The following is a 144,179-nucleotide window of genomic DNA, read 5'->3' on the forward strand; positions in this document are numbered from 1 at the left end:
CAGAAAAATAAGTACAAATGACCTATAGTATATAGAGTGAAATGGAAAACAGTTTGAAGATCACGTAAATATTGACTTTTTTTTTTTTAATCATAAGGAAATGAATAAGTAGCCAACATAAATGAATAAATATAAGTCCAACGTGCATATTGACAGCTAAGATGTTCTGAAACTCCCCATCAGAGCAAATAAAACTAAGTATGATTAATAAGCCTACTTACTCTTTCCTTGCTCTTAAAGATTTGATCCATTTTCTTTTGCATTGCCCTTTTTTTTCCTGTTTCAGAAAACATGCACATTTGAACCAATCAGAGCTAACTATCTCTGGTTATCACATGTCAGTATGTCAGCCAATTGAATGGATAAATGAGTCCAGGTGTTTTGCTTTGCTGCGTGCATTCGCACATTGATGTGACTCGTCATCGTCAGACTCAGAAACTACAGCAGATGGGGAAACCTCCATGCCGTCCTTGGAATAAAATAAATAATAAATATCGGTGGAAACGGATTACGCTACACAAGCACTTCTTTATGCTTGTTGTTAACATTTGTTTATTTAAATCTGATGTTGGTGGATTGTTTTATTGGAGATGAAATGCATGTGTGGCAGCTTTGTGTATATTTTTTTAACATAGTGTTTTGACAGTTGCCGTCATATTTTCGGAATCAAAGCACCATATACCAGAACGCAGTTCTGGCCCTGAATCTTATACCGGAACTGCATTCCTGACCGTTCTGGCCCACTTTCACCCTTGACTAAACATGAGTTTTAGTTGACAACATTGTGTGCTCCCATGCTTATGTTCTCTTATTCGTGTCTGCTTTTCAACTTATAATGAAAGTTAGTTTTGTTAGAGCAGCTTTGTGTAGATATTGGCCCTATTCACTGATCAAGATGATTAAAAAAAAAATAAAATAAAAGTAACAGAAGAAAGCATCTCTACAAAAGAATACAAACGAGGGTTCAATTTGTCAATATTATACCTATTTTGTCATCACAAGTGAGAAATACTGGTAAAGCTGCTTTTAGCCATCTTGTGATGCTTTCCAGTTGCAATGCGTTTCGTGGCCACACTGGCCAGACAAAAAGTTTTTTTTTTTTTTTTTTTTTTTTTGTGCGTGCCGTCTACCACGCTAACCCCCTGTCTCCACTGAACTTCCTGATGCTCCCTTGCTTCCATTGTCCAGGTACGGTGTATGCCTGGGATGAAAGGGGCGCGCTCCAGGCACATTTCTTTGAGAATTATTTAAGGCTTGAGTTTGTAGGGAATGAATATTTGATGTGGAGGCCCCTAGCGTCTACAGACGAGCCGACAGCAACACTTCAGACGGCGGCGGCTGTGTAAGGCTTCCCTCAGTTTCAAAATACTATTATAAAAAGATGTATTTTGTGAAAATAAAATTAGAATCATATATTATTCATCACTTCAAAACATAGATACAAATGTCAACAATATTGTGTTAATATAAATTAGTACCTTGAGGAGGTTCTATGAGAACTGACGAACGCACAAACATGGTTTTGGAGCGCCATCTTGTGGGTTTATATGTCATGTTTGTTCTGAGCTCCAAATTCCAAAATATTAATTACATATACACACGACACACATATATACCGTGGGGCAAATAAGTATTTAGTCAACCACTAATTGTGCAAGTTCTCCCTCTTAAAAATATTAGAGACGCCTGTAATTGTCAACATGGGTAAACCTCAACCATGAGAGACAGAATGGGAAAAAAAAAAACACACACAAAAAAAATCACAATGTTTGATTTTTAAAGAATTTATTTGCAAATCATGGTGGAAAATAAGTATTTGGTCAATATCAAAAGTTCATGTCAATACTTTGTTATGTACCCTTTGTTGGCAATAACGGAGGCCAAACGTTTTCTGTAACTCTTCAAAAGCTTTTCACACACAGTTGCTGCTATTTTGGCCCATTCCTCCATGCAGTTCTCCTCAAGAACAGTGATGTTTTGGGGCTGTCGTTGGGAAACACGGACTTTCAACTCCCTCCAAAGATTTTCTATGGGGTTGAAATCTGGAGACTGGCTAGGCCACTCCAGGACCTTGAAATGCTTCTTACGAAGCCAATCCTTTGATGCCCTGGCTGTGTGTTTGCGATCATTGTCATGCTGAAAGACCCAGCCACGTCTCATCTTCAATGCCCTTGCTGATGAAAGGAGATTTTCACTCAAATTCATTCTTTCCTTTACACAGATCAGTCGTCCTGGTCCCTTTGCAGAGAAACAGCCCCAAAGCATGATGTTTCCACCCCCATGCTTCACAGTGGGTATGGTGTTCTTCGGATGCAATTCAGTATTCTTTTTTTTTTTCTCCAAACACGAGACCCTGTGTTTCTACCAAAATGTTCTATTTTGGTTTCATCTGACCATAACACATTCTCCCAGTCCTCTTTTGGATCATCCAAATGCTCTCTAGCGAACCGCAGACGGGCCTGGATTTGTACTTTTTTCAGCAGGGGGACACGTCTGGCAGTGCGGGATTTGAGTCCCTGGCAGCGCATTGTGTTACCGATAGTAGCCTTGGTTACTGTGGACCCAGCTCTCTGTGGGTCATTCACTAGGTCCCACCGTGTGGTTCTGGGATTTTTGCTCACCATTCTTATCATTTTTACGCCACGGGGTGAGATCTTGCATGGAGCCCCAGATCGAGGGAGATTTTCAGCGGTCTAGTATGTCTTCCGTTTTCTAATAATTGCTCCCACAGTTGATTTCTTTACAACAAGCGTTTTACCTATTGCAGATTCAGTCTTCCCAGCCTGGTGCAGGTCCACAATTTTGTCTCTGGTGTCCTTCGACAGCTCTTTGGTCTTGGCCTTAGTGGAGTTTGGAGTGTGACTGACTGAAGTTGTGGGCAGGTGTCCTTTACACCGATAATGAGTTAAAACAGGTGTCATTAATACAGGTAATGAGTGGAGCCTCGTTAGACCTCGTTAGAAGAAGTTAGACCTCTTTGACAGCCAGAAATCTTGCTTGTTTGTAGGTGACCAAATACGTATTTTCCACTCTAATTTGGAAATAAATTCTTTAAAAATCAAACTGTGATTTTCAGTTTTTTTCCCACATTGTCGCTCATGGTTGAGGTTTACCCATGTTGACAATTACAGGCCTCTCTAATCTTTTCAAGTAGGAAAACTTCCACAATTGGTGGTTGATTACTTATTTGCCCCACTGTATAAATATATATATATATATATATATATATATATTATACAGTCTAATTATAATAGTAATTACTCATTTTGATTATTATTATATACAGTTGCATGTCAAAACTTGCATGTCAAAAGTTTTAATCACAAAGAAAAATATAATTATTTGCTGAAGGCCAATTTCAACCTAATTTTCATTAAAAATCTTTTCGGACAGGCCCAAGGTATACGCTTTGTGACCTAAAACAGATCTGTTTCTAAGTAGTTGTGTATGCACACTGCAAACTTACAAATATTCTTTGAACCAGTCTAACACTTAGGAGTTGTTCAGACTGCAGGTAAATCTGTTTCTTTAATCAAATTGGATCATTGCAAGAGACCAGACTGCATATCGTGCAGATCTGTCTAAATGAGTGGGTACGATGACAACAAAAAATGACAATGAGGCCTTACCTTATTTTTCCTGTTTATTGGAAAGTCACATCTGCTGCAGCATATGCCTTGTGCTGGCATGTCAGTTTTGCATCTATTAACGCAGACACCCTGCCTCATCATTGCTCTGCGCACCATCTTCTCTCTTTTAATGGTGCAATAGGATCAAACATTGGATGAATATGACATACAGTATATTACCATAGACCTCCCTATAATTTTGTTTTCAAGCAATGCTTATATTTCATTTTGAGACATAAAGTGCTCTTTGGGTTAGTGACATTCACAAAGTACAAACTACAGGAGGAAAGACTGGTGATAATTTACTTTCTTCAGTGTGTCATTGTTACACACTGCATTATCTTAAGTCTCACATCTCTCCCTGCATCTCCACAAAGCCATTCTTATATCAAATTGAGAGAACTGTACATCAGCGTTGAAAACGTATGTACATACGGTACGGATGTATGGAGAAATCCCATCCATCAGATTTGAACCCAAACCTGATTTTTGTCATTTCCAGCAGAATGGCTAAAATCTCAAATTCCAGTAATATTGACCATAAACAACATGGGGGGGTTCAAACCCCTTTAAAAAAGTGTGTCATGTTGCTGAAATCTTGATCATCTTACAACAGGTACAGTGCAGAAAGGTGCCAGGACTGGTGTCAAAAATGATACATTTTAAACTACAATTAAAAAACTATGGATTTACTCTTTGATGTGGGCCAGCTGATCAACCTAAAAAGACATCCTACAGCTTTTCCTTCATTCAATACGCAAGAAGAGGCGAGATTTTTGGTTCCATTGGCCACTTTAGAGTATCACTCAGTCCTTAAAATTGGAACCACAAAAACCCATTTGGCTCCATTTCACATGGAGCTTTAGTCCACAAACAAATCCCCATTGGCTCCCACTGACAGTAAACTAGGACCCACAAATTCAATATCCATTGGCTCCCATCGACTCTTGTATTCATCCACCCAATTTTTTTTTTTTTTTTTTTTTTTTTTTACCAAAAACATTAATTTGCCATTACACATTAACTCAAACCGTAGGCTTAGAAGTAGATGTATGTATGCATGTAACAAATTTTCCTGAATTTCTTCAAATTCAAATGACAGGATTATCCGTCAATTTCCATGGGAATTGGAAAAAAGCTACCAACCAGTACAAAGCATCCCAATGCAATTTCTGCAGATACTGCATTATCTATTTTTTTTTCTTTTTAAATCTGATTTCTTGCTCATGGTCATGCACAGACTATATAAATTTTTTGGAGCCATTTACTATTTAGTCCCCCTGCATCTGCTGTAGTTAGCTATCCAAGATCTGGAACCAAATAGTGCAGGCAAGATAGTTAGCTACAGCAAAATATTGCAACGTAAGTTTGTTTTTATCCGTATGGCTCGATATTTATCAATTGGGAAAAAAATCTTCTGATTTAGGCCATATTGCTCAACACTATGACGTCATCATCACACCTGAAGACCTCACACCACTGCATATTGATTGATGTGAATAACATGTGTAAAGGTTCACACTATCCATCTTCATCTAGCTTGCTATTTCAGATTTCCGAAACCAGAACATGATAGATCTTCTTCAAAAATAATTGCACTTTTTGCATTATTTCCTCTTGGGTGAACTTCTTTTGCGGCTGTTTGCTGTGATTTGCAGTTTTATGATGGCCATAATGAAGTAGTGCATTCAGTACCTAGATCCCATCTTCGCCACAGCTCGAAGACAGAGAAAATTCAGGGTTGCTACAATGTTGTTTGTCCAAGTGGTGTGGTTGTAACATTTCAGATTTCGTTCCTGTGCAGACTGGGTCCCCGTGACCAGGTTGGTCCATACCAAAAAAGGAGGAGGGAAGGTTGTGCACATCCCTTTCCCTCTTAACAAAGGCAGAAAAGGAGGAGACACAGTTGCCAATAAAGTGGTCCGCTTGGCCTAAAATGTACAAGTCCAGTTGGGGAGAGTCAGGTTGCAGATTCACCACTTTGACCTGTAGAGAGATGATAGAAAAAATAATAGATGGATTTCCTCAGGGAAACTTAAAGTAGAAGTTCATAATTTTTTACATTAGGCTTAATCTTAGCGGGGGTTTAATCAGTCGGTGGAGTTTATTTCAACTAATCCTGTGCAGTTTGTTAGTTGTTTACTTATTTCAAGGCTTCGGAGTGGCTAAACTAGCGCGACTCAATGGTTCCATCTTAGCATGCCAATAAAAAACGATAAACCGATCTAACATAGTTAAATAAATTCAAAATGCAGAAGGTTCTTCAAAATACCCATGCGGCTAAACCAATGTCCCACCAAACTGCCGTCATTCATTTATCTCTGCAGAAATATTCTTTAGAAGCGTATTGCGACAACAATAGAGAAGAGTGCTTTGGCCACTCATGCTCATGCTGCATTCGAGGAAGGAGGGAAGTCAGACTTGTCCCACTCGGAGGGCACCAGTTGCGACCTCAAAGCGTTCCAAGCGTTTTTTTTTTTGGCCATCAAAAGACATGTTGACCTCCAGCTAACCTGCCTTTTCGTAAGCAATCAAATAGTGGAGGAAAAACGACAGCTAAGGTAAAAAGACCACGATGTAAACTGCTTTCTTTAGTTTTACTATTGACGGTCTGCCTTTCAACCGGCAAAGCATTTTTCGAGTGACGTCTGATTGAAGGAACTCATGAAGTCAGGGTACTTTTCAACTTTTGACTTCGCGATTAAGGCCTCCCAGTTCAAGTGGCATTCCATTGATATTATTCCTGGTCAAAGGTTGGAAAACTCTGACTTCCTACCTTCCTCGAATGCTGCATCAGTCTACGGAGTCTTGATTGAAGAACGGCAACATAGTGAAACGTGCCTTTAGAGCAGTACTTCTCAAATAGTGGCACGCACCCCCCCAGTGGTGCACATTGTGATATCGGGGGTGGCGCATGTGACCTCGGGAAACATATTTGCCGTACTAGAATCAAGTGTAATTGCACATACACTCAGTGGGTGGCAGTGGCGCTCTCATGTTCAGAGTGTACGCAGTATTTTTGACCCAACAAGAGCACACACCAAAGCGCACTGGAGATATGAAGAGCTAAGACGAGGAAATATGGCGAAGCATATGTAGCGTTTGGCTTTTGGTTTTGACTTGTAATACAGTGTGAGATGAGGAAAGACCTGTTTGGTTCTTGTGTCTAAATATGTTTGCAGTGGACAGCAAGAAGCCAAATCAAATAAGACGTCACTTAAAGACATTAGACCCCGATCACATTGATAAGCCGCTTGATTTTTTTTTTTTTTAGCGAATACATGCCAAATATTGCCAGCAATCGTCCCGCTTTGTCAGTGTTATATCAGTAAACCAGCGTGCACTGTTAGCATCATATAAGGTGACGTACCAAATTGCTCAGTCCAAAATAACCCCACGCCATAGCAAAGGAGTTGATACTGCCTGCAGCAAAAATAAAAACTGTCCCTCTGTTCAACGACACTGTCGTTTTTGTTTTTTCAGTTAAATTGTTTGGCATATTGTCCTCACGAGTCAATGTTGCTAATGAATTTAAATTTATTATTATTTACTGATTTTATTAAATTTTAATGTCTATTAACGTCAAAAATCCTGAATTTCCCCTTTAACTCTCACTCTGTCATAGGTTTTAGTGGCATACAACAGAACCAGAATACACACATTCAAGCATGCACAGAGGAATTTCAGAATGAAAGGGGCTCTCCATCAAATGCTGCCGTGCATTTCAATTCCAGTATGGAGCATAAATGGCTTTTGTACCTTAATATATGAACCAATGAAGCCTGCTCGGAAGAAAGGCAAAACATCGTCGTAAGCTCTGTTCGCACTGCTGGAAGCTCTATCAGTTCATAGGACGGTTTAGTTGCTAGAACTGAGAAAATTTCATATTTCCACAATAAAAGAACTGTATAGCTCCAAGAACGCCTTCAGGTCCTGATCCTGGCCAGGGTCTTTCGTTCATTTTCCAGTTCACATGATCTCTGATTTCTTCTCTACATTTGTTGTCATTGTGCCTGAAAGGTCTTTCTTCATGCTTCTGATTGCCTTATATGGTCTTAAATTGATCCACATTTGAGAATACACTGTGCCTCTATATGTACTGTATGTTGTTACTATTTTCAGAACAGTGTATGGATTTATAGCCAAAGGTGGCAAGGCTTTTGAATTCAAGGGCACAGTTTTGCAGTTGACAAAAAATGAAAATTGCAAGTTGCGACAAGTTGATGAAGAAATGTCGGTCTGCTTTGTCACTACATTTCAAACAGAACAAAATAACTCTAAGCCTTTGTAATTGTAGAACAGCATTAGTTGTCCTCAGAACAGCATCTCTTTATACATAAAACTTGTTAAATGATCAAAGGATTGAAGAATTATCTGTTTCTACTCTGTGTGGTCGGGGAAGGGTGCATTTGCTTTCATTGTATAGGCCACTCGCTTGTTTTCCACATTTAGCTGTGGCTTCTGCTGGAAGTAAGCAGAAAGTCAGCCAAAGCAATCACATTTGAGGGAGACAGAGAGGTGACAGCCAACACGGGCACTCACACACAACACTAAGCTCCACTCCATTAGTTTTCAATCTAACAAGAGCCAAACTTGCCATAGCATCACATGGAGTGCAATGAGGGCTGACAGACCGCATGATGACCCATGTTGAAAACTGCCAGCACTGCAGCAACTGTACTACTACTTTTTAAAACTTTTTGCAACTATTAAGAAAAACAGTTCTACAGACAAGCCAGTAGACATGAGTAAGACTATGTGACTTGTTTTGTGAAAGAGTTTCATCACCTTGCCCTTGAAGAGCTTCTCGATGTCGCTGCTGTGTGATTCCGAGTCAGTGGCAATGTAGACAGAGCGAGCTGAGGTCTTCTTCACCCACAGCTGCACAGCCCTGCGGATTTCGGTCAAGTCGGGCAGGCACATGGTCATAGTGAGAGGCAGTGCTGTCTGCCGCTTGTAGCCCACACACTGAGGGGATGCCATGAAGTGAGGCCCCGCCTCGCCACTTTTCAGCAATTTACAAGCATTTTGCTTTAAGGATCAAGACAATAGAAGAGAAACATTAATAAATCAGTAATGCTTAAAAAAAAAAAAAAAATGGCTTCAGTAAAATTCTTGTACCGACAGGGGACTCTAATTTTCACCAACAACTCACCCAGTCGCTGCCAATCCTCAAGTGAATGCCAATATAGGGCCGGGTCAAAAGGGCAGCAATGTGCTCCTGCCCCTCCGCCGCCATCTTGTCTGACCACACTACATAACGTTGGAGGCCAACATGGTCCTCCGCCACCGGGAACTGGGCAGGAGCACCCGGCAGGGCCAGGATCGGATGCTCTTTGGGTGGGAACCTATGGAACGATAGTGGCAAAAGTGTTCTATTAATCTTTACAAAATTATAACAACTCTAATGGAGATTCCTCATTTATTTAAGGGTGTAACGGTACATGTATTTGTATTGAACCGTTTCGGTACGGGGTGCTCGGTTCGGAACGGAGGTGTACCGAACGGGTTTCTGACGTAATGTAACCCTTACTTTTCGAGGCTGTGAGTCGATCGGGTTACAGTTTCTTTGTGTAGATTATATTTACTCCGTATTCTCTACTATAATGAGGACCAACACGGTAGGACAGTATATAACCCAGAAACATCAACGGACAATCAACCACGAGAACGCAGTGAAACGCAGGCGTTAAAGTCAATCAGCCAATGCACACCAGTCGCAGTGCGGCCGCGTGTTACACGCGTCCCAGAAGCAGCTCAACACAACGCACAAGAAAAGAATGGCAGAGTTTATTATTTGACGCGAGACGCAGCCCTCCTGTGTCAATACTACTAGCTAAGATCGGGCAGACCGGAAGTCACTCGTGTAAAAATACGGTGGATCCTATCGATTTTCAAATTAATATGCAATCGTAACCCACTTTTTAAGTCCATCAGATCTCTTGAGTGGTGGATTGGAGCACAGTTGACATGTCTTTGTTGATTTACTGCAGTCTTCTCTGCTATAATAATAACCAACACGGTCCCGTGTTCAATACAAAACCCTCCTACCACAACAAAACAAGTAGGAACTAATATTCACATAGGAGCTAAAATTATACAACATAAAATATACAATATAAATGAATACTACATCACATTTGTAAAATATAAACACATAATAAAATAAATAATAGCCCATTTAAATAAAATTGAAATGAGCTAAAACACCTGTAATTAAATAATAAGAATACACAGATCCTGCTTACACAATTAAATGGATTAATTTCTGTGTGTTGCTTTAACTTGAGAAAATCCACCAATAAAGCTTTTGAAAACGTTCATGAGAAAAAAAAAATGATTCATTGAGGCATTTCATTTGTAAAATACATGCTAAAATCTTAGTCATTGACATTGCTTTTCTCTTTAGTGCAGGACTTCTTTTTTCTTCTTTCTTTCAGAAAGAAAGCTGACCAATACGCGGGGTCTGAAAGGCAAATTGTTGTTGGTTTATTATCTTTAAATACCCGCTACTTTTTGAGCAGAATTCTAGCTTTGTATAGGCTAATGTTCCTATTGTTCAAAGCACAAAAGTTTGTAATAAACAACTAGCACATTTATATTTTGCATTTTGTTTTCTTACTGTACCGAAAATGAACTGAACCGTGACCTTAAAACCGAGGTACGTAGCGAACCGAGATTTTTGTGTACCGTTACACCCCTATCATTTATAGTATGTTTTCAAGTTAAATAACATTTATTACTAACACAACATTTTACAGTACATAATTCTTTCTCATAAATCTGACATTCCATCTGACGATTAACAGCGTTCTTGTCTAACACTGAATTGATGCCCGTCCATGGTCACATTTTTGAAAGTCAAATAAAGGTTACTCACTTCTTCATCCACTGCTGCTGATGGTATGCACTGAAGGAAATACCACTAAATAACACAGACTCCTCAAACTCCACACCAACATAGTCCCAGAACGGACCAAATGGGTTTCCATCCTGAAACAACCAAAGCCAGCCACACACATCGAATAAAAACTAGGCCAGGCTGCAGATGTTCAAGTATATACTGGTCCTTCTAAAAAAATTAGCATATTGTGATAAAGTTCATTAGTTTCTGTAATGTATTGATAAACATTAGACTTTCATATATTTTAGATGCATTACACACAACTGAAGTAGTTCAAGCCTTTTATTGTTTTATTATTGATGATTTTGGCAAAAAAGTATTTTTAAAAAATCCCTATCGAAAAAAATTAGCATATCATGAAAAGGTACTCTAAAGAAGCTACTAAGCTAATCATCTGAATCAACGAATTAACTCAAAACCCCTGGGAAAGATTCCTGAGGCTTTTATAAACTCCCAGCCTTGTTCATTACTCAAAACTGCAATCATGGGCAAGACTGCCGACCTGACTGCTGTCCAGAAGGCCATTATTGACACCCTCAAGCAAGAGGCTAAGACACAGAAAGACATTTCTGAGCAAATAGGCTGTTCCCAGAGTGCTGTATCAAGGCACCTAGGTGGGAAGTCTGTGGGAAGGAAAAAGTGTGGCAGGAAACGCTGCACAACCAGAAGAGGTGATTGCACCCTGAGAAAGATTGTGGTGAAGGGCCGATTCCAGATCTTGGGGGACCTGCAGAAACAGTGGACCGAGTCTCGAGTAGAAACATCCAGAGCCACCGTGCACAGGCGTGTGGTGGAAATGGGCTACAGGTGCCGCATTCCCCAGGTCAAGCCACTTTTGAACTTGAAACAGTGGCAGAAGCGCCTGACCTGGGCTACAGAGAAGCAGCGCTGGACTGTTGCTCAGTGGTCCAAAGTACTTTTTTCAGATGAAAGCAAATTTTGCATGTCATTCGGAAATCAAGGTGCCAGAGTTTGGAGGAAGACTGGGGAGAAGGAAACGCCAAAATGCCTGAAGTCCAGTGTCAAGTACCCACAGTCAGTGATGGTCTGGGGTGCCATGTCAGCTGCTGGTGTTGGTCTACTGTGTTTTATCAAGGCCAAGGTCAATGCAGCTAGCTATCAGGAGATTTTGGAGCACTTCATGCTTCCATCTGCTGAAAAGCTTTATGGAGATGAAGATTTCACTTTTCAGCATGACCCGGCACCTGCTCACAAAACCAAAACCACTGGTGAATGGTTTACTGACCATGGTATTACTGTGCTCAATAGGCCTGCCAACTCTCCTGACTTGAACCTCATAGAGAATCTGTGGGACATTGTGAAGAGGAAGTTGAGAGACACTAAAACCAACACTGTGGATGAGCTTAAGGCCGCTATCGAAGCATCCTGGATCTCAATACACCTTAGCAGTACCACAGGCTAATTGCCTCCATGCCACGCCGCATTGAAGCAGTTATTTCGGCAAAAGGATTCCCGACCAAGTATTGAGTGCATAGCTGATATAATTAATTGAACGTTGACTTTTTTGTATTGGTCAGATGAAATATGCAAATTTTTTGAGACAGGGATTTTTGGGTTTTCTTGACTTTTTTGCTAAAATCATCAATATTAAAGCAATAAAAGGCTTGAGCTACTTCAGTTGTGTGTAATGAATCTAAAATATATGAAAGTCTAATGTTTATCAGTACACTACCGGAAATAATGAACTTTATCACACTATGCTAATTTTTTGAGGACTAGTATATACCTGACTGAATAATACCACAATGGTGTGAAAACAGAACTATTAAGCTTACCTCCTCTTATACTAAATGCCAGAAGGAACGCAATTAACCCTCTATTATTATGAAAAATTTTCATTCATAAATATTATCTAAATTCTAAATAATTTATGTGCCTTGGCTCACACAATACAGGTCAGGAAACGACACATAACAGATATTATACTGAAAAAGGATAAACTATTGATATGTGAGCTGATTGACGGCCACTAGAGGGCAGTGTTTGATTCTCTTTAACAATATTTTTAAATTGCAGGCGCAAATGACACTCGGATGCCAGGTACACAAAGATAACCCTGTGACATTTCCAAATGGGCCACTTAAAACTACAGGATGCGGGGGAAAAAAACATTTCGTCATTCTACAGGAAAGGGATTTAAGATAAATCGTTCTGTTTACTGCAAAACAATCTGGTGGATTTATAGTTTGGTGGCTTTTATGGCAATTGTTACTTTTTTTTTTTTTTTTTTTTTTTTTTTTTTTACAAATTTCTGCTGTGTTTTTAAAATGCATTAATAAACTGCATCAAAAGCATTAAATCGAAAATGTGATTGCCGTTGGAAATATTTGTTAAGCTGGTATTGTGCTTTCATGGTTATCTGAATGACACCTTTTTGGATATTTGGATAAGACCTGTTAAAGTGATCAAAACATGTATAACCCTGGTGTCAGAGCTTGCTTGTCAACTGTACCCTCACCTTCATGGGACAGGACTTTCTATCTTTACTCCGCTGAGCCGCTGCCTCGAAGCAATAGGCTTTCCTCTGTCCTTTGGGCCAATGCTTGTCAGCTAGTGCCTTCATGAAAACCTCCAAAGCCACCACGCGATGGTAAGCCGACAAGGTGTCTAATTTGAAGAACTCACTATAGGGAACATGGACCTGGATGAATAGTTGGGGGTGGGGGTGCAGGGTGGACAATCACATTTCTAAGCACTTACTGTATGCCCATATGTTACTGGACAGGACTGTAATAACAAAACGAGTTATGGACTTACATTAGTGAAAGGGGAGCTGTGATGACGGTAAACAATCCACGGGGGGACTGCCAGGGTTCGGTTTAACATTTTAGCAAAAGCCAGAGAACCCAGGAAGTGGTCTGCCTGGTTCCCAAAGCGGCCTGAACACAGAAACATATATTTCAAAAAGTCGTTTTAATATTTCTTCTGAATAAGATCTCGACCAAAAATTCGACAGAACTAAAATACAGCTTTGGGCCAAGATTTTTCATCTTTCCAATGAACGATTAACAACGAAGTAATGAAAACTAGTCAAACTATTTATTGACTAATTTAAATAGCAGCTTTAAAATGAAAAATGCACAAATTACCCATGCACGGACAGTATAACACGTAACCATTATCATCCCACTTTAGATCTTCAGCGGCCGTCTGACAAGTTTGCTGCAAGAAGAGTAAACAAAGAAAACAAGTAAGCATATAAGCGTGTGGCGATCGCTTCCAGACCGCCATTGTAGTTCATAACATATCCCAGAGTGCAGTGCGTAACCGTTATCTTCTTCTTCTCCTTTTTTAAAGTGGTGTTGATTGTGTCAAAATATGTGCTGCTATCTGCAGGACTGGAGGCTCAAACGCTCCCACCGCCCTCCAAAAAACGACGTATTTGGCTTGAGTTTTCTTCCTGATTTTAAAAGTGCGATTTAAGTAGGGAAGACAATTTGAAACAAGAAGCTCAGCGTGGAGCACTTGGTAAAAATATATGTACAGTTTATGCTTTGTGGCCGGTCGTGCACCTGCTCAAGATGATTATCTATAACGAATGTAGATGCTCATCAGCATATTCTGTTTATGTGAAATCAGCCCAGTAATTCTGATGTTCGAATCTAAATTCCGGACTTCCTGTGGAAAATGCTTCTTTTCTGCCTACATAAATTTTTTTTAAAAAAAATCAGGCCTCCTCCCAAATTTCATAAACATACACGTTCAACACAGATTCAAAATTGTAGACAATTATATATCCTGTCCTGTCATGTCTCATGAGGATAAGCAGCTTGGAAGATTAATTAATAAATATTATATCCCAGTGTTTGCATATGTCCTTGTGAGTGTATGTCCTGTAAGATTTTTTCCAGCATCTGGACAAAAATAAATTTAAATAAATATCCATGCAAGGGTGGAGCTTGGGGTGGTGCTAGCGGTGTCTTTGCAGCTACCCAGATAGCAAAATATAACTGGAGTGGACACGGTCCAGATGTACAGCAAATTTCGGCCCAACTTCGTAAAATGGATTCGCCCCATTGTCTTTTTGAACAATGGCCCAAACTCACTTGCTGGATCAGCAACCAGTTTGGGGCCAGAACTGGTCCAAAGTAGCAGACACGGATATGGCACACGTTACCCAATCTGGGCCAGATTTTTATCAAAACCGTTTTCAGTATCAAATTTGGGGTCCATTTTGTTCAATGTATCACACTGTAATATTGTTTATATTGCAAATTAAATTTGTCCGTTAAAAGCAATAATGACAACACTTTTTAATGCCATTTATTAATGCTAACGTACAGTGCCTTGCAAAAGTATTCGGCCCCCTTGAATCTTGCAACCTTTCGCCACATTTCAGCCTTCAAACATAAAGATATGAAATTTTATTTTTTGGTCAAGAATCAACAACAAGTGGGACACAATCGTGAAGTGGAACAACATTTATTGGATAATTTAAACTTTTTTAACAAATAAAAAACTGAAAAGTGGGGCGTGCAATATTATTCGGCCCCTTTACTTTCAGTGCAGCAAACTCACTCCAGAAGTTCAGTGAGGATCTCTGAATGATCCAATGTTGTCTTAAATGACCGATGATGATAAATAGAATCCACATGTGTGTAATCAAGTCTCCGTATAAATGCACCTGCTCTGTGATAGTCTCAGGGTTCTGTTTAAAGTGCAGAGAGAATTATGAAAACCAAGGAACACACCAGGCAGGTCCGAGATACTGTTGTGGAGAAGTTTAAAGCCAGATTTGGATACAAAAAGATTTCCCAAGCTTTAAACATCTCAAGGAGCACTGTGCAAGCCATCATATTGAAATGGAAGGAGCATCAGACCACTGCAAATCTACCAAAACCCGGCCGTCCTTCCAAACTTTCTTCTCAAACAAGGAGAAAACTGATCAGAGATGCAGCCAAGAGGCCTATGATCACTCTGGATGAACTGCAGAGATCTACAGCTGAGGTGGGAGAGTCTGTCCATAGGACAACAATCAGTCGTACACTGCACAAATCTGGCCTTTATGGAAGAGTGGCAAGAAGAAAGCCATTTCTCATAGATATCCATAAAAAGTCTCTTTAAAGTTTGCCTCAAGCCACCTGGGAGACACACCAAACATGTGGAGGAAGGTGCTCTGGTCAGATGAAACCAAAATTGAACTTTTTGGCCACAATGCAAAACGATATGTTTGGCATAAAAGCAACACAGCTCATCACCCTGAACACACCATCCCCACTGTCAAACGTAGTGGTGGCAGCATCATGGTTTGGGCCTGCTTTTCTTCAGCAGGGACAGGGAAGATGGTTAAAATTGACGGGAAGATGGATGCAGCCAAATACAGGAACATTCTGGAAGAAGACCTGTTGGTATCTGCACAAGACCTGAGACTGGGACGGAGATTTATCTTCCAACAGGACAATGATCCAAAACATAAAGCCAAATCTACAATGGAATGGTTCAAAAATAAACGTATCCAGGTGTGAGAATGGTCAAGTCGAAGTCCAGACCTGAATCCAATCGAGAATCTGTGGAAAGAGCTGAAGACTGCTGTTCACAAACACTCTCCATCCAACTTCACTGAGCTCGAGCTGTTTTGCAAGGAAGAATGGGCAAGAATGTCAGTCTCTCGATGTGCAAAACTGATAGAAACATACCCCAAGCGACTTGCAGCTGTAATTGGAGCAAAAGGTGGCGCTACAAAGTATTAACGCAAGGGGGCCGAATAATATTGCACGCCCCACTTTTCAGTTTTTTATTTGTTAAAAAAGTTTAAATTAGCCAATAAATTTTGTTTCACTTCACGATTGTGTCCCACTTGTTGTTGATTCTTGACAAAAAATAAAAATTTTATATCTTTATGTTTGAAGCCTAAAATGTGGCGAAAAGTTGCAAGGTTCAAGGGGCCCGAATACTTTTGCAAGCCACTGTATTAATGCAACATACAACAACATAACATAACATTGTTTTTTCACAAAATATTTTAATTAGAACAAGCAACTCAACATTAAAGATGACCCATTTTAAGACTGTAAACAACATATTGTATTTGTTAGGGTTCTGGGGTAACGGGGGACCTAATTCATTGACGATGAGAGGGAGTATTAGATAGTGTCTGAAGAATCCGGTGGGTAGTTTGGTGATAAAACAGGTGAACGTGCAGGTAGGCGTTTTGCCAGGCAAGCAGTACAGGATCTAGGGGGAAAAACACAAAAATGAGCTCAGTATCAGGATTACAAGATTATTTGTTAGCTGAAAGTCACATACGTTTAGGTGAGTTGTTGATCTGGCAATGATGTGAGGCCGAGGACCGGTTTAAGTAAGCTGCTGACGATGATCAGCGGCATGTGGTCCCAGGCTCACCCATCTGTGTAATCAAGGCGCCAATTAAGGCAAAACTGTTCTAGTGCTGATCCGGGCTGCATCTGGTGCACTGACGTTAAGCGGGAGTTTGAGCACGTACGGTCTGTAAGGTCCGCCTCGGAACAGTGTGTAACCTATCATTTGGACTGTCATAGTGCTGATCCGGGCCACATCTGGCACACTGACGTTAAGCGGGTGTGATTGCTATGCGGATCTGGCAAGTTGAGGCCGGATCCAGCACGCAGTCGCCTGCTATTGGGGTAGCTTTCTAGGAGGCCGGAGGGGATGAGTAGAGGGGCTAAAAAGCATGCCTGGCGATGCGCTGGACTTAATTTGTTGGTTTAAATGGCCGAACATATCCGTCAACCCCCCCTTCCCCCGTCACTAGTCGAGTTAATAAAAGTGTATGTAATGCAGTGAGGAAACGCACACAGTGTTGGTAGCGGGCTTAAACCTGTCTGTGATCTCTCCACTACCACCCACACTCAGTGGGAACGGCTTTCAGATCCAGCAACCGAATTTTATTTTCACATTTTGACAATGGTTGAGTTACATTTTTGGGGGCATGATAAACAAAGGGTTTGGCGTACGACATAAGAATTGCCTGAAAGGTGTGAGAAATACACTCATTTCGTGATAGTTGAGAACCCTGTCTGTACCGCTTTTCATTGTGAGGGCAACAGGGCTTATGTAGCCCCTCCCAGCTGACAATAGGCTGGAGGCAGGGAACCCTGAACTGGTTGCCAGCCTGCAGCATGGCACAGATAGATAACCAACCTATCACACTCATGATCACGTCTACGGAAAGTTTGGATTTGAAATTGTCAGTTCCGAATGTCAAACCAGTTTTGGGGAATTTTTTTTTTCACTACATTGAATAAAACGTCAAGCAGCTAAAAACAGCTGAATGCAAAAATGCTAACTAAAAATGTTAATTTTGTGTAGTTCTTTGGTGATTGAAGTCTTATATGTAAAAGAATTAATAATATTCGAGAGAACATAACTAATACTAGTCACACACTGCTGTGTGGTGGCATTCCATCCACACACACATATACGTATATATACAGTGGGGCAAATAAGCATTTAGTCAACCACTAATTGTGTAAGTTCTCCCATTTGAAAATATTAGAGAGGCCTGTAATTGTCAACACGGTTAAACCTCAACCATGAGAGACATAATGTGGAGAAACCCCCCCCCCAGAAAATCACATTGTTTGATTTTTTTTAAAAATTATTTGCAAATCATGGTGGAATATAAATATTTGGTCAATACCAAAAGTTCATCTCAATACTTTGTTATGTACCCTTTGTTGGCAATAACGAAGGCCAAACATTTTCTGTAACTCTTCACAAGCTTTTCACACACTGTTGCTGGTATTTTGGCCCATTCCTCCATGCAGATCTCCTCTAGAGCAGTGATGTTTTGGGGCTGTCGTTGGGCAACACGGACTTTCAACTCCCTCCGCAGATTTTCTAAGTGGTTGAGACCTGGAGACTGGCGAGGCCACTCCAGGACCTTGAAATGCTTCTTACAAAGCCACTCCCTTGTTGCCCTGGCTGTGTGTTTGGGATCATTGTCATGCTGAAAGACCCAGCCACATGTCATCTTCAATGCCCTTAATGATGGAAGGAGATTTTCACTCAAAATCTCTCGATACATGGCCCCATTCATTCTTTCCTTTACACAGATCAGTCGTCCTGGTCCCTTTGCAGAGAAACAGCCCCAAAGCATGATGTTTCCACCCCCATGTTTCACAGTGGGTATGGTGCAATTCAGTATTCTTTTTCCTCCAAACACGAGAACCTGTGTTTCTACCAAAAAGTTATATTTTTGTTTCATCTGACCATAACACATTCTCCCAATCGTCCTCTGGATCATCCAAATGCTCTCTAGCGAACCGTAGACGGGCCTGGACGTGTACTTTCTTCAGCAGGGGGACACGTCTGGCAGTGCAGGATTTGAGTCCTTGGCGACACATTGTGTTACTGATAGTAGCCTTTGTTACTGTGGTCCGAGCTCTCTGTAGGTCATTCTCTAGGTCCCCCCGTGTGGTTCTGGGATTTTTGCTCCCTGTTTTTGTTATCATTTTGACGCCACGGAGTGAGGAGGAAGTTGAAAGTCCGTGTTGCCCAACGACAGCCCCAAAACATCACTGCTCTAGAGGAGATCTGCACGCATGAATGGGCCAAAATACCAGCAATAGTGTGTGAAAAGCTTGTGAAGAGTTACAGAAAACATTTGGCCTCCGTTATTGCAAACAAAGGGTACATAAAAAAGTATTGAGATGAACTTTTGGTATAGACAAAATACTTATTTTCCACCATGATTTGCAAATAAATTCTTTAAAAATCAAACAATGTGATTTTCAGTTTTTTTTTTTCCACATTGTCTCTCATGGTTGAGGTTTACCCATGTTGACAATTACAGGCCTCTCTAATATTTTCAAGTGGGAGAACTTGCACAATTAGTGGTTGACTAAATACTTATTTGCCCCACTGTATGTGTATATACATATATATACAGTATGTGCACATAAAAATACGAACACACACATAAATCTTTTATAGTCCACAAGCCACTTCTGCTGCACTCTAGCAATGTTACGCTACAGTAGCAGCTATAAAGTATAAAACTGAATAAACAAGTTTGCTATTTCTGTTTTTCATCGGTGTGTTTTCACAAAAATAAAAAGCTATTTTAAACTCTGATGGTTTTGCAATGGAGCTGGTCATCTTCCAGCAGGTGGCGATTTACTAGTTTAGCTGGACGGTACCTTAGATAAGTTCCACCCAACCTTATCAATGCTCTGCAGAGCCCCAGATGGAACCCAATGGTCTACCTCATCAAATAGCAGACAGTGCTGGACCAAGATAGACTTATACCGCTCACACATTCACTTCTTACATCAGCAGCTATATGACTATTTAGGCTATTTACCTGTTGTGCAAGACTTGTTTCAGGGACTGTTGTACTTTTTGAAAGGGTGCCATAGGTTATGTCTAATCCCACCTAAAGGAGCTGTAAAAGTACTTCTGCTAACATTTTATTTGGAATATTAATTTGCTTTCTAATGTCATACTAAAGATTGTACCGTAGAGTAGTCCATTGTATTTTCACGGTTTTTTTCTTCTTTCTTTTAAATAAAAACATATCCATTCCTCCTATAATGGATGTATGCTCACTTAATGATTCTAAGGCAGGGGTGTCCAAACTTTTTGCAAAGGGGAACAGATTTGGTGTGGTAAAATAGTGGGGGGCCGACCTTGGCTGACGTCCTTTACGTAGAACAATATATTTAAGCAAATTTTAGCAAGCCATTCTGTGTGTCATGTTTGCTTTATTATTTCTTTAATTAATAATTTCAACACTCTCACAACTAGCCTTTGCGGCGTTCTCTTTCGACTCTCGGCCTCTTGCGAAATACTGCTGCTGTGAAATTTAACTACCTTCACGTTCCTTCGATTTCTCGCTGTGTATATTCCCTGTAATGTTGTCGTACATGTCAACGTGTCTTGTTGGGTAATATCACCTCACATTGAACTCTTTAAAAACAACGACTGTCTTTGCAAATGAGGCAGTCACAGTTGTTGCGTATTTTAGTGAAGAAATAGTCCAATTTCCACCTACCCATGAAGCGACGGCCGTCGCAGTCAACTTTCTTTTTTTTTTTTGTTTATTGTCACCATTTTAGAAAATTGGAAGCAAGCGGTCACATGGGGTAATGTTGTTTAGAATGCTGCTGCCTTTTAGTGGGTAAATGAGTAGCAGCATTTAGTGTTAAAGCTGACCAATTTATTACGTCTGTGTGCGGGCCAGACGTTATTGATTTTATGACAGTGGTTGGGGGCCAGATGAAATTTGACCACGGGCCGCATTTGGCCCCCGGGCCGGACTTTGGACATGTCTGTTCTAAGGGCTCAGTTAGTCGGGAGGAACTCGGAGTAAAGCCGCTTCTCTTCAACATACGTAGAGAGGAGTCAGCTGAGGTGGCATTAGCATCTAGTTCGGATATTTCCTGGTCATTCTTCCCTCTAAACTGTGTGCATAAACAACTGTACACTGCTAAAATGGAGTCCGGGCACAGAAAATTTAGACTGCACCTCAAAACTCTTACCTTAATTGAAAAAAATAATAAAACACATAAAAATCTGTTCTGAGCTATTTTTCAATGTGACTCAGTTAGTTCTCAGCAAAACATGCTGAGTAGCTAAAATAGCAAGCAATTTTTTGCACGGTAAAAGGTGGACTGAATGGAAGATGGACTATCTAAAATGTGAGGAGAGAGAGAACACATCTCACAGCTTGTGAATATTTGAGGTCCATTCTCAACACCAAGGGCAGATTGTGAATGAGGCTTTGGTTTACTGAACTGCATCAGAACAGCGTCCAGAACCCGTCGTGAAGTGGACTATTTATACCAGCTAACACGCATAAAATCAAAGTTGCAGGCACATGAGGCCATCAACCTGGGCAAGTTGGGAAGTTATTATTATAATTTGGCAGACAGTGTGTTGTTTGCTTCAACAAATAGAGAGTTAGAGGGAACGTTGACTAGGGGAGGCTTAACGGGAATGTCCCACTGTGAGGAGGCCCCAAGGAAGACCTAGGACATGCTGCAGGGACATGTCTCTCATAGAATGCTTGGGAACACCTCGGGATCGGCCTAGAAGCGTGGGAGGAATTGTGTGCGGACAGGGAGTCTGGTTATAGCTCCTCAGACATGGAAAATGATTACTATCATAAACAAAAATATACAGTCACTCACTCTTTCCTGTCTAATGCACAACTTGTAATAAATATTGCCATTTTGAACAACCTTTTTGCAACCTGGACTGGCACCATCCAGTCTTAATATAATAAGTTTAATTGATAAATGAATCCTCCACTTGTCCTTAATTGTTTCTTAATTCTTCATTCTAACGATTTTTTTTTTTTTTTTAAGAGTTGTATGCTTCTTGATAGACTTCTATGCAGAATTATTTGTTACTCTGTAGCAATGTGAACATAAGGGAATGCCTTTTTGTACTGTATATCTGCCCTAGGATTGATATATGACCAATCTACCAGTTTGGCTTGTAGTTGGCCTTTCATCTAAGGTCATCATGGTAAAGGCTTAGCTCCTGCAGCTCGTGAAGAAGGCAAGCGGTAAAGAAAACATGGATGGATGGATGGATGGATGGATGGATGGATGGATGGATGGATGGATGGATGGATGGATGGATGGATGGATGGATGGATGGATGGATGGATGGATGCATCCAATTTTGTGGACTTTACTCTGTGCACAAAGCAAGGTCTGCTAGCCCTCCCACAGGTTCGATATCCGTAACTCTGACTTCACAAATTGACTAAAACCCCCACAAACACACTATAGAATTATGTACAAAGACTTCGAGAAAAGTGGGAGATATTGGAAATACAGACAGGGAATAACTCCATGTTTTTTCAATTTTCACTTCTATTAGATGGAATGTTGTGCATTTGGTGAATGCGTTTCAGCGACATCTCATCCCTCATCTTGTAGCTGCGGCTTTTGTGCAAACTTCTGTGGATGCTGTTCATTGCCTCCATTAACGCAAACCACCCATCTGGTTTACAAAACAAAGCCCGTAAGAAACACTCACACTGTCATTTTTTAAGGGGGCAGGGGGGGTTGTGCGGGGTGTTGCTGATTATTTTGCTAGCGGGCAAACACACTCCAGATGTGAACTAATTGGGGCTGTGTGACATGCACCTGTGTATGTTTGAGAGGACGTTTATGCTCAAAGAAGGTGTAAGGACGAAGGTGAGCCAGAATGAGAGCACAACTAGTCACCATCAGAAGACACAGATGTGAGCGATTCATTTTTGAGAGCTCACAGCTTTCTTCTGTCAAGTAGGAGACTAACTGCAAATCATTATGACTGATGAGGTGCGTGGTCAGTGGAGCAGTCAGGGGGGCAAGGAGCTTCTGTAGAAGCTGCAGTGAGATAGGAGGAAGTCAATTCCATCATTTTGATGTTAAGATTTAATGGACAGGACTCTTCTGTTTGCCTTCTAGACAAGGGGAGTACATCCACTCGGTACCCAAAATAGCAAAAATGGAAAATTCAAGTCCGTATTTTTTAGAACCAGAATTCTATCCCAGCAAATGTGCTATTCTTCTGCATTTTCAAGGAAATTATACATTTAGTCTGTAGATAATGTGGTTGATTCACAAAAGATGAAGAATAAGAGTTACTTCAAGTAATAAACGATAACAAAATTTGACCTTACATCATATTTCCCAAAGGAATATTTGCACTTGTGGACATTGGTTATGTGGTGATTGATTTAAATGTCGGGTCATTAATGTTGGTAACATTAAACGCAACCGCAAGATGAAAATAAACTCTTGCCTCAGTTCTTTGAGCTCTTAGGTTATGCCAAAAAGAAAATCATGAACATGATCTGAAAAAATTGTGTGTCCACACACAACAAATAGCCACACAGCTGTGTGACGGGCCCGTCTGTAATTTTCAAAACAACAAAAACACTTTCATAAGGAAACAGCTTATCCATCTTTTGAGACATGAGTAACTCTGATATTCCTCCTTGCCTAGCTACTGTACGCGTGTTATCTGGATCTCTTTTTGTATTTAAAACATAGAATTGAGACTATTGTCATTACTGTATTGAGTACTGTATTCAGTACTGTATTTTTTTAACAAAGATAAAAATCCTGTTGATCTGCCAACTTTTCTCATACAAAATATTTCTTTGTTACCTACGCCTAGGAGCATTTTACTAGTAGCGTCAAAACTATTATACTCAATTTGAAACTTTGTGGCCTAAAGATCACTGGAGGAATATACTGTATATGAATATGTTCATGGGGTTTGACAACAGTTCCTCCAACATTTTCCTTAATTTGTCTATAAATAATGCCCAAATATTTATTCAACCCACTCATCACAATAGTGAAAAAAAAGAAAATCATAACTGTTTAAAATTATTTTTATTATTAAAAGGGCTACAAATCACACATAGTTGGAATGAGGAAAATTGAATGTGGGTTAATAATAACAGTTAGGCAAAACAGGATATGTATATAATTCACTTAATACAGTATACTTTATTAATAAATTACTTTAAAGAATATCATTTTTCAAAACTGAGAGCTTGAGCACTGATTAATGTGAAGGGCTACTGGTTGGTATACATTTCTGAAAACCTATATCCCCCACCAAGAAAAGTTTTAATCATTGTAGAATTACTATTACTGTTATTTTATTACACTGACCTAGATCATGTTAAGGATTTTCTGCAATAAATAGTAAGCTAATGAATCTAAATATGAAACTTGACATCTTTACATTTTTGCATATTGAGCTAGTTAAATTATCAAATGCTCACTTACACAGCATTTCTTAAGAATCACAATGAACAGGATATGTACATAATTCACTTAATACAGTATACTTTATTAATAAATTAATAAAACAATTATCATTTTTCAAAACTGAGAGCTTGAGCACTGATTAATGTGAAGGGCTACCGGTTGGTATACATATCTGAAAACCTACATCCCCCACCAAAAAAGGTTTTAATCATTGTAGAATTATTATTACTGCTATGTTATTACACTGACCTAGTTCATGTTAAGGATTTTCCGCAATAAATAGTAAGCTGATGAATCTAAATATGAAACTTGACATCTTTAAATTTTTGCATATTGAGTTAGTTAAATTATCAAATGCTCGCTTACAAAGCATTTCTTAAGAATCACAATGTCCCACATCAGTGAACTGTTTTTGAAAAGGTCCTCAGGCTAGTTGTGGTCCTATTGGGATACCTGTTGACCGTGGGCACTATGTTGATGACCCCTAAAAATCGTCTTACATGGAGGAATCTCGGACCAAATAATAATGTGCATGCAATGCAATCAGTGACTTGTAAAATATGGTTTTACACAATCAAACCTAAGCAAAATTTGAATAGGTGTGACATTTGTTATCCAAATATGTCAGTGACGATATAATTTATCAAAAGTTTACTATAATTTTTTTGGGGTCATATCAGTAACTGCTACATCTATTTGGTTGAAAAATGATTTCATACATTCTATGTATACATCTTTTTATCTGTTAAAAACTAAAAAGATACTAATAACCTTTATTACAAAAACTGTAAGAATTAAACGCTGAGCATGATATCTTTGTAATGAGTCCCTGAAACTGGTAATAGTTTTATTTATCCTTTTCTTGATCTTAATATTTATTTCATATTCTTTCAGATGATTAATTTCCGTCGCCCACTTTGTAAATATTGTAATAATCACATATATAAACAAAACAGAAACAAAGGACACAATGAAACAGAGATTCCAATACTTTTAATTTTTATTTAAGAAAAATCAGAAAAACTCGACATTTTCTTTCAAGACTAATGTGAAAACAATCACAATAACGTCCTCAAAATTTATAAAACGTAACCACTCGATCACTGAGGAAAGTGAAGATGCCTTATCGTTCGTTTTTCTCCTCTTATACTGAAACGGAACGAACACTTTAAACCACTACTTCCGATTGCAAAGAAACAAAATTGCCAACTTCTTCATCAGCAAAAATCAAGAAAAATGCATTAAAACTATACCTGTATATTTTAAGCCCCAAATGACAGTAGTGACGGTTTTCTTTCACTTTTTGACCACATAAAACTGCAGTTGTGGAAAAAACATCCATACGGCATTTGCGCTTTGGGGGCGTGTCCATGAAGAGGCCTCCGGTGCCTTCAATAACAGTCGGAAATAAAGAAGTTTAGTTATGATTTTTGATGAAGAAAATCAACTAAGCATGAAAAAAATGTATGAATAGAAATCACATGAGGTAATGAGTAGAAATTATTCATTAAAAATTACTGTTGTAAAAAAATTGTGTGTGTCTTTTTTTAAAATACATTAAATGTCATTACACCGAAATATAACGAAACATTATCAATTCAAATGACTACAAACACACATTGCATATACTAAGTAATGCATTTTAATTGGCTTATACAGCGAAGATGGGGAAATTGCTCATTAAAGTCTCTGTGATCACGGATCTCTGGAATTATTAGAATTTCTTTTTTTTATTTTTGGGTATAACATTAGTAACCTGAAGGCATCACTGTCAACTCCCCACCCCCACGCTCCCTGGCTGCACAAACATGTTCCCCCTGCGGGCTCCATGAGCCTGTGGTAGGGCTTCAATGAGGAGGGGGTAACGAGGAAACGAGTTGATGTGCCCTGGAAGTAATTCTTTCACCCCCTCTACAAAGACACACACACACACACACGCACACACAAATGGACTATATGAATCGTAGGGGGGTCGTGCATGGGTGTTTAATTTATTTGACTGCATTTATTAGATTGGAGCTTTGCAAGGCAATACCCATTTAATATTATTCCTCAACTTTATTATTATTATTATTATAATTACTAATTATTAGCCATTAAAATTGTTTTAAACCATTGACAATAATCATACAAACAATTTAACACACATGAAAAAGGTTGTCATTTAGTAATCTAATCTATTTCAGTTAAATTTGTTACAGTTGCATACTGTAAATGAAAACGTTACTAATATGACAATATTTGTTGTCGTTTGGCAGCATTTTAAAATCATACAAAGAAAATGTGTTTATTTGGTTGATTGTATTAATTATTTTTTTGTTTTTATGAAGCTGCCAAATAAGTGATTGAACAGTGAATGCAAAGACAATGTTGTTTATTATTATAATTGTTATTATTATTATTATTTTTTTCTTACATTTGAAAATTGAACTTCAAAATGCTGTCGCTCTAGTTTTTTAGCTCACATTTTAAATTATTTTAAATGATAAAACGAACATTTATAAATGGGCATTTTAATAAATGCCCAATAACGCTGAATTCGAACGCATAGCGACTAATTCAAATGTCAATCAACGTGGGTCATATTTTCCCCCCACGGAAAAGCATGAATATGCAAATATACGATTTTTTTTGTTCTTGTTTTCATTTGGCACACACAAAGTACATTTGTTTATAAATTGAGATATGTACGTGCTTTATATGACCAGTTATGATTTTGCAATGGTTTAACAACAAAGGTGCGTAATGACATCAAAATACTTTGGTTGCACTATTAAAAAATAAAATGTATTTTTCTCAGTTTTTTTTTTTTTTTTTTTTTTTTAATGTAAACTTGTTTTATGGTTAGTTTTTGGTTGGTTTGTTTCTTTTTTATTGTTCAATCAACATAACAAAGATATATCAATGAATCTGGAGACAATATGCAGGTGTTTTAACTGATCAGATCCTGGCTGCTGTTGGGTGTTATTTAAAAAAAAAACTGAGACAGTAAACTGTCCCAGAGTGAAAAAAAAGTTTGTGAAAGTGGCCTGACGTCACACTCCCACAATGCTTACCGCCCCCTAACTCGGTTGCAGCCTGAGGAGAGCCACACACACTCCCAGGCCCCGAATATCTAAATTATGAGAAGGGGAAAACGCGTATAATATACGTATGTATATATATCTATTTAAAAAACCTGAGGAGACATCGAAGAGAGTGCTGGAGCTGGTGTCGTGAGTTTCTCCCACAGTGGGTTTCTGCTCGGGATGGACGCTTACCGGGGATCCAAGTGAAAGTTGACTAATGCAGTGCTGGAAACTTTTTGGTGAGTAAACTGCTTCTTTTCCTCCTCCTCCTGTCTCCCCCCTTCGCATATTGTGTTTGCATGTTGTTGTGCGTGTCTGGGAGAACTTTTAGGCAACTTTTGACGCCGTCCAACTGACATGCACTTCGATTTGCGCGACGGCTTGCCTTGTTATGGAGGTGTTGGTATTACTAAATAAGCGCCATTTGGCTTTGCGTCATTTGTGGCGTATTTGTGTGTGTTTGTGTTTCTCTGTGTGTGACTCGACACCTATAACAGCCTGGCGGTGTTGCTAAAAGTGGGGCTTTTTAATGTTATTTTTCGGTTAACTTGTTGGGTTTGAGGCCATTTTGGGACTAAAAAATCCCAGTGCGTTTTAGAGATTGTAGAGGGGATAAGAATTTTTTAAAGGTGGAATTTAATTGAGCGTCGTTTGTGCCAGGGTATTAAAGTGTTGTTTTATCTTGTGATGATGGTGCGTTCACTTGTCACGTTGCTCATTAAGCGTGGAGCTGTGTCTACCACACGCACGTACTACGTACGTACTACTATATAACTGTCCTCCTCGTGGCTTGTGTCATGTTTGCGGCTCCTCGGATGTTTTTGTTCCTTTGCCCTGCGCGTGCGTGCGTGCGCGCGTTGCTGTGTGTTTTTACATGGAAGTCCAACAAGTGGAGAGTGTCTAATACGCGGTGCAGTACTCTATTGTTTTATTGCATTAGAGTTACCTGTTTGCCTGTTTGTTTTTGAGGTTGTAGTTTGCATTTGTGTACAAATGCACTGTGGATATCTTTAACATACAATTATGTTGTATACCTAAACAGGCTTAAATTAATTTATTGTTTATTGGATGGCAGCCAGTTCAGGGTAAACCCCACCTCCTGCCCATAGTCACCTTGGATATGTTCCAGCACCCCACGACCTTTGTGAAGATAAGTGGGTCAGGTAATGGATGGATGGATTTTAAAATGTTTTTTTTTTTTTTTTTTTAACAAAGTCCCCACATGTTGAAGGCAACCTTTTCCAGGAAGCTGGTAGACTTTGATTTATTTCTATAATATAGGAAATGAAAATGTTCAGTTCAAATACATTTAGATGTTGTAGAACTGTAGTTGTAAAATAAAATACTGTGACGTTACTGTAGTACAAGGTAATGTTACAGGGTCATTTACATTTATGAATTGTTCTGGCAAAATGTGTAAAAATGTATTTCATTTTAGCAAATCCCTGATTGTTTGCTCTTCACTATACAAATAAGTTCACTTACTCAAGTTTTGTCACTACTGGTGTTTATGTACTCTTTCTGAAACACTCTAAATTGCCAAAAGATAGCGCCAAAGCCTGGGGTAAGAGGAAAGCAGAAATTGGTTTTGAACACGTGTTTAAGTGGTCATCTCGGCTGTTACGATCCTTGAGAGTCATGAGGGAGCTGAGTTTCAGCTGGGTTCTTAGCAGAAGTTCATGATAGTCTTTTTTCTGGTCTCTGTTTTGCTTTATTGTGTCCAATTAAAAGCCTAATTAATAATGCATATGTATGTATGTATGTTATATATATTATACAAGAAACATTTTTCATGTTTATTGCTTTAGATCTCATAAGCCTACTAAGACAGCAATGGTAGCTGTTCCAGTGAGAATTTTCAGTCAAATATTCTCTAAGCCACGGGTTGGCAAACCGAAATGTTGAAAGAGCCATATTGGACCAAAAAACAAATATGTCTGTAGCCGCAAAAAATTAAAAGCCTTAGATAAGCCTAATAATGAAGGAAACACATAGTCTGTATGAATCTATATTAGCTATATTAGCCTACTATCAAGAGACTAAGTAAGCTAAAAATACATAATGAGCTTTCATGATTTAATGTTTATTTTCCCTGTAGTGCATCCAACGCACCACGTGACTACTCTGTTGTATGACTACTCTGTCCTTATTTGGGGTTTTGTTTTTGAAGTCTGCAAATAGGTGTTCTGATATGTTAATGAATGTCTCCTTCATGTACTCATCACCTGTGAACAGTTTTCCATGCTTTATTATCTGCCGGTGTAGGTACACTATCCACTCGCCCTCACTATCCCCTCGGCGGGCCTGCGCTTGACAATGACGTCTCGTTATTCTCGCTATATGATTGGCCGAAGAGTCAAATGCTCTCCAATAAAATGCCTAAAAGATCTAGAAGTTTTTTGAGTGAAAGCAGTGAATTGGTCTTTTTTTTCCCAGTCACATCTGAGATGCAATTGTTGTTTTTTTTCAACTACGTACATCGAAAATAAAGACATCTAATTGACTGAAAATTGTTCTGTAGTAGATGAAATGTCTTGTTTTTTCATGTATAATTGTAATTGCGCTTTACCTAAAAAAATGTTCTATTCGATTACTCGATTAATCGATAGAATTTTCAGTCGAATACTCGATTACTAAAATATTCGATAGCTGCAGCCCTAATTTATTCTACACATTTTTACTGCATTGGAAAACGTTAAGAATGTTTGTGTCATTTGCATGTCCTTGTGAGTTTATTGATTGATCAATATGTCCTAAAATATTCAAGTGGTGTATTTCTACTCTATGTGGAGGTGTGCAAAGCTGCGAGACAATAGCATTGCTTCAACCGATTCCACTCACATCGAGGCCGACAGCTACAAAATAATGAAATGGAAATTTTTTTGTTACGCCACTAGCCGATAATCATGCGTAGTTTTTGTCTTTGTCTTTCTCACACTGCACAACTTTCAATCAGTGACTTGTAGCAAATTATATACCGCGTGTTTTTGTTTATTGGCAAAGAACACTTATTAAGCTTCATTGTTGCAATTAGTAATAAAATGCATTTTGTTTGTAGTCATCCCCCAGTGAGTAAATACTAGGCCTTATTCTAGGCCTGAGTAATGCAACAGTTAGCACTATGTCAGTTATTCTACAGCCAACCGCGCACTTGACGTGAATGAACACGATATAACTCTCACGCAATGTGTGGGTTTCTGCAACACGTTTTTCATGCGTGTCCCATGGTCAATCACTTATTTGGCACAGCGTTGATAAATTGCACATGAGATTTCCACACTCAAAAACTATATTTCCAGGTTTTATTTTTACAGGCTGAAGGCTGTTTGTTGTTGTTTTTGTTGTTGTGGATTAGGGATTTGGGGATACTGTCATTTGTTATCTATTCCTGTTATTTGTGGACAGATCACAAGAAAATTGAATAGGTATTTGCTTGGCATGTGCACGCATCAATCGGTACCTGATATTAGATTTTTCCTTAACAGGGCTGATTAATTAATTGCGGACTCATTGTTGCCTGTAGGTTAGGAGTTAGCCAATAGAGGGCATACATGCTCTTTGTCATAGCTTTCAACCTGTACTAGCACACTAGTGCTTGTTTCATCAAATTGTTGTTGTTTACTAAAGGTAGCGAGACCGAGTCAACTGCCTTGCTGCCACCAAGCCATACAAATAAAGTATTGGGCTCTATTTTTGTACAGTATTCAGTGCAGATCTAGACTTGTGCTTTGTTTCGCCTGGCAAGGGGTAATTGGATGGACACACACTGGCAGGTGCATTTGAGAGAGGGCAGCTTGTGCTGCTTTGCATAGCCAATGAGTGCCCACGGTCGTTTTCCCTTTAAATACAGTGCTCTAGACTCCAGACTTTTACATGACAGAAGAAAAAAGTGATTTGCTTGAGTCCAGGAAGTAGAAGGAACTGCAAGCAGACCTCTGCGGGCAAATGATGTAAAGTTGACTAGGCAGATCATAGATCTGTGTGAGGTGGGTAATTGTGCACATCCTTATCAGAAAACCACCCTCCAACCCCTAGATCTGCTGCTGCCTGTGATTTAAATTCTAAGTAAATGGAGTGATGGGAATCCAGTAAGGATGATGATAACAATCATGTGTTGGATTTGAATTTCTCAATTTCAATTTTGATTCCTAGAATTATGCAGATGGTTGTATCAACGTTGTTCAAGTATTTATGAATGAGATAGACAACGCATCTGTGGCCTACACCACAATCAGAGACAAGTTGGGTTCGACCAGTACCACGCGTCAAAATTTAGACCTGCTCTTAAGAGACGTAATTTCAGAGCAAGTCGTAAGCCATCAATTTGTCAAATGAGTCGGGCATATCTTCAAGGACACATCCTCATTATGGTGGAACAAAAGCTTGGAACAGAGTGGTTTGAAAACACGTGGAGAATGGGTTACAGTTTACACTGACTTGAAAATCAAAATGCACGATTTTTTTACATCAAAGCGCAGCTGTGGCTTTTAAAAAAATAAAGCATTTAGACCAGCACATTTTCATTCCAAACGATCAAGAGGACACCTTTTCACCAATTTGGTGTCTTATACATGTAACCAGTTGCCTGCAGTCAGGTGATGCTTTTTTCACCTGTCCACTGTCTGTGCTGCATCACTGAAGTAGACAATAAGCCTCTGAGCCAGTGGCTTTTGAAGTTCACTGGCCCCATTATCAAAACCACTGGCCCAGGTCAACGTGTCAGTTATTAATCCCAGTAATCACGAAAAAGAACAATTTGCTTTGAAAAAAATGAATAACATTTTTTGGGGGGTAGATTTGATGAAAAGTGCAGCAAAATTGCAAAAACATGAATCTAGTGCAAATAATCCTATTTCAATTCCATAATCATATCCATAATAATTCCATAATCACTCCAATATAGCCAGTTTTTCCTCCATGTGCTCCTCAGCTGATTTTTACGCCCTGATGCCCAGGTAGTTTATCCGGGGCGCCTATTTTTGTATAACACTTTACGGGCTGCACTAACCCGGAACACGAATAAACCAACCAGAAACATGGATAAACCCAAATTGACTCCACTGACCACCACACATAATTTAATGTTTTTGGGAAACAAACACACACACAAAAAAACATTTTTTCTAGTGAGTTCCAGGTGGGGGTATGCCTGCGGGAGAGCCCCGTGCCCGGGCGAAGCTTTCCTGTCTTCCCCTTACCGCCCTCTGGAAGTCTCCCCTGGCTCGGTTGTTGTTAGGGATGTCCCGATCCAGGTTTTTGCACTTCCGATCTGATACCGATATTGTTTTGCACTTCCGATCCGATACCGATACTAGCCGATACAGATACCGGCCTATCTGAGCATGTATTAAAGTTTAAAGTTATTTAGCCGTCTTACTTAGTTGTCAGACTCATGTTGAAAAGGGTTTTAGTACTCTTGATAACAACTAGCCAGCTGAATTAGGTGAGTTTGAATAACACACAATGTTTGGTAACAAGAAACTGACCTGTTTATTCATTGACAAACACAAAAGATTATAAATAACAAACAGAAATGGCATAGTCAGTCAGTAAAACCTGCAAATAATATTATAAACTGTCCGTGGAAAATCCCACAAATCCCCCAAGCTATTAGATGCTTTTAATGTTTCGTGCATTAGTTACAAAAATTGTATAAAAAGCCTCTCAGGTTTAAATAAACGACTATTTCAGCTTCAAGTTAACATTTTAAAACAGTAAATAAACTACAGAAAGTCCCCATTCTGTATCAGCAGCTTTAAACTACATTCAATTAATTTAATTTTGCGAATCAACTGTTAAAGTTGTTAAAATTGCTCCCGTTATTCCATAATTTCCCTTCTGTCTACTTTTGACATGTGAAAGTTTTAAAACTGTTTTGAAAATAGATTCTTAGATTTTGCCGATTTAGGAGTATTGTAGATAAAAAGTTAATTAGGTTCGCTTGGAAGGTTCACTACAACAGCCTACAAGGGAAGTCTACTGCTTTAAGATGGTGGCTGTTTACTAATGCACCTAGTTTTCAATGCATGTGTTGCTAACGTTGTCGAGTCTGTCATTGTGCATCTAGTTCTACATACATATGATATCTATTAGACAAGCATGATGTTTACCCTCGGGATCCCGAAGACCCCGCTGTGTATTAGTTCCGCTTTACTTGACATATTTCAATAATCGGAATTTGGATGTTTGTGAATCGTTCTCAAATCTTCCACGGCAGAATCGCTCAAGGATGTAATGACGTCTGGGCATGTTGTACCGTGGTTCTAATGCTGCGTTCCAGAAAAGTGGGATGTCGGACTTTTCCGACCTCCGACTAGGAAAATATAATTGGAACACCACTCGAACTGGGAGGTCCAAGTCGCGAAGTCGGAGAAAATATAATTACCCCGACTTCCAAGTTGTTTCAATCTGACGTCACTGGACAAAATGGCGCTCAAGAAAACGAATGATAACACAATAATGAAGTAAATCAAGTTTATTTGAGACGCCATGTATTTTTTTCCTCATACAGTGAATTATCTTTGTTGTGCTATGTTTTTATATTGACGATCAGCAAAGGATGTAACTATTAAAAGGCAGTTTGCAGTGTGGGCTATAACGCAGCCGTTGTTTTTCCTCTACTATTTGATCGCTTATAGGAAGGCAGGTTTGCTGGAGGTCAAAATGTCTTTGGATGGCCAAAATAAAAAACACCTTGTCGCGATCAGCCATGAATTCTTGATTCTTCTTTTTGCAATGACTCTGGTCATTCCCTGGGCTTTGGGACTGTCGAGTGCCAGTTTGTCACGCATAGCAAAAGTTTCTGCCAGTGTTAGTTGTGTAGGACCTTTCTTTTTGTCTTTGTCTTTGTTTTCTTAACATACTCCTTATATTGTTTGTGGTGGTATGTCGCTAAATGCTTGATTAGGTTGGTTGTATTAAAACTTCTTACAGCTTTACCACCACGCTTGACTTTGTGGCATATGTTGCACTCTGCCTCTTCGTCTTTGTCGTCCTTTAAGGTGAAATGATCCCACACAGCTGACATTTTTACCGATAAAGTCTCCCGGTAAATTGGGAGACGGTAATGTAGTGTGTTGAAGGCATGCCGTAAAATGCGGACCGGATTTTAGGGAAACTGAAGCAAAAACTGGAATGGATTATGTATATTGGTGCGCTGGGAAAAAAAAAGTTTTCAAAAAAACTGGATCGGAAGTCTGGATCGGAATTTTTCGGTGTCGGCCGATCCGATACCGATGCGCATTTTTTTGCCCATATCGGTGTCCGATCCAATCCAAATATCGGATCGGGACCTCTCTAGTTGTTGTGGCAACAATTTAGAAGAGATGACTATTGCAATTACTGCTAACGATTTTCAAGCTAGACATCGTTATAACCGTAGTCACACGGCTGAATTATCACATATCATGTTCATACCATAGTTTTCATACTGATTAACCTTTCTCTAACTTGTCTGCAGACAAACCTAGTTTTTGTCTCATCATAGCCGAGCCAATTCAAGCGGTCTCGCCATTGGGGCTGAAATTTTCTCTCCCTTTTCTTTTCATATTGGATCATAGACTTCACCATTAGTTGACGGGACACGGGGCGCGATTAATAGGAGGCCTATTTTAAAAAACCTAAAATTCAAATATTTTCAAAATCAAAACAGGCACCTACCTTAGGCATATATGAGTCTCCTTTAGCAGCAGCTGCAAAAAATTCAAAGTCGTTCCCTAATAAAATCCTGTTTGATTATTTTTCATATACTGTAAGTATAACAAAACTTAAAGTGCTTGTGACACGAAAAAGCATGTTTATTTCATAATACACGCGGTATTTTATGCTCCTGAATGATATGGACCGCTTGGATGTGTGTGGAAGCGATCGCTATATTTATTTAGTTTTTTGAAACCCGCGCCAGGAAAATGAGTGACTTCCGGCTTCGGTCTCGCATTGAGGAGGAGGGCGCTGTGACGTGTACGGTAGAAGACGTCCTCTTCACGCTACAGTGTACTGTTGTGTATGAGGACGAAGGATTCAGCTGATTTTGCGGATTAATACTTTTATTTTTTGCATCACGCCAGCCAAACGGCTGCAGAAAAATCATTCTGTATGCGGGAGAGGCGTATGCGCCTTTTTGGAGTTTCAAAAGGTTCCCATTCACCGTGGATATTTACTGTGGGACCATTGGACTTACAAGGAAGTGAGTAAACATCTTGTTTTGTATTATGTCAAATACGAATACAGTGATTACAAAGTAAACACTATAAAATTCCTTTAAATAAAGGACTACTTACGTTTGATCATTGATAGGCATGTAAAAAGCTATCCTCACGCTCAATAGCAGTTAGCTGTTAGCACGTTAGCTACACAACAATTCCAGCCACCCTCCTCCAGGGAACGAACTGTAAATTGCTCTCCGCCGGGCGGTTTGCCGATCCGCAAAGAAACTCGACAACCGGGTCGTCATGTCAAATAATCCAGGCTAGTTATGTGTGATTTTCCACTTCGAAGACTTTGAAACATCCCTCGGTTCGGGTTAGCATGTCGGCTAGCTGTCACTCCTTCTGGTCTGTTTACATTCTCCGAAGCCGGGGAAGGGAAATGACATATGTCCGATTTAGGTGTCATAAAATATCGTTCGGCAGGTGTGACAGTAAAGGTAAAGTCGACTGTTTTGACCATTATGGAGTAATTTTGCCATGTCGTCTTGAATAAATGGATTTTTATTATTTTATATTCCATTTAGCACAAGTTATTTGTCATGACCATGCCATTTATTTAGCAATTGGGGAAAGTACTTGGGTAAAAAGAATATCCTGTAAAAATATTGAAGTAAAGAGACAGAAACAATGACATTTTGCCGCTCTCTTCGTCGCGTTTTCCTCATTGTGAATAGTTCCCCCTCGACGGGCTGACTGGTCCTTCTCAAGCCATTTATATAGCTATTGGGGAAAATACTTGGATAAAAAGAATATCCTGTAAAAATATTGGGAGTAGAGAGACTGAAACAATGACATTTTGCCGCTCTCTTCGTCGCGTTTTCCTCATTGTGAATAGTTCCCCCTCGACGGGCTGACTGGTCCTTCTCAAGCCATTTATATAGCTATTGGGGAAAATACTTGGATAAAAAGAATATCCTGTAAAAATATTGGGAGTAGAGAGACTGAAACAATGACATTTTGCAGCTCTTTTCGTCTCGTTTTCCTCGTTCTGAACAATTCCCCCTCAATGGGCTGAATAGTAAAACCGATGAGCCTAGTCTACCGCTGACGTCATCCACCTGTTGGGGACGCTAAAGCCCTATAATTGTAGGCGTGGCTAACCGGCAGATTAAAAGACTAATTTCTCGTCATCTGCGCTTTGCTAAATTGTTGTATATGGTCAAATCGTCTCAAAATATGATTCTAATTCACATAATAATGCCATTTAAGACTTTTTTTTCTGGTGTCGTATGCTCTTTAAAATGGCTATAAATTCTCAGATTTTAAGCTAGATGCACAAAAATCACCAAATGCAGAGATAATCACCAATATTTTCAGGATTAATAGCAATATTCAACATATCATATAATTTTTTGCCCGAAATAGTGACTTAAATTTTTTTTATTTAGCGCAATTTTGTTTTCATCAGCTATTAAATCACTCAATTTTCACATCAGAAACTTAATACTTGAGGAAAGCATGCAGAATCAATCAAATAATTAATTAAATTAGGATTATATTCTATATTCAATCACAACTTATTATTTATTATTATTATTTATTATTATTATTATTTATTGAATTCCAATGTCACAATTGCCTCAGCACGTTTTGTCAGCCATCTGGCCCTCACCGTTCAACAATCACATAGCCTCTTTGCCTATGACTTGCAGGCCCCGATTAGCTTTCTGGACTTGTGCAAGTCCCTGTTCCTCGCCGTCGCCTTTCTGCCCTCCTCGACTCTGCTCCGCTTCCTACCGGTCGGCCACTCCAAGGCCTTGTTCTACCTCGCTTCTGAAGTCACATCCTTGGAGAAGTTTGCACCAAAACTGTTGAATAGGCACCTACTGATGTGCAACAAAATGGTGTTAGCCAGCCTGTGCTCCTCCTGTCATCTGTATCCCTGCAAGGTTTGGTCTGAGGATGCCAGGAACTCCAGTTGGTGCCTGAATCCGTCCTTGTGGCGCATGGCAAGGGAGAGGCCCCTAAAACTCGAGGGAGGTGAACTTGTCGCTGTCCATGAACTTTTGCTCCCTCATCCCTGCAGCCAACAATCCAACGTTTCTTCCCCATGGTGCTGCACTGAAAGTTTTTAGATTGAAATGTTATATAGATAAAACACGTAAAAGTTTTTTTTTTTAAATAGATGCAGAAATTTCTAAATTACAATTTAGAGATACAAAATCCAACATGGCGGCCATCACAAAACAGAGCTTTTTAAGTTGAAAATTCTTGTAAATAAATGCGTAAATCCTGGAATTTTTTAAATCAATATTAACGTAAACCACCCAAGATTCTTGGTTAAAATAAAAAACAAACAACAACAACAAAAAACGTGCAGTTATCATTCATTTTACGTAAACATCTCAAACTAATGTCAAGCTACTGTATAATCCAACGTAACGGCCGTCAAAAAACAGAGCTTTTTAACTAATTTGCTCCCAAAAATTTATAAATACGTTCTATTTTTAATTGTTTCAGTGTCCCAAAGACGTATTTATACGTCTTTCACGTTTTTTTTTTTTTTTTCACAAGAGACATCTCTGGCTTCTGATTCAATTTAGCTCCAAAGCACAACGCTGAAAATCCATTGTAAAGCAATAAAACTGGCCATTGGAGGGCAGTAGCGCATTAGGTAATACCCGCAACCCAATTCAACGGAACGAACGGCCAGACCGCATGGCCGGGGCGCCGGCGGAAGACGACTGAATGGACATCCAGGGATGCCAGGCGCTGGACGACCGAGCAGAACGACCTGTACCACCAGTGCAGCGGACGATGCCGTTGAGTCAATGCTGCTTGCCGATCAGAGACAGGGCCGCGATGAGGGAAAAGTTTACCCCGGCTGTCGAGACCACAACAGCGTCATCTCTCAGTTAGTTATGTGTAAATAAAATGTTACTTTGCTATCAAAAGCTCTATTTGTCTTGTTTTTTATGTTATTTTGTAAAAGGAAAACATTATTCAGATGTCTGGGATGTAACTAAATCAAAAAAAAAAAAGCAGTGTTAAAGTCAAAGTTATGTTTGAAATGTATGCTATCACAAAAAGCTCGATTTCTGTTATTTCATCAAAAATTGGAAAATTGCTCAAACTAAGCTATTTTCTAATGCTGATTTCTAAAGTATGGAAAAAGATATAAACTAACCTTTTTTCCTGCTGAAAGAATAGAGTTGAATCTTTCTTTTGGTGGGTTCTATGTTTATAAAACAATAGAACAGAATTTTCTGTGGGCCTTAAAAAATCTGTCAAAATCCAGTAAAACGGCTGGAAGCGAAGAGGGTTGCACCGGTGAAAATGGCTGGGAGTGAATGAGTTAAATTGAAAATTCTTGTAAATAATGCGTAAATCCACAAATATTTTATATATATGAACGTAAAACACTCTAGATTCTTGATAAAAAGCGAAAAACTGGACAGTTATCATTCATTTTACGTAAATGTTTCAAGCTAACGTTAGGCAATTTTTTTCAATCTTCATGTCATTGTGTTCACAACATTTCAATGTGCCCGCATGGCATGAAAAATATAACAATTACCTTGAATCCTCGACCAAATCACTCTTAAGGTACTCATGCCTGCTTCTATGCGGTACAACTTTTGTCCTATTTCAACCTAAATTCGGCGTTAGAATGCAGTGTGTGTTTGAATATCACAGCACTACCTGCCTGCGTCAGCATCCTTCGAGAAGGCGTGGTGCAATGTCTGCGGGACCTGTCCCGTCAACTGATAGTGAAGTCTATGATTGGATTTCGCTTTCTCTCAACTCCTCCGGTGACATTCTCTTTTTGAGTGGTCTTTTTTCCCTAGCGCATAGCTGGGTGCTGGGGTTTCAGAAACATGTTAAGGTATAAGGTTGCACCCGTTCATACAGGAGCGAGCGAGCAAACTAGGTGTGTTTACGCTTTGGTCGGGATAGCATAACGTCAACAAAACACGGAAAAGTTATTTCCGTAAAGTTATTTCCGTATTTCCTGTAAAAGTTATTAACTTTTGTGATTTAAGATCGACTTACAACAGTGGCAGGTGCTGGTCTTTCATTGAGGGGAAGTTCAAAGTTTGTCCGCCTGTGAGTGTGTTGTGACGGTGGAGGGTCTCAAATGAAATAGAAGCACGATTTTTCATTAGTCTTTTTTAACAAAGAAAGTGTCAACAGGATGATTGGGAAGGTCTCCAGCAGTGTTGTTTTCGTCAACAATGACGAAAATGAAAATATTTCGTCGTCGAACAATTTTTTTCAGGGCGGTTACGTGACAACGACAAGCTAAAAACGTGGCTTGGGAGACTAGAACATAACGAGACAAATGCCAGTTTTCGTCTTTTGAAACAACTACGAGACAAAAATGCGACATCGTTTCTTCCATATGTTCACAATGAGTGACGTTTTCACATTGTACGGGGAGTACATCAGCTTGCACTGTTGCAGTGTTTGGGTCGTGTCACTCATGTGAGATGTGCTGCGCCTCTCCCTACTGATCTGAGTTTAGGATGTGTCTCAAGCTACGCTGCACTCCATCTTCTTGTTTGGAAATGTGGTAAGATTTGTTTTCTTATCTTGGCTAGAGAGAATATGCAATGTTGCTTTAGCCCTTAAAGGTCTGTGCTGAGTGATCATCAGGCGCAAAATGTAATCCTAGTGTTAGCGTAGCATTCGTGTTCGCGTTAGAATTAACATTAGCTTCAGAAAAGCAAGCGTCCTCAAAAGACTAAGACTAATGCAAAAATGAAAAGGGCTGCCTCCAGTCTCCAGTTCAACTCAGAACAACAAAATGAAAATTGAAAGATGCTACAAGAAACATTTCCACCACAATAACTCTGATTCGCCCATTTCGCTGTCAATCAAAAAGCGATGCAGCCTCAGACAGATCATCATACATAAAGTGCGCAGTCCAGGCCGACTGAGCCCTGCGGACTTCCCTTAGACCCCAGAGATGCTGAGTGTCTGATGGGCAACAGAAACCCATCCTTTAGCCAATGACTCGTCTTGTTTGGCTGTAGTGGAACAATGTACTCTCAACTCTGGAGACCCAGCGCAGTCTGCACTGTTTAAGGGACTGTGAAGCTGCACGAATGAATGAAAAGCAAGCTGCATCGTAACCAGTGATAAGAAGCTAATTCGGAACAAAAGTTAAGCGAGTTGTAGTGCATATTTAGTCAATGACATGTACACACAACAGTAAATATTTGATCACTTATTGTTTTTGACACTTTCGGGAAAGCTGAGCTTACCTTGCATTCTTAGAGCAATCACCAATGACTTACAAGGAGTTGAATGACACCTCTTTCACCGCCGCAGGTGGTCTGTATCACTTTCACTGGCACTAAGCAACTTCGAGGAGGTGGTAGCCTGGTAGGAACCCTGCCATACAAAAAAACTACAAATGTGCTGCCTGCTTTATGGCTTACGTCATTTCCCTCTTTACCCATTGGTTACATTGTCATTTGATGTTGTTTAGCCACAATTATATTCATTACCTCATCACTATTCATCCTTCGCACAGCCACTGGAAGACAACTGGCAAGGCAAAGCAAGGCAAATTTTATTTGGATAGCACATTTCAACACAAGGTAATTCAAAGTGCTTTGAAACACAAATGCAGTTCAATCCGACTGAAGATGCAGGCATGCAAACTTGCCACCTTTCGGCGAAATTTCGCCGTTTTGAAATCAAAATGGGTCATTCTACTTAATCACGTAGATCCGAGGAGAAAAAAAATGGGGGGGAGGGGGGGGTTGGGGGGCATGTCAACGAGCGAGTGAAACCGTTAACTTCAAAACTGTAGTCCCGTCTGTTTTGTTATGTAAATGGAGCGTACCAACTCTCACAATAACAGAGGGGTGTCATAACAACTAGCACAAACGAATGGCACCAATTCGGAACCATTTTTCAGTAAATGAGGGGCTTAGAGGGACGTCATCACTCGAAATTAATATCTCAAGACCCCAAATTTACCACAAAATGGACCCGAATTTTTTTGTGCTCTGTTCGTGCTAGTTGTTAGGACACCCCTTTGTTATTGAGAGAGTTGGTACGCTCTATTAGCTGCGGGAGCTAAGCTAAGAAAAACCTACGAGTGACGTCCCCACTCGAAATTAATATCTCAATAAAAGCATAATACTGTATTTACAAAACCGTTGCAGCACAAACGATTAACATCATTTTTATATAAATTTGCGTCTGATTGGGGGGGCAACTTTACGGAGGCCCGTAGAGATGGTCACAAAGCACATATGGCAAAGTGTCGCCTAATTTATTATTTATTTATTTTTTCTAACTTCTGGGTTAAAAAACTTTGCAATTGTCTTGCGAGCCTTTTGAGGTCGTGCTGCGAGCCATTTGCTGTCGTGTTGTGGCAATTGGCGTTCGTGCTTTTGCCAATTTGCAATCGCGCTTCAGGAATTGGGGATTGTGTTGGGGTAATTTGCATTCGTGCTGCGAGCCATTTGCTGTCGTGTTGTGGCAATTGGGGTTCGTGCTTTTGCCAATTTGCGATCGCGTATAGGAATTGGGGATCGTGTTGTGGCAGTTTGCATTCGTGCTTTTTTTCTTTTGCAAAGCGTTTGCAATTGGGGTTCGTGCTTTTTCTATTTGCAAAGTGTTTGGACTTTGCATTTCGCCTGACACCTCTTGGCCACCGCACATTTGTAAAGCGCTTGTTAACGATAAAAAAATAAATCATGAGCAATGAGGTAACTACAGTGATAAACTAGTGCCTGCCATACAAGTCATGTTCAGGGCTTTGTTAGTAAAGTTCTGAATGGTCACCAGTTATTTTTGACATCGAGTTATTTGAGGCCCCTCTATATTCTCCGATAATTACAGAAAGGGAAGAGTTTTGCCTTGTTGTGGAGGTCGCTTCATTTGTTGAGCCAACGAGAGTTTATCAAACCGGAGAGCTCCGCTACAGGTCGCATTTGAAAGTACCCCCATTCCCGCGCTGTTCGTACACACCCCCATTCATAAAACAGCCTACAGGTGTATTTCTGTTCATCCAGTATGATGCCCTATCAATCGAAGTTAAGGACCATGGGACTAATTGCTTTGGTTGAATGTAAATAAAGTTATGATCATTACAGTTAATGCTTTTGAAGACTTGTAATTTTTTTATTCTATCTATCTATCTATCTATCTATCTATCTATCTATCTATCTATCTATCTATCTATCTATCTATCTATCTATCTATCTATCTATCTATCTATCTATCTATCTATCTATCTATCTATCTATCTATCTATCTATCTATCTATCTATCTATCACATAATAGTTAAGTGAATGGAATTTATACTGTACCTGTAAATTCATATTTTATGCTGTACAGCTGTTCTCTGTTTAATGCAAATGGGACATACTGTATATTTTATAATTTAGATTTTGTATAATTTGCAACTTAATGCGTCTTATATGTTCTGATTTCAGGATGAGAGATTTAGACTTGTATATGTTATATCATTATGTACTGTGTTTAATTCAAGATGCCTGTGGTTGCACTATGAAATGCACTTGTCCGCGCATGCCATGTGTCCATGTTTTTTTTCACCCCTAACCAGTTTCCATGCCTGAGATGACCAAGAGACCAGGACTTAACGATGCTTGAGAAGGTCCTCATGGGAAATCTGTTCTTCCGTTAGGCAAAACACTACTGCTTTTGTCCACTTGGGTCGCCAAAATTACCGAAAACCGAAAGTTATTAAGTGTTGCTTTAACGGCCAATAATAAAATGATGCAGCGACTCAAATGCCTTAATATTGCTGATCTTGTGCTAAAAGTGCTAACACATAGCACTTTAATGGATGAAGCTTGTTACTTATTCATTCAAAATGTGTGAAATTAGGAAACTGTAATCGGAAAAACTCTTATGTGTGCCTTACTTTTTTCCTATTGAAAAACTTTAAATGAGTAGCTTAACAATAAATGCATACCTGTGTTGACTACTTGGGCCAGATTATAAAATATGTACCAGAAATTTATTTAATAAGTAGCTTAGCATTACTAGCCTACCTCATGTGGTCAGATCCGGAACTAAGCAAATTTGGGAGGTTTTTGATAACATGCCTGTTTACAGTTGGTGCTTGGCAGATGTGCAAATACGTATGTGTATGCGCGTGGGTATGTATTTTTGTGTAGGCTCAAGCTGCTTTTGAGCTGGAGGGGGGTCTTCGTATTTTGAAAAATACCCCACAATTCTTCTCCCAGTGTGGGCAGCAGCAGTGCTGCTGGTGGAGGAGGCAACAGCAGGCTGATTTCCATGAGAAAAGAGCATCAGTTGGGTTAATGGAAAGGACAGCCCTCTGCGGGGACAAATGGCAGTTAATAACCAGGGAAGAATCGGAAAAGCTTCAATCCCTTTTCTTTGTACTGCTTCACCTTCTTCTAGCCAGGATGGGCCAGGAAAGAAGAAGGGGGTGCGGTAGCGGGTGGGGGGCAGAGCAGAGGAGGTGACCGAGGGAAGAAAGGACAACGGGTTCATGCAAGAATGGAAGTTTTTTTTTCACTGAAGGGCTGCGAGAGGATTGTTGTTTGTTGTTTTCTCACAACTGCAGCGCACAAGGGAAGTTTATGAAGTGAAATGGAATACTATGCTCTGCAGAAGCAGCGAATGACTCAGCATGAGTTGGTGTATTTGTGTTTTGAACATACATGGCTTAAGTGCTTTCACACATGTATTCTTTGTCAGGGAAAAGTCAAGAATTATATGATATCTATGACCGCCACCAAGGAAGTCATGTTTGTGGATGCTTGTTTATTTGTTCACAACATCACACTAACCCACATTACTGTTTTCCTGCTGAACTGTGTGCATAGCTGGAGCAAGAGGTGGGTACCTATGGCGGCATGTAGGTTTTTACTGGCTAGCGTTCAGTTTGTTTTACTTGTCCTAGTGCGTCTTTCACCCCTGAAATCGATGCACACCACTTTGTTCCAGTTGTCTTAAAAAAAAAGTGCTCAATAAATACCAATCAAATCATCAAGTTGATTATCTATCCACTGTTCTTTCCAGCAGAAGTGATTTATAAAGTTTGAATTGTGCTTTTGCCGTTAAATACATTAAATACTGTATAATTTCAATCATATTTTAGAGCCAGAGGTAAAACAAGGTAATTTAACATGACATCACTGTAATTCAACTTTCTGGAGTTGTAAGTGTTTTTCAGCTCCAGTATGTCACGTGTAAAATTTGTTGTTGGCTGTCAAACAGTCAGCCCAGGTCGGTCCCTGAAAATTACAACACTCTTATGGTTCAGAGCTTTGCTCAAATCTATGGGAAAAAACAGCCAATGGGAATGTGGAAACGTGCACCTAATTGCTGACAGTGTCACTTGATTATGTAAAAGATGAGGATGCCTACATTACCAGACAACATATTTTCTAATAACCTTATTCTACAGTGTTTACTGCAACAACTTTTCATAAAATGACAATTAAATATAATTCAATTGATGAATAAATGTTGAACATATTTGTAAAACATTACTGTTTTTGGATAACACTCCAAACTTTACCATTTATCACAATTCCTGACCCACGATTTGATATATAAAGCTATTTCTATAATTTCAAAATTATTTTTATCTAAATAATGTTTGTAGTAACTAAGCCTGAACAATATATTGTTTAAACATCGCCATCATGATGTGCGTATGCGCAATAGTCCAATTGCAGGATGTGCGATTGTTTTTTTTTGTTTTTCTTGGAACACGTAAACTTTTGTTTTGCTTCATAAAAGCAGCAAGTGTGCAGAGACATATTCTCCTGGATCCCTTTTATTGACAGCAATCTTCATCATTCACAGATGAACCTCCTTAGCCTGGATTAAACGTTATTATATGAATACATTGTGGTCATGGGGAGTGAACCAAAGTCTAACAGAGCTATTCAAATTATCTAGTGAAAATTCTTCTAGTTTTAATATCGCAATAAGTTGCTAACCCTCAAAAAGTTGCAATGTCAGTTTTTTCCAAATTCGTTCAGCCCTAATACTAACATTTAACTCCATGAAAAAAAATCATCTGAACTCTGAACACTAATAACAAGCAAAATGAATGAATGTATAAACATAGATATAACTTTCACTTCTCCGAAAAATAATGATTTTGTGGAAGTAAAAAAAATAAGAAATTCCCCTTTAGCCAAAAATGAATTAAAAAACAACCACCTTGCCAGTTTTCTACATGAAACACATTTGGCTGATTTAAACTTCAACATGTTGAACGTTTTTTTTTCCAAGTAATGTAAGTTAATAAAAATATGATTTATATTGTGGACTGGAACAACAAGAGGCTTAGTAGATACACAGAAAATGATTTTGACGGAGCCGAGTTATAATGTTAAGACTTTGGGATGTGCTTATTCGTAATCAGAAATCGCAGGGTTAGAATCTACTGTGTTTTTCTTGACCAATGAAACGGCACTGACAGCACACAGACAACGGACAAAAGAGGAGAAGCCATATGATTTACTGTATTTATTTAGGTTTACGTCTTGATTTAGTCAATGTTCAGAGCAATCGACTTCTTGGCTATGAGGCACCATGTCATACTGTATGTTAAACAATGTGAAATAATTTCACCTTTGTTGGCTTTAATTGGAACTTATATGGTATTCACTGCTTAAAGCAGAGGTTGCGGCTACATGTCTGGCAATTTTTCCAGCCGTGCTCCTCACTGTGGTTATGACAGTCTTTGAGCAGATTTTGAATGCTCAAATGCTAATGTTGCAACTCAGAAACAATTTCAGAGTATGAAAATGCTCTTCACTACTAGTTCCGATATTGTGCTCAGCTCAAGGCAGAGTAAAAATTGATCACTTGTCAGCAATACATTTTAGAATAGAGAAATTCACTAGTTGTGCACTTGCGAGTGGATGAGAAATGACATGGCATAAGCTAAAATTTTAAGGCAAGATCACGCTACATGAGAGGATTGTGACTGACTTTCACCATTTTGATTTGTTACGGGTTTAGAAAGATAAGATTCAAACATTTTAGTTGTTTTACAAATAAAATGGCATTAATACCTATATAATGTCAGAAACATTATTGCCTGAAAGCAACAAGTGCAGTCAGTCTCAAGCATTAACTTCACATGTTGCTACCATACTGGCCACTGGTTTTACCCTTGTTAAACTACTGATATCATAAGGTGTCTTCAGTCCTGACATGGCGTTTACGGCTAGCAAATATCAATAAAGTAGTTTGTGCTGCGGTGCAAGAATACTTTTGTCACGAGCCTTAAGAAGGCACACTCCGCACTGTATTTACCATTTGTCCATTTATAGCCACTGGTTGTAACTGTTTGGTGCACAAATAATCAACTGCACCTCTCTTACAATGACTATTAGCTTCCACAAATTGATTTTAGATGTGACGTTTATTATGAATCGTCATTGATTTTGCTCATTTTGTGGATAAATAAATAGCTATTGGAGAATAAAAATGTTGTCGTTTTTCTTAAAGGCACGTATTTATTTAGCGGAAAGCATACATCAATTATACACATGCTCACAACGAAACTGCCCAGTTTTTTGGTGCTGTGTACATTCTGCCAGACTCTGCAGTATGCCACTCAGAATTAGTAGGAAGATGCTAAATGCTTGAAGCACATACTGCCACTTTTCTTTGTGACTCTGGTTCTAGGAAGAGCCAGGCAGCTGTAGCTTATCAGAACAACCATCCATCAAGTGGCAACCTTAGTTTATACCACACCACAAACTCCGGATGGTCAGCCCATCAGACTGCCACTGAGAGATGAGGGGGAAAAAAAACGACTGAATTTACCTGCAGTGTTTTGTTACTTGAGTATCTCATTTTCATTACTATACAAGTTATTGGTTGTTAGCCAACAGGACAGATTTACTCAAAATTTGCTATTGGAGTAGCATACAGACCTGAGAGCAACCCATGAACTTAGGGGTATGGAGAACACTTCACCTCAGAAGTGAAACAGTTTAAAAGTTTAGGAATTTCAAGCATCAAAAACCCGTCACTTGCTTGAAAGTCTGTCTGTGACCAAACAAGGTGTTTACCAGTAACACCCATTTGGAACTGTATTACATCTATACAGGTGAAAATAGTATTTTATTGTTTTGAATGTTCTATACTTAATTATTTTTACTGTTTTTAGTGTTTGATTTGTCTACTTGTTTTTTTTTATGTTTATACGGCAACCTTGAGTGTCCGAAAGGCGTCTTCAAATAAAATGTATTACTATTATTTTTATTATTATTATTATTATTATTATTAAAATTCTGGGTCACCAGTGGAGTGCCAGGCCAATTCAAAATTTTAGGTAAGGTTTCCAACAGTCCTGTTGTAATCAATCAGATTTTTTCTTGTTAAAAAAAGAACTTTTATTAAAGTGATAGCTCGACTAAATATAGCTCGTCTTTAATCTTTTCTCTTTCTATTTGAACATATTTAAAGTCAATCCATAAATCCTTCTGTGTGTTTATGCATCCCTCTCCTTCTAGGCTAAGTTTACACCCCGAGGCCATTTCCGCCAGGCTGTCTGCAGCACATTTATTAATAGGCTGCCTGCACTAAGTGCAGTGCTACTTTAGGCCCTAAAGTTTAAAGAGGTTAGGTCACGCTCATGCATCACCAAAACAGAGAGTAATGGTAGAATAGCGGAAGAGATGTTGTAATGTGTGAAATGTGTTCATGGTTGGAGAGTGGACGTGCTCAGTACAAGCCCAGATATAGCCAAAGAGGGCAGCGCTAGTATAACTATCATTAGGGTGAATTGATTGAATGATAGGCCCTTCATGCAACCCGTCAAAGCTATTTATTCCCAGTGACACAGCTCTGTGTGAAATGTAACAACACACAAATAGGGACAAAGAAGACCTAGCAATTGCCCGGGTCATGCACTGGCATAACTACTGTTGCAGAGGCAGGATGAGTATTAGGGGTGCAACGATACAGTTAGGTCATGGTTCGGTACGATTTTCGATACGAGGGACACAATCTTCGATTCCATTCAGTACATTTAATGCTCTGAAACATTTAAAAAAAAAATTGCTAACAAGCAAAAATAACAATGCCATCATATAAACATGCATTATACCGATACCGATATCGATAACTTCCTGCTCCTCAAAGCCGATACCGATATCGATAACCGATAATAAATACATCGTGTTTTTAATGTATATTCACCTGGGTTTTTGAACACCTGGAGGTTTAAAAAAAAAAAAAAAAAATTCATAGTTTTCATAGTGACGTGAACACTATTATAATGAACAAAACAAAGAGAAGAACAGTCTTGACTTCAAATAAAGTGCCAATATTTTTTCAAATGTGTTTCATGAACAATGATCACTAAACTAAAACATAAACCCAACAGGTATTGTGCTTTGTCATCAGTTAAAAATATTTGGGGCTACAGGAGAGGAGACTGTTGTGGTCTTGGCCCATGAAACAACCAGGGCAGCTTCATTTGCAGCTCGCGCGTCCTCGTACTCTTTTTTACAACACCATCGAAGCAATTGTCATCTTTTAAGTGGCTTATTAAGATGTGTTTCTCGCCACTGTGCAGCACACTTGAGCGTGACGTCACAGAAAGGGAGCGCTTGATTTACAAATGCACACATCCCAATCCACTGACACCGTGCCAAAAATATTACAGTACATTTACGACCCAAAATAGTGCGTTTCACTTCTGCACTGCCCGACAGCCAGCTAACAATAAATGCATGTCCATAAACCACAAGCCTTGGTCTTTTCTTGCTTTTATGGGAAGACACTCGTCTTAATATTGTGAAAGTACAACAGAAAAATACACATATTCAATACTCAATATAGAACAAACTGCACAATACACTTATATAGGGTACACAACTATTATATGTATAGCATAGTACAGTAGCTTGAGCTACTAGCCTTAAGCATTGGCTGGCTTCTATAACACAACAACTTATGAAGTTCTGTACATATGACCCTTTACCACAGAAGTAAACATATATTTCACATCCATATGTTATGGTAAACATAAAATACTTACATATATTTCCAAGACGGAAACGTAACAGAAAGCGTTCACGATTGTCAATGCTACCACTAGACACCGCCCACTCATTGTTCATCATGTAACCGTGAGATAGCTCTCAGTGTCGTCGTGGGGTGTCCATCCGTCTATTGTCGTCCATCTGTCTATTGTCAAAGCGAGGTTGTTCGTAGCAGCCAAGTCGGCAACAATACAGTATATTGGCGGGCTTTGTTGTATGTATCCGTAAAGACTAGAAGCAGGAACCTCAGGGCACCTCACGATACGATACGTTTCCGATACAAGGCTCACGATAACGATTATCTCACAATATCACGGTACAGTGATTATCGATATGTTGGTCAGAAATTTGATACATGATATTCTACGATACAACTGTTGAAACAACAACAAAAAAAAAGATATGACAAAAAAAGATGTTTTTCTATTTTGAAAGATATAACAAAAAAAAGATAATTTCAAAATAGAAAAAATACTGTTTAAGTGATTTATTAAACATTGACACCATTTCTGTGCAACATTGCTGTAAAATTTAAATTAACTGCAAATTGTTTACCTTCACATATAGAAGAAACAAACCACTATCACGATATCTCTGGGAGACATCATGATGAATGGCACCCTTAATTTCTTTAACGTTTTAAATCTTTTTTAAAAAAATTAACAGTGCTGTAGGTGTCAGTCAGCAGTTGAGCTTGGAGTAGGGCAATGATAAAATTGGTGGATCTTTTCTTCGTATATTACCTTTGTTGCCAAAAGCATTGGTTTGAGCACTTCCACCATCTGCCTCAGCATTTGAGATGTCGGACTCAGTCAGTCACATTCCTCCTCACCTTAAAAACAAAATAAAACAAAAAATATATTAGCTACTTAAAAGCATTTTAAGTTGAAATCCTGATTTTTTTTTTTTTTTTGTGTTGGAAGTATTGAGTGAATTAAAAAAATATGAATTGAATGTATCGAAATTAAAAATGCAATAATTACCTATTTTTAATATGTAGGCTACATTAATTATCATGCACATCACCTTATACATCTTGGAAGCTATTCAAACCATTTTTATAGCTTATTGTATCAAAATGGCGGTTATAACTGTTTGTGTAGTAAACTAGATGGAAAGTGGTTCTCAAATAATATCAAATAAATCAGTAAATTCATGTAGGCTTGTTCGATATTCATTTTGATCCAGTTTAGTGTCCTGGTTTATTTTATATCATTCAGCACCAAATGTCATCAAAATAATACATGTAAATTAAAAAATCAATTACATTGCAAAACGTTCTTACCTCAAGTGATGAAAGTGAAGCAGTGATGAAAGCGAAGCAGTGAAGAAATCCGATGTCCACTTCGTCACCAGCTGCCAGTGAACCTTATTTTTGTTAGACAATTCTTGCATACAGCAAAGTCCTTGTTCACCTTACTTCCTTTCCTGTTGGTGTAAAATCTAATGTGTGTCCACATGTGTGATTTGTAGCAATATTTATATTTTCTTAATGCAAGCTTTTTTATTCTTTTCAACCCACTTTGCGCTTCCTCTCTTCTTCTGTAGACGACTTGTGCGCACTTTACCTTCACCGCCACTCTTGAGCGTCCCTAGTTGACGGCTGAGGAATTGCTCAACAAACAGTTAGCAGTTTACAGCATCCATACTCTATTGTATGGCCAATATGTCAAATAAAAGTATCAATACTTGGCGGGAGCATATCGATAACCGATCGAGTTGCAAAATATCGTGATATATCGCTGTATGGAGATACTGTCACACTCTTAGTAAAGACAGTCTTTGTTAAATATGTACGAGTAGGGATAGCATATCAGCTCACCCAAAATGCTGCCAAACAATCTGTATGACATTGAAGCCGGCAAGCCGCTTCCTTAAAGACCAAATGTTAAGTAATTTCATAACAAGCCAAATAGGGTCACAATTAAAGTAACATTGTCCAACAAATAAAGCATGAAAAAAATAATTTATATGTTGTATATTTGACAAAATCATCGCGTTTCCGAAGTTCGAGCCTGAAAGGGGACGAACCCGGAAGTGATACGTCACACCGAGAACAGCGATGGCAGCGCTCCATACGGCCGCCATACAAAGCCCTTCAAACAATGATTCAAACAGCGAAATAGGCGATAGATCGAGCACAAGGGAAGAGATCCAAGTTTTTGAAGAGTTGGAGGAAGAAGAGGGGGTTGGAATTTTATGTGTGACCTAACATGTATTAGCCAGACGCTAATCAGGATGCAAACAATGTGCCTGGACTACCTGACATGGAATGGAGACAAGACCCATCGAGATTACAAGCTTGGTAAGATATAGGCTGTTCTTATTTTCATGATTTGAAGATGCAGGCATTTGCACATAATTTTATGTTTTTTTCTATCTGATGACATTGTTTAAAAATAATAATAATCAGACTTCATGTTCATTTTGGCAGATCCGGCAGCTCTCGTTCATGTAAAAAAATAATATAAAAATGTTGGGGGGGAAAGAAGGAGATGAGTCGTTGATGGCTTTCTCCACTTTATTGTGGCAACAATAAGAAAACAAAATAATAGTGGACTGCCGCCACATTCGGCCCGGCCGCAAAGTTTTGCTTCTCGCTCATCTCCCCCTCACCTCCGACTACTCACAGCTCTCCAGTCCCAGCGTCTCTTAAACGGATCGTGCATAGTGTCTTGTTATGAGGCTTTTTGTTGACAAAGGTATCGAACACACAACGTGCTGACAACTTTGTTTCTTTATTAACATATGGAGCTAACAGTTCGAACACAGCTTGGGGCTCTCGGCAGGCTGTGCGGAGCGATAGAGCCTGTGCCTCCCTATCACACTCTTGCATCACGTGACCAAAACAAGAGTAACATTGCGTGCACTTCAGGGTACCTCGAATAACACTATATCAGAATATTACACACAGTTACGACATTACAGTATTAAAAAAAAATAATGGTGCACTGAGAAGCTGGACCAACAAATCACACTCCTGACATTTAAAAAAAAAAAAAAAAAAACTTGAAATTTGCGGCATCTTGGGAGCAAGCAGCCGGGATCAAACGGTATTTCAACATGCCAAAAAGACTGTTGCATTTACTGTCTTTTTCAAAAAGAAGGAAGATGGTTCAAAACGAGTCAGAAAAGCACATAGAAAAGAAAGAAAAAACACACAGCATGGCAAGTGGGCATTTGCATTTTATTTTTAGCACAATTTTCTGCATAATGTAATGTCCGTAACTAGGTGCGGGCCCGTGAAGGGGCCATCGGACAGCAGAGTAGTGACATAGCGGGAAGTGAGGAGAAGAGTGCGGCGTGAGAGCAAAGTTGGCGGTCACATGTTGCAGCAGTCCGCTGTTATTTTTGTTATTTGTTATTTAACTGTTGCCACAATAAAGTGAAGGAAGCCATCATTCACTCCTCTCCTTCCTATTTCCCTATTCGGGCTATTAAAACATGTTCCGGGACCTGTCCACGTGCCGTCATCCCTTCGCTGCCATACGTACTTTGCGTTCCGGCACCTTATGATTTACAAATTAAGCACTGTTCCACAACAGTTGGCAGCTCTGCTTTGACAAAGTCATCAGTCATCTATCCAAAAATCACACTTACTTTTTTGCAAATCCTTGATCATAAGCAGACCGGTTGAAGAAGCAGGCATCTTCGAAGTCCTTGTAGCAGAGAACACGACTCGATGATGGCGTGAAATTCATTCGCTTAGTGCGAACAAAAGATGTCCATTTACGTGCCCTGCTATCCTTCAGCCACTCATACAACTTTTCTTTGGATTGAGAACAATACATCGCCACACACCGCCGTGGCATCTTACCGAGAAGCAATGCAACAATACTGTGCGTGTGGCGGACTTCCCTCGCAGTTCTCGGTGTGACGTCAATTCCGAAGATTTCCGAAGATTGTCGAAGAAAAGCATTTTGTTGTCAAGGGCATTGCTATGGGTTAAACAACGAATCTGGAAGGGTTGCGTTAAAAAAAAAAAAAAAAAAATGCTTATAATTGTTTAGCCATTGATGTTATTCAAAAACATGGTTGGCCAACCTTCCTTCACATTTGACCTTTTAGTTTCTGTCTTTTTTCACGAGCAATGATCCTCGTGAGCCACACCTCCCACCTTTCAGGCAGTTTGGGGGAGGAGTGGAGGAGGGGGCCTGCTAGCGGCAGAGTTTGTTTTTTCGAGGCCATTTTAGCGAGAGAGACGACAAAAATAAATTCGGAAAATACATTTTGGGAGATTTTCATTTGGTTCGAATGTTTTTCCGTATTGAATCGAAGAGGGCGAATCGAACGGTTCAAAATAAAACCCAGTATTGTTGCATCCTTAATGAGTACATATAGAAGAATATTTTAATTGCAGGACTCTCCTGCCTTGTTTGTTGCAGGCTTCTTAACTCTCATGTGTACAGAGGCCATGCTCACGCTCTGAGCCACATGTTACACTTCTTATGCTAAATAAATAATAATAATAATAATGAAATTAAGAATAAGCAGTTCAGAAGATGAATGAATGAAAGTTGTTCGATCTTAAAAATTATTGCCCTTAAAGTGTCATGTTGGAGACCTCTGGTGTAACGTATAAAGCTTGACACCTTGATACAAAGGCATTGGCTTTTACACAGGTGTCACCATGGGTCTGTTATGCCTTTGATAGAATTTACAAAAATTATGTCTGAGTATATTCTCAGTCTCAAGGTTAAAGTCCAGTTGCTTTGATTCAACCTTTGTGACCTTACAAAGGTTCCAGGCTTATGTGCAACTAGCATTGTTATCGTACTACATCTAAAACCTTTATATATGGTAATAGTAAATGGTAAATGGTAAATGGTGTTGTATATGGTATAGCGGTCTTCAAAGTTATATTTCAACACAAACAATAGCATCACATCCAAGTAGTGCAAACTGAACTCACAGCCAGGCGTATAGTATTTATTTTCTGCAAAAAATGACTAATATACTGTAGCTGCAACTTAGTTAGGATGCTCTTAACCTGTTTTGAATCATCATGTAATATGTCTGTATATATATCATTGTGCCCTCAGTGGCCTCCACATGCACACTCGAAGCTCGTAGCTCGAAGTAAAAAATACACAATAAATATAAATATGATATACAGTATATACAATGGGGTAAATAAGTATTTAGTCAACAACTAATTGTGCAAGTTCTCCTACTTGAAAATATTAGAGAGGCCTGTAATTATCAACATGGGTAAACCTCAACCATTAGGGACAGAATGTGGGGAAAAAAACAGAAAATCACATTGTTTGATTTTTAAAGAATTTATTTGCAAATCATGGTGGAAAATAAGTATTATGTCAATACCAAAAGTTTATCTCAATTCTTAGTTATGTACCCTTTGTTGGCAATAATGGAGGCCAAACGTTTTCTGTAACTCTTCTCAAGCTTTTCACACACTGTTGCCTGTATTTTGCCCCATTCTACCATGCAGATCTCCTCTAGAGCAGTGAGGTTTTGGGGCTGTCGTTGGGCAACACGGACTTTCAACTCCCTCCACAGATTTTTTATGGGGTTGAGATTTGGAGACTGGCTAGGCAACTCCAGGACCTTGAAATGCTTCTTACGAAGCCACTCCTTTGTTGCCCTGGCTGTGTGTTTGGGATCATTGTCATGCTGAAAGACCCAGCCACATCTCATCTTCAATGCCCTTGCTGATGGAAGGAGATTTTCACTCAAAATCTCTCGGTACATGGCCCCATTCATTCTTTCCTTTACACAGATCAGTCGTCCTGGTCCCTTTGCAGAAAAACAGCCCCAAAGCATGATGTTTCCACCCCCATGCTTCACAGTGGATATGGTGTTCTTCGATGCAATTGAGTATTCTTTCTCCTCCAAACACGAGAACCTGTGTTTCTACCAAAAAGTTCTATTTTGGTTTCATCTGACCATAACACAGTCTCCCAGTCCTCTTCTGGATCATCCAAATGCTCTCCAGCGAACCGCAGACGGGCCTGGACATGTACTGGCTTCAGAAGGGGAACACATCTGGCAGTGCAGGATTTGAGTCCCTGGCGGCGCATTGTGTTATTGATAGTAGCCTTTGTTACTGTGGTCCCAGCTCTCTGTAGGTCATCCACTTGGTCCCCCCGTGTGGTTCTGGGATTTTTGCTTACCGTTCTTGTTATCATTTTGACGCCACTGGGTGAGATCTTGCATGGAGCCCCAGATCGAGGGAGACTATCAGTGGTCTTGTATGTCTTCCATTTTCTAATAATTGCTCCCACAGTTGATTTCTCACACGAAGCGTTTTACCTATTGCAGAGTCAGTCTTCCCAGTCTGGTGCAGGTCTACAATTTTGTCTCTGGTGTCCTTCGACAGCTCTTTGGTCTTGGGCATAGTGGAGTTTGGAGTGTGACTGACTGAGATTGTGGACAGGTGTCTTTTATACCGATAATGAGTTAAAACAGGTGCCATTAATACAGGTAAGGAGTGGAGCCTCGTTAGACCTCGTTAGACCTCATTAGACCTCGTTAGAAGAAGTTAGACCTCTTTGACAGCCAGAAATCTTGCTTGTTTGTAGGTGACCTAATACTTATTTTCCACCCTAATTTGGAAATAAATTCTTTAAAAATAAAAAAATGTGATTTTCTGTTGTTTTTCCACATTCTGTCTCTCATGGTTGAGGTTTACCCATGTTGACAATTACAGGCCTCTTTTGTCTTTTCAAGTTGGAGAACTTGCACCATTGGTGGTTGACTAAATACTTATTTGCCCCACTGTATAATACAATATACTTACTGGCAGAGAGAATTATGGCAAGTGAATTGTGGGACACAACATGGCTATCAATCAACTGTAATTCTTTCGCTCAAATCAATTAATTGACTTGTGCTCCATTATTGCCTGTGGTGATTTCAACTTTGTTAATATTATCTGTTAAATTTGAACTATAAACACATAATACATCTAGTTTGGCTATGGTATGACCTTAGGATAAATGAATTTTTTTTTTTTTAAACATTATATTGGTTTTTACAATATGGACATAGTTAGGGATGTTCCTGATCCGATCATGTGATAGGAAAATGGGCTGATCGGGCCATTTTTCAAATGATCGGAATCGGGTGAAAAAGATCGGGTTTCTTAATTTTCCCCACAAAAATGTTTTATTTATTTATTTATTTATTTATTTATTTTTCAGGCAAAAAACAACTAATCCAGCAATACAAGGGTATTGCAAAAAATATATTTAAAAAACCCACAGGTTTATTTGTCTTTAGTTTATTATTACATCCATGTGGCAGAAAACACTCAGGTGACTTGAAGTTCTGCTCTGACACCCCCAATTTGCCAAATTTCAAAATTGTCCTATATGCATGTGTGATACATCATTGGAAAACTTAAAATCTTTATTTTGTGGGGAAAGAAAATTTTTGAGCAGGAGGGCATTTTTTCTCACTTAAAAAAGGTTTTGAAGACCCATCCTGGTACATAATAAATAAACAGTTCATGGAACATTTTGTAACAGAAACTTTATTTTATCTATTTCTAACACATGATTTCCCCATTCATTGTCATTTCATAGTCGTTGGTTGAAAGGACACATCTACTTGTATGAAAAAGAGATGTAACCGGTACTTCAGGGCCGTGCCATGCTTCTCTGACAAATACGCAACCATGTATTTGGCATTGCGGAGGTTTTTTGCAGAGTGCACGGCTCTTCTGAGGGCCTGCCAGAGGAATTTTAATCAGTGCAAAAAACATTTCTAGGGGAATTTGAGGGGTTAAATTCCAATACCCTAATATTTTAATTTTTGCAATTGGGCTTTTTAAATATTTTTTATATTATGATTAAGAATGTGAATGCATTGTTGTATCTTTAATTCATTGAGATTTGTTAGATTGTCATTTGTGTTGTTTTAAATTAATTAAAAGACTTTCTAGGTTAAACGCGTTTAAGTGGATGCACTTCAACTCTTCTCTAGTTACTTCTGCTAACCGTTAGATGTCAGTCCATGCCTGTTGTTCTTTTGATGTCACCAATTCAATTCTGCCAAAAAGCAGTGTTGTAAAAGAGAGAGAGTGTTGTCATGGTAATATTGTTATGGTAATAGAGTAACAGAGCTAAATGAGATAAGCAGATGAGTGGGCTACATCGGAATTCTGTTGTAATTCTGTTCTTTTTAGACGCTACAGCTAAGTTCCCACATGCATGATTGCTTTGACTGAGAATACAAGGATACATAATGCATACAAGTGAACATATAAATGTGAGTACGTAACACTATCTATCTATTGTGTTTAGCCTCTAAGTCTACGATCTAGGCTTTACAATTTAAGCATCTAATGTATCTAATACATCGATATCATCCTATAATAAGCAATCCAAATGGCAACACAGGTCAAAAGATAATGGATAGCCATAAACTTTATAATTATACAATATATTATGAAGTCGTTCTGAAGCTATTATGAAGGGTTTGTCGGTCCTGATCCTGACTCCGTTAACTTGAGGTGCGAGCAGACGTGAACAGAATTAAAGACACACTCATTTTTAACTAGGTATTATCGCATACTTACCTTGTTTCGATCCAAAAACGTGTAGCATGTATCACCGAGTGTAAAGAGTGCCAAGACTGTAACAGCTGTGAACGACCACAGCCGGGCTTTGTTTGGCCCTTATAGCTGAAACACGGTCATTTAGCAAGGAGCGCGACCCAAAAGTCACGGACAGAAACGAGTCATCAAGTTGTTTTTTTTTTCTGGAAATATTTACCCTTTTAAAACTTTTTTTTTTTTTTTTTAGTGTTCGGATGGATTCTTTATCATCTATCAGAATGTTGTGACAGTAACAAAAAAATGTTGTAGATATCCATGACCTTTTTGTCAGACACAATTTTTTTCGTTGTGACATAATTTTTTAAAAAGTTTAAAATACACGAGTGAATAAATTGTTGTAGTCGTTCTTCTTTTTAAAACTAAATATTAGACATCAATTAATGATTCTAAGCTAAAAAGATAGATAATTCAAATAATAAATATGATTATTTACCATCTTTTTATGGCTGTGCCGAAACAAAAGCAGTTGCAATGTGTCTGTAAATGGGGGTCTCAGGGGTAAAACGGACAAATTAAAAATAGTCCGGGGGCATATTGGGCCATCAAAAAGCTATGGCAGAATATCGACATATTGTTCTATCCAACACATTTTTATGGGCTCAAAATATAGTAGATTATTTAAAGGGCAGTTGCAAGGACAGAAACTGCTTTTTCAGCCTTGTGTGTCTTTTCGCCATATACAGTACAATACAGCACATTTAACAGTACATTTAGATATACATATAATCTCTTACGTGCAAAAAAACCTGTTAGATTTTAAATACGTTTATAATAATGTTATACGATGTCAATTTAAACTTTTATATGTTTGATCTAGGATAAATCCTGATAAACCATGCATACATTGATGATAAAGTTTTACTAAACTGAAAAACAAAGCTGGTATGAAACTACAGCTCTTGGGCGAACAAAGATTTTTTTTTTTTTTTTTAATCATAATACAATATTGTTGAGAGGAAAAAAACTAAGGTCAGATTTGGATTTAGCATCCCAAAATTACGTAAGCACAGATCAAGTCAACATTTGCTTTAGGTAAGCAAAAATTTGGATGTGGTGAGTGGACAAGCTGAAGTTTTCCACGGGCACGTGCCCTAGGACCCTAGTGTGTCCATTCGAACATGACTGTTGCAAGTGGCAACTTTCTGAGTGAAAATCTGACTTTTACTACACCACGGAAGAGTGGGTCTAGGTTTCGGAGCAAGGTAACACACAGACAGATGTGCAGTTCAGCTGCTAACTGTGTGGAAACGAAGAATCATACAGCATACAAATCAAAAGCATTTGAAGTATTTCACAGTACTTTAAGTTTAGAAGTTGATTGATTTTTGTTTGTGATCAACCTAATCTGGTACAATGTCACTGTAAATGTATGAATTTTTGTACAATTACACAATTAACTGGAAGATGTCATTTAGGATTTAGTGGTAGTTTATCACCATGCATCTTCCTACTTCGTACTTTTTTCCAATAAGAGTTTTGTTTACTTTCTAGTATTTCCATTTTTACATAGAAACATGTCCTCAAGTTTAACATGCCAGTACTCAATACCACAAAATACGTGAAAATCAGTGTTTGGTGAATGTTGATGTTGGTGCAAATTAATGACTTAGGCATCTGGACTTTGAGGTTCTTGTTGGTTTTAACGTGATTCAGCATACAGTTTATGTGGATACATGCTACTGTAGTGGAGATGCTGAGTTTTGATTCAGTCAAGTTGGTATGAAAGTTGATACCCAGACGGATTAACATATGACTCACGCGCATACACATGCAAAAGTTGGGTCCATTGACTGTTGTGCTGTAGAGTGAGAGCTGTGTAAAAGTATGAAAAGCGCAGAATGTTGCCTGCATGCCTGACAACACATCCTCTCTTCCTTCCTCTGAGGTGATTTTTATGAATGTTTCAGCCACACCACACCCTCGCTATTATGCATTTGAAAAAAAAAGCACACATACAACATTTTCCACTCAGTAACACACTGGATGCCATTGACAGCGAGAGACGTCCAATCCATTTTGATGGTCCCTTTCCATTTAGGAAGGGAGTAGACATCTATCGTCGTCAACGGCACTGAAACATGATTATTCAATGCCAGCCCTCTCAGTTAAAATGGCCAGCCAAAAAGGATTGGACGTCTGTAAATCAATGACAACCGATGAGCTAAATATTGTACTGCATTTGTGAGCAACTTTCACACAATTTACTTCAGCACAATCCTTAGAGCTATTGATTATCTTAATCAACCAAATGCAAGACCAGTCCGTTTATAAATGTATTTAAAAGTAAAGCCCTCTTTATTTATCCCAACTACAATGCTATATAAACTATTCAACTCAGAGGGCCCTATTAGATCGGTCCTTGTGGACAAAAGTAAGTGACCATTTTGCAGATGAAAGCCGTGCTTTTATGATGCTTCCGAACAGAGGGTCTCGGATTTGGTGCAATGTAGACCACTGGTCTTGCGGACAAGCGCACCAAGCACAGGCAGATATGCAGGTTTGCTGACATGAGGTGGATGCCAACGTGCTTTATTTATAATATGTCAAGAGGATGCATTCAACTCTCTGAGACATTGTATAAATCAATTTTGCATACATTTTAATATCATCACTCTGAAATCATCCCAGCTATGATACAGTTAGAGTTGCGTGAAGCGTTGGTATCACACAAGCTTCAAGTTTCAATTTACTTCTAGTAGTTTTGAAGAAATATTTATGAAGGTTCCACTGAAGGGAGTTACAGCAGACATTTCAATTAAACTGTTACTATAGTTATGACAACCCAGCGTCACAATTTTAGTTGTCAAGGTAACCTTTCATGTGACCACTCAAAGTGACATGGTCCGGTCACACATAGATCACTGCATGGTTTTCTGCACAGACATGTCTCCACGCAACGTGTGTAAGGGAATGAGAGGAGCTGCTTTGATTGGTGGCAATTGGATTCAGCTGTGTTCATGTCTACAAAGGCACAAACCGCTCTTTTAACTCCATAATGTTAGAGTAATATATGACATTTTAAGTGCTTCTGTTCATGCAAAGATCAATTTAAGCACACTACAAAATATTTCAGTTGCCAATGTATGAATGGATCAGTCCTCTGCGATTCGCTGTTGACCCTTCCTAGGGTGCACCCTTCAGCTCAATCACAAATCCGAACAGGATAAACTGCAGAAAATGAATGAATTGATTTAACAGCTAACAACCATAAGATCATGGATTTCGTCCTCCGAGGTGTTAACAAACCTGCTGAGCCCAGTTCAGCCCTGACTGTGTTTTGATCACTTCTGCCTTGTTTTTCAAGCATACTTCTGTGTCTCATTACTTCCTTTAAGAGGGCTGTGCTATTCTTCTCCCTCAGCTTTGATTTGCCACCCCCCCATTACCCTCCTCCCCATCACCCCCCCCCCCCCCCCGTTACCAAATTTAACCCCTCACCCACTCAATGCATTCCACCAACATGCTAACCACACGTGGTACCAAACATGTACAGTACTTCCTTCTTATTTTTACTCTCCCCTCACATTTCTGAATCTATTCTCTTCCTTTCATCATAGTTTGGGAAGCGAAAGTGGGCCGGCAACGATGAGTCCCCTTCGCGGCATCCCCACCGAGACCAGTGTGAAGTTTTCAGTTTGATTGAAGGCCTCTTTTCTGTGGTGTGCACTGTGAAAGCTGTCCTAATTGAATGATAAAGTGGCCCGAGATGGAGTGCAGTGAATAGGCAACAATGGCCAGCCTGTGTGTGGTAGAGCGATTCTGGTTCAGATCCAGCCTCTGCCTCTCAGCTCCGAGAGGGGGCCTATTATAACACTCTTTGCTGGACTCGGTCACGTGACACGCTCTCCCTCCTTCTGTGTCCACCAAACCTCCACTCTCTGACCCCCTCCCCCAGAAAAAAAAAAAAACACAACAACATGCAAAGCCGGGCCAATCCTGTTACATCATTGGCTCACTCGGCGCTTCACTCGGGTTGGTTGGATCATCCTATTCTGCCAGCAAGCATCTTTCAGCATCAGCTATTGGACTAGCGGTTTGTTGGCCTGTACATATGTACTAAGGCAAAGTGAATGTAAAACTACAGATAATTGTGGGGGGGAAATAATGTTGAACTGCACAAATAGAATCAATTATTCTGAAGATGAATATTTATTCGGGATGATCGAAATAGAGTAATGTATTATTTTTATTAAAAAAAAAAAACAACGGGACTGCAAACTTTTTCAATGACATTCGTACTAACTGTTGCAGAGGTGTTAAAATAACTTAACCCTTTAAATAGCATCATTTAAATTCTAAAAGTGATCAGACTAGGGCTGTCGCAAACGATTATTTTTCTCTCGATTAGTCTGTAGACTTTTTTAACGAACATATAAATAACAATAATAAATCACAAATAAACATGGCATTAACTAGTGCAAAAGAATGGAATCCAAACAGATTCAGAACACTGTGACTTCACTTTTACAACAGGATTCAAAACTATTCTTACTTTCTCTTTTTGTGGTATGTCTATATTGTTCTCAGCGTTAGAGTGAGCAGCAGCAGAGTAGATAAATGTCACGTATCAATGGAGTGAAGTAAGTGAAAAAAATCAATAATGCACATTGATATGACGCTACAACGTAGTATTAGGGCCAAATAAGTTTTTTTTTTTTTTTTTTTTAAATAAAAAGAATGAGATTAAAGTCGTAATAGTGATACGAGAAACAAAAGTCACATTATTACGTAGGGGTAATGTAGCTGTGAGCCGCTACGCACTTTACATACATATACCTTCGCTGGGAGCTACGACGAAGCATTAGTATAAATTCTTCTATTGATTATAATTTGATGTAGACGAAGCAAAAATAATAAGGATTTACTTATTTGTAAAACCGATTCTAAAACTCAAGATTTTTTCAATATTGTTGATTATAACGGAGGCGGCAACGCGCTACGTAAAGTACGTAACTGCTTATTCAGCTTAATTAGCCCGACATTAGACCCTAATACTGTCGTATGACCCACATAAAGGCTTCAATAAAAAATGTTATGTTAATGGACTTACAATTCGACAGCTTGTTGTCCCCTGTCGTCTTCCAAAATTATACCTGGGTGACGGCGCTTCAGGTGTTCATTCACAGCGACATGTACATGTAACATGCACCGCGGTAGGAATGGGGTAAGGAAAGGCTTCAAATTGATTGTTGAAGATGCTATACAGAAACCTGAGTCGGCTTCGCTGCATGTAAACGAATGTGGCGCTTTGCTCTCATACGAGAAATATAATGAACAAACTTTTCCAGCGTTATTTTGTTGTGTAAATGCATTTATAATGATCATAAAAATATGTAGACTATTTAAACATTGAGAAGACTTGCATTTTGTTTCTGCCAACTCAAAGAGTTGGCAGAAACAAAATGCAAAAGAAACTGCTGATGGAACAGACACACAAATATAAAATATATAAATGTTTATTCAAGATCCATCTTAGTCTTGTTTAACTGGGAGAATTCGTTACAAAAAAAAGGCTTTAATTTGTTATCATTATGCACAGGCATCGTTACAAATGTGATCACACAAAACGCAACCATGCATCGCATCCCTTCATTTCCTCCTTCTCCTTAGTCCTCACAAATAAAACATAAAATTCCGGGGTTTTTCAGGCTTGGGCCTACAAATAAAACATACATTTTTTTTTTTTTTTTGTCAGGCTCGCAAATAAAGTTAATTGATCGAGCTCGGGCCAGGTCGGGCTGGATTTTTTTAAGGCCTGATCTAACCTCTACTTCAGACACAATTTTCATGTTGACTGACATGTACAGAAATGCATAGATGTACAGATGCGTGTACATGGAAGTCAAAAGGTACAACAAAAAAATTGATTAACTGACAACTAATTGTCTATTAAATATATCGACAACTGTTTTGACAATTGGTTATTGGGTGAGAGACCTTGTTTAACTTGAAAGTCTTCTTCCTCTTTTCCTTTCGGCCCATTCCCTTCAGGGGTCACCACAGTGAATCAGTTGACTCCATCTCACACTGTCCTCTGCATCCTCTGCTCCCACACCAACTACCTTCATGTCTTCTTTAACTACATCCATAAACCTCCTCTTTACTCATCCTCTAGACCTTTTGCCTGGCATATATAAATCCAGCATCCTCTTGCCATTATACTCACTATCTCTCCTCTGGTCATGCCCAAATCGTCTCAGTCTGGTCTCTCTGACTTTCTTTCCAAATGTGCTGTCCCTCTGATATGCTCATTCCTGATCGTATCTATCCTGGTCACTCTCAAAGAAAGGTGGAAGTTTTCATTGAAACTGTCCTAAAGGTGTCTGAGCCAGCCCATATTCCATCCCTTATGGGATGGCCCTCCATAGATCCCAAAGAGAACCTCAGCATCTTCATCTCTTCCACCTCCAGCTCTGCCTCCTGTCTTTTCCTCAATGGAGCTGTCTCCAGGCCAAACAACATCGCTGGTCTCCCCGTAGTTTATAGTTCTTTCCTTTCATTTTAGCTAAAGCTCTACCATCACACAACACACCTGATACTTTTGTCCATCCGTTCCAGCCTGTCTGCACACACTTCTTCACTTCTTTCCACACTCTCCATTGATCTGGACTGTTGAGCCTAAATACTTAATTTCCAACACCTTCTTGGTCTCTTCTCCCTGTAACTTCACTGTCCGACTTGGGTCCCCCTCATTTTCACACAGATACTTTGTCTTGCTACGGTTAACTTTCATTCCCCTTCTTTCCATAGCAAACCTCCACACATCTACAGTAGTTTCTCCTCCACCTGTTCCCTCCTTTCACTACAGATCACAACGTCATCTGCAAACATCATAATCAGGCGATATACTTAAATTCTTGTCATCCTCATTGGAAGCAATCTATTCACCATTGTTTCATCAAAATAAGATATGCTTTTACTTGGAGAAAATGGTGATCATCATGTTGGCCTTTTTTTCTCTCTGGACCAAAAGAATGTTCTGTTTTTTTAAAAAAAAAAAAAAAAAAAAAAGTTTTTTCTTTTTAATAAAGGGATGAAATTGTTCCTACATTTCTATTTTTACATTTGATGAATGTGCCATGACACTTGACGATGCGTTATTTACCAACCATTATACATTCAAAAGAGCAATAGAAGAATATGGAGAAAGATCAAACTTGTACTGAAGCAAGTGAGTAGTTTTAACACTCTTGGCTCTGTCCCAATTTAGTGTCTGCAGACTCGGAGTTTGCATTTGAAGGCCAGTTTCGTCATCAGACCATCCCATATACAGTATAGTCACCTCACGGAGTTTGTCCTCATTGTTGTCTGATTTGAACCAATTTTGGAGGCCGCAACGCTGGAACACTCTGCAAATAGCTGTATCTCAGAATGGTGCTTAATAGTTTCCTGTACTGTTGCGATTCTTCCACTCCAATTTTTTAGTCAAGTTTAACCTTTCAATTGTAATTTTGGGCCATTGCAAACTTTAAGTGAAAACAGATGTAAACAGTTTTGTAGCTTTGCTTTGATGAAAAACTGAACTTGTAACACCGCACAACATTTACAAAGGTAGAGCTCTGAATTCTTAACCAGTTGACTTGTTTCATAAAAGAGGATCCATTTCTGAAAAAAAAACAACAAAAAACGTTAAACATTGTTTGTTTACAGAAAACTTTTTTTTTTTTTTCAAATTTGCATTTGGCCTATTTTTTTTTTACATTTCAGTTTAGTATTGCGTCCATGAAATCCAGAATATCAGGCCGATCGTTCTGGTAGAGGGATTCAAGTGGGATTGAGTAGATATGTCCTCTCATACATTTCTATGTTGATAGATTTCTGTTTTTTAACATTCAGCCATGTTTAGCATTTTCACATTAAGTGTTTTACACTGGCCCTTGGAGTTGCTAGAGATCTGTGTGGGTGTTTATTGTGTGTATACTTTTACTGTAAATAAACATCAGACATTTCTACTGGGTCTGACGGAAAATGGAAGTGTAGATCCCCAAAAGATTTGAGGTAGACTTCAATGAATAGCTGTGACATTAAAACGTCCACTGTTTTCGAGTCATTTTTTAAACCGTAGTTGAGTAGTTGTAAAACTATAAGTAAAAGCCTATATTATGTTTACTACTATTGTTTATACAATCAAACGGAAACAGTATTCAAGATCTGTGTTATTTGCAATGACAATAAAGGTACCGTATTCTGATTCTGAGTCAGATATGTTATAATTCTCGGATTTTCATTCTCATTTATTGTTATTGCTGAATCCTCTCCCTCCCTCCTTACCAGCTGTCATGCTGTTGTTACTCACCTTAAGGTGCCTGCAGCCTCCAATTCACAGAACGTGATCAAGTTCCAAAGGAATGCAAGGAATCCAGGCTTCCTGTTACCCATTTTTAAAGGCCATGTTTATGCAAGAATGTTTTTTTGTTTGTTTTTTTTTACAAGCAGTTACCTTTGACCAAGCATATTGGCCCCTATTTTCAGTGACAGCTTGTGTGCACGCTGGCATAAAAGGCACCCTAAATTTATTTTCACATCAGCGTACTACCGCACGCCGCACGTTTTAGAATTTAGTAGACTAGTCTGTGCCAAGATGGACATCACAGCAAAAGTGACAGTTTCGTGGACGAAAGGGGTACTTATGTTCCCGTGCCAAAATGGGATCTAATTTTTGCTGCAAAGTGACCAGTGTTCTAAGTCCATTTCAGTGGTCTTGTAATAATCGCTAATCATGTGTTTTTTGTTGTTGTTTTTTTTTTGTTTTTTGCATGAACAACAGGAATTCAAAATAACTATTTCTAAAATTGTACTTGCATGTGCACCTAGTCATTATTCAGGAAAAGGTCTGAAGAATTTGAAAAAAAATAATCTAATTGAGTTTGAAATTCAGCTTTGGTGAACCAGTGATTGGACAGGGTGTCGAACACTGTATTTTCTTACTTGAAATCCTTTTTTCCCACCCGATCGGGTATTTTGTATGTTATATAACCTTGCCCGTGATGATATTTTTGTTGTTGATCAGGGCGGCTAACTACAAGCTCTGTACAACATGAACAGGGAAGTAAGAGGGAGTGAGGGAGTCAGTAAAGCAAACTAGCAGCAGTGTGTCAATATTGAAAAATACTGTATTTCATCAACAAGTTCAAAATGAACTACGACCACTTGGCTCCGTCTACTGGCTTGGAATTTGGAACCTACAGACAATGATAGGCAAGCAATTATTTTATCTAATTAATCACCTGAGACATTTTTTTTTTTTTACAGAAAATGCAGCTACGACGACCGTTGCGCAAACACCCCTAGTATATATCTACCAAATCAACTGATCATCTGATCTGTCCTCAAATAACTCGTGGAGCATAAATTCTAATTACACTATTAATTAATCACAGTATTCAGCCCTGAGACTAAAAGAAAAACTGGCTTCAAGATCGATACGCATAAATGCCAAGAATATACATTGCAAACTTCATTCTGAACGTCCAACGAATAACAGGGGTGTAGCAATTTTAGTTCGTGTTCTCCCCAAGAAGAAGAGTAAAGTGAGTGAGCTGTTAAGAGTCTGAGACCCCACTTTTATTTAGTTTTTTGCCATAGTTATTGTCACCTCAGAGAGGTCATTCATTGACCTGAAAAAAGTATTGCTCATGGTCTTTTCATTGACCAAGGCTACGTCTACACTAGGATGGATAATAGCCTTAAACTTATATGTAGTTAGACTATACGGTGTGTCGGCTACACTAATGTTAGTTAGACTATACGGCATGTCGGCTACACTAATGTACCTCTTCTCCGTATATGTTCTTGCACAGGGTAGGTAGCCGTGTAATGTTATAAACAACGAACCCACCGCTTAACCCTTTACCACCGGACGTGTGTGCGGTGATAAGTTTACGCATATCATCTTTGAAGCCTTGTCACGCTGTAATTACGTCACCAACGTGCCACTTGTTGGTCTCATATGAAGGTGCGGAAGTTGAGGTATTTTAGGTCAATCGACCAAGTAAAACGAGAGATAATGTCATTTGAGTTGTAGGGTTTTATTGCCCTCATAAATATACATTACAACATTGCATGGACCATGTGTTTATGTCCATATATCATTTCTTGTCCTTTTTCAAAACTGAAAACACCACAAAAAACTACTTATCCCAGGAGCCATTGTGAGGTCACGAAGGACGCACTTAATGTGAACATTTTTATTAAATTGCCAGGCGAGGGGCCACCTACTGTAAGGAGAAGGAGGCGAGGTGGCGAGAGACGGCAGGTTGGATTGAGCGAGCGACGTTAAAACATGCGGAATGAATCAAAACTAAATTTAGCGCAAGCTAATGCATTATTTCATCAACCCGAGGAAGATGATGGGCCAGATTTGTCTTTGTTTTTTCGGATGAGTCTGCAAGTGAGACGTGACAGCAGTGCGCAAACGCCGGAAGGGTGGGCTGTGTTACGTAGTGTGTGATGTAGCGCTGTGTCCTGTTCAAGGGAAAACTGAGTGGCATGCCAGAAAAAATTGAACTGAACTACCATACCAGCTTTTTCTGTTGAATTATCAAATATAAAACTATTCAGTCTAATTTTTTGCTGTTGAATGTTTATCCTAACAAATTATAATAAATATTGTCAACCTTCAAAAAGTTTCGTTGAGCATGTTTGGTTGTCAAACAAATTTTGACCAAAAAAAAAAAAAATGGGATTTTTTTTTTTTTTTTTTTTTTTGTCCTTTTGTGGCCAAAATGCTTATTATAATTGGTCAGTGAAGAAAACAAATGTTTGGACACGAAGGTCATCACATTAGCGTTGCTATAAAAGAAATCTGAAGATATGCACCCAATAATCAGAATTCCCACAGACACTGGTTAGAAAAACATTGGAAACGAATAGCGTGTTTAGTTTTGATTACCACACAGAAGGAAGTTAGCAGCAAAATAAAATCTGAATAAGAAAAAAATAGAAAAAGTAAATAAAAGAGGGTTGCATGAACGTGTTGTAACCTTTAAATTTGTGTTAAGCAAAGCTGCTTTGACAATGACTGTTGTTTTAACCGACGCTGACGTTGCCAAACTTGGAGATTGTTTGTTGCTGACCCCATGTGAAACATCCACACAGACAGCACCAGCTCGGCTAAACAAAAGTGAGTTGCATAGGCTCGACGCAACATACAGCATACCCACACACACAATGTTGAGCACTCCGTTTTTACATAGGTGATCATGATAGTATGGTATCATTTTGAAAAAACAGGGTATTTTCCCAAAAATTGTAGATAACTTTGACATTGAAATAGGTCATTAGAGTTCTGATGATCCAGAATCTCCAAAAGAATGTTGAAAGTTTTTAAATTTTCATGCAGTGGCTTTGGGAACCCCTGGAATCATAGCACATACCATATGCTGAGAAAAACAGTGGACCCCCTCATGTTTCAAGACATACAGAGTCATCCATCTGTGGATATTTTTTCTTCAATATTTCATCAATATTTTTTTTATTTGTATAGTTTATAATCTATTTGTTTTATTTTATTCTGTTTTGGGAAACCAACCAGAGGAAAATGCCTATTTCTGGTGTATGGGCGCTTTGTCAAGAATCTTCAATGCATTTTTAAGCGCAGTCAGTGTAGATAAGGCCTATCTGTAGTTCCTATCTAGCTTCCGTGTCCACTATAATTAGGTTTTACCATTTTAATCGTATTTGAAGGCATTTTTTTAGTTCCAGTTTTTCATTAAGCAAAATTACACGTAAAAAAAATAATAACCCGAACTGCTTTTTTTTCTTCCCGCAAAAATTTAATTTCTACAACAACCATCATCCACTTTTCTAAATTCTTAAGGTTGAAGGTAGGCCTGCACAATATATCGTTTGAACATCGGCATTGCAATTTGTTGATGGCGATGTGTATGTGCATGCGCAATAGTCCTATCGCAGGACGTGCAATTGTTTTTAAAAAAAAATATTTATTTATTTATTTATTTATTTTGAACACGTAAACTTTTGTTTTGCTTCATAAAAGCAGCAAATGTGCAGACGGGGCCTCCTGTATCCCTTTTACATACATCGATCTTCATAATTCACAGATGAAGCCCCTTAGCCTGGAGTAAACTATTATATGAATGCAATGTGGTTATGGTGAGTCAAGTCTTCCCAACAAAGCTATTGAAGTCATCTGGTGAAAATCCTTCTAGTTTTAATATTTATATTATTTAAATATATATACAGTGGGGCAAATAAGTATTTAGTCAACCACCAATTGTGCAAGTTCTCCCACTTGAAAATATTAGAGAGGCCTGTAATTGTGAACATGGGTAAACCTCAACCATGAGAGACAGAATGTAGAAAAAAAAAAAACAGAAAATCACATTGTTTGATTTTTAAAGAATTTATTTGCAAATCATGGTGGAAAATAAGTATTTGGTCAATACCAAAAGTTCATCTCAATGCTTTGTTGGCAATAACGGAGGCCAAACGTTTTCTGTAACTCTTCACAAGCTTTTCACACACTGTTGCTGGTATTTTGGCCCATTCCTCCATGCAGATCTCCTCTAGAGCAGTGAGGTTTTGGGGCTGTAGTTGGGCAACACGGACTTTCAACTCCCTCCACATTTTTCTCTGGGGTTGAGATCTGGAGACTGGCTAGGCCACTCCAGGACCTTGAAATGCTTCTTACGAAGCCACTCCTTTGTTGCCCTGGCTGTGTGTTTGGGATCATTGTCATGCTGAAAGACCCAGCCATGGCTCATCTTCAATGCCCTTGCTGATGAAAGGAGATTTTCACTCAAAATTACTCGATACATGGCCCCATTCATTCTTTCCTTTACACGGATCAGTCGTCCTGGTCCCTTTGCAGAAAAAAAGCCCCAAAATATGATGTTTCCACCCCCATGCTTCACAGTGGGTAAGGATGCAATTCAGTATTCTTTCTCCTCCAAACACGAGAACCTGTGTTTCTACCTAAAAGTTCTCTTTTGGTTTCATCTGACCATAACACATTCTCCCAGTCCTCTTCTGGATCATCCAAATGCTCTCTATTGAACCGCAGACGGGCCTGGACGTGTACTTTCTTCAGCAAGGGGACATGTCTGGCAGTGCAGGATTTGAGTCCCTGGCGGCGCATTGTGTTACTGATAGTAGCCTTTGTTACTGTGGTCCCAGCTCTCTGTAGGTTATTCACTAGGTTTCCCCGTATGGTTCTGGGATTTTTGCTCACTGTTCTTGTTATCATTTTGAAGCCACGGGGTGAGATCTTGCATGGAGCCCCAGTTTGAGGGAGATTATCAGTGGTCTTGTATGTCTTCCATTTTGTAATAATTGCTCCCACAATTGATTTCTTTACACCAAGCGTTTTACCTATTGCAGATTCAGTCTTCCCAGCCTGGTGCAGGTCTACAATTTTGTCTCTGGCGTCCTTCGACAGCTCTTTGGTCTTGGCCATTGTGGAGTTTGGAGTGTGACTGACTGAGGTTGTCGACAGGTGTCTTTTATACCGATAATCAGTTAAAACAGGTGCCATTAATACAGGTAACGAGTGAAACCTCGTTAGACCTCGTTAGAAGAAGTTAGACCTCTTTGACAGCCAGAAATCTTGCTTGTTTGTAGGTGACCAAATACTTATTTTTCACTCTAATTTGGAAATAAATTCTTTAAAAATCAAGCAATTTGATTTTCTGTTTTTGTTTCCCACATTCTGTCTCTCATGGTTGAGGTTTACCCATGTTGACAATTACAGGCCTCTCTAATCTTTTCAAGTTTGGTGGTTGACTAAATACTTATTTGTAAAGATACACGATAATATCGGCTGCCGATAATTATCGCCCGATAATGGCAATTATGACGTCACACAGATAATACAGATAATAAAAAAATCAACCGATAATGCAATCAGATAATTACATACTTGATTTAGCCTCCAAATGTGCGCAACCAAGCAGTTTTCTCCACTTCTTCACTGCCGCCTGCTCAACCCCTGCCCTCTCTGAAGCCCCTGTGGGAGGAGGGGTTTAGGAGTACGGCGTCATAGAGGAGGCGGTGTTACACATCAGTGTTGAGGCGCTCTCACTAGCGTGCGTTGCTTTTCCCGTGTGTGAAATGAAATAAACGACGCTCTCGCCATCTACAAAACAGTTCCTCAAGGCCTAAAGAAAGCGTCCTCATTGAACACCACTAGCACTAACCCAGCAGCCATTTAAAACTGCATCACAATGATTTTTGGAACGAATATGCTGCTGCTAGCACGAATGCTAAAGGTATTGTTAACAAATAAACTATAAAGGAAGCTACGGGGCTTGTGACGATACAGAGACGCTGCGGTCCTCCCGGAGTCGGGGTGTTTGGGAATGCAGCCCAAAGCGAGTGGTAAACTCCCATCTATGGCTAAACACCTCACGAGATCGATAGTTGACAAGTAGCTGTCTTTTTTTTTTTTTTTTTTTTTTTTTTTTTTTTTTCTTTTCTTTTTTTAAACCTGTCCTGTTCAGCTGTGTGACAGAGAATGGAAGTCTTAAGTGCCCGGATTCTGAACAGTTTTAATGTTTCACATTGAGAGTCTGACATACTCCCATTGTGATCATTCAAAATACCTTTTTATTATGACAAAGCAGCGAACAGGAAGGGATTATGGGGGGACAGAAGAAAAGAAATACAAGAGAAGAAAGAAAAGAAACACATACACAAACAACAACAAGAAATACATTGAACATCTAAACTAGTTACTAATATGCTGGTGCTATCGTCAACGAGATGTATTTCCGGTTTACACCATGTGGGGGCCTATTGGCAAGTAGCTGTCTTCCGACGGAGCCCGCCGGTCCGGCAGGCCGCCGCCTCGCCCTAGGCGGGTAGAGCATGAGAGCAGAGCCATGCACCGAATGCGCCGCAGCGAGCCGGCCGGGGTGGGCGGATATACGGTACGAACTTTGCTGCCGCCGCCACTCCGGTTCAAGACAGAGGCCTGGCGCGGGTGCTAATTTGGCAGCCGGGCGGACTGAAGGGCACAGGCGGGAGGAAATTCCCGAAATGACCCGATAGCCAAACCCCTGGATGAAAAAATAATGCAGTTTATACGACCACGATTCTTCGTGAAAGACATGTCGATCACATCAGTTTTACCACGGACATTTACACAGTTGATGTCAACAAACCATGTTTATCATGACGGCACAGTGGTTAGTTGATAATTGTAACATGCACCAAACGACACAAAGAAGTCATCCAGTCAGTAATGCATTCAGTACGCTTTAAATTTATGACGTCTTAATCAGATCATTCTTCTTAAATCTAGTCAAATAATTTTCCCCATCTTGTTTGAGTGTTGAAGACTAGTTGAATGCGCCAGATTATTCCACTTACTTGAACTAAATATTGCAATTTGTTCTTATTAAGCCCAAACATATAAAAAAAATAAGGTCATTTTTCACCTAAATCAAGAAAAAATTGTTTTCAAATAATGTTTTGAACCATACATATTCTTGAATAAAGAACATATCTTTATTTAGATGTTGGAATTTACTACTACTACTACTTGTTCACATTTGATGTTGAAAAAAAAAAGAGCAATATTATTTTTGCACAGCAATATTTTCTCTTGTGTATACTTTAAAATTTTACATAAATCTTTAATAAAATTATCGGCTTGACATTATCGGTTATCGGTTGGAACGAGGAGGAAATTATCGGTTATCGGTATCGGCTGAAAAATGCATTATCGTGCATCACTACTTATTTGCCCCACTGCATATGGTAATATATCGCAAACCCCCAATAATTCACAATGTAAGTCTTTTCCAATATCATTCAGCAGACTGAGCATTTTGACAATTATTCTGGGGAAATGTTGTAACAGTAAAACTACCAGTTACTGTACATCATCAATAAACAACTCAAAGTGTTCTATTAGTGGCATTATTTGACCAAATACAACTTTTTCCACCCTGTTTTATACATGGGACCCTATTTTAAAACACAGGACAACGCTCAACCAGATGTGCCAAGCATAGGTGCTTTTTAGAGCAAGTTTTGGTAATTTCTTGGAGAGAGACAAGTACACGCTCTGGAAAAACGGTGATATGTTTCACATATAGACAAGTTTCCGAGGTACTTCCGCTTTACTTCCGCATTTTTGCTCACAACTTCCGTTTTCCACGTTCTCTTGCCAAAAAACAATGGAGTTGGTGGCAACACTCATCAAAATCCCTCAAAAAACACAATTTGGAAATACCTCATCCATCTGCCATCATCACAACATTGGAGGACAACATGAAGAAATGGCCAAGAGTCTCCATAACCAAAATATTTTCATATTTTATTGATTTAATGGCAGTGGATGGAAACACAATTAGAAACCTAAAAAGCTCTGAGGCATCCAATACCTACCTGCAAAGCAACAAAGTTGAATGTGTCCTGATACGTGAATACAGGAATTTTGTGTTCATGAAGGCAGATGTGGAACCAAAGCAGTGCCACCACAAAGCAATGACAAGTACAATTATGTTCAATCTGATTACAATCATCACAACTGCATCACAGCTGAGACATCATTAGCATTAGCTTTGCTAGTTATTCAACGATAAAGAAATGGAAAGCAAACACTCATCTACACTACAAGTCATACACGAGCTTTTTACACCAAATGCGTAAATGCAAGTGTTACACGTTTTTTGCTCGTTTGTTTACAAGTGGAAAACGCTGTTAGGCAAGGAAAGACAACTTGACGTGCATCGCAACGACATTTATGTGGATGTACATACAGTATATCGAGACTACGTGCATTCTACCTTGATGGTGGAAGGATCCATTTATGCTCCACCTTTGTTAATATTTTATAATAATTTTATAAAATGTGACTTATTGACCTGTTTTGCACATGAAGCAATTGTTGTAAATAAAACAAGAAATGGAATCATGTTGTCCAAGTTTTATTGCGATGTATATCTTAACATCTGAATAATATCATAAATCATCTAAAATAATCAGAAAATATCTAAAAAAAAATGACTTACTATTTGTGTTTGTATTTACATGTGTGATGAGCTCATATTACCATAACTATACTCTAACCAGATGAAAAATACTTTGTAGTATTTCCTTGTAATAACAAAATCTGTAATATTAAAATTAAATATTAAAATCCAACTGTAATATTATTTCTAATTTCGCCTCATTTTGATATCTCAAGTGGGCAGCGTATAAATCTACACCTCATGTTCACACAGGCTGCACATATTGTTAGAATTTTGTCCACGAACGATCCACAAAGTGATAAGAACAAACCTACAATCTTTTAGGTGGATCTTTTAGGCTTAAAGTGATCCTCTAACTTAAATACATGTAGGCTCTAATAAACCACAATTGTTCTCTTGTACTAAAATATGTTGTTAGAAACACATAAAATGTTAAATCAATGGCAGTATTTTATAATATTTAGTCCATATTTTGACCGTTAGTTGGCGCCATGGTTTGCGGGCTCACAGTGATGACGTAATTGGTATCTTTCCAAATGTGTAGCGTGTTCAAAAATTGCTTATTGCTGCCTAATTTCGCGAAGTAAAATGCCACGGTGCGCTGCTTTTGGATGCAATTTCCAGTCAAATGGAAACAAGGGGACTGAAGTGAGTGGTCAAGGTGAAGGTGGAATTATTATTTTTAGTGAATAAATGTGCATAGGTGGAAGCTTCTCCCCCTTTTTGGTCCCTGTATGCAGTATCCTACCCACCACACGTTACAACTGGCGCCCGAACATTTTTCCTGGATCCTCAGTCAAGTGAGGAATCCATCTATTTTCTGGATCCGACGGTCCCACCGCGTCTGCAATATTGGTTTCGGGTCTGTCCATTTTTTTTTGATTCGTCGGTCCCACAGCGGCTTTTCGGATCAGTCTATTTTGTGGAATCGACGGCCTGATCGCAGCTACGACATTGCCATGGGATCGGTCTAATTCCTGGATCTTCGAGTGAGTAAAAAACGCAGATTTGGATTACGATTGCTATCTTTTTTGTTGACTATTCTTTGTGGGAGTTTTTTCCCAAATCATACTCAATATTTAAAGCACTATGGCACGCTACAGTGACGACAGTGACTCTGATGTGGACCTTACAACAATGTTGAAGTTCATCAGGGAACGCGTGTTTGCGTACTGCTGAGCTCCCGAGTGAAGAGTGGTCAAGGTGAAAATATTATTTTTTGTGATGAAATATGCATAAGTGGAAGCTTCTCCCTTTTTTGGTACTTTTATACACGTATCCTAGCTACCACGCATTACAATGTACAAGACATGGATTACACAAGGTGTACTCTTTGGCCTGTACTGTATGTAAAGCACACGACAGCTCTGGATGCTAACAATCTACATAATTATATTGGGATAGGTTTGAAAATGCAATATGCTTACCTTGAATATCTGCTAATAAAACCGGACAGCATACACTCTCGCTCCCAACCGGATTTCCCAACAGGACTCTCTCGCATCACCAGTTTTGCCCAACTTTTGTCTTATCAGGTATTTGCTGCACGCATTTTTCCCTGAAGCTCGTCTTGTGAACGGCCGACAGTGCTGTCCTGCTCTTCACTTTTCAGATCTGGTTCAAATAGGAAAGGTAGAACTGACAACATGTTGGGAAAGCTAATGAATGACACGCTGGATTTTCGTCAACGGGACCAGTGACGTCACGCACTGCGACGTAACAAGAATGGCAACCTATCACTTAAAATAATTTTACAAACTTTATTAAAACAAAAACATTAAGAAGGGTTTTAATATCAAATTATTATAACTCATACTAACATTTATCTTTTAAGAATTAATTGTCTTAAAAATAGAGGATGCCTTTAAAGTACATCCTTAACTTATTATCAGCAGGTGGTTTTGATTTAAGGCGTATGGCGTAGATCCACACTGGCGCTTTATAGATACTAGCTGGTCGCTGATCAAAACATTCTACTTCCAACCATATGTACTGTATAGGCACTTTCAGGAGGATACACTTCAACCGCACTTCAGGTTATTCTGTCTAAACTGGATGTCCGTAGCAGAAAATGTTGAAGATGCTGCCGCTCGATTTTCGCTCAGGAGCTTGTGTATAGGCAGTGAGAACGCAGACTCTTTCGCACCAGCTAGCGTGTTTCTTTACATTCCTTTGCATATTTTAAACCGGCGTGTTTCACTCTGGCACTTATCATTTACCTGACAGAAGGAGAAACCATAGTTTGCTCATTGGGCTGTCGGCACACACGTGTTATGAGGAAGTACAAGCCGAGCTAATGGGCAAATTACATGAAACATGTTGATGTTAACCTTACATATTACATGTGCCTTGAGCCAAACCGTAGACCCCTCCTTGACCTTGCCCTCGGTGCTTTAGAGCACCTGTCTTATGCAGACCAGTCTAACAAAATTGCTGCAGAGTGTTCCGCGCTGGCACGAAAAAGCACTTGCAAAGCAGTCCATGAAAGTCGAGTTTCTAATGTAGTGTGCTTTGGGTCAAGAGCTGTCCCTTCCATCATGCTGTTTATCTGCATGACTGTGCTTGTCATAGTTCAGTTTTACATTTATTTACTGTACAGTATAATAGTATATTGACTTTCATTTGCATTTCATTAATTGGATATCATTTCAGTATGTTGTTGCTGAATAGAAAAAACAAAGGCAAGGCAAGGCAAATTTATTTATATAGCACAATTCAACACAAGGCAATTCAAAGTGCTTTACATCACATGAAGACCATAAAAATCACATTTAAATCAACACAACGTAAAAACCAAGACAAATGATCGCATTTAATCACAGAATAAAAATAAATAAATAAAAATAAAACAAAAATACAAATAAAGCAAAAACTACTACTAATAATAATCATTGAAATCAGCAATGGAGATAAGCACAAGAGGAATAGAAGGCAGGTAGGTTGAAATATATAGACAGTTATGGATATGCAGTGCCAAACAAAAGTGTTTTTAGCCCTGATTTAAAGGAGCTAACAGTTTGAGCATACTTCAGACGTTCGGGTAACTTGTTCCAGAGGTGAGGAGCATAATAACTAAATGCTGCCTCACCCTGCTTGGTTCTTGTTCTTGGAACATGCAGAAGACCCGTTCCAGATGACCTTAGGGGTCTAGATGTCTCATAGGAATCTAACAAGTCAAGCATGTATTTTGGTCCAAGGCCATTAAGTGTTTTGTAGACGAGCAGTAGTATTTTATAGTCTATCCTTTGACTCACTGGAAGCCAGTGTAGCGATTTCAAAACCGGTGTAATGTGGTCCAGCTTCCTTGTATTTGTGAGGACTCTGGCTGCAGCATTCTGTACTAGCTGCAGCTTCCTGACTGATTTTTTATCAAGACCTGTAAATATACCGTTGCAGTAGTCCAATCTACTGAAAATGAATGTATGCATAAGTTTTTCCATGTCTTGTTGAGTCAGAAGCCCCTTAATTCTGGTTATATTTTTTAGGTGGTAATAAGCGGATTTAGTGACGGACTTTAGATGGCTATCAAATTTTAGGTCTGAGTCAATAATTACGCCAAGGTTTCTGACTTGATTTGTAGCTGTAAGTGACATTGTGCTAAGTTGGCTGCTTATCTTTGACCTTTCCTTTTTTGGCCCAAAAATGATCACCTCTGTCTGTTCCATTATCTGAGCTAACGGAAGCATATAGATGTTAAATAAGAGTGGTCCAAGAATTGACCCTTGAGGGACTCCACACGTGAATTTGGTTCGTTCTGACTGATAGTTTCCAATTGACACAAAGAAATCTCTATCATGTAAATAGGATGTGAACCACTGAAGAATAGTGTCAGTAAGTCCTACCGACTGTTCCAATCTGCTGAGTAGTATGTTGTGATCAACCGTGTCAAATGCGGCGCTGAGATCCAATAGTAGCAGAACAGATGATTTGCCTGCATCAGTATTCCGACGAATATCATTTAGGACTTTGATAAGCACGGTCTCGGTGCTGTGTTGTGGCCGAAATCCAGACCGAAATGAGTTAAAAAGATTGTTTTGCATCATAAAAGTCTGGATTTGTTCAAACACAACCCGTTCGATAATTTTCCTCAGGAATGTCAGATTTGATATTGGCCTGTAATTACTAATGGTTGAGGCATCCAGATTAGGTTTTTTTAGGAGAGGTTTTATTACTGCAGTTTTTAAAGTCTGAGGAAACTCTCCTGTTTGGAGGGAAGTATTTATAATCTGAAGTATGTCTGGGGCTATGCAATGAAAAACAGTTTTGAAAAAGTTTGAAGGAAGGATGTCAAGGCAGCATGTTGTGGGCTTTAATTTCGACACAATTTCTGTTAAAGTGGCATAGTCCAGGAGGCTAAACTGTCTAAGATTGACGTGGGGGACATTTTGGGAGGCGTTTAGTGTAACATTTGTTAATCCGGAGTTGCACACAGTCTGTCTAATCTTTAGTACTTTGTGTGTAAAGAGTGCTGCAAAATTATTACAGGACACCTCAGATGCCAATTCCTGAGGTATTGAACAAAAACTAGAATACACATTGATTTAACTCTATCGCTGTAATTTTACCGTTAGTTAGCCCACCCAAAAGGATATTCCTTCATTTAAAAAACACAGTGAGAATGAGTGTCTCTAATATTTAACTTCACTTTGCTTGTGATTTAAATATTAAAATGGTTTTGTTAGGTGGGTAGCGGTGGTGAAAGTGTGCATGTGCGCACATTTTGTCCTTTACACATGACAAGAAGGGGTCGGGGGCGGGTCATGCTGGAGGGTCGTGCGACTGGCGTGACGCCCGCTGGCACCATGCCCACATCTCCGACTGTTACGGCACACCGTGTCATGGCCGGGACTCCCTGCCAGGGCTTTCCCCAGAACTCTCCCAGCACACACACGCACACACGCATGTGCACGCATACACACACACACTAGAAAGAGTAACTCCACTGTTTTTGTCAAATGAAAACTGTGGTCAAGATAAAAAATGTCTGATCTTTTTCAATTATTGTTTGTAGTACACTCCCTCTACCTTGACAATAGTCTAAGATTGCTGAAGAAAATCAGCTCTAAAGCATTACGCTTACACCGCCATGCTTCACTGAATGTATGGTGTTGTTTTGGTGATGAGTAGTGATGGGTTTGTGCCAAGCAAACAGTATATTTTGAAATTTATTAAAGTCATCAGACCATCAAACATGTTCTCTTATGCGATTTTTTTCTTCATAAGGAGAAGATTGTTTTCATGTGTACTAAACAGCCAGTTTTTCCAGATATTCCTGCAAATGATTTAGAGTTGCTGTCGGCCTCTTGGTCGTCTCTTAGTCCATTGTTCTTTTCCTTTGTTAATTTTGAAAGGGGCATCTAATTTTTGGTAATTTCAATGTGGGGCCATATTTTCTCCACTTGAAGGTCTCCTTCTTATCGAATACCATCTCTCTAATGCTGTGGACCACTGTGCTGTAAGAATTTACTAGAAAAATGCAGAACAGCTGAATTCATGTGGATTTAATTCAGACACAATTTAAATGGTGGCAGAAAGGTCCTGATTCCCAACAGTTTGAACTGATTGGTTGATCCTCCATACTAAACCTTTTACCAAGGTTTTACAGGTAGCTAAACCTTATTTATGTGTTAATGAAACAGTTGTGCACTGTTGACATAGTGGGTTAATTCAACTTTAACATTCAGTAAATTATTGTCATCAGTGCAAAAACAACATCAGTTTGAACTTGAAGGTCCTTTCGGGACACATCAGCGGGCTCACGTCAGGAAGTGGGTGGTGACCAGTTGCGGAAATGTCCCGCTGTGACAGTTTGCCACCCCCACCTCAGCCTCCCGCAGTGAGACCACAGCCTGGTAGACTAACTTTAGCCAATGCTGTTTTAGTGGCCACGTCCCATGTCGACCAGTAGGAAAGCTATCAAGAGTTTGGCGAGGAACAACTACATATGCTTCCTCTTGGCCGCCACCCCTCCGTGTGCTGAGCACAACTAGGGTTAAGAGGATGCAAGTGGGAGAGGAAGTGAAACCTGGTTGAGGAGGGGGCTACTTTTTGTTGGCTCAAATTCAGAGACTTCTGTGCACTGCTCATTTCCTAGCATTAACAACACTGCGCATTGTAATTCACCAACAATCAGAATAGTACTAATAGTATGACATGTATTACTGGCTAGTAAATGTCAATTTTATCATGCCTTCTTGATAAGCTTGGTTTTGATGTCAACATTGTCCTTTAATAATATATACAATGTTGCCATCATAAAACCTTTAAGTGTACTAGTATATTGTGTTCTGTGAAACATGCGCTGTCATAGAGTTTCACAAATAATAGTTTCACAAATAAATAAAAAGAAAATAGTTGACTAAGGGGCTGCAGCTATCGATTATTTAAGTAATCGATTAATCAATCTATCAAATAACAAGTTCAATTAATCGAGTCATCAGATAACAAACATTTAACTCGTTGCTGAGTAATTGTAGGAGATGTAAAACAAAGAAAAAAGTGTTCATACCTGAGCATTGCCTCAAACAGTTAAAAAAAAAGAGGAAAGCAGAAATATATTTTGTGAATATTTATTTTGTGAATATTTGTGGTTCTTTGAACTTCTTTACTTGACTTTCTTCACTTTTTCCACATGAATTTTTTTGTAAAGCTGTAACGCATGTACAACTATGAGCAAACAATAAAACTCTAAACACAAAAAAGTTGGAACATAAATGTCTAATTAGTCGAATTGATATGTAAATTTAGTAGATTGAATTAACCAAAAGTCCGCTAGTTTAAATGCTATGAAATGCTTTTTTTTTTTTTTTCAGTATTCTCTGAACAAATATTCAAATGCACATTTTCACAAAATAACTGCTAAATCTACCTCTAAAGTAAATTATGAATGCCTAAACATTACAATCATATTAGCTGAAACAAAAACATACAGCCTTATGTCGTATTCAGCCATATTAGACGAGTTATGTCATATTCACTGTTGCCACCAGAGGGCAGTGTATCCTTCCAAATCAATAAAACTAAATGCAATACAGTGGTACCTCGACATACTTTCGCTTCGACACGCGATCTTTTCGATATCCGACGTAAAATTTTACTCGCCATTTGTTTCTACATCCGACGACGTGATCGAAATACGATTACATGACATCACCGCAGACGAACGTACCGGATTTTTTTGTGAGAGAAATGAACAAAGGTTTAAAAAAGGTTGGTACAGGTGGTGAAACAAGGAAAAAGGTGACGCTTACCATTGAAATGATGAGGCAAATTATAGAAAAATATGAGCGAAGGGTGCGCATCCTTGAACTCGCTCAGCAATACATCTCCATGGTCCTCCGCCACCGTTCGCCAGTCTTTATAAGTTAAGGTGACAATTACTATTATTGTGGTAACATCGCCAAAGAAATCGCCAGCTTCGTCAGGTTTTTATCATTTATTTCACAACTTATCCAACACAAAATGCCTACTCTCTCCGCCACAGTTGACTGTGTTCTCAAGTAAGCCTGTCGCAATATGCAATAATTCCATTTATCGCACGATAAATAAAAATGAAGGCGGTAATTTTTCCGCTGCGATTTATCGCCTGGCGTGCACGTGCATGTGCACGTGCGGCAGACGTGCTGTTAAAAGTTCGGATTCCTTGTTACCAACTGCGCAAAATGCATCTTCGTTCCAGGTCCGGCAAAAAATAGCGCCGGAGCCGATCGTTCCCATTATATCCTATTGTTCAACGTGTACCGGCCGCATCAGTGCTCCGGATTGACTGCGGACCATCTCCGGCGTGCCGGTGTTATTGACACGTGGGCGCTCCCGTCAGGGGGGACATTTCACGCGGGGCAGCTATTTTTCGGCACAACACCGGATATTTCCAACAAAGTCCGCCAAAACATTGTTACCGACTTGGCTGCTACAAACAACCTCGCTTTGACAACGGACAGGTCATGATGAACATTGATTGGCACATTAAGAGCGCTGTGCTTCAAGCTTATCCTGTTTATGAAAGTCGATTGTCATATGCTGGTGTTGTGCAGTAATGAGCAGACGTGACTTCTGTGGCGTTTGCTAACTTTTTTAATGCGCGCACACACTAGATATCATGAAATAGCAAGCTAGATGTGCTATGCCCCATGCCATTGGCTACGTGAGTCCAGAGTGATTATGGGACACGTAGTCCTTATACCACACTGATGAATTATAAACCGCCATGACTGAATGGAAGTTAAGAAGGCCAAATCAATCCATACCAGTGACTATAGATAACGCTGTAAATATTGTTAATTAAGTACGTGACACAGATGGATTCGGACCACAAATAGGACGTCTTGCTCATGTAGTAAACCTAGCTTCTAAGAGAGCTGTAGCAATCAACAGTGTGCCCCGCCTCATTTTACAAACAGTAAAGATTGTTCTCAGCACTTTTATACAAAATTTCTTCAGATCAGTAAGAAGTAAGCACATAAATATTATGCACTAAATGCATGTTTATATGATGGCAATTTAATTTTTGCTCGTTTGCAAAAAAAAAAAAAAAAAAAAAAAAAACGAAACAAAAAAATATGATTGTTTTTTTTTCCCCAGAGCATTAAACCGTGACTTAACTGTATCGTTGCATCCCTATGGAATACCATTGCAGAAGCTATGAGGGGAAAAGTTTTCATTTGCCTAAATGCTTAAGTTACGAAGTGCAATTTTATTATTTTTTTCTTGAAAAACACATTTTATTTATTTTATGTTTCTTTGCGGTATTAATATTGTTGTCTTTTACTTAAGAGGCATGGTCTATTGTTTTTAGTTGTGATTTCTTAAAAAGTATTTTTGAATTTAAGAGTAAATATTTAATCGCATTTAAATGGGTGTACTTGATCTATTAATATATACTGTATTCTCACTGTGTTGTTGTAAATTGGTTTTAAAAAAATTGGGGGGGGGGGGGGGCGCAATAATATCGCATATTGCAATAATTTATGAGATAAATTATCGCATAATAAAATTTGTTATCGCGACAGGCCTATTCTCAAGACATTGAAAGTGAAAGTAAGCTTTACCGCTCCCTCTCTCTGTCACGTCAGCCGCACGGTGCGTTCAGGTACAGCAAAAACCGTCCTCCACATTAGAACCCGATTCATTACATTATTACAGGAATTATTATTATTATTATATTATTATTCCGATTTTTATTCATAATTTATTTGTTTTGCTATGTGTAATTGCCATTTGTAATAGTACCAGCAGTATTTAGCTGTTGAACAAATGAATGGAATTATAATGTATTCTTATGGGAAAATCCTGCTCACCATACGACCATTTCGACTTACAAACAAGGTCCTGGAACGAATTAACTTCGTATGTAGAGGTACCACAGTACTTTCAAAACAAACCATTTCAACGCCACTCAAATAAAAAAAAGAATCGGAGCAGCTAAATTCAATTCGAAGTTTTTCTCTAGTTGAATTACTCAATTTATTCGATTAATTGTTGCAGCACTAGTTAACTTCATTTAAAATGAAAACATATTAGTTTACACACTCCAAACTGATGCTGTTTATCGTAAAACAGATTTTCACTTTGACAAGTAGGAGAATCAAGAATCGGTTCCTATGAAAAAATCGCTTCCATGTTTCAATTCCACGGGATCATTTGGCAGTTAATCAATCAATTCTCGATAATCCAACCATCACGAATTATGTCATGCAATTAATGCAGGTTATTTACACTCGACTAAGCAAGAAAGAGTAGGTGCTCATTAAAAGAGCGACCATTCACCATGTGCAACCTGGAGAGTCATCGCCAAAGGATTTTACATAGATTTTCACAGGCCAAGTCATTATTCATGAGACTGCTTGAAGAAATGGTTATTTTTCCCAAAAAGTCTATTAATGGATTTATCGTATTCCTCGTCGAATACTCTATAAGAAAAATATAACATATATGCATCTAAAAAAATCCTAAACTATTTTATTAGTAATTTTAATACTCATTTCAGTCGGTAGTCCACCAATCAGTGTTTTTATCGGAATAATTTGAATTTGGTGTGTCGTAGGGCCAATCTGACTACGATTTCAGTTTATACCTCCGCATCCGATGGTGGTATTTTTGTGTTGCTACGACTAATGGAAATGGATGATCCAAATGACTTCCCGAAATGCACCTGACGACTACAGCCAATTAGCGTATTTTCGCCCGTAATTAGAGATAGGATGGTATGTCCCAAACCAATTTTATTCTACTCTGTATCAAAATGCCTTTCCATTGACTCCAACTATGTCTAGGAAGCTAACAAATCCAAGTTAATGGAGGATTGTGCTAAAATTCCTCTTTAATTGTATGTGACCCAACCGTCCTTATGTAACTACACCAACCTAGTTTTAAACTTGTTAATATTTGGGACAGCAAAAGAGATACGCTACCCCTGCTGTCTGGACGAGCAGAACACTTTCTGTGTGTGCGCAGGCTTTCTCCACCCCATCTGAGAGTGTGTTCTCCACTGCTGGAGACACCATAAGTCCAGCAAGATTGCGTATCCTACCTGAAAAAGCAGAAATGCTTATTTTTCTGCAAAAGAATTGTTAATTTTTCTCATTTGCACTACGCACTGTTCTGTTGTATTTGACAGTATTTATTAGAGCTGGGAATCTTTGGGCACCTAACGATTCGATTACGATTACGATTCAGAGGCTCCGATTCGATTATAAAACGATTATTGATGCACTCCCCTCCTTTTTTTTTTTTTTTTTCTTTTTTAAATGTTTTGTACATTAGTTACAAAATTGTTCAAAAATACTCTCAGGCTAAACCAAACTACTATTTCAGTATCAAGTTAACATATAACAGTAAACAAATATACAAAAATAACAGTAAATAAAAAACTCCTTTCCCCGTTCTGTATCAGCAGCTTTTAACTACATTCAATTAATTTAATGTTGTGAATCAACCGTTAAAGTTGTTAAAATTGCTCCCGTCATTCCATAATTTCCCTTTTGTCTACTTTCGACATGTGAAAGTTTTAAAACTATTTTAAAGATAGATTCAAGTCAATTTTTTTTACCGATTTAGATAAAAAGTTAATTAGGTTCACTTGGAAGGTTCGCTACAACAGCCTTGCAGGGAAGTGTACTGCTTTAAGATGGCGGCCGTTTACTAGCGCCCGCATCTAGCTTTCTGTAGATGTGCTGCTAACGCTACCGAATCTATATTGCATCTAGTCCTATATAGCCATGTGCCGGTTACCGGTTTCACGGTTTACCGTGGTGTGAAAACGTCGCGGTTTCAAAACCACTAAAATTTTCCGTCAGACCGTAGTACGGTATTCGCTATTTTTCTTGTGTCAAAAATGCAGCCAGAAGCGGCTTGGCGCAGCAGCGCTCACCCCCTCCCGTTTGTTGCTGTGTGTGAAAGTGACGCTATCGGCTAGGCAGCGAGCTAACCCAAAAACAAATACTCCAAATATAAGGCATAAGTACTGTTCTTCAATTTATTGAGCTCTCAAATCGTGGTAAGTGTAATATACAAAATGAATATATTTAAAATGTTGTACAATTAGATTTTTCCATGTGAGTAGCTTCAACAGATTAGCACCATGGAAAAAGTTCGCCAAAAACAAAACACACATTTTCCTTTCAAATTCAATATACAAACTAAATAAAAGCTTACAAAGATGAATGTTAGGCGAGGCTTAGCTAGGGAGAGCAACTTCGTTGAGTGTTACAGCCGCAGAGTGAGAAAACAAGCTTGATTCGCTTGAATGAAGGGAAAAAAGTGATAGCGTCAAAGATCGCTAATCGTGAAAGATGATTTTGCCCTAACCACAAATCCACATTCGCTGGATCAAGGAGAGGTCTCACTCCCAATGTTTTTTTTTTTTTTTTTTTAGATGAAACCTTTCCACATAAATATTGACATTTTAACTAACTTATACATTTTTAACTAACTTCTGAATTCTTTGTTCTTTTTAACACAAAGGCATGACATCATGTAGACTAGAGTTGACACAGTGGCTGAAAATGGCGAAACTTCACTTAAGCTTTTCCACCCTTACAAAAAAACTCATGCAATATAATTTTTTAAAATTTTTTATTCAGAACTGTGTTTACTTTTTTATAGAAATTATTTTGTTCTTGCTCTAATCTTGAGCAACTTGAGCTGTGGCTGTGAGTATAGTCTTTAAGTTATATTTATTTTAATTTTATTTAAAATATATTTTTTGGGATAATTTATTTATTTTAACAATATATTCATGTTCCAATTTGCAACTATGGTCTGAAAAAGAAAAAATCCTGTTCAATGGAAAAAAGTTATGTTTTTTAACCCATACATCTCAAAATTTTTTGGAGCTATAATTGCAATACCGTGATACCGTGAAACCGCGGTATTTTTGCTCACGGTTATCGTACCGTCAAAATATCATACCGGCAAATGCCTAGTCCTATATAAATGATATCTACCGTAACATTATGTGGATGTACTTTGTAGCAGCTGTCGGCAGCAGTCAGGTATGTTGTTGTGTTTTTTTGGTCTGTCACGGCCAAACTATTCTCCCTGTGTTTTTCAAACACTGAAAGTATAGTCTGGGACCCAGCCCATTAACGGCCTCTCGAGCAAGTACAAAATCAATCGACAAATCAGATTCGTTTATTTGCGTGACGTGACCTGTTCTTAACGAGCAACGTCACTCTTCCGCGTCGGAAGTCGTCTCCACAACAACACAGATGGCGAACAGGAGAGCCGAGAATATGTTCCAATCCATGGTAAAATCAGTTTTAAATTACCAAAAAATCATCGACACAAGTCATTGACAACAGTCTGTCTCGCGCTAGCCATGTTGAATAAACTCAGCTCTCCTTGTATGTTTACTTCCGCGCCCAAGTCGCTCGTCCCGCCCATCGCTGATTGGTCCACTCTGCTGTCTGTTTGCTGTCGCTTGCTCCGCCCTGGAAATGTTATCCGCTTAATGGTGGCCAGACTCAATAGCTGGAACAAAGGTGAGTCTGGATGGCCAGGCTAGTGTGTTTTTTTATCTCGTGGCATGAGTTGAGCTAGAGCCGTGAGTTGAGCATTGGCATTACCCAAGGGGCCAGGTAATGAGAAGCATGATGTTTAGCTACTCTCGCTCCGTTCCTCGTTGCGTCCCGAAGACCGCGCGGTGCACTGAGTGTGTTTTACTTCCGCTTTACTTGGCATATTTCAATAATCGGAATTTGAATGTTTGTGAATCGTTCTCGAATCTTCCACGGCCGAATCGCGAATAATCTAAGAATCGGAAATTTTGCACACCTCTAGTATTTATCTTTTTATATTATTATTTTTGAGTGCTATCAGCTCATATGTCCTTTTAAAAAGGAGGGTTTTTTATTTCTATTCGAAAAATGTTTCAGTGAAATTTTACACATCCGTGTTTTTTTGCCACAGTTAACATCGAGGCTTTGGGCCTCTTTTGACCTCGTTGTGAGTTTGTAAGGTTGTGACTTCTGATTAAACAACCTAAATGCCAATCAAAATGTTTGTTCTTCTTTTTCCCCAAATTAGAATCGATAAGAGAATCAATAAAGAATCGAATCGTTAAGCAATATCGATAATGGAATCGGAATCGTAAAAATCGTATCAATTCCCCTCCCTATTGGCAAGGAAGTGATTTTGCAGCACTGGACTTTTAGCGCTCTGTATTCTCTCATGCCACACAACTTATGGTGTACATTACTCCTCTTTTTTTCCCTCATGTTTTTTAGCCGCCCGGAGTAAAGGCCCAGATCTAATTCTCTTTGTTCTTCCTTCTTGGTGATGACACAAACCAAAATGGCTCCTCTTTGATTTGTGGAAGGATCAGAAAGAAAGTTTTTTTCTCTCAAGGTTGATTAATTAACTTTGGTCTTATTGTTGCCTGTTAGTTCCGAATTGTCCAATAGAGGGTATGTGTGCTCTTCAGATGTACTTATGTCTCTGGACTGATCATCGCCTACTTTTAGGGAACTAGGCAGCTATATTTCTTTTGAATTGGTTTCTCTTAACTCACTGTTGTGTCTGTTCCTTCTATTGAAATATGTGACCAAAATTGGGAGTTTTCATGCATGTGGATGGAAATGAAAAGTGTACATTGATGTTCTTATGTGTGTGAATTGCAATGCGTTGTTGTAAAAAGATAGCCTTTCTGTAGGTCAAAGGATCACTGCCTTCCTCCTCTAAGGTGGTTGCTCTTTTTCAATGGGTTCATTAAAGCTTGACCCCTCGCCTGTCACACTAGACTTATTTGACTGCCGAAAAGACCCTTGACTCCACAGCTGTACGAAACTCCTGTTTTCCCTCCTTTTTATGCTTTAACCCATTTGCACTGTCGTTGGCATCTTTCACATCCACACTAAGCACCTTTTAGTCGGCGCGCAGACTCGAATATATCTTGAATGTAATCCAAACCTATGGAGATAGAATAGTGCCAAAAGAAGTGAGGTTGTAAAATGAAAATTATCCCTGTAAAATGACCAATTTTAACTAAAAAACACATGTATTTCCAAATTTTGCGTTGTAAAATAAACATGAAAAAAACTCGAAGGAATAAATTGTTCTACAAGTTTTTTTTCTGTTTGCAAGTATATCTTTTTTGTTCTACAGGTGTTTTTTCTTCACTACGGGTTAGAAATGACCAATTACATGTGCACAAGTTTTGTCACATTCTTGTCGAATTTTATGAGCCAAAAAAGATACTCGTAACCTAGTTTTAAAATTAAAAAAATACCCGTAAAATGACTAATTTTAACTTGTAAAACAAAAAAACAACAACTTGTATTTCCAAATTTTGCGTTGTGAAATAAACATGAAAAAAACAATGTAAAAAAATTTTCTACAAGTGTTTTTTTTTTTTCGTTTACAAGTGATTTTTTTGTTCTACGGGTGTTTTTTTTTTTTTTTTTTTTTTTTTTTTTTTTTTTGCTACAGGTTAAAAACCACCAATTACAACCTCACGGGTTTTGTCTCCCCCTTGTCGCGTTTTCAGAGACAAAAGTCACTTCTAACCGCAGACGAAAAAAACTACTTGTACATCGAAATAATCTGTTGTGAAACACAAACACAAAAATATAATTCCAAGTCGTGGTAAAAAAAAAAAGACGTTAAGAACACAATCTAGTGAATAGTTCTTCGGGTGTTTTTTCTTTAACCCTTGTGCCGAATATTACATTATATGTAATTTTTTGATGGTTTTTGTTTTTACATCAAAGAGAAAGCATAGGAAAGAAACACTACGAATGTTAAATATATAAGAACAGGCAGACGTTCCAAATGCAACTTTGCCATCATTTCTAAACCTTTGCATTAAGTAGCCAAAGAATTTGAATGCACTTGACTCGAAATTACAAAATATGTAACCATTGACTACCATTATAATTCATAAATTTGGATTTATTGTACACCTGACGTGTTTTCGTGATTTTCGTATCAATCCTTTCAACGACGGTCAAATAACATGTGAGACGGATATAGAGTGTATTTACACCCCTAACCCTGCAGGTGGCGCAAGAGACCACTAAATAATTTTGCATGCAAACTCCATACTCTTTAAAAGGTGGATTTTCCGCTACTTTGGTATTGCCATGCTTGCTGATGGCTGCTCACACTTGGTCGTGAAGAACTATTCACTAGATTGTGTTCTTAACGTCTGTTTTTGACCACGACTTGGAATGATATTTTTGTGTTTGTTTTACAACAGATTATTTCGATGTACAAGTAGTTTTTTTCGTCTGTGATTACAAGTGACTTTTGTCTCTGAAAACACGACAAGGGGAGACAAAACTCGTGAGGTTGTAATTGGCGGTTTTTAACCTGTAGCAAAGAAAAAACACCCGTAGAACAAAAAAAATCACTTGTAAATGAAAAAAAAAAACACTTGTAGAATTTTTTTTTTTACATTGTTTTTTTTTTCATGTTTATATCACAACGCAAAATTTGGAAATACAAGTTGATTTTTTGTTTTACAAGTTAAAATTAGTCATTTTACAGGTATTTCTTTAATTTTAAAACTAGGTTACGAGTATCTTTTTTGGTTCATAAAACTGGACAAGAATGTGACAAAACTTGTGAACTTAACCTGTAGTGAAGAAGAACACCTGTAGGAAAAAATAATCACTTGTAAACGGAAAAAAACACTTGTAGAATTTTTTTTTTTTTTTTTTTACATTGTTTTTTTTTTCATGTGTATTTCACAACGCAAAATTTGGAAATACAAGTTGGGTTTTTTTGTTTTACAAGTTAAAATGAGTCATTTTACAGGTTTTTTTTTAAATTTTATTTTAAAACTAGGTTACGAGTATCTTTTTTGGCTCATAAAACTCGAGAAGAATGTGACAAAACTTGTGCACTTGTAATTGGTAATTTTTAACCCGTAGTGAAGAAAAAACACCTGTAGAACAAAAAAAAAAAATACTTGCAAACAGAAAAAAACAACTTGTAGAACAATTTATTCCTTCGAGTTTTCATGTTTATTTTACAACGCAAAATTTGGAAATACAAGTGTTTTTTAGTTAAAATTGGTCATTTTACAGGGATAATTTTCATTTTACAACCTCACTTCTTTTGGCACTATTCTATCTCCATACAAACCCACTCACTCGCTACTTTTTGTGATAATGGTGAAGTTTTGCATACAAATATTAGTGTGGCTGTAAAAATGTCCAAAAATGCTGAAATGCGCATGCCAAGCCAGTAGGTGGCAATGTTACTGGGAAAAAAAACACTGAAAGATAGCTGAAACAGTCTGTTAATGTGTTTAAAATTTTATATAAAAATAATATATTGAATGCATCAACAATCTAGTCAATTTCCCCTATCAACGCTTTGATGGGGGAAATAATTTGTTCAGAGGCCTAAACTGTGTCTAGCATCTACTTGCTAATTTGAGATTGATATATTAGTTTTTATTCTAAAGTAGTGAAGGTTTGAATCACGTCATGACATAAACAACAACAGTAAGAAAATGCAGCAAGCAAATCTTGGACTGCCTTGTTTGTTTGCTCTTTTCATATATTTCCTCATAAGTACCGTACTTCCTCGCTCAGCGAGTAGTATAAAAACTGACACTCTGGAGTGAGAGGTGTGGATGGTTGCAGAACTTATAAGTGTTCTATTTTCATCAGTTTTTCTCTCTTGGCCTGTAAGCTACATTGAGCTTTATTCAGAAAGGCATATTGTTTTCATAATCGACCCTCCCATGTTTACAGGAGGTGCATAGAGCAAATTTGGTGCAATTCAGACGTTTCAAACATTTCCCGTAATCACAGCTTTATAAATGTACCAATCTGCAGCTGTTCTTACCTTTGCTGCTTAGATAAAGTGAAATTGCCACACATTGCAACACTGTCTAATCATAAAAGTGAGACATTTACCATTAAAATGTCTTAATGTAAATAAGGTAAAATGGTAAATTTGTTACCTCAGAGTAATGTAGACACAATTGAAATCGTCTATCGCCGAATTTTGTGAATTTTCTATTCATGTCATGGTTTTGTTTTCTGTCATTAATGAAAAACCCACAGGATTTAGTTATTATTTTTCTTGGGTCAACGATAAAACAATGTATAGGTTTCACTAGACATATGCCAACCCTCAACAAAGTCTCAGCTAACCTTCACACTTTCCTGTTTAAGTTCTGCTAGTTCCGCTGATCATAAAATATTTTTACCTGCATGATAACAATACTAGTGGGCTGAAACGAGGACAGCTTAGTGAATTGTCAGTCTCAGTCTTTGTTGCAATATTGTTATGTCCAATAATGGGTAGGTAGCAGTTTTTATTAATCATAATGCATCCCATCATGACACGTGTTTTATGATATTGTGTTGTAGCATTTGTTAAAGTTGGCTGGCTACAGTATAGCTGTACTGTTATCAAAGTGTGGAATTGGTTAAAAATGAGATAGGTGACATGGTCACTTACAAAATATGCAAGTCTATCCTTTAGAATAATAAAAGTTTATCCAAAAGACGCTATATGTACTGGCGTTGTACATTGTGCTTACATGATAACAAAACTCTCAGCAACTTAGATGTTGTTTATTTTGCGATTTTTCAACCTTCAATTTATTAACGCTTGATGCTTACTCAATTTTGAGAGATGTGCTTTTTATTTGACAACTACATCATGTAGCGTGGAATGAGTGTTCTTGTCTTGTTCGTGCAGTACATTCACCTCCTCAGAGAAATATAAAACTACCACCTCCTTACTTTCTGCAACTCAACTACCACTAACTCACCGCCGCCCCCGTTGCCTGACTACCCCCTCCTCACAAGAGTGGCTGTTGTCACCTAAACTCCACATGGTGAACTCAGCCTCTAAATTTAGGTTGTTAGTAAAGTGTAGTCAAGCAGCGCCCGTTGCGTCAGTTAGCCACCATTATTTGGCCAGTGTCGCTTCGCCTGCTTCAACCTGACCTGGTTTGCCACAACTGTTGGTGCCATAATCAACATTACAAATGATCTGACAAACATTTCGCTACAGCCAGCACCAGAGGGGTTAATAGCAGTCACTCAGCATGCAGGAGCTGTGGCGGGCGGGCAGGCGGTGCAATGCAGAGGATGACCTCTGACCCTGCTGGAAAGGAATGTGGAAGCTCTTTCATCCAGGACAGAAACCAAAGACACCCAGGCGGAAAGTGGTCTTTCAATGCTGCTTTCAGCTATCCTGATTAGGGGAAGTGAGTGGTGCTTCCAGCAATGGTACAGCCACAAATGTCGAAGCCATTTTCGATGCAGAAAAAGAAAAGCAAAAATCTGTTTTGAATTTCTTGGAATGTAAAATCAAGAGTCGATCAACATACGTGACAACTCAGTCAGAATGGTGATATCAGCGATGGTAAATACAGCTGTATCTGTCCATGTGAATAACATTACCGTATGTGTGTTAACCTCATGTTTAAATAAGTGTCCAAATCCTTCATTTTAATTGTTACTAAGAATTAACTAAAGAATAGCAACAACAACAAAAAACTTTAGAAAACTAAAAACTATAAGAAAGGGTGCTGTGTCCCTTTGGCCCTCTGTGAGCATGACGTTGCGCCTGAGCAAAAGTTTGGCAACACTCTTTGGCCATGCCTCCCACCTCTACAGCCTGTGATCAGCTGGTTCTCCTCACACTGACTCAGCATTGAAATATTTAGAAATAATATTAGAGGCATTAAATGGTGCAAGAGAGGGATGATGATTTTAAAAATATTAATTTTATAATATTCTGTCAGGTCATGCAGTTTCAAGGTATGCATACAGTCTATGACAAAGAGTGTTATGTTTAGAGTACATACTTAAATACATTTAGGTAACGAAAAAATGTCTACACAACCAACTTGCACCAGATCTTTTGCCCGGGTTGCATGAATTAAATAACTGAGTTTTGGTTCATTTCTGGGTTAAACAGCAACTCCAGAAATTTTGATGCTTCTTCCTTTTTGCAGTACTGTATGTTTTAACCACCTTGATTGTTGCTTAGCACACAGAAATTCAGGGTTTCATTTTCACTAGGCTTTATCTACAAAGTATGGTGACCATATCTGCCAAGCTGGGTAATAGATGACTGCTAGCAGCATGTAGGGACTGGAATAATGGCAGTGACGAGAATGACTTGTTGGTAGAAAAAGAATGTCATCACTTTGTGGTAAGCTAAATATGAATTTAACATTGACTACCCTGTTTTTGACAAATGGTTAAAATTAGTCCACAGTAATATAAGGATAGATCGCAGAAATCACTCTACTGCAATTATGTTTTGAAGTACGTATCTTGCCGCGTTTTCTATAGATAATTCGCCTACCAATGGTTTGAGCCTTGGATGGGGTGAACGATTGATTGAACGACATTTAAGTCCCGTTTCTCAAGCTCAAAAGTGTACACAAGAGCACAACTTCAGCATGTTTGAAGAAACATTTCTGTACATGTGCAACAAGCTGCGTTGGAGCGATAAAGAGGAACACATACTATCGTGTTAAGGGTGTTACTGTTCATTGATTCCATGGATGAATAAAGCTTTTTTTATTCTCTTTGTTTATAAGATGTCATAGTGTCACACTTTGTACGGTAACACTTTATTTGACAGTGGGGTCATAAGACTGTCACAGGACTGTCATAATTATGACATGACACTGTCATGAGCATTAATGAATGCTCATTAAAGATGTCATTAAGTATCATCTGGCAAATTATATCACTAACTCCATTTATGTCCAGTCCACATCTACATCCACATAATTGGCAGGATGACACTTAATGAATTTTGTCGTAAGCATTCATTAATGCTCATGACAGTGTCATGTCATAATTATGACAGTCTTATGAAAAGTCATTTGAACCCACTGTCAAATAACGTGTTATCCTTTACGCTAGAGAGAAAACCAATATTAATTAACAAAATATATATTACTGCAAGACTTTCCCATTGTGGTATTCTTGAAGAGACATTACTTATATGAGTAATACAAGCCACATGAAAGATGAAGTAGATAACTGGAACGTAGTTGATATAATTAGTATTTAAACTGGTAGTCACTAAATATATATAATATTTATTTTTTTGTTTCTTCATTTTTCCTCAGAGCGAGCTGGAAAACATCTTATTTCCAGACTGCTCCTCTCCAATTATAGGGAGAAACATAGTGTGCACATCTTCTTTGTTAACAAAACAACAACACCAAGAAATGACAATTCTATTTTGGCCAATCAACCAAAGGCAGTGATGGCGAATCTGAGTAGGCAAGTTGGCCCGCATGGAACATCGACAAAAGGGAAACAGAGGTAACACTTTACAATTAGGGTCCCTTAATTAACATTAGTTAATGCATTTTTAGACAATAACTCATGTTTAGGCAACATTACAATAATGAATATAATTGCTTATCTAACATTTATTAGTATATTTGTTAACATGAATTAATGCATTAGCTAATGCATTAGTTAATGCATTAACACATGATAAAATATGTGTTAACTAAGGCTTATGCATTAGTTAATGCATAACCAGACAGTACCTAATGGTTTGGTAAAATTAAAAAAATATATAGGGTTAGGTTTTAGGGTTTAGAGTTTATTAACTTAGCATTTATAATTTCTTAGTTAAGGGACACATGTGCTACACTTTACAATACAGGTCCAAAAAACATTCAGTAATGGTTAATTAAGGTTAAGTAATACTTATGAAGTACGTTCACGTGAAATAATACCATACTTAAGGTTAGGTTAGCAGCACCCAAGGACTCACAGAGCAATGTTTCTCATTTTAAAATAACACAATCAATTACTAGTACCAGTATACATTAATAACTATTTATTAATGCATTAATGTATATGTAAATTAATGTTAAGTAATGTATTATATATATTATATATTATAACCTAACCTTAAATATGGTATCATTTCACGTGAACGTACCTCATAAGTATTATTTAACCTTAATTAACCATTACTGAATGTTTTTTGGACCCTTATTGTAAAGTGTAGCACATGTGTCCCTAACTAAGAAATTATAAATGCTTAAGTTAACAAACCCTGAACCCTAACCCTATATATGCCTATATATATTTTTAATTTTACCAAACTATTAGTTACTGTCTGGTTATGCATGAACTAATGCATTGACTAATGCATTAACTAATGCATTAACTAATGCATTAACTAATTTTAATTAATATATTAATAAATGTTAGATAAGCAATTATATTATTGTAATGTTATTTAAACATTATTGTCTTAAAATGCATTAACTAATTCATTAACTCATGTTAATATATTAATAACTGTTAGATAAGGGATTAAATGAATCATTGTCATGTTACTTAAACATGAGTTATTGTCTAAAAATGCATTAACTAATGTTAATTAAGGGACCCTTATTGTAAAGTGTTACCGAAACAGAGAATTGTCACGCATTTTAAGCATACGATCCGCAACTTGGCAGTGGAAACACTTCAAATGTTATTATGTACTACCCAATCTGCATCAGACCGCTCGGTGAAAACGCGGCTTTGTATTTGATTCTGATGCAGCATCATCAGTAAGTGAACAAATATACAGTGTCAATTTTTGTCAAAAATGTCGGCTGGTAGCTATATATGAGTATGAAGGTGAAAAATCTGTTGTTGGATTGGCAGATAATGTGTACGTTAAAATCAGTTAACAATTTGAAACCTCTAATTCGGTATTCGAGGGGTATATGTATATGCACTTTTCCGAAGAGAAAACATTAATTCCGAGTTTCAGACTAAAACCCAAATGAAGAATAAAATTGAAAAAGCATTAACGTTATCAGAACATTGCCGGTGGGGGTACTGTATAGTGAATGCTCCAATGTTATGTGTGTCTGTAGGGGGTTTGCATGCGCGTGCTCGCATTCAGGCATTTGCACATGTGTGTGTGCTTTGGCATGTTTATGTGTGAAATGCTGTACGATCCTTGCTACAGTATGTGTGCTGCATGTTGCTGTTTTGGGGCGGTGTGACACGGCATGGTTCAGGCCAGGAATGTGCGACGTGGGTAGGCTGCAACAATGGAGCCAGGCTCCCTGAGGGTGGTCAATGGGATGGGTGTCACCCCACTGCACCTCCCCTGCTGGGTGATGACCACCGCACAATGCTACAGCTGTCAGGTCCTCTTTACCACCACTGTAAACACATACACAGACAAAGACAAGCGCGTACACACGTGGCATAACATTTGCAACACACAAAATTACATAAACATGTAACGGTCCTCTTTGAAAAAAAAAAAAAAAATCTAGCATTATTAGTATATCTTGCCTGTGTGTGCTGTGTAGAGTATGCATTCAGTGGTACATTGAGAGACGGGTTTAATTTGTTCCATTAACACGTATGCAACTCAAAATAATCGTAATCCATCTTTGTTGAAAGGCTATTAATCTGTCCCGAAGAAATTGTAGAGGAAACAATGTCACTACATGAATAGTTTCCATTTAATGCATCTTACAAAAAAAAAAAGTTAATTTCTGGGAATCTTAATATCTTGGCTCAAATTTGACATCTTTTCATTGTTCAAAAAAAGCTAGTATTATACGAGTAGTATAACAGCTAGTATTACACTGGCTGAATAGGGAATGTGATTTAAACTGCAGCATGGTCCTCTAGCTTTTTAATTGGAAAAATTTTATACCTAGAAACTTATTATGTAAAAGCTCACATATATAGTAGAAAATAGTGTAGGCTTTAAAATTTTTAAATTGACCCTAAAAAGTTTATTATAAATTTTTTTTTTTACTCCAAATTATGTATGACTTCACTGTAAAAACTGTATTTTTTTTTTTCTTGACGCAATTATGATCATTTCATTTCTGATATTGTGTAACATCGCCTTCTAGTGGTCAAGTTATAGCAAGTGTGTCAGCCCACCCAATGGGACAACCAACCCCACTCTCCTCTATCTTATGCAGGATTTAACTTAAAATGGCATGACAGAAATTAAAAAAACGGAAATATCTTATTTAACCTAGCAATCAGTCAGTTGTGGTCTCATGCCCCGCATTTATAAAAAACGAAGGTTTATAGGGAGAGACAGAAACGACATCAACAGAATTTAATACGCATCCTACATGACAACAGGTAGCTTTATAGTACAGAACAACTCACCAATAAGGCAGGATGAGGAAAACAGTGTTAGTGAACAGGTTGTGCTATTAATGTGAAGGAAACTAATAACGATAGCAATCACCTGCTTCAGTTGGTGAGTTGACCTCTCAATTTATTGTTTGCGAGTCAAAGCAAAACAAAAAAAGGCCAAACAGCGACCGTTAAATAATAATAATTTTTTTTAAAAATTTAAAAAAAGACGACAAACTCATACGTCATTCCAGGAAAAGTGGTTGTGGTGGCAAAATTACAGAGGAAGTGTTAATTTGCACAAAACACAGAAAGAAAGTTCTTGGCCGAACTGAAAACTGAATATTGGAAACACTTGGCCAAAAACTGAAAGACTGAATAATTCGCTTTTATACAATTCATTTCTTGTTTATTTTTTTTTTGTAATTATTTCATTATTATTTTCCTATTAATGCCCTTTGCCTTGGCCTATTTGTTTGTTTTTATTTATTTATTTATTTATTTAACGATCAGGCGGAAATAAAATATGGTCCCTGTTCACAAGACCGCAAACATCTTTGAAAATGGCTTGAGAAACTTAGTCTAAAAGGTGCAGATTTCAAAACCCGTTGGGAGGGTGCGTGCCTGACAGCAGTGAGTATTTTGTGGCACATCGTCCTGGTGCCGGCGTCATCGTAGCATTCTGTTCGGTGGACGTCATGGCTGAAGGAACCTTGATATATGCGCTTTTTTGGAAGTTAGGGACACTGGAAAATTGGGTCTCACGCCTCCAGTTGCTAAGCTAAATAAGATCTCGATGTACGTTTGTGTGGAAATGTGGATCACAACAACAGCTAGAGTTGCCAACAGTCCCGGATTGCGCAGGACATCCTGGAATTTAGAACGTTCTGATTTGGTACAAATCAGGACTTCCTAATCTGGGACCGTCGGCTACCCTAACGATTACAAAAAACTATTCAGTTTTCGCCGGAACTTGTAAAGGTCCTCACAAGGCGATTACACTCTCTCCCTTAAAATAAGATTCGAGATCCAGGCGAGTGGACCAAGTCCGAGCGGTGACGAAGCCAAGCAAAGTTGCTCCCAGTCGGATTAAACGGCGACTGGCTGGCAAAAGGGGTGGAGGTCGTGAAAAAAAGGACAAGAGGAAGTGGTCGTACAATAAGATTATTGTACTAAACCAGAGCAAATGCACATGTATGCATTTAAGTACTACTTTCTTTGTATACTGCTTGCTTGATTAAACTCCAAACTACTCATGCACGGGCTCAAATGCACTGTCCTCGATGTGACGCGGGACATCAATGGAAAGCATCTTCTGAACGAGCGTTCAGCAGGGATAAAGCAAATGTATTTTTTATTGTTTTAATATTGATGATTTTGGCAAAAAGGTCAAGAAAAACCAAAAATCCCTATCTCAAATAAATTGCATATCATGAAAAGCACTCTAAAGAAGCTACTAACCAAATCATCTGAATCAACAAATTAACTCAAAACACCTTCGAAAGATTCCTGAGGCTTTTAAAAACTCCCAGCCTGGTTCATTACTCAAAACCGCAATCATGGGCAAGACTGCCGACCTGACTGCTGTCCAGAAGGCCATCATTGACACCCTCAAGCAAGAGGCTAAGACACAGAAAGAAATTTCTGAGTGAATGGCTGTTCCCAGAGTGCTGTATGAAGGCACCTCAGTGGGAAGTCTGTGGGAAGGAAAAAGTGTGGCAGGAAACGCTGCACAACCAGAAGAGGTGACCGCACCCTGAGAAAGATTGTGGAGAAGGGCCGATTCCAGACCTTTGGGGGACCTGCCGAAACGGTGGACTGAGTCTCGAGTAGAAACATCCAGACCCATCGTGCACAGGCGTGTGCTGGAAATAGCAGAAGCGCCCGACCTGGGCTACAGAGAAGCAGCACTGGACTGTTGCTCAGTGATCCAAAGTACTTTTTTCAGATGAAAGATAATTTTGCATGTCATTCGGAAATCAAGGTGCCAGAGTTTGGCGGAAGACTGGGGAGAAGGAAACGCCAAAATGCCTGAAGTCCAGTGTCAAGTACCCACAGTCAGTGATGGTCTAGGGTGCCATATCAGCTGTTGGTGTTGGTCTACTGTGTTTTCTCAACGGCAGGGTCAATGCAGCTAGCTATCAGGAGATTTTGGAGCACTTCATGCTTCCATCTGCTGAAAAGCTTTATGGAGATGATGATTTCATTTTTCAGCACGATCTGGCATCTGCTCACAGTGCCAAAACCGCTGGTAAATGGTTTACTGACCATAGCATTACTGTGCTCAATTGGCCTGCCAACTCTCCTGACCATAGAGAACCTGTTGGATATTGTGAAGAGGAAGTTGAGAGACACCAGACCCAACACTGTGAATGAGCTTAAGGCCGCTACCGAAGCATCCTGGGCCTCCATAACACCTCAGCAGTGCCACAGGCTGATTTCCTCCATGCCACGCCACACTGAAGCAGTCATTTCTGCAAAAGGATTCCCGACCAAGTTTTGAGTGCATAGCTGATATAATTAATTGAAGGTTAACTTTTTTTTTGTATTAAAAACACTTTTTTGTATTGGTCGGATGAAATTTGCTCATTTTTTTTAGATAGGGATTTTTGTTTTTTCTTGACTTTTTTGCCAAAATCATCAATTTTAAAACAATTCAAGGCTTGAAGGCTTCAGTTGTGTGTAATGAATCTAAAATATATGAAAGTCTAATGTTTATCAGTAGATTACAGAAAATAATGAACTTTATCACAATATGCTAATTTTTTTTAGAAGGACTAGTACTTTCAAACCACGGGTCACGGACATGTTGGCTGTGTGCCAGTAGTGTTGCTTCTTGCCGTGTTTTTATTGTGTGATCACAGGAGGACTACGGTTTTCACACTATTCAGTGGTAAACTTCCGGTCTTTTAACCGAAAATGCAATTTTAGCTATTTTCGGCCAAAGGTTTTTGACGCCAAATTTTCGGTCACATCTCTAAGAAATACTCTAGGCATGGTTGAGTTTGTGCATGTACAGTGCTTGACAAATACATTAGACTACCACTACTTCCGACTTCCCTCAGAAGCCAAACCATCCAGCACCATGAAATGTCTCAACGTGTATGTGAATGTCTGTATTTTCTATACAAGTATGCACTATCCTCCTCTGCAGAGATGCAGGTTATGGGAGTGGCGAACTTGCCAAAGAGTTACAAAAACACATTTCTGTGGATTCATATGAAATAAAGTGTTTGTGTGTTGTGTACACCAGATCATGGTATGCACAGGAATATAAAGTCGTATTTGTCTACATGTAAACATCCAAAGCATCTGTAAAAACACTTGCAAATTCCATCCACCATGTTAGGTGTCATTCTTAACTCTTTGACCTCTTACACAGAAAGTGTGTATGTGTGTGAGTACGCATTCTGAACCACGTGTTTACGTGGCTCCAAGTACACGCTCAGGGGTCACATAACCCTGCCATTATTGTGTCCGCTCAACCTTGGACTTCACTGTAGTGTTAGTAGCAGAGGGCACAGAGGGCACCTGGGCTGCATGAAGGAATGTGTAATGTGAGGGAGTGAGATTGGTGGCGTTAAAAATGGACAGCTAACCTTTTCTGCAACTTGTGTTTTTATTTGAAGTGTGTATACATTTTTGTCAGATTTCTTGTTTTGATTTTCTACCTGGAGGCCGTGTGTGTGTGTTTCAGGATCCTCATCCACTTACACAAGGACATGTACATGCACATTTACAAACACGGTCATGATCTGAAGCTATACACAATTACACTTAAGATCCAGATAATGCTACATTTGGTCCTCAACTACTTAATGGAATTCCGTGGCCATAAGAACACTCTTGATTATATCATCACACTTGTCATCTGGCACCCCCTAGTGAATAAAAGTAGGACTCGCTGGTTTGGACCCAAAGGGTCAGGGTCAAAGACCTGCAACAGAAAATGGCAATCACTTGCAGATTTTCAGACAAATGAAAAAAAAAAACTAAGGCAGAGAGTGTTTTTGAACAATTCTGATTGGCTTACAAGAAAAGCAGTAAGGCAGGATGATGCAGCAGTTGTAGGAGTTTAACATACTGTACTAGTATATGACTTAGGCATTTATGTTATTAGCAGTGTTGTTAATAACGGCGTTACAATATAACGGCGTTAGTAACGGCGTTATTTTTTTCAGTAATGAGTAATCTAATTAATTACTTTTCTCATCTTGGCAACGCCGTTACCGTTACTGAGGCGGGAAAGGCGTGCGTTACTATGCGTTACTAAGTTGGTTGAATAAAAAAAAGTCTGAGAGAAACGGACTCACGGGGACGAGAGCAGAGCAGGAGTGGGGAAGACGCCGTTCCAACCGCGATGCTAGGTGGCTCCAATAATACCTGACTGCAGCCGTAGCCGACAAACTACGCCCACATGACACGGTAGATATCATATTATAGAACTAGATGCAAATGACAGACACTGCTGCACTGCCAACATGTTTTAAGGACTACATGCGTTTGTAAACAGCCGCCATCTTAAAGCAGTAGACCTCTCAGGAAGGCCCTGATGTAGAGATCCTTCCTAGCGAACCTAAGTAATTTTTTTAAATCTAAAATGCTCCTAAATCGGCAAAATCTTAACTTAAATCTATCTTTAAATGATGAAACAGTTTTAAAACTTACACATGTTTAAAGTAGACAGAAGGCAACTAATGCAATAACGGGAGAAATTTTAACAACTTTAACGATTGATTCACAACTTTAAATGACTTCCACACATAGCAAAGGTTACTAGCTAGTTATCGCAATACCCTTGTGTCTAGTTAAGTGGAGGGTAAAGAATTGGGCTAGGGCCAATTGTCCCCCAAACACTTTAAGCTTCACATTGTGTGACCTGTGTGTTTTTTTTTTTGTTTTTTTTTTGAGGAAAAAAAAAAAATCACTAGTTACTTTGCCAAGTAACTAATTACTCTTACATTCAGGTAACTGAGTTACTAACGCAATTACTTTTTGGGAGAAGTAATTTGTAACTGTAATTAATTACTTTTTTAAAGTAAAATTAACAACACTGCATGGCACTAAATGCGTTAGTAGACAGCCGCCATCTTAAAGCAGTAGACTTTTTAGGACGGCTCTGTTGTAGAGAACCTTCCTAGCGAACCTAAGTAACTTTTTATCTAAAATACTTCTAAATCGGCAAAATCTTGACTTGAATCTATCTTTAAATGATGAAACAGTTTTAAAACTTTCATATGTCGAAAGTCGAGAGAAGGGAAGAAATGCAATAATGGGAGCAATTTTAACAACTTTTAACAGTTGATCCAGGGTAAAGGGTAAATTGGGGGTAAAGAATTGGGCTCGGGCCAATTGTACCAAAAACCTTCACAAAAAACTTCACATAGTGTGGCCAATGTTTTTTTTTTTGTTTTTTTTTTTGAGGGGGAAAAAAAAAAAAGTAATTATCACCAATTACTTTGCCAAGTAACTAATTACTCTTACATTCAGGTAATTGAGTTACTAACGCAATTACTTTTTGGGAGAAGTAATTTGTAACTATAATTAATTACTTTTTTTCAGTAAGATTAACAACACTGGTTATTAGGCTAACGATATTTATAATTTGGAGTTTCCAATCAACTTACCATGCATGTTTCAGGACGTGGTAGGAAACTAGAGTACATGGAGTATCCGCTATGATGAGATTTTAGATTCAATTCAAAATTTTCTTTAAATTATGCATCGGTGCCCAAATCAATATGTAAAGGAACATTTATCTATAGTATATTATTATAAATCTACATTTACGCAGAACTCAACTTTGTGTTTTGTTTCCTCACAGAGTCAAGATGCAGAAGAGTATTTGGCACTCGCCGCCAAGCGTGGCTGTTGGAACTGGGTGAGGAAGAGACTTAAAAGGAGAAGTGAAACAAATGTCAAGTTAATAAAGACGAGCACCTGGAATAGTAAGTAGGACACTTTATATTTGAACAAATACTGGAGATTCAGTCACAGTGGCAGGGATGCAAATTGATGTCATTATCTAAAACTAATGAAATGTTTTCTTCTTCCTGAGGTGTTTGTAGTAGAAAATATTTGAGAAGCACTGCATTACGTTTAAGTTCATGTATTTTTAATTGAACATTTTTGCCTTTTATGCTGTGTTTTGTGTTTTGTTTTGTTTTGGTCATGATCTTGGTACTTGGAGAGCTGAGTATGTTTTTCTTTTGGGTGGTATGTGGTGTTAAAAGTTTGAGAAACTCCGACCTAGAAAGATCTCAATACCAAGACTCCGACAGAGAGGTACCGCCACCTTTTTGGCCATTAAATGACCAAATGTGTAGTGGCCCATCCAACATTTTGAAACTATCCTACTAGTATAATTGGTGTTAAACACATCCTCGCATTGATTGATCTGAGACTGTTTCATGTGCCTGCTAGATAATGCTGATTATTAATCATGGAGTAAAGATGAGCTTAGCAGTTAACACTTTAATTTCTCTGCGTTAAAAAACACACTCAAAAACTAAAACGATTGAAGCTACTGCCAGTTTTAAAAAAAAATTTTTTTTTTTAATAGGTTTATTGTGATAAGGCCGCAGTGCTACCTCAACTTACACTTTCAAGTCGTGTCGCTTGGAAGTTTTTGTCAAAAAGTACAAGCAGTCTTTTTGAACGAAACAAACATAAGAATACGCGATACGAGACTTCATAATATATTGACGGGACATGGGGTGCGGGGCCGATTAAAAGCGGGCCTATCTATGTCAAAGCTGACTGAGTGGAAACACAGACAAAGGGCGATATAGGTTGAAAGTTCTTGTGACTAAATGCTTACATCCCTGAATTCTTTATAGATATGGACGTAAAACAGTCTCGATTCATGGTTAAAAAAAAAAAAAACTGGGCATTTATTTTACGTATATAATGTCAAATGTGCTGCTAGTCTTTAAACCACTGTGGTGCCGCCTGATCACCACAAGGAGCTTTTTACGTTGAATTTTTTGGGAATAAATGCTTAAATCCCTGAATTATTTATAGATATGGACGTAAATCAGTCTTGATTCTTGGTTAAAAGCAAAAAAAATGGGCAGTTAGCATTTATTTTTACGTGACTACTGTATTGCTAATTATGACGCCAATGCTGTAGCAGTTTATTTTTCCCATAGATTTTTTTTTTCACAACGTTTCAAAATGCATGCATGGTACGAAAAATATAATAATTGCCTTGAATCCTCGAACAAATCACTCCTGAGAAAATCCTTCCTGTTTGTATGCAGTACAGCTTTAGTACTTTTTCAACCTAAATCCGGCGTTGGAGAATAACTGCGACCGACTTCGACCTACTGAAGCAAAGTTTCTGATGAGTGTGACCCGTCAATATCATTATGAAGTCTATATAAAAAATAAGAAAAATAATTCATGAATCCTGTTCATTTCTTTGCTTTTCTTTTTATGTTTTCACACAATAACATTTTCATTCATTATTAAAAACACAAAAACTGTAATGTTAATTCTAATAGAACTAGTTTCACTGGAAAACATTGATTTAATATGCCAGTAATTGAGTTACACAATTGGTGATGGACGTAATCAAACTTAAACTCAAGATCACTCTGTTTTTAGTTGCCCTAACTGGATGGAATTGAAACATGTTGTAATGTTGAGGCCGATATTTGGGAAAATACAGCTATATGTTGTCTTGCACCCTTTTTGAATTCTTTATTCATTATACGTTGTAGTCCCTGAACGGAAGTTCAATCGCCACACTCTCAGGAGCCTGTGAGCTGAGTGTAGGGGGTTCCTGTGGCTTGCTCAGGGGAACCTTAACAGTTATCATTTTACAGACTAGCATCTGTCCTTGTGTCCTACTTCAGATTCTCAATGTTACTACGAGATCAGTCAAGCTTCTTCTGAGCCGCCACTTCACCATCCGCCTGTCTGCGGGGCCCGATCTTCCAACTTTGAACCTGAAAGACAGGGGAGCCCCAAGTGGATTTTCATGGCAGCGGCACTCTAGGGCTGCCATGGCAGCTGCTGCCGCCGATGCCTCACACCGTATTACCGCACTGACGCCGGAGGAAGAGGGACGACGGTCCACCGTCAAGTTGTTTGGTAGCGCCGGCCCGCTGCCACACACAGAGCGAGAGAGGGGGAAAGAAGAGGAAGAAGAGGTGGGAAGAGGAAACGAGTGTTTACTGTGCGGGGCTCTATTCGCCTCTCAGGAGAAGCTCCGGCTCCACGCATTGAGCCACACGGGAGAAAAACCCTTCCACTGCTCACAGCCACACTGCCCCAAGGCCTTCAGCTCCAAATACAAACTCTTCAGGTACTTGACCGTTAGTTCATGATAGATGGACAGTATACAAACAATAGTCATAAATGATCCTCGCATTGTTCTTTAGCGCACTCTCGCTTTTGTTTTTAACACAGTTTTTCTTGCACACGCTCACGTTTGTGTTATAGGATCAAGATCATATGATCTACTTGGTCAATAAATTTTCATACGTGTTATTTTCAGTCGATAGAAATGGCCCCTGTTCTAGCACAATGCACAAAGTACTAAGAGGAAGAGCAACGCGAAGCCATCCAATTATTACGGTCAGAAGGTGCATCTGGGTTTGATATTCACAGGAAGCTTTTAGCACAATATGGAACTACTAAATAGATCAGCATATGAATAGACTTGAAAACTTTAAATGAGGCCGGACAAGGGTGACACAAACTGGTGGAGTAAGACGTCCATCACAGGGATAGACAATGATGGAAATTAGCCATTGGCCCCACTAACAAAGCCACTGCCCACGTCAACGCGTCATATTGATCCCAATAATCACGAAAAAGAACAATTTGCTGGAATAATATTAATAACATTTTTTAAAGTAGATTTAATCAAAAGTGCACCAAAACGGTGCAAAAACATGAACCTAGTGCGAGTTTTTGCACTAAAATGATGTTTATAATTTTTATTATTTTTTGTGTAACATCGTTGTGGGGTTGGCCTTTACCTATTTTCAACTTTACGGGGTGCACCAACCCGGAACACGATTAACCTAACCAGATACACAAATAAACCCAAACTGACTCCACTGACCACTTACACATGTTTTAATGTTTTCGGGTAATAAACTCACACACACACACACAAAACAAAACAAAAAAATTCTTGGGACCTCCAAGGGGGGGCAGGCCTACTGTGGGACAGCCCCGTGCCTGGGCAAAGCTTTTCTCTCTTCCCCTTACTGCCCTCTGGAAGTCTCCCTCAGCTCAGTTGTCATGGCAACAATTTAGAAGTCAAAGAGATTTTCAAGACCGTCGTGATCACGATACTATTTTCTCCTTAGTCGCCTAGATGAATCATCACATTATGTTCATACCATAGGTTTCATACTCGTTAAATTTTCTCGAACATGCTCGTCTGCATATATGGGCATTGATCTGCATCTGAATCTTTTTTGTCTCATTGTAGCCGAGTTAATTCCAGCGGTCTCGCCACTGTTGCTAAAACTTTCTCTCCCTTTTCTTAATCTAATTTTTTTTAAATTTTAATTTAATTGTGTTATGTTTTCAGTTTAGTTTAGCTATTTGCAGCTTCCAAGTTGATAATTACGATGTTTGCTTTTTCGTCTCTTTTCACTTCACTTCATTTCTGACGTCACTTTTCGTCTCACTGCGAAGAAAGAGGAAGTGACGATAGGCCCGCCATGATATTTACGTCATCAGCCATCATGCTGTAACCCGTGAATTTATCACCTTCTTTCACGCACACCGCTTCCCGGGAAAGTCCAGGACATTATACTAAGACGTGACCCGTGAAATGTCCGCTTAATCTCCGTGTCAGTCGACCTGGGAAATTGTTTTTACACATAAGGGCTACCCATTTAAATCCCGCGATTTTCACGGTATTTTGTTGTGTGTGAAAGGGGCTCAAGGTTGTCTTTGATCGGGATAGTGTAACGTCACCAAAACACGGAACCACTGGGAATTAATGTGAAATAAGATTTTTTTTTTTTTTTTTTTTTTTTAAATCAACACATTATTTGTACTGGACCCTGCGGGCCACTGGTTAGAGCATTCTGGTGGCCCTGACGGTTTTAAAAGTACATCCAGGCCACCGGGCCATTATTATCGTCGACCCCTGCATCAAGCTTTACCACTGACGAAAAGACAAATGTTTCTATTACTGGCATTACTATTGATGACTTAGCACACTCTTATATTAATCATTGCTCAGCCCATTAAATCAAAATTTTAAAAATCATTGTGCTAAAAGGAAAACCAATAGTGCACTATAGAATATACAGAGAATTCTTGACTCGTCCTCAGACATAAAAAGATACGATTAATTAATTTTTAAGCTGTGATTAACTCAATTAAAAATTTTGTTCGTTTGACAGCCCTACTTTTAATATTATTCCCATTTGTAATGTAAACCAATTTGGTCTTGTTCAGTTTTATAGAGTACTTTAGTTAACTTAAATTTGATACATATTCAGTTCAACGTTTATTTATTAGGGAATTTAGGCCATATGGACCATCACTAATTGTATTGAAAGATTGCAATTGAAATAAATAAATACATAAATAAATAAAGGTCCAATGCAGCAATGTCACAGATGCAATCGCTCCTGACCTGTTCATCTCATTTGATTATTTGCAGGCATATGGCCACACACTCTCCACAGAAGACCCACCAGTGCTCATTCTGTGAGAAAATGTTCCACCGTAAGGACCATCTGAAGAACCACCTGCAGACCCACGACCCCAATAAGGAGGCTTTCAAGTGTGAGGAGTGTGGCAAGCACTACAGCACCAAGCTGGGGTACAAGCGCCACGTGGCCATGCACTCAGCCACAGCAGGAGACCTCACCTGTAAAGTTTGCATGCAGAGGTATGAGAGCACACCCATCCTCCTGGAACACCTCAAAAGCCACTCGGGGAAATCGTCTGGTGGTGCCAAGGAGAAGAAACACCCGTGTGACCACTGCGACCGCCGTTTCTACACGCGGAAGGACGTGCGGCGACACATGGTGGTGCACACTGGTCGAAAGGACTTCCTGTGTCAGTACTGTGCCCAGCGCTTTGGCAGGAAGGACCACTTGACGCGTCACGTGAAGAAAAGCCACTCGCAGGAGCTGTTGAAGATCAAGACCGAACCTCCAGATATGCTGGGCCTCCTCGCCTCAGGGTCGCCTCCTTGTTCCGTGAAGGAGGAACTCAGCCCCATGATGTGCAGCGTGGCTTCTAATAAGGACCCCATGATGGGAAAGTCTTTTCCAAGTGGGGCTCCCTTTCCCATCGGCGTGTACAACCCCCACCACCTTCAGGCCATGTCAAACTCTGGGGTAAACCACCCTCACCCGCCCCTGATGTCCACGTCCCTCTCTGTTGGCATGGGTTGCCACATGGAGTCCACTGGATCCCTGCACCCACACTCCCATCACCACCATCACCACCACCACCATCACCACCATTCCCCTCCGGTGCCCCTGCCTCACCACCAACCTTCAGTCCCCCAGCAGCAGCACCACTCCCAGCAAGCCCCGAAATACCAGCTGGGATCTACCTCATACCTGCTGGACAAACCCTTAAAGGTGGAGATGGAAAGCTTCCTCATGGATTTGCAGAGTGGTTTGCCGGGCCCGCTTCCCTCGGCAGAGCCTCACGCTGCTGTTTCACCCTCCAAGGATGGAATAGAGCCTCCCGCCAGCCTTGCAGAAGAACTTTGCGGGGATTCTCTGCTGTCCAAGAGCCCTGCAGTGATTGCCGAGTCTTTGTCTGCTGCTAACATGGACTTTTCCCACTTGCTGGGTTTTCTCCCGCTCAACCTCCCTCCGTACAGTGCCCCCATGAGCACAGGAGGACTGGTGATGGGCTACACCTCGTCTACGACCTCCTCCTCTTCCTCATCTCTGCACGCTGCTGAGCCTCACTCAGCAGCAGCCGCCATGGCACCTCTTACCTCTTTGCAACCACAACCTCAGGAGCACCAGAGCTCCAGCGGGGGTCTTGGACTTGGACCCCTGCACCCTCTTCCACCAGTATTCAGCTCCAGCCTTAGTACCACCACACTGCCTCGCTTCCACCAGGCCTTTCAGTGAGAGTGTTGGTTTAGATTAAAACATGAGCAGATGATGCATTCAAAAGAAGAAACGAAAGAACAAACACTTTGTTGCCTTAAATGAAAGCACACAAAAGATTTTGATGAATCCTTAAAAGGAAATGGAAAGGCCCATTTTTGGTGGGAGGGGGGTTGAATAGTAAAAAGAAGCAGCTTCTATTTGGGATTTTTTTTTGCCCATTTTCCTATAGATTTAATAATGTATAACCCTTATTTTTTCTTCCGTTGCCATTTATGTCCCTTTATATTTGCATCCCCTTATTTAGTAGTGTAGCAAGCAGAATCAGTAGGCCAAAAGGCGTGGTACTGCTTATTTTTCTCAAGCAATAATAGAACAAAGAAATTTATAAAATTTTAGTGACAATTATCTTTATTGTTGTGACCGAGAACAGAATATAGTTTGAAGTGGATATTTTTGTATTGCTTACTTTTTTCCCCCCAAAACCGTTATACAATGTCTATTCAGAGTCCATAATTTACCTCAAACGTTCTCCCATCCGCACAAATGCGACCCTTCTGGAGGGAAAAAATTAAAAATGAAAACTGCTCTACTGCCCTTTTATTGCTTGGCGAACGTTAAAGTCAGGATTAAATGGAGATCAGATAAAGCATGTGGCATTTTAGCTGGGGAGCAAAGAGAAATGTGAAAAGTGTTGGTTTAAAAATGATACGTTTTTCTTTTTGGACAACTTTTCTTCAAGAGAAGCACTTTGTTGTTTTAGCAGAAGGCACTTCATTGTTAGGAATCCGCTTTGTTTCAGTCCTCATGGTTCTACTATTGAGGTTGTAAGTTGTAACACCGAGAACTAACTTTCTTCACATCTTCACATTTGTGTGGAGAATTCTTATCTGCCCCACAAAAGAGGCTGTTCTTGCAAATATTTCCTAGGATTTTGTAGGGAAAAACAAATGTGTTTTTTTTCTCAGACAAACATTAGGACTTTATTATTATTGTTTGTTGTTTACCAAACAAGGGGCCCTATTTTCGTACGCTGTCAAAATGCGAGTGCGCGAGGCAAAGGAGTGTCTTAGATCAAGGTTTAGTAATTTCATGCACAGGAGCAAAAGGGCACAATGCGGCTGAATATAGGAGTGAACACTGCCGATTCGCAGCCAAATAGGTGGGATTCCTTGTATTTCCTTCAAGAGCAGTGGACGGGAGGTGAAACTGCGACACACGCTTGACATGAGGACGTAGACTCGTAGAGTTTTTAATCACCAACATCCTGACGATACAACACGATATAGATTCTTTGGACAATGAAACAATATTTGCCGATATTGCAAAGCCTGCTACAATTCGATTCAAATTGAAGGCCTTTGACCTATTTAACACATTACGTATTATGTACACATTTAAGAAAATGAATACTACCTAGTCAAAACTTTGCCTGGCACGGCCAGACTGTTCTCCCTGTATTTTTCAAACACTGAGAGAAAAGTTTGGGAACCAGCCCATTAACGGCCTCTCGAGCAGGTACAAAATCAATCGACAAATCGGATTCGTTTATATGCGTGACGTGTTCTTAACGAGCAACGTCACTCTTGCGCGTCGGAAGTCGTCTCCACAACAACACAGATGGTGAACAGGAGAGCCGAGAATATGTTCAAATCCACGGTAAAATCAGTTTTAAATTACCAAAAACACATCGACACGAGTCATTGACAACAGTCTGTCTTGCGCTAGCCATGGTGAATAAACTCCGTTCTCCTCGTATGTTTACTTCCGCGCGCAAGTCCCTCATCCTGCCCTCATCGTTTTACTAACGTCTGCCCGTCGCTGATTGGTCCACTCCGCTGTCTGTTTGCTGTGGCTTGCTCCGCCCTGGAAATTGTATCCGCTTAATGGTGGCCAGACTCAATAGCTGGAACAGCGGTGAGTCTGGTGTACCAGGCAAGTCAAAACTTTCTTTTATCCCAGACAATAGTAGGTGATTTAATTACCTGACATTTCTTGGCGAACACTCCTACCTTTGTCCGAGGGTCACTGGTGTTGGTGTGACGCGTCTTTATCAGCTGATGGATGAAGGCGTTACTCGCCTGTCAGATTGACAGGCGAGTCACGCCCTCTGCTAACCATTCACTCTTCCATGATGCTGTTCCAAGTCTTAGAGAGCATGTACTCCTCCGTTCGTCCCTGTTACAGTATATGGTCGTCGGGCCCCGCTTGCGGATCTTTCAATGGCCTCCCTGATACAGCGCTGATGTTTGTTTTCTTCGACCTGGAACAGCATCCAGTGACCCTGTGATGAAGGCGGAAATGTTCGCCGAAACATGTCAGGTGATTAAATTACCTACTATTGGCTGGGATAAAAGAAAAGTTTTGACTAATCTATACGTGTAGGCAAAATGAACTCAATACAACAATGAATTCTACCTAAACCAATAAAACATACGAATCAGTTTTGATGTTTTTGGCAGGAGTTTTGCTAAAAAAAAAAAATCTGAAATTTAAATAAAATGGCATATCTAAATGATGACGATATTAATCATTGTTTTGACTGATTTCGATTCGATTGTGCTTGACAAGTCGATATATTTATCCATATCCTACCAAGAAGAACATTGAAGCACATGAATTTAACGAGTGAAATCATCTGGAGACTGTCACTTGGGCTAGGTTCATACTGAGGGTCTTAATGCACGAATCCCATTTTTTCGTGTTTTTCCAACTCGAGTGAGGCATTAACTTGACGGTTTGAACGAGACAAGTCGCATAGAAGTGGACCATTTCAAATCCGATCTGGGCCACTTTCGTATGTGGTTCAAATCCGATCTGGGCCACATTTTTCCACAATGACACGACGGTCTGAACGGTCAAGTCTCCCAAATCGGAATTCATGCAGCAATTACGTCATCAAAGAGCGAGAGAGACGGTGCGCTACGGTAGCGGTGCAGCTGTGCGTTAAGCCTAGCTTGCCTTCAACACGACTTTTGGGGAAGGGTCGGGCTTGACAACAGTCATAAAAAAATAAAAAGGGGTTTAGGATAAGCCTGAGAATGATCGTTTTTCTCTCTGCTCTATATGAGTAATATTTCAAGATGGCTTACACGGTCGAGAGTCGGAGCAAACTGCCCGTATGTGCGTGTGACATGCAGGGACAGTGCGTGCATGCTATCGATCCACACAAACTTTGAATATAAGCCTAAACATGGATTATTTATGTCTGTTATTTGTGTCCTCTCTTTGGAAATCAAAATATGATCTCCCTGGAATGACGGATGACAGCTAGCATGTGTAGTCATTTGTTTTGATGCTTCTGCGCATGCGGGTCTTCTTGCTCAGCGCGTGTCGGACTGTGAATGGTCTCAATGGACAAAGGCAGTCTGAACGGGCATGCCAAAAAAACATACATGACAAAAAATCGGATTTGTGGAACCTAGCCTTGGAGACCTGGTCACCAAGTCTGTGTGTGGCACTCTCTCAGCACGACCCCATCCCGATCTGCGTCCAGTGGGGCACTTTTCAAAATATTGTAAAGATGATAATAACAAATACCGTTAAATGAATTGATTTCAGAGTATTTGATACTATGGGTGTGTATTGCCTCATATCTGGCAATACGATTTGTATCACGATTCACAGGTCACGATTTGATTAGATCCCGTTTAATCCCGATATTACACTTGAAGACGATTATTGAGATATTTGTGTGTCACTTTAGAAAAAACAAATCAAAGTGGACATAAAAGTATAGGCAGAGTTTGACTTTTGTGGGAGTGGGGGTCGGGGGTTCCAAACATGTTGCAAAGAAATTCCAAACATCCATCTTGCTCCTTCAGGTGTAGTTTTGGCTAAGCAGATTAAAGGACCGTCTCTAAAGTGCTAGTCACATGATCTGTTCGAAAAATCATTTTGACCAATTATAAAATACCTTGTAGGAGTCGTGTTCATTTCATTCATTTCTGTTGTTTTATTGTTTTACAACTTTTACAGATAACATACATTTTAGCAGCCAGGTCTTTATTTTAAATTCATATATAGAAGGAGTCAATTACATGCAATGACATATTTCGGCCAGTTTTTGGGGCACTGCCCTGCCTGCCTCCACTCAATGTCCGCGTATGCATAAAAGTACATTTATATCAATTTGTTCCTGAAACCTCATCCAGCACTCAAGTAAAAATGTTTTTGTTTTATGTTTGAACAAATATGGCTTTCATTATAACATTTTCTCATTTTTAGTGCAAACCTGCTTTTGTCCAAACCTGTTTAAATGCAGGATTCTAAACACGCCATGCGTCCGTTTTTGCAGTAAAAGCCAAAATGAGCCCAAATTCCAGACTTATAAAAGGAATAATCTGAAAAAAACTACTGGAAGTCCCCATCGCCATTGCTGAGGTGTGCCGCCCGCAACACACATCAACAGCAGCTAATGCTACTGTTTACATTGACTGACGCTCAGCTGCTATAGTTATATTAAACCCCAGTAATGGCGGCCAACCACTATAGGGTGACGTACACAAATCTCTGTTCGTATTAGTCTAATGTTGTTGCTGCACGCTGCCAACTACTGGACGGGAGTAGAAGTACAGCCACTGAATTAATTATTTCCACCAAAAACACACGTGTGAAGATCGATACAAATGGATTTTGAATCGATACGAGAATTGCCTGATGTAATATGGCGATATATCTCAGAATCGATTTTTTTTTTAATACCCCTATTTGATACACGCAAATACCGTGTTTCTGGATGAAACACATCGACTACCTAGTGTCGAAACATAGGCCCCTCTTTGGCCACAAAATCTTGACTCGCACAGGGCGTGTCCACAAGAACGCACTGTGCGCGGGACTGCAAAGGAAAATAGATTTGCCTCGCGTTTTACCTCAAAGCATATGGGCGCAGTCTACGAAAATAAGGCCCTGATTGTTATTAAAAATTCATGCCATAACCTCCTAAACCAAATCGCAAAAAAAAAAAAAGACCTTTGATTGGCAAAATTTCTTTTTAGTACAGCGGTGTGTCTGTCGATGGACGCCATACTATGTTTTGAGTCTGGTTTACATCCCTTGGATCTCATTCAAACGTAAAATCCTGCTTGACCTTTTTGTATACTTTCAAATAAAATTATCCCAAGGTCACGTTGCATAAAATCTGCCTCTTCAGGTTAGGCCTTCTCTTCCGAAAAGATGTCATGAGGATCCCTGACATATGTGAATGCTTAAAACAAAAAGAGTTACAGTGACAGATGAGAAAAAATGTGTTAAAGTGTTAAAGAATGTTATTGCAGTGTACGACATATCTCATAATGATGATCACAAATTATACTTTTATCTCAGTAAATGTGCATTTTAGGTAGTTCATGTTTTTCTTTTTGGATGTCTGGCAGGTTTACATTTGTGTGTGTCTTGCTTTTATTTTTATTTTATTTTATTTTTATTTTTTTTGATCAAACAATGGATGAAGTATTAGCAATTTCCCCTATGCTCTCTATCATATCCAGTCATTACCTTTACATGTACTTGAGTTAGCATAATAGAATCAGAGCTGTGGATGCTATGATATTTGTAGCGGGTTTTTAGTGACTTAATCATCACTTAGTGTTTGCGCTAGCTAGAATGTGTCAATAAGAATGCTGACATGGATGGCCTAAAACACATGATCGTAGCTGGTTGTCCGAATTATAAAATTTTTTCCCGAACGTTTCTTTGATGAAGCTAAAATGTTTTCAAACCTGTTTTCAAACCACCAGCCTATAGGAACGTGAGCCCAAAGTTAACCCTATGCCTCAAAACACATATAGTGGATACGGAAACTGTGGTTTAAGCCTTCGGTAACTCTTTAGAAGATAATAATACAATTGAATAATACAAAATGTTTTGCTTTAATGAGTCTTTTGGACTGTCTTTGATCTACTTCTCTGTAACCAGTCATTTAAGCAAAAGGTGCTTCAACAAAGCATGCATTACACATAGGGTGTTTACAGTGATTTAGATTGCTTCATTATTATTTCATTGTACTCTGTTTTTTTAAACCTACAAAATTCTATATCCACTCTATGTACTAGCATTTAAAGCTGTGGCCAAGCTCATCGCTACTAGAAGGCCACTTCATCCACTTCAGGATGTTGAGCAGTTGCTGAATTACAAACAAAACAAACATAGCACATAAAAAGTCAAATGCATTTTGCTGCTTGTAGCTACAGTTGCAGACAACTGTAGACCACTAGATTTTTTTTGTACGTGTGTCATTGTTGGGAAATAGACAGAAAGATGCACAACCAACCTGAACTGACAAAGTGTACATCAGCCCCTCAAACCTCAGCCCCAACCCCATCCTCACTCACTCTCAGCTGCTTCGTAGAGTCAAAGAAAAAGGGTCTAAAACAATGGCGGGATGTTGCTTTTTTTTGTCATTTATTTGTCTTGTTTATTTGTTGATATTGTTGTTGTCTGTTTGTACAAAGGACCTCGAGAGAAAAAAACACAACACATCACCTCATTTGTATTTTTCTTACCAAAACCTGGGGAGAAGAAACTACACTTTTGCACAATCGCTTGTCATGAGATCATATGTGCTGTCCAACAGAGTTTATTTGCAAAAACAGAGAACTCCATTTTATACAAAATAAAAAAAATCAATATATATACTGTAGGAGATCAAAGCACCTGGCTGCTAGGAGCTGCTCAACATATCATGATCGTTCCAGAGTTATCGCCAACTTAAATGATTTCTAGGCTCAACTTTGAAATTTGTTTAAGGTGTTAACTTCATGCGCAATTAATAATGGGCTCTTCTAAATAAACGAGTCATTGCATGATTTATTGATTCCAAACAAATTAGCTGACAGCACCTTTTTGAATATTAAGATAAGAAGACTTTTAGGAAAGGCAATAAGGCAAGTTTCTAAATTGATCTATGTTATAATTGAAAAAAAAAAAGGTTGTTTCCAAGAAAAACCTTCTTGACTTAAGCCAAATGTTGTAGCAATCTAATTGAACACATTCTATTTTTGTAACAAATATCCCTAAAGAAAAAAAAAAAAAGAAGAAAAAAAAAAAGCTTATGTACAAAACGAATAAAGAAATGAAAAGCTTTTGGCATGTCCTAAGTTTGTCCTCCCTGGGTTTCTGTGAGCTAATCTGAGTTCTAGCACTTTCAACCTTTTTGAAAAATAAGAGTATTTGTTTTCTTTTAAAGTTTCAGCTTATATGTTCATATGGTTTTTAAATTTTGTATTGAACCTGTTAATGTATGTGCCATTAGCTTGTACAGATTTTCATCAGCCTTTGTGTTCTTCTCTTCTAAAAAGAGTAACAGTATTTTTGATAGAATTTTCACTAATAATCTTTTATGCATTTAAGAAGCCTATTTCCTTACTCCCCCACCCCAACTATACTGATAAATAAGCCTTATCTCAATAATATACCCAATCTAATTCTACAGCCAAATGCTATAAGAACACAACAGCATACTGTTCAATGTGAAGGGATAAGAAACACAATTGAAGAATAAAACATAAGCACTTAAAGCAATTTAGACTCATGCTAGTACCAAACATGGCTATATTGTATGTATTTCCCCATACAGTATAGTGGCCCACCCTAAGCCCTTAAAGGCCTGCAACATGAAGCAATTGTCAGAGAATCCCAAAAATTTGAAAAATAAGCATTAATAGAACTTTTTTTTTTTTAAATTCAAATTTGTAAAAAAGAAAAATCTACAGTGGGGCAAATAAGGGTTTAGGGTTAGATTTGCATGATTTGCAAATAAATTCTTTAAAAATCAAACAATGTTATTTTCTGTTTTTTTCCACATTCTGTCTCTCATGGTTGAGGTTTACCCATGTTAACAATTACAGGCCTCTCTAATATTTTCAAGTGGGAGAACTTGCACAATTAGTGGTTGACTAACTACTTATTTGCCCCACTGTATTTGCCCCACTTTAAATATGTTTAATACGCGCTCTAATATGTATAACCCTTGCTAAATCCTCAATTTGTTTTCTCATAGAACCTGCAGATGGATGCGTTGACTTGCATCCATCATTTTTGTTGAGAAAGAAATTTCAAAATTCTGAATTAGTGTCAAAATCATGAAATTCTAAGTGTATCAAATGTGATACATTTGGCAATAAAGGGTTAACCCTTTATTTGCAATTTGCAATTTGAATACTCAAGTCAAAATCACACCTGAATTATAAAGAAAATGGATGTAAAGATGATTCAATTGGAGTTTAGACCGTATGCATTCAAATTCTGAGGTACTCTTCAACTTAGCAGTACAGTGTATGACCTGACAAGCTAAACACTATTACACTGAATGGAATCTTTCAAAGCACTGTTTTGAATGAATCAGTGATGCTGTTGTGTTCTTTGACTTGACATTTCGACCTCAAGCCGCACCTGCTAGGGATGCACTTATCCTCATACTTCCTATTTGCTAGCAGGTGCGTGCAAAAATAACTTTTATGTTTTGTTTTCATCCCTTCTCTTTGCTTTCAACTAAGAAACTGGGTACTGTCTGATAGACGACATCCAAATGTAGTTTTCTATATTTTTAGTTTAACTTTAAAGTTGTGCATTCCAGCCTTTTTTGTTATTGTTTTTGACATAGCCCATTTAATTTGTATCACGTTACAGCCACCTCTAGAAAAAAAATAAAGTGAAAACGTGCATTTACTTACAGGATGTCATATGGAAACACAGATAAACATTTCAATCATGTATGGGACAAAGGAAGAAATATCAAACAATAAGTCTTGCTATTTTGTATTACATATCTCACTTGCAATCAGTTGCTTCAATGTAAAAGTGACAGTTGTATGTTGGTTGATCCAAAGACATGATGATCACAGCAACAAAACTATTGACTTATTGTACAGTACAGTATATTACTTTGGAGTTGTAATGTGTTATGTTGACATGATTAAAAATACAAACCAGGGCTTTCAAACATTCTTTGCAGTTTTCCATTTGGTTACCCTTTTTTTCTTCTAAAGTTGCAAAGGTTTCTTGAAGCAGCAGATGGTCTATTTAAAAAAAAAAAAAACGTCCACGGGAAACTAAAGCATCTATAGCCAAACGTTCTTTTAGTCCGAGAAAACCGAGATTTATAGATACTAATAAAAATATTCTATTAAATATAGTGTATATTATATGTATATGGTAGAAAACACAGACAAGGCTGAAAAGCAGTTTCTGCTCTTGCACCCCTCTTTAAAATAAACTGCTGTATTTTAAGCCAAAAGAACTGTTGTGTTTGATGGAGCAATATGTCTATATGTTGCCATAGCAGATTCATGTCGCATGAAGCCCACGAACTATTTTTAATTTGTCCGTTTTACCCTTGGGACACCCGTTAACAGACGTCGAGCAACCGCTTTTGTTTCAACCCAGCCATAAAAAGAAGGTAAGTAATTATATTTATTATTCGAAATGTCTGTCATTTTTAGCTTAGAATAATTAATTGATGTCTTATATTTAGTTTTTAAAAAAACAACTTAAAAAAAATATTCACTCGTATACAGTATTTTAAACTTTGAAACAAATTACGTCACAATAAAAAAAAAAGTGTGTAAATTAGTCATGAATATCTGCCTCATAACTATCCCTTGATTGAATTTTTTTTTTGTGTTACTGTCGCAGTTTCCCCGATATTTTAGATGATAATCGATCGAAACAAAGAAAAATTGGATTGAGGGGAAAAAAAAAAAAAAAACGTTTTAAAGGGTAAACATATGAAAAAGAAAATCTCCTCCACTCCTTGATGTCTGCGATTTCTGCATTGTGGCCCTTGTTTTGTTATCATGTTTCACCCATAAAATCCCACAAAAATCCGGCTGTGGCCATTCACAGCTGTGTCTTGACACTCGGTGATATATGCTACATGGAGTTTTTGGATCGAAAAGAGGTAAGTATGCAGTATATATATATATATATATATATTATATATATATATATATATATATATATTCAGGGGGTTGGGGGCCATGTTTTTGGGGGAGGAAACCGAATTACCCAATCAAGAAACCACACAGACATGGAGAGGACAGAAAAACTTAATATATACAAGATTTTAACTCACACCCTCTGACCTGTGAGGTAGATGTCATCTTATTAAATATGCAGGAGTATATTTTATGTATTGCTAAATTTGTATTTAGACACCGAAACAATGTAATACTATAAGCACAGTGTTTTGTTTTTTTTTCCTGAGCGAGTAGACACTTGGTGGCGCAAGTAGTCCATGTGATTTGACAGAAGCAAGACTCAGTTTGCAGATATTCTAATGTGTGTATAATTCTGAATATAGACGTTAAAATATCTGACAGGCATTTCAGCGAACAATACATTTCTTTTTTTTATCGCTAACTTTTTTTATGGTGATAGCGCATTATATCAATGTGTTGTCGGCTGGCGTAACGCAATTGATAAATGACTGTTCTATATCATTGAAGTATTTTAATATGTAAAGGTCCAAGCCCTCAGGGGCTCCTTATACTTTTTCACAATTGATATTTGTCAATACGATGACGTCCTTCTCAAAATTGCACACACAAAATGCCAAACCTGTCACTTGCCATGAAATCTTTAGATTGTGTTCACTCGTGTTTTCATTTGCTACACGCAGTCGTATTTCCAATGAAACATACCAGTACCATTCATTGAGTACACACAACTAGGCTTTTGCTACACACTACCATGCATTTACAGCACATTGTAGTGTAAAACTGAAAATAGTCAAATAGAACACACCAGATGAATGACAATAAATCTGGAAAATAAGATATTTCCCCTTTTGAAACAATATAGCCTTTTTTTCCCCATAAAACAACTTTCAAACAGCACACAAATATGCAGCCATTTCACCCCTTTTTGTACTTGATTGGAGCTTCATCATGATGAAGCATGATGAGGCCAAAGGGCCTCATCCACATCACAGGCGATGTAGGCATCTCTGGAAGACCTTTCTTGTGCTGCTTGTGTGGATCGTGTTGAGAGCTGCATTATCTGCTATAGGATCTTCTGTTTAATTTGTCTCATGGTAATTGCACTAAACTGCTGGTCCAGTGAGAAAACACGTCTTTTGCCCCTAAGGTGAGGTTGTCTTTCATTCCAGCAAATTAGAACGACTGCGAGCACACTGTATTGCTGTACATTGAAATGCAGTATTGTATTACAGAACACAGTATACACAATACACAATGTATCTAGTACACAAATACATAGTAAACAAATTTATTGTTTTACAGTATACAAGACATATACATAGATTTACCTATTCCACATCCGGAATGTTCTTTTGATGGCACCAACTGTCTATCGACTGAGATTGAGCTGGACCCTCAAGCCAGCCTCCCTCATGCTCAAACCATGGTTTAGCACATGGTCTATCACAGTAGCCTACATCTCATTAGATATAATAGTTCTCCTTCTTCTCCTCCTTCTTTCTGTTCTCCCCATGCTCCTGCTCCTCTCTGTCCTCCTCGTGCCCCAATCCTTCTTCCTCTTCGTCCTCCTCTCACTCTTACACTTCGCTGGTTGCGCTCTTCAAGGCTCTTCATTGTTCACCAAACACAGAGAAGGAGGTGCAAGGCATTTATATGATGCAGATTGCACCCAGATGGCTATTTGCTCACCAGACTTGAATCATTAAATTTGAATGTGATGAGTTTTGAACTCTTGTGTGTTCTAGGTTGATACCACTGACATGTTACAAAAGAAGTGTGTGTAAAAACAGAAATTCGTGTGTGGTGTTTTGACAACAGGTTATTCTGCAATTGACTGCAGTGTGTTGTAGGTTGAAGCTTTGAACTTTTGCATGAGAGGTGTGTGCAACAACTGAATATTGTGTGTAGTGTTTAGACAACAACATTATGTGCAATTTGCATCAGGGTGTAAAGAAGGAAAGTCAGAGTCTAGGGAGTGTGAAGTTGCTACAATTCAGATTGAACTAATGGTACGGGAAGTTAAGGTTGCGTAACTTTTGCCAAAGTTTTTGTGTGTTAGCAATCATGGAAAAACTGTAAAGAAAGCAAAGAAAGGAGGTGGAGGAAAAACATGTGACCCCGGGTAGAAGTATGTCCCTCATTGTCTTCAATAAAAGTGAAACATGAATATAGTGTTAGCTGCGTAGATAGCTTGTAACCTGTTGACTCCCCTAAATCCATGAAACCACACAAGCAGCACAACAGAGTGGGGCAAAGCTTGTTGTTTTTGCAATTAAATAAGTATACAGTCTAGATAAAAACATACGTACATACATTTACGTACAAACGTAACCACGTTTATTTATGAAAGATAAAAATTGTGTGCTGGTGTTCAATATGAACATGTACGTATATAGTCGTCGTAAAATCATAGAAGTACCCAGAAAATATTTGCAGCCATAACTGGCACCTGCAGAAGCTGAAGCAGTCAATCCTCTTGTGTCATTTTCACCCACAAAAGAATGTAAGAGCATGCGTGGTAATAATTTTGAAGAGTTACATTTCCCTATAGTCTTCTCTATCATAATGTCTATGTTTTGGATTCCTCTGCCATAATGACATAAAGAAGTGCACTCAATTAATAAGTGATGTATAATACTTCAATGATACAGCAATTATGATTATTTCCAGGGGGGGGCTACACAAGACTGCTTTCTAAACACCTTTATGCATGGCTTCGGCCATTCATTATGTAAAGGAGCAGTGATTGGAAAACGTGTGCAATGTCCATATGAGCAAGCATTGAAAACACTCAGCATTAGTAATTACAGACTTCCGACGATTTCAGTCTGTGGTGGTAGGTGAATGTGCAGAATAGATAATGTTCTAATTGTAATTGTCAAGTCATCAGCTACATGTAATTTGAAGATTAGGACACATAAATATGGCTGCAATTTAAAAATATCAAAATAAAAGTATCTTTAAAAAATGACTTACATAAATATAAAATCAATTTTAATGTTTTAAAAACACATTGGCTTTTACAGGGAACCGCAGAATGGTATACTTTAGTAAGTTTTCAGCATGTGTTCAGTTTATAACCAGTCAGCAGAAGAAAAAAATAAGAAAACCCCAACCAGCATACACCCTTCCACAACTCAAATGGTATTCAGTTATTACGAGGGGTGAAAGTGGCTACAATTTCTTGCTCGAACTCCCTGATGTAAAGGTCACCATGGAGCCAGATTAAAACCCCATATGCAGCGAAAACTGCTTTTGGCAGTTATACCATCAGTATAACACACGATAAAACAAAACATGTTTTACACATGCATTAGGCTACTGCATTACGCTTATTGTAACAAGGCATACATGAAAAACTGATTTTCATTCAAAATTGTATGTTTTCAGTGATGTGCAAAATTACAATGAACAAAAACACCATACAGTAACCCCAACCTCCATCTCATTTTCCCTCATTTACTTGCATCTAAATGCAAAAGCTCAATTATAACTACTTAAGAACTTAGGATGTACATTAAAATTGAAGATAATGTCAACGTTTATTTTTTTTTTCAAATAATAAAGATAAAAGAAGAAAGATAAAAGACAAAAATAAGTACAAATGACTGACATTATGCACAATGAAATGGAATATATTTTGAGGATAACGCAAACATTGTTGTTGTTTTTTTGAAATATATTATAAGGTTATAAATAAGTTGCTTAACATAGGCAAATGAACAAAAATAAGTCCAAAGTGGACATTATCTATATTGCCATATGTATCACATTTGAGTCAAGCATTTCTGGACCTCATTGCAGTTAAAAAAAAACGGTTTAAAACCTTGTTGTGTTCAATCTCACTTTAGTTATATTTGTTTTCCACAAGAACTGAATGTAATGCTTAATGTATCCTTTATGAAAACATAAAGAATATACAAATTATTATTATATATATATTTTTTGTTAATTATTTTAAAAGTGTTATTTATCATGTTTAAGGACCACATAAAGCTTTAAAATTATTAAGAAAAAAAAAAATACAGGATTTTCTCTGTTCATTTTTTCTAGGGTCAGGCATTATAACACGGAATATGTTCTGAGCACTCCATCAGAGCAAATAAAGTAAAATAAGCCTCTTAAACTCTTTCCTTTCTCTTAAAGATCTGATCAATTTTTCATTGCATTGCCCTTCTTTATCGCATTCATTCAACAACCTTGTTCTTTTTGCTCTGTTTTGTTGTCCCAGAATCATGTATACTTGAACCAATCAGAGCTGATCACATGTCAGTATGTCGGCCAATTGAACGAACAACTGGAGTCCAGGCAGGGTGGCTTTCTGTGCGCAAGCCCACATCAACGTGAGTCGCCTGTCTCGTCAGACTCAGAGACACAAAATGGGAGAACTCTGCGGAACTACGTGGAATGAATAAATAATAAATATCGGTAGAAACGAATGACCCTACACTTTGGCGTTATATTCATGCCACCATTCTGAGCAAGCAATGATAGATTTTGAGCACAGAAAATTAGATTGAGCGAGCAATTAAAGATTTTGAGTGAGCAATAATAGATTTTCAGTACATAGAATAATATTGAGCAAAAAAAAAAAAAAAAAAAAAAATCTACTCTGGGCTCCATAATTGTGGTTTTATCACCTCTATTCCCCACTCCCGCACTCGCTCAATCTCTCGAACCCTGCGTTCGTCGTTTTGTTTTGGCTGAACTGGAAGGGAGAAGGATGACTTCTTTGGAAAAAAAAAAAAAACAATTGGTGTACATCTGCCAGCTCTATGATTGGTTGGCTTTGTTGGTGGCACATTTGTAACGTGTGTGCCAAATTGACCACGCAGAAAAAAACAGGAGTCGAGAGATTGAGCGAGAGGGAAATGTGCAGATAAAAGCATAATTATGGACCTCAGAGTACATATTTTTTAATTCAATACTATTTTATGTTCTCAAAATCTATTATTGCTCGCTCATAATCTTTAATTGCTCTCTCAATGTATTTTTATGCGCTCGACATATATTTTTTCTGTGCTCAAAATCTGAAACTGCTGGCTCATAATAGTTGCACAAACGCCATACTACTCAATCACTTTATTAGGCTTGTTGCTAATGCTTCTGTATGTAAATCTGATGTTAGTAGATTGTTTTCTTCTTGGAGATGAGATGCGTGTTTAGCAGCCTGGCAGTTATGTATTTAACATGGAGGTTTGACAGTTGCTGTCATATTTTCAAGATTAAATTTTATCGAATTTTATACAGAAATGGTGTTCCAGATCATTCCAGCCCACTTTCACACTACTAGTATTACTCTACTCGTCTGTGCTCGACATTGACTGTTGTTACGACACAATCTAGGGGAGAGGTCAGGAGCCTGTCTCACGAGCCATATCTGGCTCTTTTGATGAGTGCATCTGGCTCTCCACCGCCTTAAATCTTAAAGCTCAGCCAGAAGTGGGGCTGGCCCCTCCCAACTCAATGCCGAGTGATGTGAAGTATATAAAAATGCGTAGGGGAAAATTAAACCACGAAAGTGAACTGCATGATACCTCGAGTCATATAGGTGCTCAATCAGTTTGACTTTCATGACTTTTTCGCCTGTCAAAATTGTCGCATTCCCTGGGTGCAGTTTTACACTTCCAGGAAATACATGCAGTGTCACACCATGATTCTATTTGTTATTTTCCAAGTGGTGAGTGCGCAAGGACTGTAACATACCAAGTAACGATGTCACGCTTTCGTTTTTGTTTTCTAAAGATTTATTTTAATCACAACTCGGCAACTGCTCGTAAAAGCCGAGCATGATAGATTCAAATGCGCTCATGAAAAAAACAGCAAAAATAACAGTGGTCACAAAGCCAACTCGGACAAGCTGGCAACAGAATATGTAAAATATATATATACAGTATATAGACACACACACTGTATGGCTCTCGTGGAATCATATTCTAAAATATATTGGGTTTTTTGGCTCTTTTAGTCAAAAAGGTTCCCGACCCCTGGTCTAGAGCAACCAGGGCATAACACGCTTCGGTGCTCCTCCCGTCCAACCCACACCCAGAAAGGCCAGTGTAAATCAGCACTTCAAGAGCAGTTTCTTTATATTGGCATCAAAGGGAGATACATGCCAAAATAACAAACAAAATAAGCTTATGAAACCATACCTTCCCTTACCAAAAGAAAAAGGGCAAATTAAAGACATTCACAAACCTGTCTCCTATTTACCAATACCAAAAACAGGAGAAAATGGTGGACAATAGTGATGGGTCCAGTGACACTAATGCGCTGGTGCGCGCGCAGAGCTCATGGAGCAACCCCTGCGTCGGTGCGCATATCGATACAAGTAAATCACGTGACCGATGCGTTAACTCATTGAACTGTGTCGACACAGCCAAGACGCGCCAAACTGGTTTAAAAGGAAGCACGTCTGTCAACGCAATGGAGCTGCTGAAACAATCCACATCTCACGGTTACTTCCTCGTTGTCTTTATGCTGTGGAAATGGACCAAACGCAAAGAAAACACACTTGTCATCTTCCATTCAAAATATAATTTTAAGGTAACTCTTAGTTTATTAGTGTAATGGGTACACGCGGGTCTGTCATTTGCGATGCGTGGAAACATCTCCTTTGATGCCTTTCACTAGCATTTAAACTGCTAGCTTAGTGGTGAGAGCACTCGCCTATCATACTGGATGTGTCATGTGCGCAGGTACGAGTCCTGAGCTTAACAGGTTATGTCGCTCATGAACACTGGTTAAATTACTCACGTTATTTTTTTGGGAGGAGAAATATGCATTTGTACTTTCAACCTGTCATAGATAAACAGTAGCCACCTCCTCAATGCTGACGCATTATTGGGCAACCATGAGAATGAAGTTTCTGGTAATCCCAGGATAAAAACAGGTATAGAGCCATGCCTTCACTTTCCCACAGTAGCTTTGTTGGTAATTAATAACGATTCGCTAATTAAGCTACAATTTATTTATTGTCCACTTCAATTTTTTTCTAATGGCCAAGGATAGCACTTAGATGACGAAGTGGGGAGTTAAGGAGGTAATGCAACTGTAGATGGAATTGCAAAAGTGCAACGATACATGGCTGAGCCGAACATGGCACGCAATGCAGATTTTCTTCAATACTGGAGGAGCCAATGGACATTTTATCCAAACCACTTTCAACAGGCTAAGAAACTCTTGTGCATGCTGGCATCATTGGTTTCATGCGAGTGTTTGTTGTCCACAGCAGGTAAAATTGCTTGTAAAAAAAAAAAAAAAAAAAAAAAAAGGAACCAACTAAATTTTAAACATTAAAAAAGCTATAGAAAAATGTTTTGAATAACATTTTACAAAAGTCCACAAACATCCTCATTCACCCATTTTTTACTTATACTTTCACATAATAATAAAGGTTCACATTATCTAAAGATATAAAATAATGCAATGTGAATGTAAAGACTTAAATGATTTGATTTTACATGCTAGGTCATCAATTCAGTGTCAGTCTGTCAAGTGGGTTGCCTGTAGGCAGGGGCGGACTGGGACTAAAAAGCAGACCTGGACTTTGACTCGGCCCAGCCCACAAGAATCGCTATACGAAGGGAAACACAGACCCCCTAGGGCCTTTACCTGGTGGATAACAATTGCCGGTATACCGATCAAGTGACCCTCTTCATCCCTTTTTACTTGCCCTGCGCTTGTATGGGGAACTTCTACCAGCTTATCATTACATCCTCCCTCTTCTTTTCTCTCTCCTTGCACCGGCTGCACGTCAGAGCGGCTTCCGCTACCCCTCTCACCATTGCCGGGGGCTAGGCTGCTGTTACCCGACGTGGCCGTTGCAGCCAGACTGCTGCTTGCGAAAATATTTGTAAACTTAAGACATTTAAATGCTTTGCTCTCCTGTTTCTTTGATTTTTTTCTCCCTAACCTAAGTTCTGCGTGCCACCCTTTTTTTCTTATTTTTGCCACCACCATCCATATTGTGCATTAACGCTCGTCGCTAGTTTGCTTTGCTTCTACAAAGAACCAATGAAGGGTACTTTGTGTTTTCTCCGTTCTTTTATCAGACTGGCAATGAACAGCCAGGCGCATTGCTGCCACCTGTCGGATTGGATGCGAACTGTAGATAATGAGAGGCTAGGGGGGATAAAAACAGTGATGTATAAGGAATGGCGGCCGCCGGCCGTCCAGGGCACCGGCCGTTCTGTGATCCTCCAGAACCCACAGATTACCAGTCCGCCCCTGCCTGTAGGGATTTTTTATGTCCAGCAAGTGTCAGTATTCGATGACACAGTATTAACACTGTGTCAACACAGTGTGCCACAGTGCCGACACGCTTCATGAGGTCTCACGGACCCATCACTAGACTGTACAACAAAAACGCTTCTCTCTCCTAGATCTCAGCTCTATTATTTACAATATATACAATATTTAGTGTCTTCTCAAACTTGAGATGAATCAAGAATAGCTGCCACAGCTTACGATCCACACGAGTGCTGATGTTTCCGGGTGGTGGTATGGCTGGAGAAGAGACTGAGTGCTTGTGGTGAGCTGCTTAAATAGGCCAGGGAGTCCACACCATGACCACCTTGACCAATCACATGGCACCAATCAGAAGCTGCTTATCCAGACCTGTTAAGTTTCACGATTTGGTCGGGAGACTCCCGATTTTGACCCCAATGCTCACGCCTCACGATTAGAAAGCCAAATCTCCCGATTTTCCAAAAATGTCAATTTTTTTTTTTTTTTTTACGTTTTTGTTTGTCACCGTTTTGTAACGATATCATTCGGCCCGATTCAGAAAGTGACCAACAACGAATAGCCTGGCCGTCTCCGACTTCCCTGCCCTCACTCCCCTTCAGAGCTGGAAAAGCCCAACCAATCATCTGACTGGGAGGGAAGAGGCGAAGCACCACCGACTTCCCAAGATGCTGGCACTAATAAACCGGCTTTTAGACTGGTTCAAGTCTTTATTTTGGAAGGAAGAGATGGAGCTGACCCTGGTCGGCCTCCAGTATTCGGGAAAAACGACGTTCGTCAACGTAATTGCCGTAAGTCTTACCTGCCAGCGATAGCTAACTAGCCTAATGCTAATAGCATTAGAGCTAATGATAGGAGAACGATGACGAGGAAGAAGTCCCTGCTTTACTCTGTGTTTTCGTGGATCAAACATCATGGAATATTAAACCAATGCGGTCCTACCCCCACAATATATGAATTTAAGTGAGAAAGCATATCGTTACTTACTTGAAGTTTAATCATTTAGATTCGCTATTATGCTAAAGCTAAAGTGTATACTATACACTTTATTACATTATATCATTATTACTGTGCTGAAACAAAAAATATAAAGTTTCAATTCTAGGTTACAATTCAATTAAAAAACTGCCATGACAAAGATACTTTTAAAAACAAATATGATTAATTTTCTAAATGATGTAATTAATGTTTTTAATCTTGCTGATTTAGTCTGACGAAACCCTAATTGGAGTGATGGTTGATGAGATGAAGAGGCTGCTGAGGAAGCTGATGTCCAAATTTGTGCAAATGGATGTGATCAGGAAAGCTGAGGATATCCTAGATGTTGATTACAGGAACAAGGAGAACTGGCATGACACAGGCAACATAGCAGTATCACATGATGCCAGACAATACATGGAGCAAGTTGAAGACTATCTCTGATGCCACCAAAAAGGGGTTCTTTGACAGTGTAGTTAATTTTTACACAAGTGTTGTGACCAAAATGAACTTGAAAAAAAATGGTTGTATTTTGTCTTAGCGATTGTCGCGCGCGCGCGTCATCGGGGTTGGCAAACAGAAATCTCCCTATTTGCAATTTCTACAACTTAACAGGTATGCTTATCTGTCAACACCTGTACCTAATTCATTCAATCAGCAAACCAATGCACCTGCATACACACACACACACACACACACACACACCTACACACACACACACACGCACAGCAGAGGAAAAAAACACAACAAGAACTGACCCACACCAAACACTGTCTATAACAATCACAATGTTCAGACATAAGGTCACTTGGAACAAGGAGACACCCTGGTAGATGTTCAGTGGTCAACTTTGTTGTCACATCAACGGACTTCCCAGCTGCTTGTCCCTGATATAGAAAGTGGCAAAGCTTACAACTTATGACGCCCTAGTGGTGATTTAGCTCCGAATCTTTGGGAAAATGCTGGTCTCACCAGGCAGACCTAAATGTCTTGTGAGGTTCTGTTAGGAAAATGTGGCAGGAGGTTCGACTCACGCCACCAACAGAATTTCAGACATGTCGTTGAAGATGTGTTTCAGCGAGCCCGAGTGGATTATGTTTCGCACAGGTTTGCAACATCATGTGGACATCAGGGACGATGCCTTTGCATTGGCAGACAGTTTTTTTTTCTTTTTTTTTTTTTTCCCTTAAGTGAAACTGGAGAATGTGCTCTAACTACAAAGGATCACACTTCTCAGCCTCCTAGGTAAGGCATTTTCAGGAGTTTTTGAGAGGAGGGTACATCAAGACATCGGATCTCAGATCCAGCAGTATGGTTTTCGTCCTTGCCGTAGGGATTTCTGGTCCAACTAAAAATGTTTACTATAAGAAAGGTTCAATGGCAAACATTAGAAACACGGACAGAAAGAGGGGGCCAATATACAAGGGACTAATATACAAGTAGACAAATAAGAAACTATTTACTTGGTTGCTGCAAGGATACTTGTTTTTGTAAGGGTTGTTAAAAAGTCCAAACACAAAATGATCAATCGTTGAATTGTCAGGCAGTCGATTATACAAATAAATGTATTCTTGGTAATGATCCATGGTGATTTGAAAGACACTTGTCTCAAGAAACATAATAATGCGTCGAACAGGCAAATACGTTTCTTGCCTGCCGGGGGGGGGGGTGTAATTATTCATTTAATAATCCACTTTCAATTCATTTCCTATGAAAGCTGACCCTGTGCATTAAATCATTCTACAAACATGTGCGAAGAATAACTATCAACTAATTATCATGTTGTGTTCAATGAAATGTTACACTGAACCCTATTAAATGAAATTAGTTGGTCCTTCTTTAATTAAATGTATAATCAATTCATAACTGAAAAATCTGGTCTTACTGGGAAGTGACATGAGATGTGGAATTTTGAGAGTCAATTTTAAACCTATCATTTTTAAAATGTAAAGACCATGATTGTGTGAATTGTTTCTCTTTTTATGGTCACTGTTCTTTAATGCAAAGTTCATATCTCTGCATGATGTTCAAGAGCGCTTCATACACATTCATTGTCACATTTCCTCTCAAGTAGACTGTAAGCAGACATGCATACCCTCCTTGAAAATTATGCTGTTGAAACAGAATTCCATTGAGCAAGACTCCACTCACAATTCAGCCACCAAAAAACAAGCAAACTGAAAATTATGTAAGTGAAAATTAAAAAATATATATTAATATAAAAATCCAAATCAATAAATTGCGAGGGCTGCATAATCGGATATTAATGACAGTCCTCAGAGAATCACCGTCTCAACATTGGTATCAATTATACAGGCATAGACTTCAAATACTTGCTAAGACATGGGAAACGGGGCCGATCAGTAGGGAGTCTATTTTCAAAAACTTCAAATTCCAATATTTTCAAAACCAAAGCTGCTACCGACCTAAAACCGAAACAGGCACCTACCTTAGCCATATATGAGTCTCTATGAGCAGCGGCATCAAAAAATTCAAAGTCATTCCCTTATAAAATCACAATTAATTATTTTTTATATAAGTATAACAAAACCTAAAATGGCTATAAAATTCTGAGATTTTACACTAGCCGCACAAAAATCACCTAATGCAGATATAATCACCTATATTTTCAATATCAATACCAATATTTAACATATCATATAAGGTTTTCACCAAAATAGCAACTTAATTTTTTTTTTTTTTTTTACTGCAAGTTTTCAACAGCTAATAATTCACTCAATTTAACATCAGAAATTTGATACTTGAGGAAAACATACATAATCAATCATAAATAATTTGCAAATAGATTATTGATTAAATCTATATACAACCATAACTTTTAATAAAATAGAATAGCCCTTAATTATCATTATACAGTTATACAATGAAATTGTGGAGCATCCCTTTACAGTGCAGGATGAGTTAAAATCTCAAAAGTGACGTGCAAGTATAAAATCTAAATAAACATAAATATAAAATGCATATGAGATATTCCTATAATTCAGACAGTGCAAATAATCGATGTGGTGTTACCAGGATGTGAGCCTCGTCTTTCAACAATTACATAGCCTTTTTCTATGCCTGTCACCTCGACTTGTACAAGTCCCTGTTCCTTGCCGTCTCCTTTCTGCCCTCCTCGATTCTGCTCCTTTTCATGCCGGCCAGCCACTCCAAGGCCTTGTTCTTCCTCGCTTCTGAAGTCACATCCTTGGAGAAGTTCACACTAAAACAGTTGAAGAGGGACAACCAGGAACTCTAGCAGTGTGCTCCTGTGCTTCCTGCACATCAGGAAGTCCCACAGCGACATTCCGAAGGACGCCATGTGGGCCATGGGGAGAGATGGCCGCTTGAGGACCGCTCGGCCCGTCTCCAGGTCTCCCTTGTTCTCTGGAACATCTCCAGGGTGTCAGCCCTGTGTGTCCCTGTGTTCCTTCTTGCCCGTGCGACCGTGTTGGGGTTGACCGCCATGATGATTCCGACGCTCTGCTTCTCGATCAAAGAACACCCAGGACCTTCTGGGTCAACTTGAAGCCGGCCTTGACAGACTTGTAGTTCTCCCACCTGGCCAGGACCTTGAGGCTCGAGAATCGGGCCATCCTCATCCTCTCAGACTCCTAAAAAACATGTTTGTTTTAGAAAGATAGGTGTTATGGATCATCTTTTTAATGAAGTGAATAATGCTGGCCACTTACTTCAGCCCCAGGACACCTGGGCAGCACCATCTTCCTAAGGTTCACGGGGTCAAAGTAGACGAAGATCTGCTTGTTGCCGTCGGCGTAGGGGTTGGTGTAGGACCATGGTGTTTCACTGAAAGTTATTAGATTGAAATATTACATAAAATAAAACACGTAAAAGGTGATTTTTTTTTTTTGAAATGTCTAAAATCAAATCTAGAAATACAAAATCCAAGATGGCCGCCGAAGCAAAACAATGAGGATTTTACGTTGAAATTCTTGTGAATAAATGCCTAAATCCCTGAATTCTTTATAGATATGGATGTAAAAAAGTCTCGATTCTTGGTTGAATGCAAAAGAAACCGTGCAGGTAGCATTTATTTTATGTAAACATGGCTAATCTGCGGCTCGTCTTTAAGTTCACTGTGGCGCCGACTTACAGCAAGTCCACAGCAAAGAGCTTTTTATGTTGAAATAATTGTGAATAAATGCTTAAATCCCTGAATTCTTTATAGATATGGACGTAAAACAGTCTCGATTCTTGGTTAGAAGCAAAAAAAATCATGCAGGTAGCATTTATTATACGTAAATATTGTGAGGTATAATGCCAATGCTGTAGCTGCTAATTTCTCCCATAGTTTTTATTCCACAACGTTTCAAAATGCATGCATAGTACAAAAAATGGGCTTTCTCGTGTACCGTCTTCAGAAGAGGCTTCCTCCTGGGGTGACAGCCATGCACACCAATTTGATGTAGAGTTTGGCATATGCTCTGAGCTCAGGCTGACCCCCCACCTCTTCAATCTCTGCAGCAATGCTGACAGCACTTCTGTAACGAATCACATGACATTTTGGATGGAAAATGACAAGCAGTACTCAATTTGGACATTTAGGGGTGTACGTAGTTTCTAAGTGGTGTATTCACGTTTGTTGCCAGGGGTTTAAATAATAATGGCTATATTTTGAGTTATTATGAGGGGGAAATAAATTGACTCTATATTATAAGCTGCACACAGACTAGTTTTCATTGTGTCAAAGTGTCATTTTGTCACTGTTGTCACATGAAGAGATATACTTAAATATCTGCAGAAATGCGAGGGGTGTACTCACTTTTGTGATACTGTACTAGCAAGGAGCCAGTCATTTTGTGTATAACAATTTTGGATTGTGTCTAGATTATTACCAAGTGAAATACATTCATAAATGGTGAATTGTGATGCTGGATTAGAGTTTTCTCCGTTGGGCTGACTATGCCTCGGTGACTTCAGTATACATGTGGACTCCACAACCTTGGCTTTTACTGCATAATTTCACTGCTTGACAACTTCAATTTCTTTCAATATTTTCAAGGTCCCTCCCATGGTAAGTGAAATACACTGGACATGTGCGTGCTCCACAAATTCACCCTCATCCCTCTGAAATGCCTCTACTATGCCATACTGACCATCATCCTCTTCACTGCACCTCTACCACTCCCAAGACATTGCCGCCATGAGGCCATAACGTTAAAAAGGTCAGGAAGGAGAGTTGACCAATCCTTTCCACCACAATTGCATTGTCTTTGGCCTGTGATTCTCCCAAACACCTGTGATGAGGACCTGGCTTTCCATTATATTACAGCCTTAACCCTTAGCCTGGATTCACATGACCCCCTTACCACCTGGGTTATTTACTTTTTCCACCCTGCTGTTTGCTTCTGCTTTTAATTTCCCTTCCATGAAGGCCAACAGCCACCATCTTGGCGACTTGATAAAACTACTGGCTTCACTATTTACTTTGAGGCATTTAAGGAGAATCGAGACTCATTCCGTCTGTTTCTTCCACAATAAATCAACCCAAAACCGACCATAATGGTTCGCGCCTAGGGGTGGGTTCAAGATCATCACGCCGCCTTAAAGTTTCAATCATTAAAGCCTAAAATTAAGTTTCGCCTGACAAACAGGGTTTTAACATCGACTCTCTGCTCGAGCTTGGCCAAAATAGTGTGTTCGGGCGCCCCTGAGTGCAGCGCACAGTGTAGGAAGATGGTGTGTTTTCATTATTAAAAAAAAAAAAAAAAAAGCCGGAAATGACCAGAATGGGTCGTGCTAAGCGAGGGCCAGCCTTGGGCATAGGCGAGCTAGGTAATTGCCTGGGGCACCATCTAGTGGCGGGTGAGAGGCTTCCTCCTCGTGTGACAGCCATGCACACCAATTTGATGTAGAGTGCGGCGTATGCTCTGAGCACTAACAGGCTGACCCCCCACCTCTTCAGTCTCTGCAGCAATGCTGACAGCACTCCTGTAACGAATCATATGGCAATTTGGAAGGAAAATGACAAGCAGTACTCAGTTTGGACATTTAGGGATTCTTAGGGGTGTACTCACTTTTGTTGCCAGGGGTTTAGATATTAATGGCTATATTTTGAGTTATTATGAGGGGAAAATAAATACTCTATTATCTATATATGTATATATATATATATATATATATATATATATATATATATATATATATATATAAATAACTCTATTATATAAGCTGTACACAGACTACTTTTCATTGTATCAAAGTGTCATTTTGTCAGTGTTGTCCCATGAAAAGATATGCTTAAATATCTGCAGAAATGCGAGGGGTGTACTCACTTTTGTGATACACTGTAAATAGCTGTTTAAATGTTTCTTGCACTGCACTGCTCATCCTGTTCTGGGTTACTGAGAGCTCAAGTTTTTACAAGCTGAATCTAAGCTTCACGCAGCCAACAATTAGGATTTAATCACCAGAAAAACAAAAAATGGATGTGTAAGAAGCATCAATTACTTCAGTCATCATTTTTGATGAATTTAATCAAGCAGCTCATCATTGCAGAAACAGAAACATAAAGCACCCGTGACACTCGTGTAATTACATGCCTGGTCTCAATTAAACATGAGCCTCAGCACACACATGTGAAGCCCATAACTCTCCTCACGTCAGGGAAAAGGTTGACAAATATAGGCACTAAGAAACAGTCCTCATTAACACACAGAACGGAAGGTGTGTGTTTATGGAAGAGAAACAGATTGCTCAATGGCCTTCTTCCCTGAGATATCCCAGAGGCAACCAGTGGCAGCCATCTACATACAATGAAGGAGTGATTATGATGTGAAGAAGCCTAACCTCAAGGATCAACACTGGTAGTCTTACTGTCGAAAGAACAATTGAGGAAGACGCATAGTTACCCACAGTTCCTTACAGCCCGATGGCTGAAACTGAAGGTAGAGAGGGGAGAGAGAGTTTAGAATCTTAACACTGTGGTGGGTAAAGGAGTGGGGCTTCAATCATCGTCTGTGTTCACCACGTGTTATAGTCTGTGCAGCTCCCAATCCACGCAGTGATGGAGCTGGAAGGGATGCTCTTAAAGGTTCCTTGGTAAAATGTGCTCATGATGGGTGGTCAATCACTTACCTGCCTGGAGGCAATGGAAGTACAGGCGCCGCTGGGTGTTCTTAGGCAATGATGGAAAGTTGATCCACCCAAAGTGCAAACATTTCATGTATGTGCATAAGTGGCTCATGAATGTCTATGGAAGAATTTGGGCTGTCCAAATAGTTTTCTGATTTAAGTGTCTGTGTTTCATATACTTGGCTATTAGAAAAATATGGCGGAAAACATTAAAGTGACTGGAAGTTCCGCTCTGTTTTTGATTTGGCTTGATTTTAAGTTATGCGAAGAAAAAAAACATTTGCAAGGGAATTTTAAGGGTTAAATTTCTATACCATAATATTTTAATTTTTGCAATAGGCTTTTAAAATATTTTTTCATTTATGATGACAGAATATGAAAGCGAGAGACTTAGAATAAAAGGCTCCATATGCATAATGGGAACACATAAATGTGAGTGCATAACACTTTCTATTTATTGTATTTAGCCTTGAAGCCTAGGACCTAGGCTTTATGATTTAAGCATCTAATGTATCTAATTCATCGATATCATCCCATAATAAGCAATCCAAATGGCAACAAGGGTCGATAAGATAATGGACAGCATGCTAGTCGTTAGCCTGCTGTGTCCATAATTCTCGCGCTAGGGTTCGACTGCAATGTATGCCTTTTTGTGGCTGTCCTTAAACTCTAGGTGAGAGCATGAGCGAGCATAATTAAAGACACCATGATTTTAACGAGATATTATCGCTTACTTACCTTGTTTTGATCCAAAAACTCCGTATAGCCTGTATCACCGAGTATCAAGACACAGCTGTGAACGGCCACAGCCGGATTTTGTGGGGATTTTATGGATGAAACAAGGTAATATAACAAAGGTCGCAATGCAGAATTTACAGACATTAAGGAGTGGTCGAGATTTTCTTTTTCAAATAATTACCCTTTTAAACGTTTTTTTTCCCCTTTGTTTGGATTGATTATTTATCATCTAAAATATCGGGGGAAATGAGACAGTAACAAAACAGACCAATTAAGCGATAATTATGGGGTAGATATTGGTGACCTATTTACAGACACTATTTTTTTCATTGTGACCAGTGTTGTCACAGATTACTTGAAAAAGTAATTTAATTACCGTTTACTGATTACGCCTCAAAAAAGTAATCTAGTTACTTTACTGATTACTTCATTATCAAAGTAACTAAGTTACTTTAAAAGTAATATATCAGTTACTTTTTACCCATTTTTCTCCCTTTGCCGCCTCAATATAAGAATGACAACAGAAAAATGTCATCACATGTAACTGACTTTCCGATGATTGAATTTAAAGGGGAATATCATTATTTTGCGGTAGCTTAGTCACTCCGGAGCCTTGAAACTAACAAATATCTGACAAACTGCTTGGAATTTGTTGAAATCAACTCCACAGACCAACTAAACCCCGCTAACTCTAAGATCAAGCCTCATGTCAAAACTTCTGAATTTCAGGTTATGGTTAACAGCATATCAGTGCCAATGTAAAACAATGCAAACTGACGGCACAATAATCAACAACACACAAGTGGATTGTACAGTGCAATAAACACAAAGGTGGTAACGGGCGCGGATGCGCTTGCAGCCGTGCACATTAACGACTCGGAAGTACTCCTCTCAACACACATGCGGTCAATTTGTGCAAAAAACGTGGCGGCAACTAAGCACTTTACACTCAATCGGACTTACAACACATCCCACAGATGCTAAACGAACACATCACCTCACGCCATAAACGTTGAACACGCATATGATGTAAACAAAGCTTGCCAACTTGGAGCGATGACTGCCTGTCGTTGCTACGGCAAAGCTACAAAACGGCCGCGCATGTAGGGGGTCCAACCTTTTGCTGATACTCTCCAGAATGAAGGAAAAATACTCACCTTCATTCATGGATATCGACAGATCAACATTTCCTCGCAACTTCTCAACACTCGGCGCAAATGCCCACCCGCCTCAGTCCCACAACATGTGACGCGAGACCAAAACAGGAAATAGCTAAGAGGTTGTCATGGAAACACGGACCGGGAACCTTTTAGTTTAGCATTTTCTATTCAAAATGCTCTTCGTACATGACTACAATATTCTTCATTCTACATACATTATGAGGCAATGAAAAAATAGTAACGCAGAGACACTAAGGAAACTAACTTTAAAGAGGAACTGAAGACCTTTCCGGATTTTGGTGTAATTTTATGAATATAAACTTGGGACAAGTTCCTCAAAACAACCATGACATTATCAACACGTAATTGTAAGGATAATTTGCGTTTTTTTATTTTTTTTGCACTCCGTTAATGGTCCCTTCGCAAACCCGGAAGTGTGACGTAGGCAACAGAAGACTACCCACAGCTAACATAGCAGCAACAACGATGTCAGTGATATTTCCACCAAAGGTAACCATTCAGGATCGCTCTTTCGTGACGCTACCGATGGCAAAGGCTCCCAGGAAAGATGAACTACAATTAATCCCTACATGTTTGAACCTGAGGCGTCAGATGACGGCGATTTACTTGACACAGCAGATGGCGTCATGATGCCAATTGACAGCTCGACACTTCACGAACGGGAGAGTGAGTGGTAAGTCCAGCATCGTGATTTTTTTTATTAGAATGCGATTACATGGTTGTATATTTTTCCATGCTCTACACATAGCTAAAACTGGATATTAGGTAATGGGACAGCTCCTACCGATCTAAATATGGTAAAGCTAGCCCAAATGTGGCTAAATGAATGAAATGTTATTGGTATTTTAAAATAAATGACAAAACCATTTTATTTTCCAGGTGTTGCTGTAAACCATCAAGTAATTACCCTTCCAAGAGTATGCCTGTGTCATCAGGAGATCCCAGACGTGAGAGCCAAACTTGCAGAGGCTGAAGCACTGACAGGGGCATGAATTTCATTAAAAAAAATAAAACCATAAATTGTTAACAACATTGACACATTTTGTTGACTGTTTAATGTATTCTATTGTTATATAAAATATTGTAATTATATTACATTCTGAAAAAATATTCAATAGGCCGCAATAATGATACCAGGTTTATGTTGAATCAGCATTAGCTTTCGTTGTCAGATTGTGACACAACATGTTATACCAAGCACACAACGGCACACATCAAAGAGCATAATTTCAGTAAGCAACACAAAGTTAGGATAGCAACGGACTAGCGGAACATTGAAAAATGATAACGGCAGTGGGAAATATGTATTTACTCTTTTCTGTAGCATGAAGTGTTCTCTATACAAAGATAATGCATTATCATTAAAATATGAAGGTAACTTGATTTTTCTTTAAAAAAATGTGTACTGTATATATGACTAGTTTATGATTTCATGTCATCAAAATTTGCTACATTTATTTCTCCTAAATCATCGTCATCTGATGTCGCAGACGGAAGAAATTCAGCATCTGGCAGGCCTCATAGGATCTCTTCAGTCGTCATCGCTGGACACCGCATCACTTCGGTCATCATATGACTCGACCCACTCTCTCTTGATTTTGGGAAACTGGGTGGCAACTGACTTGCAACGCTTTTTTCATCGTGTTGAGGGTTTCCGCCACTTAATTTTTTATGTTTGGCTTCCTGGAGGGAAAAAAAAATCACAGCAGCATGAAAATATTGGATGAATCCTAATTTTAATTTAATAATAATTTCTTGGTGATCAAATAATAATGCCCCAGTCATACCAGCAACTATTTGATGCTATTGTTCCCTCTTCAAATAGGCAGACCTTGATGTTGAAATATAAAAAAACGAGCCAAGGACCTATTTGGTGCTGGGGACATTTGAATTTACATAACACCTATTGATATAGTAATAAAATCACATGAGTAGACGACATGTCAGCCAACCTATCTACTTACGACAGGCCAACAGCAAAAAAATAAATAAAAAATGTCGCACTTCAACAAACTGGCAGTAGGAGTCTCCCTCGTTTATAAAAAAAAAAAAAAAAGCCATTAATGTTCTACTTACGTCTTTGGAAAACCAAGGTTGCATTGTTGTAGGTTTTCAAAGCTGTCGTGGCTGAAATGATGAAAACAATGAGCCGATTGGGGACCTGTATGCATGCTAACAAAAACGGTCCAAACCTTTGCAGGAGAAGTTTTTTTTTTGGACCACTCCTAGAGTCTCGAGTCTTCCTGTGAGTAATTCATATCGCTACACATCGAGATGGCATGACGAATCCCGCGAGTAAAACCCAGAAAATGTTTGCAATATATGGCGAGGATAGCGTGGTGCTATATTTCCGTGTTCAGAGTGGTGGCGAGGCTTCCTGGAAGTTACGTCACGAGGTAGGGGTCGGCAGGACGGCGCGTCCCTCGTTGCTATGGTGTTGCTATGGCCATAACTCAAAAACTACGCGGTCAATTATTATTATTTTTTTTTTAAGTGACTTTTTGAGAGAGCGAATGACGCATTTAATACAATTCAACTGAGTAAAACACTTAAGAGCGAAATCTGAAAACCTCTTCAGTTCCCCTTTAATCAGATTACTGGTGTAGAAAAATGAACGCGTTAGATTACTCGTTACTGAAAAAAGTAATCAGATTACATTGATGGTGACGTAATTTGTTTAAAAGTTTAAAATATGCAAGTGAATAATTTTTCAAAGTCGTTTTCTTATTTTAAACTAAACATTAGAGATCAATTAATGATTCTAAGCTAAAAATTATAGACATTTCGAAAAATAAATATAATTACTTTCCTTCGTTTTATGGTGGGTTGAAACAAAGCGGTTGCGCGACGTCTGTAAATGGGGGTTTCCAGGGTAAAACGGACAAAATAAAAATAGTCTGGGGGCATAATGCGCCATGAAACTGTTATGAAACTGTTCTATAGACATATTTTTCTATCAAACACGGCAGTTTTTTTGGCTTAAAATACAGCAGTTTATTTTAAAGAGGAGTGCAAGAGCAGAAACTGCTTTTTCAGCCATGTCTGTGTTTTCCATCAAAGATAATTTTTAAACATTTTAACACCACTGATTTCTTTTGTGTAAGGAGAAAAGATAAATTTCCACTTTCCAGATTTGGTATTAGAGCTCAAAAACTATGAAGCAGTCATATTTGGTAAGTTATTCACTGACGCAATATTTCCTTTTCTTAAGTTGTATTTGACAACATTGTGATAGACTGCCTGTCCAAATTGTCACAATCTGTAATTTGTTTGGGGAGATTTTGGTTTGTTCCTCTATGTGTGTTATCCTTTGTGATCAACTATTGATGTCACCTGTTGTCTGTCTTTTCCATTCATCTCCCTCTCCAATAAGCAGCTGTCGCCTGTCGTGTTCCCAGGTGTTCCTTATTTTGTCGTGCATCCCTGTCTGTATATTTAGGTTCCCCTCTGTTGCCTGTTCATTTGTCAGTGGTAGCATTGCTGTCATCCTACTCGGTTACTGTCCGTGCTCCTTCGTTAGTTATTGTTCGACTCCTTGTGTTTGTTTCTCACATTGTCTCCCAGCATTTGTAATTTGCTTCAGTTTTTTTGTCATCAAGCATTTCACTGCAATTCTGCCTTATCTTCCTGCTCCAAATGTGACATGAATTCTGGTATCAATTCTGCAACCATTGCACCACAGAAAACTCATTTCAGTCAAGTCACATTTATGTATCTAGCGTATAATCGCAGCAATGTCTAAAATGGTTTCAAAGGCCAAAGGATGACAAAATACTATGACACACCCTCATCTGAATTACCAATAGTGCAAAGGAAAAACTCCAAACCCCATCTGCGAAAAAATAGGAATCCTTGAGAATGTGCCACAGATAGAGGACCCCCCCCCCCCCCCCAACCCCTCAGGATGATGAGCTTAACATTCCTTTTCTGAAATCGATAAAGGAATGGGGAAAGTGTTGGATGAATAAAATCTTTTGAATAAGCAATTCCAGTGAATTTAGATCCTGTCATACAGGAGTAAGCTGAAGAGGAATATTGTGGAGAATTTCATCAGTTACATGTCTGAACATGAGCATGCTGTTTGAGTCTTGGAAAATCATAGCTGCAGACCAGGGTTCCCCAATTAGTTCTCATTAAGCGGCAAAATATAGCTCCATCTCTTAGCAGCATCAAAGCAGCCGAGAGCTGTCTTTTTTCTAATTATTAAAATTTGTGTCCATTTTTGACACTTGTCCCTGTAACCCGATTCATTGATTTTCTTGTAACTGTCACTTTTTCATATATATATGGCGGAAAACAAAGACAAGACTGAAAAAGCAGTTTCTGCTCTTGCACTCCTCTTTAAAAGAAACAACAACTGTTGTGTTTGATAGAACAATATGTCTATATGCTGCCATAGCAGATTCATGGCGCATTAAGCCCCCTAACTATTTTTAATTTGTCTGTTTTACCCTGGAAACCCCCATTTACAGACGTCGTGCAACCGCTTTTGTTTCAACCCAGCCATAAAAAAAAGGTAAGTAATTATATTTATTATATAAAATGTCTCTCGTTTTTAGCTTTGAATCATTAATTGATGTCACATATTTCATTTAAAAAAAAAAAAAGAAAAAAAGGCATTAAAAAATTATTCACTCACATATTTTAAACTTTTTAAACAAATTATGTCACAATGAAAAAAAATGGTGTCTGTATAAAAGTCACAGATATCTACCTCATAACTATCGCTATATATATACTTTTTTTTTTGTTAATGTCGCATTTTCGCCGATATGTTAGATGATAAATAATCGATCCAAACAAAGAGAAAAAAAAAACAAAAAACGTTGAATAGGGTAAATATATGAAAAAGAAAATCTCGATCACTCCTTGATGTCTGCAATTTCTGCATCGCGACCCTTGTTATATTACCACGTTTCACACATAAAATCCCCAAAAAATCCAGCCGTGACCATTCACAGCTGTGTCTTGACACTCAGTAATACATCCTACATGGAGTTTTCAGATCGAAACAAGGTAAGTACACGATAATATCTCGTTAAAGTCATGGCGTCTGTAATTTTGCTCTCACGTGTTCTCACCTCCAGAAAGGGTTTTGCTGTTTGAAAAAACTTTTTTTTTCAAAAATGCCCTCCTTTTTAAAATTTTTGTTCCCCCCAAAATTGAGATTTTAAGCTTTCCAATGATGTATCACACATGCATATCGGACAATTTTGAAATTTGGCCAAATTGGGGATCTCAGAGCGGAACTTCATGTCACCTGAGTGTTTCCCGCCATATTCTCTTTGATTACCTAACACAATTACATGTACAGGCATTCTAAAGTCT

At 38.8% G+C, this 144,179-nt stretch overlaps 2 protein-coding genes and 2 long non-coding RNA genes across 4 annotated transcripts; 1 reads left to right on the plus strand and 3 right to left on the minus strand.

Moving 5' to 3' along the window:
* Window positions 1-3,635: 3,635 nt before the first annotated feature.
* pofut1 (protein O-fucosyltransferase 1) lies at window positions 3,636-13,792 on the minus strand. The gene is made up of 7 exons (XM_057856067.1): window positions 13,644-13,792; window positions 13,312-13,433; window positions 13,013-13,195; window positions 10,510-10,622; window positions 8,785-8,977; window positions 8,418-8,660; window positions 3,636-5,615 (listed from the first exon to the last, which is right to left on the minus strand). Exons 1-7 carry the CDS (start codon window positions 13,783-13,785, stop codon window positions 5,325-5,327), a joined length of 1,287 nt encoding a protein of 428 aa, XP_057712050.1. The 5' UTR covers window positions 13,786-13,792; the 3' UTR covers window positions 3,636-5,324.
* A 13,551-nt stretch (window positions 13,793-27,343) lies between these two features.
* On the plus strand, window positions 27,344-112,610 carry plagl2 (pleiomorphic adenoma gene-like 2). The gene is made up of 4 exons (XM_057830511.1): window positions 27,344-27,567; window positions 104,434-104,557; window positions 106,469-106,920; window positions 109,252-112,610. The coding sequence occupies exons 3-4, from the start codon at window positions 106,619-106,621 to the stop codon at window positions 110,690-110,692; spliced, it is 1,743 nt and encodes a 580-aa protein (XP_057686494.1). The 5' UTR covers window positions 27,344-27,567; window positions 104,434-104,557; window positions 106,469-106,618; the 3' UTR covers window positions 110,693-112,610.
* A 20,103-nt stretch (window positions 112,611-132,713) lies between these two features.
* Window positions 132,714-134,341, minus strand: LOC130912433 (uncharacterized). Its single transcript, XR_009062606.1, has 3 exons — window positions 134,211-134,341; window positions 133,530-133,644; window positions 132,714-133,451 (listed from the first exon to the last, which is right to left on the minus strand). It is a non-coding gene; the product is annotated as an uncharacterized LOC130912433 (long non-coding RNA).
* Window positions 134,342-139,105: 4,764 nt separating this feature from the next.
* LOC130912432 (uncharacterized) lies at window positions 139,106-141,379 on the minus strand. The gene is made up of 3 exons (XR_009062605.1): window positions 141,044-141,379; window positions 140,928-140,978; window positions 139,106-140,534 (listed from the first exon to the last, which is right to left on the minus strand). It is a non-coding gene; the product is annotated as an uncharacterized LOC130912432 (long non-coding RNA).
* Between the last annotated feature and the right edge of the window lie 2,800 nt (window positions 141,380-144,179).

The sequence above is a fragment of the Corythoichthys intestinalis genome, chromosome 2 (assembly GCF_030265065.1).
Source record: "Corythoichthys intestinalis isolate RoL2023-P3 chromosome 2, ASM3026506v1, whole genome shotgun sequence".
Taxonomy (NCBI): Eukaryota; Metazoa; Chordata; class Actinopteri; order Syngnathiformes; family Syngnathidae; genus Corythoichthys; species Corythoichthys intestinalis.

Excerpts from the sequence above, each read along its gene's own strand:
- pofut1 (XM_057856067.1), bottom strand. The coding sequence starts at position 13,785 with ATGGCGGTCTGGAAGCGATCGCCACACGCTTATATGCTTACTTGTTTT. Across the intron at positions 13,196-13,311 it reads ACAGCTCCCCTTTCACTAAT|GTCCATGTTCCCTATAGTGA; the intron begins GTAAGTCCATAA and ends CTATTCATCCAG. Across the intron at positions 8,978-10,509 it reads CAGCAGCAGTGGATGAAGAA|GTTCCCACCCAAAGAGCATC; the intron begins GTGAGTAACCTT and ends ATCGTTCCATAG.
- plagl2 (XM_057830511.1), top strand. The coding sequence starts at position 106,619 with ATGGCAGCTGCTGCCGCCGATGCCTCACACCGTATTACCGCACTGACG. Across the intron at positions 106,921-109,251 it reads TCCAAATACAAACTCTTCAG|GCATATGGCCACACACTCTC; the intron begins GTACTTGACCGT and ends GATTATTTGCAG.